Here is a 139,246-nt window from a genome sequence, read left to right on the forward strand (position 1 = left end):
GCTAAAGGAGATTCGAATTAGGTGGAGGTATGTTGTTGATTGGACGATGAGTTTTGTGTGTGTCATCTCATTGGAGGTAGAGATCTTGGACGAGAAGACAGACGCAGATAACTCGTGATGAACTCTGCTCGCATTCAGATTCGCAATTGAGTGAATTTCTGGAACATTGCAGTGCTTGATAGTGACAAGTTTGATAGTTATAGTAGTACATAATTAGGTTTCGCAATGTGCTTAAGCTCAGATGATACATAGATGTTCCTCCGCTCTTTGTAACATCCTTTTGGAGTCGTCGCCATATAGTGGTATCTGCCGAGCCTGTTTCCCCCTTCCTTCCTTCCGATGGGCCCATCAAATATGTCAAAAGCTAGGTATTCTTCTCCTTGCCCTGATCAAATGATGATAGTATAATGATAATGGAAAAACCCCTGATTGACCAACCGAAACCTATAACCAATTCCAACCAAACCTGTGTGAGTGTATCTCTTAAACGACAGTAGAGAAAAAACATTCCCGAATGCAACAAAACAATGATCTGAAAAGCAAGCCCACCGAGACGCCGGTTCATGAGATTTGTGGTCCCTGTGCAAAGGCGCCCTTCCTTTCGCAATCTCCCTTGGATGATGACTCCCTTGGTATCTTCCCCGTTCCTTCCCCACGTAATCAATCAATGAACCCAAAAGGAAAATGAAACGATTAAAAGATGTTGGCCAGCTCCCCGCGGTTGGCGACCCATGCGGGACAGCTTGCTCGTTGTGATCGACAAGTCTCGTCTACCTGAACTCCAACGCCGAGCGCTTCTGCTGCCAATGACCGACAGCAGGGAATGATGGAGGGATCGCCTGCTGTCCCTCCTTGCCAAAACGTAAGTCTATGAGATGCAGAGCGGGTACCGCCGACCCCATTCGTGTACTTGGTAGGCGGTAGCGAGTCGCATTTGTTTATGTCGATTTCGAATCCATTTTTTTTCCGGGATCGATATAGACCGTGGTGTGATATGCTGGGGGGGTTCCAGTGCCGATAGTGTTACATGTAGTGAATGTTGACAATTAAAGTGTGTAGTCTATCGAGGGGCATAATGTTAAAAAAGAAGAGTTCCGCGAGATGCACTGGTTAGTTTATTCCGAGTGTTGGCCCGCTTCGGAACCAGTCTCAGATGGCGTCTCGCTCTGGGGCTTGTGGACCTTCTTGTGTCTCCTGAGGTTAGACACAACTGAGAATTGGCGACCGCATCCCTCAACTTCGCAGTGGAAGGCTATGAAAATTGTTAGCAGGCGCAAAATCTCAAACTACGTTACGAAGGAGTCCTTACGCTTTTCACCAGTATGGCTATACATGTGGGTCTGGAGCGAACTAGGCCGTGTGAAGCGCTTGTCGCAAACCTTGCACTTGTGCTTCTTCGAGGTACTTGTTGAGACCTTGGAGCTGAAGGAGCCCATCATAGACTGTGGTGCCGGGGGCTGGCTCGACATCAAGCCTTGAGGGCGAGGAAGTGACCGGCCAGAGAGCGACTCAATGTCAGAGCCTGCGGTCGAATAATCGCTGATCGACCCATCGACTGAACCGCCATAGTACCCGCCAAAACTCGCAGAAGAAACGCTAGAGCCCGTGGAGTGCGTCTGAGGGAAGCCGTACGAGTCTGTAGAACCTCTAGCACGGTTTCGCACATCGTAGATATTCCTTGGTGTCTCTTGGCTCATGGTAAGCATGCCTTGGCTAGCTTCAAGCGCATCTTGAAAGCTTCTCCGGTCATCAGGTTGAATTCCCCTGGGCAGGTGGGTTAGTATTGGTAAGATGTAAAGGACAAACCCGGAGAATACTTACTGCTGTGAATACCTCCTCGCAGTGTCATCAGGAGCCATGCCAAAGGCCCCCCTCATGGTGGCGGGTGGGTAACCGAGCTCATACTGTGATGTCGAAGGAGGATAGTTGGTGCTAACGGGGGAAGCAGAGGTGGTGTAGGCGGAGGTATCATATGCCGTCGAGGTGGTTGGGTGAGGCATGCGGTTGAGACCTAGGAGATGATCTTGTGGCATAGAGAGTAAGTCCTGCTGCCTATAGACATCCGCCATGGGAGCGCTACCTGCTGGCGCAGTTGTGACGGGGCCGGGAGCAGCAGGTTGATGAGGCCACACACTTCCGTTCCTCACGTCGTGCTGACGCTTGGGGAGTGCAGCGAGGTTAAGATGCGGCAGGCCGGCGCTGTCACGGTTGTTGATGTACATGTTCTGAGGAGCGGGCTGCTGAGGAGGAGGAGGAGGCGGCCCTCCAGGACCCGAGGACGAACCCCAAGGGTTGGTGAAGTGTGGCTGGCTCGATTGATAAGACATGTGGTCGTAGTTTAGCGGTGCAAAACGGTGCTGGTTGGCGTCTATGGTCATCATCATTGGGGTTTTGTGTGTGCAACGAGTGCGGTGTCCTTCCCAGTCTTGTTTGTGAGGTGAACTGGTGAACTTGGGGAAGAGAGGAGTTGAAGGTGTTTGTCGACAGTGGTAGGTAGGTATGTAAGTAAGTATGTAAGTATGTATGTATGTATGTAGTAGTTGCTGATCAAACGCGGGATCCTTTTAGTCGGGTCGAATGTCAAGAGAAGATCAAACCACGAGTTGACAAGGAGGGATCAGCGACCTTAAGTGTTCTTGGGGGTCTGAGAAGCTCAGATGGCATGCGAGCAGCCCTGGGAACAATGGGGAGTACCAAACTGCAGGCTAGGGCCAATCGGGTATGCGTCCACTTCAGAGCAGCGAACCCAAAATCGACTGAACGGTATTGTCTCCTTGGTCAGCGGGACAAGTGGAGTCGGCTTCGAGCTAGGTATATTCTGTGACGACCTCGGGGCGAGATTGATCGACGGTGGAATCTCCCGGTCCAAGGGGCCCTAGCAGGGACGTTGAGGAGACAGGGTTCACCCAATGATGCAGGCGAGCCAGGGCGGTCTTGTCGTCCGCTGTGCTTTTCTACTCGCTACTGTGTAGAAGAGAGAAGACAGAAGACGGGGGGGTTCAGGGCTGACGTTGGTCTGCTTGTTTGGCCAGAGGAGCAGGCTACTCTCAGCTCAGTTGGGACAGGCGGGAGGGCCGAAGAGAGGAAGAGAGGAAGAGGAGAAGATCGGCTCCTTGTGAATGCTTGTATGGATGTTGTAAGGGTCTTTCTTGTATGAATGCTGAAGGGGGGAGAGATCTGTTGCTGCTCGACAGGAACCGGTGTTTACGGTGCTGGCTTTGTGTCCTGATGTGTCCGGGAAATCGACGGTTAAACTTTTTTCAGGACAGATGATTGCGCGATAGTTGCAGTGGTGTCGGGTGCGAGTGGTCCAAGTGTTTCGAGTGTTGTAGGTTGACTGCGTGTACTTGCGCTAAGCTCTTGCTCCGTCAGGCTTTGATTTAGTTGGTTTGATGAGATGTCTCTATACTGTGGAAAACGGAGGAGGCCAGTCTGCTGGACAATGCGGAGGGTTGGCCAAGCTTTAACAGAAGCGAGCTTCGTCCGCCCGTCCAAAGGGATGCCGTTATGAAGTCAATGGTTGAATGGGAAAGCCCAAACCACCTACCTCGAGCCAGACATGACAAGCGCAAGCCCACTCCCCCTGCCCACACGCCTGCTCCAGTTCAAGGTTGGGGGATGGCTTGGATGGGTTGGAAGGAAGGATGGCTCGGTATGGCTGGTACCTGAGTACATTGTCCTTGTACACAGCGGCAGGGGTCGGGGGGCAAGATGGGAGTGGGGAGGACAGCCCCGGGGGGTGGCTTTAGGTGAATGGGGGCAGGCTGGCTCCCACCGACAGGGCAGGGATGCGAAATATTCAAGAGATGCAAATAGCAGTCGCAAAATTGCGTTCGACCTTTTCCGAATTGATTCACACAAGGAGCCGTTTCAACTCTCTTCTGAAGGCTCTTCAGGGTCGGTCAATGGTTGATGATCAGGATGCCAAGTGACGGGAGCAAAAGGCTGAAGGCCAGGTGGTGTGCTGCTTCTGGCAGCCCCCGCACTTGCTGTCAATGTCATTGCCGGATATGGGCGGAGGAGTTGTGTGCTTGCATCAATTGATTCATTGCTTCTGTTGTTTTGGAGACGAATTGGGATTTGGTCAAGTTGGAGAGTACAGTATGCAACTCGGTACACAGCAGCACAACGGCCTCCATCTCAAGGTTGGGTCGGTGCTAAGGCATGTGTGTGCTGCTACACTATGTATGAGCATGTGGAGGTTCGTTGTTTTCCTTTTCTGCAGGGTCTGGGACGACAGCCCTCATCTGACACTGTGTGGCTGACTCGACATGGACACACTGTCGCAGTGTGAATGGGGGTTGTCGCTGGCCCTCCGGACGGGGGCTCCTCGTTACCCTCCACAATCGATAGTGGTTAGGATTCCCAGGAACTGTCTTGCGTTGTTATGCTGTGGTAAGATGGGCGTGTTGATTGGGAGTCGGAATGGGGACACGCATGCCCCGGCTATCAGCTCTCAGCGCTGTGACGACTGTGAAGTCTGGAAGCAGGCTGGACGATAGACAATTGACGCTCGACGCTGGAACGAAGCCGGGATGTACGAGGCGGGAGCAGCCATTTCCAGTCGCAGCTTGACAAGCTCGACGACCGGATGACGGGATTGCATTTGACGCAAGATTCGTCCCAGCTGCACGACTCCAACACCCAATCCCATGTCTGTGGTTTCAGCATCCCATCATAGCTTTCCAATTCTTCGGGGCTTTGACAGTTGCTTGCCGGGACTGTCTCTTCTACCCGCACCTTTCGAATGCCAACATGTCTCCCTGTGAATTTGTGATGGGTTTTTTTTGCCCTGCAGTAATCAAGATGCTGTGTGTGATTCTGAACGCCGGGGGCAATTCCGGAGGGTGTCACCTTCCAGCGGAGTTGTCATGAACGCCATGTTCTTTGTGCATGCGTCATTGGTGGCAGTTGTGGAACAGGGTGCAGGGCACAGGAGTTGGGGGCATTGCCCCTGTCCCTCACAGGCAGGTACGTACCGCCAATGTGTCGGCTGGCAGGTGGGAAGGCAATTCTATCTGAATGCCATTAGCAAGGACACCCGACTCATCGACAAGAAAAGCGGATTCGGCAGGGGCCACTGCAGCCCACCACCAACGTATGGACTAACCCCATCCGCGATACCGACTGCAGAGAAAAATGGCGCTAGCCCCCATCCCCTTCTGCCGCTTGCTCTCATTTGTTGCGGCGGCACAGTGAGGGTACTCTAACGTCGAGACTGACTAGTTTCTTGTCAGTCGACAAAAAAAAAAAAAAAAAAAAGTGAGCAGTATCGGTACATGAACATTACACCAGCCCAGTGCAGGTGTTTTCAGGCAGGTTTCGGTATCACGGATTGTTACGTTAGTAGACTTGTGCTAACGAGCAGTGCTTCTCAAGTTTACCTCAAAGGCTGTTCTGCTTGGGATGGGAAAGTAGCTACACTCAGTCACGTCACGGGACGTGTAGGACAGCGATGCCAGCTGCAACTTGACAGTCCCCATCGCATGCTTGAATGAAAACCTTTTCCGCCGTGTGAGATCATTCCAATTGGCGTGCGGGGACGAAGCGGAGTTCAGTTGTGTTTTACCACACAAAGTGCTAGTAAATATACAGGGTCGCTGTCGACAGAATGAAACGGACGTCTATTGGAAGGCGTGAGTGGGGGTGCTCGTAATTACTCGACGCTCTGTGACGTCTGTCGTTCGACCTCGCAGTACGCGCGAGGCGCAAATCAAAACGGCCCGAGACGAAGACGGTTTTTGGGCGGTGCCTCGTACAGCAGCCAGTTTCTTCACTGAGGAGGATTGCAGCGCCAGCTCTCCCGAAATCAACCTTAGCAAAATGGCTGGGCCAAGTGCAGGCGAAGGGTAGGCCATGATATCAGCCGAGAAATAATCGGGCGAGCCTCGCTTTGTTAATGTTGAGGGCGGTCCCCTTTGTTTGTTTCGCAGCCTTTCAGTCCTTCGTCGTGACGAAATTTGACAATAACCAGGTCGGAATTCCAAGCTGGCGTCACGGCTCTTTCCGTTCTGTGAGGTATGCCACTGACATCAGCCGAATGCCCTACAGAGATGCCGTACACTACCATACATTCGGCATTCTTACCGCGGCGGCCAGAAAGAAACGGTCCTGAAACGCATCGATACCGGCGGTATGATAGTATAATATGAACTTGTCATAACCGGACTCCACGCCGTCAAGTGGAAGCCCAACATTTCAGGGAACCCTCAGATACTCCACGATTGCGAAGCCGCGTCCGAATCAGCGGAGTCCAGTCATCGTCAGCCGTGGGTCGGGACCCCCAACTGCGGAACGGGAGCCTCCTGGTTCGGAATTTCATACATGAGATCTGGTAACTTTGCGAAACGGGGACAGGGATGTTGCACTTTACACCGCAAAATCTGTCCACACATGGAGAGCTTGCGAGTTCCTGCATCGCTTCATCAAACAATGCCAAACGTGTTCATCCGTTCTTGCGAACGACAAAGACCACAGACAAAGTGCAAAGCTGCAACATTTCCATGCTCGCGGTGGTTTCGGCATTTGGACGCTGCCCACCTAGGGCAAATGGCGCTACTCTGTCGACATCCTGGCGTGGCCAAACTCCCAAGGTGTGTGGGCTCGCGACCTCACCGCGGAAACCGTCGAACACGAAGCGGTCGGCCAGAGGACCGGGAATAAAAGAAGCAAAAACTAGTACCTCAAGCGTCGACAAAGCAAGGGTACTGCAGCCTGGTCCACTCTGCCGTTGCCCACGGCAAGCGGGCCAATAGCGGCACATTAGGTGGGGTGGCTACCCCTGACGCCTCCATCGACGTCCCCATGATCCCCCGCCAGGTTGGCAACTTCGCAGGTGAGCACATCACCCTATCATCTCCATCGGCCTCCATCGCCCAGCCATCAACACCGCACTTGACGGACAACGGGTGTGGTGTGGTTCGAACGTGAGATTTTATCAGATCTCACTGTTGGCAACTTGGCACGCTATGTCTCTTTGTCGGGCGCGAGCTCCTTATCGTCGTCATCGTCGTCGTTGTCGCCTCGATGTGACAGGCAAGACCCATCAACTTATTGAACCAGCTCACCACGCAATACGATGATGATGCCTTCTCTGATGACTGGCAGTTTGGCAGGAAAAGTTTGATACAACGTGTGACTCGGATGGATATCGGATGCGCCACTCTTGATATTTCCCTCCTTTCTTTTCCCTTTCGACGACATCTTATTTTCATGCAAATGATTCGAGGCATAAATGGCTGACTGACTGGTGTGCAGCATTCTGCTTGGTAACATTGGAGCCACCTCCACAACTCGCTATTCCGCGTTCAATGTTCACTGTAACTCTGTGTGCTGAGTGTTCGCGTCCACCATGACGCATGCAGAACTGGATCATCGTCGCTCATTGCCTCTTTGGGCAGAAAGAGATACAGCTCTCCTATTCGTCCACTCGGTCCTTCGAGATGAGCCAAATAACATCTTGTACACCTTGATGGTCACCTCGCGTTAAGGAAATCGCTCGTTGACCAGGAGAACAGCGCTCACTGGTTCAAAAACATTGTTTGTGCATATTCAGGCGCAATCTTGAGATGGTTTCTCCTGGGGCGCTGGAGGAAAAAAGCGGAGAGGATCGGAGGAAGTCGTAAAGGAGAACGGGTGTCTCCTTGCTACGAGATGCGGCCAGGAGTCAGTGACCTCAACGTTCCGTTACCGCTATCCTATGTCCCAGTCCAAAAGACGAAAGGTATGCCTCGAAGGCTGCAAGAAGAATTCCAAAACGGCACGGAGAAGACCGAGATGATGCTGGGAGGGTTGAATGTCTGGCAGGTATGCCCCATGCTCATCTCGAAAGCTGGTGTAGCCCGTTTTGGGACCCTAAAGCTCACTACGGTCCATTAATCAAGGGAAGTCAATCCAAAAAAAAAAAAAAAAAAAAAAAAAAAAAAAAAAAAAAAAAAAGAAAGACAATCTCGCAGCTATTACACTACCCTTCAGTAAAGGCAAGGGCGCGACTACGGTTGTCCTTGTCTGTAGAGGTTAGGATCAGTATGTATAGACACCGTCTCGGGGGGCTCGCCCTTCCCTATTAGGACAACCGAGTATGGTTTACTAGGGGGGCTCGTCAGTGGCAGCTGGGCAGGTCGCCGATGTTTGATGGCGTTCCGCTGGTGCGTGCAAATAGGGGAGCCGGGAAGACGTCCATGGCGGCTATCTTGCTAACCAGGGGGGGGAACCAGAACAGGAGACAATGGGGTGTTGGAACCCCATCTTTCTGGTCATCGATGTCAAGAGCGAGGCTGAGTAAGGAGCTGCAGCCACATCCGCACGAGGTACAGAACCATATCGAGAAAACCCTGAATGTCTATTTTCGCAATGATGCAGCCCTTATTCTCGGCTTCACATGGTAACCCAGATATTGGTGTAAATAGCCCTCTTTGCGGATGAAACTATCAACGGCTCGCGTTTGATCGTCGTTCCTACGGATCTCTTAAAAGTGGCAACGGCGCTGATCGCACGAAGCCATTCGACACGCTCATGGCGAACATTTGTACTAGGAGAGGGTCTATCCAACTCCCTGGGAACTACACCACACTATTTACACGCACATGGAGGTTGTCAAGGTTGTTTAAGATTCCCGAGGACAAGATACAGCGACGATCGCCCCTGAGAAAATATGACTGGCAGCAGGACACAAGAGCGTCGGCTAGTGTGCCCCCAATTTGCCAAAAAGAAATAGCGAGAACGGCCTGGACGAAGGACCAACGATCTAGGTGCCTGAACTATACGAAGTGGGTAAGTAAATTCCTCAGCTCAGGTACCTCTAGCTATTACTTACCGCCCGCATATCAGTAGTGGATGGTATCGGGGACGATAGAGTGACATTCGGCGATGTTACATTGACCAAGTGAGGATGGGAAATTGATTGAACAAGATTAACTGGGGAAACTCTCCCCGCGGGACAAAAGCACATCCAACCATTTTAAGAAGAGGGATGGCGGGCACACGATGGACTGCTAAAAGAATGGGTGCCAAAGACAAAGAACCCAACTCCAAGACCCTCGACACGGTGTTGCCAGCTGGGAATACACACTCGCGAGAAATTACTCCTTGGAACGCGAGGATGGTGAAGTTGCCTTGATCCATAACGAGATTCGGTCCAAATACCAGCGAGGAATTCGGTCGTGGGTTCTGCCGAGGACGGACACTGGACAAAACCAAATTTTGGCAGAGGCACAGCCAGGATCGACAAGGGTGTGTTACAGATCAGACAAGGGTTCCCGAAGAGGGCAGGCTCGATGGAAACCCTTGCGCCAAAAATGCCAAAGACGACAGACTGCCCGTGTTTGCGACAGGCGACATCCCTCCTTCTCAACGACATCAAAAGTTGCCTCTGTTAGCAGCTTATCTTGACATCGTATGGATGCCAGACGGTTGATGTCATGCTCCAAACAGCAGCACAAGCAGCAACTCCGCTGCCGGCATCTGGACGCGTATGCAATGCATAGCTATCTAACAATGTCCTAAATCTCGTCGCCAGTCATGATGACTTTGTCCTTCCGAACCTCCCGTACCAGCAACCGCAGTACACTATGTACATGTCGGGATTTGGCATCTAGCGTCTCCAAAAGACCCCGGCGCTCCCTGGACAGAGCAAATGATCACTCTCGTTTAATTAGATGGATAAAATGGATAGGAACGGCGCCGTGGGGCAGCGTCCATCGGCGAATTCACAACGACTCCATACCCCCGTCAGCGCTACGGAATACCCAATCTGGGCAATCCCACAAATCCCCAAGGACCCAAGAGATCCTAGAACTCCAGAATACCACCGTTTTCTAGGAAGCGAGTTGCGACTCAAGCGAACCATCACTACAGTACAATCTCACCCACCCACCATCCAAGCTATACTCGGAGGATCATCTACCCCATAGTGCTTGTGCTTGTCGTGTGGAGTTGGAAGATGATGTTCGATGTGTGAGGATACCTACCTACCTCTCGAATGTGCTGCTTTTATCTCACAGACCCCGTTCTTGACGCATCCTTCACATCCTTAATCTGGCCTGGGACCCTCGTGATATCTTGGTAATTTCTCCAGACTTCAGGTTTCAGTGGGAGATCAGCACTGCTCGCTGACGTTGACATCTGTCAAAATTACAACACCGACGTCCACACAGCCGCCTAAGCCCCGAGATCGGCCAAGCTGTCAAGTGTGTGTTTCGAGCTCCCCTGAATCCCGATTGCATACGGTACGTAACGCAGGAGGGCAACAACTGCCGGCGGCAGACATCTCTGTTGTGCGCTACCCGCTCGCTTTCGCCGCGTTGAATGGAAACGTGCGAATAGATTGAAAAGCCCCATACAGGTTTCAGCGGACAGCAGAACGGCTGCAACGCCAACAAGTTACCTTTTGAAATAGATAACAACAAGCGGACTGTTTCCGAAATCATCTTGTACTATGTACAGTACCCCAAAGATCGGAATCTGGAGTAACGGTTGCGGTAGTTGGGCCCAGTATCCACCAAATCTCCCTCCCGTCCATCTTGGCAGCCACTAGTGCTAGGACCGCTGCAGAGAAGAAAAGAGCTTTTGCGGCGACACCATTATCATTGCCTACAGTAGCAGTTGACGGCTTCTTGATGCAGTTTGGCGGTCAATCCAACTTGACGGTCAAAGGTGTCATGATCCCCAAAGTCACACAAATTGAAGCCTCATTCGGAACGGAGGGTGCCATCACCCGCTGTTGATGCGACGGCAGAATCACAGCCGCTTTCCTGTTGAGCCTTCGACAAGAACGCCAAATGCCTACTGACTAGTCTAGAGTCCCACAGCCGACGACGTGCAGACAATTTACGGGGTACATCCGCCAAACACTGATAATCGGTTCAGTGCAACGGCGCGGTTTGCGGCGCCAGGAAGCCTGTCTTCACCGTCTTCACTCAGCCTTTCTCAAGCCCCTTCGAGGCACCACCATAGGACGCCATGAAGCGCCACGGCTAAAGAAGACGGCTCAGATTCGGCCCTTCCTATTCAACAAGATGAACACTGCAAGCCCAATGACGCCGCTGTTCAAGGAACAATGACCTTGTCTTGTTGGCTGTCGCATCCAGGCACGTTCTGCCCTCTTCTGTGTCGCGATATGCAATGCATCATCAGATCAGGTCAACAACAAGTCCTGCATTGGTCTAGGTTAGTCCATACGACAAGACTGCGGCAGCTCACTGCAGCAACACGAAAGTGATCTACCGTTCCCCAACTTGACAAGGCCCCAACACGGCCTTGGATATGCTTGGTAGCCGTTTGCCGCGCAACTACCAAGGAAGAAAGCCCAGGAAACGAGGAACGAGAGATGGTGTCTATATACGGGTAGTGATGTTTGCCGCATCGTGATCGACAATGCCTAGCGCATCTGTCAGATCTGTCTGTCGTGCATCACTTGAAAGTAGATTCATCCTTACGGTTGGAGATCGCTTTGCGCCAAGTTCAAAATAGTCTTTGACCCTTTCCCTCGTCATGGCACAAAGTGAAATGGGTTTGCCAGTTTGTCCAAGTTTCAGTTGCTAACTTGGCTTGGCCCATTTGCTTGCCTTCCTCTGCTCTTTCCTGGCCATAGAGCTATTCTTTTTTGAGATAAGTTTCAATTTCCAGTGGTAGGTATGTATTGCCCCGCCAAAAGCAAAGCGCCCTGTAGGGCCTGGATCTCTGTGCTAAGGGGGTGGCTTCAATATAGCAAATGCCGCCATCTTGACTTGTCATTATTGATACATGTCTAAATCCGTCCGCCCGCCGTTCGAAGATGCAACCAACCCGAAAGAGAGGAAAAGATATGAAAGACGCCGGCAAGAGGAAGACATAAAGAAACAGTCAAGACCAAAAGTACCAAAGCAAGACATATGCAGAGCATGGAGTATGCAGCCCTCCAGTCGCTCTCTCCTTTTTTTTTTTTTTTTTTTTTTTTTTTTTTTTTTTTTTTTCCTCCATTCATGAGTACGACCGTGGGGTTATTACCGGCTGACTAAGTCAACATGAACACTAAGGGAACACTGTCGTCGAAAGTTTGACACAGTTCCGAGTTCATGCATTCATGCATCGGACGAACCTTCAATGGTGCAAACTGTTTCCATTCGGGATCATCGCAGTCAGCGTTGCATCCCTGGCGAGCGAGCTAGGAGCCCCAGCACAACGTCCTTTTTTTCATTTTTTCATGAAAGGGATCACAACAAGACATGCCTGAGCTGCTGTCCGTAACGTTCCCTTCAGTCTCGATTTTGCGAAAGCGCGGTCGGAGGCGGGTCCGGTTCTAACTACAAGCATGTCGTGATATTGACCGACGGCTGCTGCACATGTTCATTTACTCTGTTGTGATGCGCCACCCCAGGCCAACCCTTCCTTCTACTTGACGTTGTCAGGGATCTTTTTCTGCTGGTCAACAAATTCAAATTCACCTGATCCAGGGGCGTCGACAAGGCGTCCCTTACCCCTGGTCAGTGATCGACATAACCTCAGCACGCCCCTTGGGACATGATAGATCATCCCTGGGTTCCCTAATACCTAGCACCAGGGAATAACCTCAATTGTGTTCAATGCTTTTTATTTTCTTTATGCTTGTCGCTGTATCGAATTGATATCGGCCGGCCGCTTGGCAGTCTGCAAATTACCGAGCCACTGCTGTTGTGGACGAAAGAACAAATGTTGGGCGTTGTGGCTTGCATTTCGTTGTCGCCATATTTTCCCGCCCCTGGCCCTCCCTCCCCGTATTCCCTTTATCATGCGAAGCTTCTTTACACTCCACTTTTGCATTTCCTGGGGAATGGTACGTACCGTACCACCTTGCTCGCAAACAATGGGACATTGTCTCTTTCTCTTACCCCTTTATACCTCGTGGCAGTCTGGTCGTGATCGACAACCCCGCCGAATGGCCGGTTGCAATGGGACAAACCCCTAACCACAGGCTTCACATCGTAGGGTACTGAAGCAAAAGCTAGTACACTACACTCGCACAGCCAAAAGCCCAGCGACGAAAGAGAAGTAAAATGGGAGGACAGCCCTCCTTGGAATGTCCTCCAAGACATATCGTTCCGCTAATTCTCAAACATATCACGGTTCGGCATTCGCGGCCCCATGCACTGGGCAGGGGTAATCCTTTGACGCTCGAGATATGGTAAAAGACGAGGCCAGCCAGCGCCCAATGTTCCCCATCACACAATACACAAGTCCAGAGGCGCTTCACAAAACTCCGCAAGGCTGTCACCAAGTTTCTCGGCACGACAAGAAAGGAAGGTCCATAAACAGAGATCCAGTAGTGTCGGTCCACGATCAGTCACCGCACGCAACTCCATAGTCCACGCAGTATGTACACTAGACTACATACTAGCTGCTCCAGGGCGCCGGAAACCCTCGTGCTTCCCATTCTCCCCCGATCGACACACCCCCATCATCGGGTACATACCATAGAGGCGGCAGATATGTAGTATAAGGCGGTAATAAAGAGCGGTGTGAGTGGACAATACACACTAGGTACACTAGAGTCTAGAGTGCTTCAGCGTCTCGCCAGTAAGACCTGTTCCCCTCTTTTTTTTTTTCCCCTATCAAATGCCGTGCCTCGTTGGTGGCGTTTCAAAGGTGAAGCTTCTGTAAGATGAAAGTGAGTGAGTCGAGGTTTTGGGAGGCTATCCGCTATCATCCAGATCGTTCAGGGCCCAGGGCCAAAAGTCGATATTGAAGGTATTTCCACCTTGGAAGCGGACCTGTCTGTATCCACTACGGCTTTTATCGGCAGTGAACTTTTACCAATCTATGTACCGGTTCACTAAGCTCAGCCTGGTAAGACTCATGTGACGGTATCGGGTATCCAGGCCCTCGACCTTTTTTTTTTTTTTTTTTTTTTTTTTTTTTTTTTTGTTTTTTGTTCCAGTCTGTCCAGAGCATGGAGCCCTTTTTCGAAATCTGCTGGACAATAGGGTCTCCGCTGGAGACAATTCACAAGCTGCTTGTCAAGATTAAAAGAAAAAAGAAAAAAAAACTGCCATGAGGATGTGTAAGTGTACACTATTGCTCGCACATGGTAAGTCTGCATCTTCTCTCTGCACCAAGCATACCGCCTGAGAAGGTGAAAGAAATGTCGGCTGGGAGAGTCCGAGAGAGGTGCATGAACATGGCGTACGTATGTACTAACTTTCAATTTCCATTGGTAGCTGAAGTAGGCTCGGTAAACTCATAGTCAAAAAATACTGTCCCTCTCACCCACATATCCAATGACTTAAAGGGGGGACAGTATTTTTTGACCATCACTGTAGGAACTGCGGGAAACTACACTACTATACAACCACAAAATGGCAAAGATCCTATCGGTACAGAGACCCCATCCGACCACATAGCCCCCCAGTCCTCATCAGGCGCACATGCAATCGAACTGCAACCCGCCAAACTCACAACCGACCACTCCTTTTCGCTCCTTTTGGGCATCCACCCACCCTACCGGTACTTGAGGGATCCGGGGCGACCAAGGGGATTCAAGGGGACCCGTCAACCTTACGTCGATATCATACGATAATTGTCCACCCCCAACCGCCTCCCGCTCTGCGCATCGCTGCGCGCCCGCAAGCCGGGCTCCCTTCCTGCATTACGTCTAGGCTATATAAGGTTTAGTTGCCCTTGGTTAGCGTCCTCTTGGGAGTGGGTTAGCTTCAGTCTGTTAAGTAGCTTAGTTGGGCTTGCTGCTGTGTGACTTGCTGCTGTGTGACTTGCTGCAGGATCAACATGTCTCGATCTTACATCCACCACTCACAACCAGAATCGGAGTTTGCTCGGTACCGTGACACTAGTGGGAATGTTATAGCGGGAGTCAACCTCCGGAGTTGAGTACATATGTACTCTGTGTACACTACATACATGATGATCTGTGCGGCTCAGTCGCCTGAAAGCGAGTAGAGAATAGCAGCGTACGTAGGAACCAGCAACTAACTTGGCCATTCCATGTTTCTTTACTTGGCTCTATCACCATGAGCTACTACTACAATGTCACTCCCAGGTAACCATCCAACTGAGTTGTTGGCTAAGTAGGCTTTTATCATCAGGTGAATGTTGTAATCTACCTACATTCGTCAGCGTCATCCATAACCATTTTTTGCCGCTCAGTAGCCGGCGCAAAGGTCAAGGAAATGTGAGTGTAAAGTCAAGTAGTGTAAAGCGGCCAGTTCAAGTTCGTGTTGGAGGTTTTTTCTTTCAACCACTCTCTTACCGTGCAGGGTCTGCAGCTGCACTCTGCAGTATTAAGGCAGCATTGAGGCATACCAAGACCCTCATAACGGCCGTCTTACTGCGTTGTAATCATCGGTACCTACTTATATAAAGCCAAACCTACATAGTGCCCTCGTACTCGTTTTCCCCCCTGTACCTGGTATCTTGTTTTTCCATCACGGCATATGCACTGTGCAATACTGTGGAGCTCAGAGGGTAGGTACCATCAATTGGCAATAGCCTTGATGATTGTAAAAAAAAAAAAAAAAAAAAAAAAAAAAAAAAAGTCGAACGCTCGACGAGCGCAGTACGGCAGTATCTACCTGTAAAGATGTTTACTGCGAGCTGAATGATGCAAAACTGGATACCTATTTTTAACCTTTTGATGCAAAATAGAACAGACCTTAAGTGAATTGGCCAGCAACATGGACGGGGGGCAGCTGGGGAGGTATCACACATGTACAAGAGGGAAGGCAGCGAGTCCAGTCACTTCACAAGGCCTCGAGGCTGTACGGCAGCAAGCGGTCGATATCACCGGGCGTGAATGTGCGCATAGTGTTTCCAATCATTGATGTCTACGTATCTGTTCAACCAACTATCCGTCAACTTGGACATAATTCCCCATCCTGCTACATAGGTACCTTTTGTTACTTATTCGATCACCCCTTGGGGAACTTGACTAGGTAGGAAACTACAATGCAGTGGAATATGCGTCTGTTAAGTGATGATTCATTCTACATACTTACATACCTACATACCTGCCCTATCGATGGATGTAGATGTCAACCTATGCGACCTGTCGGTATTGCAGTTGGTCACATGGCCACAGGCTGTCAGCTTGCGCTTCATCACACATCCGCACATCTCCATCTAGCCGCCACCTATCTACTATCCACCACCTCTTCAGATGGAGGTAGGTTTCCCTGTCAAGAAAGTCAAGTGTCAAAAGAGGAAGGAGGAGAGCGACGGAGCTGATAGAAGGCTCGGCAGGCTGGAAGGGGCCGTCGCCACTGCTTACACTGCAGATGAAAGACACAGAGAGCAAAGAAAAGAAAACTAGAGCTGTGTTGATCTTTTGCCGGATCATCTTGGACGGTCATGTAGGTAGATGGTACGTCTTTATCCGTTTGATACTGAGGCATAAGTAACCATCAGAGTATGGCAGCCTGTCGTCTACATAAGCTCAAGCTCGGGAATGGTGATCAACAGAAGGCCATCTACATGCAGCGACGACACTGAGTGTACAGTGAGGACTGGAGAGCGACTGGACCAGACTTCTGTGTTGAGGAAAGAAAAGATACATGACAGTTCATCGCGGAACTTGAACTACAAGGAGACCTCGTTATTATTAGAGAAAAGGGGCTGTTTCTGAAAGCGTGCTCGTCTAGGCAATTCCACAGACGATATGATTTGCGATGAGACTACCTACTAGGTACTGCGTGGCACCTTCACAAAGCTTGAAACTCTCAGCTTTTCTATGACACTGCACTGAGTGTTGCAAGTATTAGGGGTAAGTAACTTGAGTATTCAGATAGAACCACGATTGAGGGAAAGTACTACGCACATACTGACCTTAAGGTACTATGTACAGTACTGGTTGGGTCAATAGAACAATGAATGACGCCGCGTGGCCATGAAGAGAACACTCTGATCACTCCGCCATTCCCGGGACACAATGGCACATGAAAGCCAGTAATGAGGTCTGATGTCATTTAAATAACTTCATTTGGTGACATCAATGGAAGTAACCATAGGGCGTCCAAGATTGGGAAGCATAGAGGCAAGTGCCCCTAGAGGTAGCTAAGGTACCCGACCTTGTATTAAGTGTCAGTTGTTCGACCATGGCACTCCTTGCCCGACTGGACGCCTTTTGCGCCCTCACTCCCGACGGAGCTGAATGAGACGAAGGAGGACTGAGAAGCCACGGTACGGCAGCAAGGCACATCTACCACTGCACTCACTCAGGCAACTGAACTTGAACCTGAAGACTGAATAGAAGGATCCATAGTAGCCCACTGCCAGAGATCGGACTGGAAAGAAAAGTAGGTATCTTGGATCAAAAACTGTTAGAGAGGGTAGTAGAGAGATCAAATTATGTATGGAAAAGTTTCCCGCTACTAACAGATGATGAGGCTGGGTACTTCCAGTTTCTGGGCAGTTGCCTGGCGGGTGGGAAGGCACAAGCTTCGCAGGGCAAGAACGGTTGCTCGAAGGTTTTAAGCTCACGGCGGTCCTGGGCTGACCAGTGTAATTGATTGGTGTGTAGTGGTCTGATGCACCGTACTGCAGTGGTTGGAGGAAGTCGCGATGCTCTCACGACAGGAGCTGGGCGGGAGCTTGGCGGTCGATCAGATTCCGGCCAGGGAGCAAGAGCTGACCTAATATTCAGAACTTGAGAGACGGAACTTACCTCTAAGGAGGAGAAGACCTGATGGATGCATGGAAACTGCCGATCGACCAACAATTGCCTGGTACCGCAGACCGTGCATGTTCTGTTCCAAGTTTGGGCAATTGCTTCCGATACTTATATCCGCTCGCTGTCTTGGGACGATACTGGTAGCTAGAGGTAGGTGCCTAAGTACGACATCAGAGACCCGGAGACGAAAAGATCATGTTGACCTAAGTATCCAGTTGGATTGCAGTGATTGATTGAATCACTGAACATGAAAGGTCCTGTTGGGGGTGTTTCTATCCTCTTGAAGCAATCTTATCAACGAACATGGACACCGTGAAAGACCTCGAGAGTTTTCGAAGTAGCTGAGTGGCTAGTAGAAGTGCTATCCCGGTCGAATGTATAAGGTACTGTAGAAGTATCTAGATGAACAGTCCCCGTGATGGACTGCGAATACAACCAAAGGATCATTGACTGGCGGGTTGCCCAGAACCAGGAACTTCAAAAACAAGAGCCTCAGATGGCTCAAGAACCTGAGGAAGACGGGGAAGTGGCCTGCATGGTCGACAAGAGCAAAGAACAACTGATGCCACTGCAGTGCTCACTGCTTTCGAGACAGTCAGCACAGGTCGACCACGAGTCTTTCTTCCGTCGTCAAAAAAGCAGTGAGTTGAATGCATTCACTGCACCTCGCTGCCAAAATCGTCGGCCCAAATTCAAGCCAAAGCTAGTGAACCAGAGCAACGAATTATAGGACAACGAAGGACAATTTCTAGTCTCAAATTACGGAGTGTCTTGCCAGTCTGCAATGATGTTGGCTAGGCAAAGTGCAACGCCAACAGGCAGGCGAGATTCTTTTGCACCGCTTCGACGGAATCGTCGTAGAAACAAACTACCTTTCACCGGTCGTTAGGGTACCGCAAGCAACAGTGAATGAAAAAGACAAACACAACAAAAAGATGAGGAGAGCAAGAAGCTCTAACAACTATCTTGTCAAATTGAACTACGAAAAAAAAAAAGTTGAAAAAAATTGAAGTCTTACGACGGGAATTGAGCCCGACGTGGGGGTCGAACCCACAACCTTGAGATTAAGAGTCTCACGCTCTACCGATTGAGCTAGCCGGGCAGCTTGTTGAGCTGCCGTGATTGGTTGAGAATGAGGCTTGGATTGGGAGCCTATATATCTGATGTCCCAATTAGATTCTCAAAAGTCCACGAAAGCTGCCATTGTGCGATCATCTCCTCACCTCGTTGGCTTCAGATTCTGTGGGAAGTCAAGATTGAAGTTGCGTACATGCGAATGAAACTCAAGTTTTTTGCTCAATTTTCAGTCCCTATACTATCACTGCCGTTCAATCGTTCTCTCCTTTACCAGCCTTTCTGATTTTCAACCGTGAATATTTTCGACTAGGCTCGCTTTAAGCAGAAGGAAAAGATATGGAATGGTAGATGCCACCCTTGATGTGATGCTAAACATTATGTACTTGAAAACAAGATTACCGCACTACACTTAGTAAGCGGGAAGTGGCTTGCTGTAGATGCAGCCTTATAGACGAGAAAAACAGAAAAAAGAGATCAAAAAAGAAGGTTGAGGAAAGACGTCGTTGAGATATGCCCCGTAAAAAGGAAACCCTCGTCAAGTTGCGTTACAAGGTACCTTGAATTATCGTCTCCATTACCATCAGGTCATCTCACCAGCGTCGTTGACACACCGCCACCCAGCCACACGATGATAGCACGCCACATAAGGAGATATCTCCAAACGCCCGAACAAACACAAGACGAAGGAAGCCAAGCCGTGGTATATTAGAGTTCTTCAAACAGCAGCCCTTTCCACCAACCAAGGTCTGGGTTGAGTAGATGGGTATCATTTTGGTCTGTCAACCAATCCATGTTGTGGGTGTGCGTGCTGAAAAAGCACTCCGAATTTGTAAACTCAAGAAGAAGAAGAATAAAGAAGAAGGAGCGAAAGTGAGAGAGAGGGAAAAAGGCACATAGAAAGGACGCCATGCAGCTGCCGCTACCAGTTGCCGCCTGCTGCTGAGGATTTTGTCATAAACCCGAAGTGATATTAACGCTTGATGATTGATAATGACAAAGAATGAACAAGAATGCTAGTGAAACCCCATGAAAAAGTTGTGGTATCTCCTCCTGTCTGACTGACTGACCAACAAAACCATCTAATCCCATTGAGAACCCATCTAATCGCATCACCCCAATGTCCCTTTACATCTGAGGCGCACCAGATCGACTTTTACTTAGCCCCTCCAGAAGCTCATGCGGTGGTATCCTCTGGATGCCACTGCCTCGGTCATACATGTGCGTCGGGGCGGGCACGTAACCCTCGCGCTTCTTGCGGATTCTGTCGAGGATCAAACCGGCCACGACGATGAGGAGCATGAGGGCGAGCGAAATGCCGAGGCCGATGAGAACAACAAACACTAGTGGCAGGTGTTTGCCATCCTTACCGAAGAAGTTCTGCTTTTCCGAGAAGACAACGGCAAGCGAGCCAGGGGTGTTATCGGAGTTGGTGGTCAGAATGTAGGGCCTGAAGCTTGCGCCGTCAAAGAGGACGCCAGAGGCTGAGCCGAAGTCGGGTAAAACAATGTGGCCGGTGACCATAAGGACCTCCTTGTCGTCGATCAGGGAGTGTTTGTCATGCGACTGGCTGAGCTGGAAGATCTGGAGACCACGGATCTTGGTGCCGGGCTGCAGGGTCTGGCCAACAGAATGCCAGGATGATCCATCATCCTTCTCGGACTTCATGAGGTAAACCGAGCCGTTGGAGGCGGTTCCTGATACCCAGATTTGCTTGTTATCGCTTGTGCCGGCAGTAAGAACCTCGACCGGTCCGGGAAGCTGGCCGGCATCAGGGTAAGCGTCCCATACCAGGGTCTTGGGGTCGTAAGTGGCCAGGTAGGCTGAGGCGGTGTTGTTGATGGTAAGGTTGCCGCCAGCAAGGAGCAGGTTCTCATCGACCCACAAGAGCGTGTTGACGGTTCCTCCAAGGTTTTGGCCAGCTTGTTGCCATTGCGACGAAGATGTGCTGAAGAAGCAGACGCCGGGACAATCAAGAGAGCCCGCCTGAGTGAAAGATCCTCCGACATAGACATCGTCTGTGCCGTCACGAACAGCAATAGAAGAGACAGTACCGTCACCGCCGTTCAAAGAGGGTGGTTGCGAGCTGAAGGACATGCTGGCAAGGTTGTAAGTGACCAATGCCTTCACTTCGTTGCCATTGACTGTGCCAGTGATGTTGCCACCGGCAAACAGGATATCATTGTGCACAACCAGGGCCATGACAGTTGAATCCTGTGAGATCCCATCACCAAGACTAGAGATTTCGTTGTTCCTTTTGCCGTCCATAATAAGGAGGTTGTTGATCGCAGATCCGCTACCGGTTGCAGTGAAGTGACCACCGAGAATAGTAAGATTCCTCTTGTTTTCCTGGTCGAAGATGCCTGTGACGACTCCTTGTAGGCTGTCAGCGCTATCAGCGCTTATCGAACTATCGCGCTTGGCCAATGAATTGGAGCTGGACGGCTTAGAGGGAGCTTGGATCTTCACTGGCAGACGGCTGAGCGTTTCTCCCAAGCCCGCAATGTCCCTCACACCGAGCGTGGACGATACCAACGAGCCAGCGTAGAGGGAACCGTTGCCAGAGCGATCAAGGATGGACGTTGATAGGACACCATCAATCGACTCCAACTCGAGATCCAGGTTTTGTAGCCAGTTCTTTTGTGAAGGCACCCAAATGCCGAAACCAGTTACAGAAACAGCAGAGTTCTTATCAAAGGCATTCAGCTCGTCAAAGTCGCCGTTAACGCTCACGACAAACTCTGGAGTTGACCCGGTAATGTTCATCGTCAAACCAACAACGCGCATGACCTTGCCATTGACACCAGCACCGAGGGGGCTCCACGTGTTCTTCTCGGTGTCGTAGGCGGCAACATTGTTGAGACCGTCTACCGGCTTCTCGGAAGTGCTGTTAAAACTTCCTCCAACGTACAATGTGTTGCCGTCCAATATCATCGATTGAACTTCGCCGTTGAGTCCGCCATCCAATGTCTTGTTGGTCGAGTCCTTGGTGTTTAGGGCAACAACGTGCTCAGCAGATGGCGAGGTGAAGTTGCCTCCAACGAAAACGGTATCGCCAGAGGTGGCGAGAGTGTTGACAGCGGATTTACCAGAGAAGCTCGATCCAAGGCGGTTGACAGCCAAGGCCGTGAAGTCGCTAACATTCACATGCTGGCCAGGCGTGTATTCAAACAACCCATTCAGGCCACCCGTACTGTTAATCAAGGTGAAGGCGATGCTTTGGGCGACGAGAGTAAGACTGGCCAAGTCCTGGCCAGCAACTGGCGTCAAGGTGATTTGGGGCCGAAAGCTGGACGAGCTCGCATCAACCATGCCATTATAAATCTGATCGTACTTGTCGAAGTTATTTGTCTGGAACAGTGTTTGGTCGACCGGTTCACTCTTGGTAGGGTCGGCAGTCATTTGACCTGAAAGATGAACCTGTCCTCTGCTCGAGCATGTGTCATCCTGGAGACACCCGGGTGTGTACAAGTTGACGGAGTAGAAGCCCGATTCCCTGATGTCCGGCGAGAAAACGATCTTGGCCGAGGTGTCGGTAATGGGTGCGGATATTTGAGCAGTCAGATATTCGGAGGTGCTCTGATGAGAAGGGGTGACCTGCCAAGGGCCTGTGGCAGTAGACGACGACTTGAACTCAAGATTTGCACAAGTAGGCTCGTTGAAGTCATTGATCGCGTACGAAAAGATATCGTCTCCAAATAGCTCGATCCCGTTCAAACCTCCACCGTTTCCGTAATAGTCCGAAATATCGATACGAAACTCGTTCATACCAATGACGTTAATGAAGTGGAAATCCTGGAATTTGATAGTCTGATTGTTGCTTAGTGGGCACTCGCTCGTACACGTAGCGTTCTTGTTCGTGACTGGGTCGACATAGGTCATGTTCATGATGCCGTTGATGGGTAGCGCAGTGAATCGCCATGTCTTTGTTCCAGCGCCGTCCAGGTGCGTGTTGTATAGGCGAAGCTTTGTCGGCCGGAAACCGTGTCTAAACTTTGCCTGCCAGAATCCCGGTGAGTTGTCCTGCAGCAACCATGTCTTGCCTGCCCCGTCGGTTCCGCTAGTACTGCACACAATGTTCTTGGGATCACTGAACCCATCCCTGGTTGTCGAAGGACTGGCTGAGATGGTGGCGGAGGAGAGGTTGATAACTTGGCCATCGCGCTCAGTCGGCGCAGTCGCGTTTCCCAGACCTGTGAAGCTTCCTCCGTAAATGATATGACCATTGGATGCCTTCGTAATGGAGTTCACAGGTCCGTTAAACCCCCTAAACGGTAAATTCGTCCATCCCTGTCCCCCAACCCATGCGATCGCATTCCTAGAGTCTTTGCCGACGAAATTTCCACCCACGTATACCGAGTTGGTGTCACGGTCACACAGTACAGCATAGACCTGACCTTCTAGACCTGACAATGTCTCGATGCTGGACGTGTTTGGGTTGAACAGCGCTATCGCTTTGGACTCTCTAATGTCGGGACTTCCGCTTCCGTGCGTCGGCAGCTGCAAACTCGTGAAATTTCCGCCGATAATCACTCCATCCTCCTTCCCGTTGCCCTCCACAAACGTGCACATGGCCAGGATGGTCGCATCTGTGGTGACAACGGGGCTGAAGATGCCGTTGGGCATGCGTGCCATAAGCGACTGGCTGCCATTTGTTGTGAAAGGTTGTTCATTTTGTTCCTCGAACTGGAAGAGAGATATTCCTGAAAAGTCGCCAGCAAGGGCTACCCGACCAAGGTCCTTGAGGTCAAGATTTGTCGCGGGCGCGGGGGTAAACGATATCGCGGTGACGGGTGATAGCGCTACTGAAGATAAGGTGAGAAGAACGGATATCGGAGAGAGGGACTGGCCACGCGCATCATTGCGCCGGCGGAAAGGCAATCGCATCGCGATTCCGGGTAAGTTTATGTGGTGGAGAAAGATGTTGCCAACCGGAGGGAGCACATATACTGCTCTTGGTCGTGGTAGTCGGGGTCAAAGTTGCTATGGTCGGAAGGCCATAACCACGAATGGTGAGTACCTAAACAGTTGAACAGTTCGCGATAAGGTAGGGACCGAGCGCGTGGTGGTTCGAGCAGTGGGAGTTGCCGCCGACGTCAATTAGGTGAGATATCCAGGTCCGGAAGACGATCTTTAGGAAAAAAAAAAAAAAAAAAAAAAAGCGAGACGCCGTTGTTAGACGGTATCAAACGAGAGTGGTAATAATTAGTGTGAAATGGAATTAGGGAGGAGTATCCTAGTCGTCGATACCGAGCAGGTTTGCTAGGACGAGAGATTGAGGATGGGGACGGCGACGAGGTCTGGTGTGTCGACGAAGAGTTGGGCTTCGCGACCTTGCGACCTGGTTAGGTTTGTTGTGGGTTTCGCCTTGGCCGGCCGGGCGGGTGCCGCCTGAAATGTGTGATGACGCTCAAGAATGCTGAGATGGAGGGTGACCCGAACTCCCGTCTGGGTGTCGAAGAAAATGAGTGGAAGTTGTGGTACAACTGAAATGAATGAATGTGTTTGGATTGGGGGTCCTGTTGGCGTGACACTCAAGCTTCGCTCGTTGCCTCTATGTAAGGTAGTTGCACGTTGCACGGACCGCAAATTCCTCCCGCGTACTGGTACGGGCAGCCACGAGCACAACCACGGCAGCTGTTCCTGTTCCTGTCTCTGTGTTCCTTCCCTCCAGCAAATGACTGGGCAACCGGGGTCGGTGCAATGTCCGCTTATCTACAACGGGAAACACAACCGTAGCTGCGTCGACAAATGGACCGTCGTCACCTGAAGCAGCCTTGAAAGCGGTTAGTCCTGACCGGGCGACAAGCTGCTGGTTCTTGTTCTTGTTCTCGGCCTGTTGATGTTTCAATGTCCAAAGGGCAGCACAAACAAGATGCGCCCACAGGGCACCTTTCAACAAGAATCAAGGACGAAAAGCTGTAGGTGCCGATATCTTGATATGATATTGCTCGCGTCGCTCGTGATCAGATTTTCTGTGCCAGTTGCTGCACCTTGGAGCTCAAGGTTGGCTTGCCTGCGTTTCGAAGATGCGCGTGAGAGATGGCCCGCGCGCTCAGACAGCTTCGGACGACGGCGTGCGAGGTGGCGGATCGCTGGGCGCACGTTTATGATGGTGTGCCGTGCTTCCTCGAGTGTTCTCGATGTTTTCGATATTGATAGCTTTGAGCCTTTGATCGATGAAGTGATGGGGGAGGATTGGCCAGGAGGCGATTTCCTTGATCTTCCACTTAGGTTCCGTTCTCCCTTGAACGTTCAATGTCGTTTATTAAAGAGTGCTCCACAACTTAAATGAGTGTTACTCCGCTTCGCAGGCGGCTCGTCGTGCAACCCCAGGTCGCTCTTTCGTCGCACAAAATGTCTCTCTCAACCCGTAACACAACGCAGAAAAGATGAGTGTGTTTCGAAGCTCCTGTTTGTTGTCTGATTACGCTGGTTTTCTCAAGTCTCGAGTACCGACCAAGAACGCTGCGCTGTGACGTGCATTACATTCGTAACGAGCTCTCCTTTTTCACAAGCCGGGGTCTCAATTGATGTCTCAGAGAACAACCTTAGTCCGACGATCAGGGGCCGACGGCCACGCCTTCTTCAGAGTCGAGCGATTGGTGACCGCTGGGCGACTGCACAAACGCAATACGAAGAAGAGTGACAAGACGGCTACCCGTATTGCTTCAAGATATTCAAAGACTTGGACAAGCCGAAGAAATGAGAGAAAGAGATAAGGAATGATGCGATTGAAGGGCAAAAAGAATGGCGAGTATCGTGAAGGCGATGATTGCTGAAATGATTGTCGTGGCGCTGTTCGTTTTGTCTTCGTATCCTTCAACCTCACGAAAAACGCAGGTCGAAAGACCCTCAAAAAGCCTCCGAAAATCTCAAACAGCGCTACCAACCCCATCAGCCAAGCCCAAGGGAAGCAGTCCACAGCGGACATTCAGGGGCACCCGGTGTTCTGCGTCGGGACTATCGTGCGATTGGGTTAGCTGGGTGAATAGCGACAGGGGTCGTCCCAGATTCCGCAGCCATCGCAGCGATCGCTTTCAGGAACGGCGATCACCTCACAATTCACTGCAGTGACTGTCTCGGGCAGATGCTTGAGTGCTCTATGAGTTTCGATGTGAAGTGGACAGCGCTTCACACGAATATTATTTAGTCAATCAAACTCGGGAAAAAGCCACCATTCGTTAGGGAGCTAGACAAGTCTTTTGGAAGAAAGCGAGAATTCAGTTCCGAGTCCCTCGCGTGCCTCTGTGCGCAGCCGAAGCCACGAGGCGCCCGCCGCACGAACCGGCTGTCATCAGCGTTGGATCCCATCCTCCCTTCTCACCTCGGCGCTCAAAAGACCTGGACTAGACGTTCTAAGCTTCCAGCTCGGTGTTCCCCTCGCGAGCCGTTATGCATCGGCCGTATGACCTTCGAGTGGGAGCTTTCATCGTTGGGGATAGGTGTTGGTCTGTCATGGCAGCTAACTCACCAACTTGCCCAGGTACTGACATGCTTACAGGTAGAGGTTGTGAGAAATGGTACCGTTGGCTTTCACCCTACCCGCCATTGCTATGTTTCGGCTTTCGAACCAATATCAAGTTAAAATCACCTCCGTAGTTGTATGGGGTAAAGGTATCAATGGACAATCAATGAACACGGCGCCCAAACAGCGAACAACCGGCATTCCCAGCGTCGATCATGCGTAAAAGGAACCGTTATGGTAGAAGGCTTTGCGTTCCTGACAAAGCGGACGGGATCGACAGACGTGCGTTGCATATGACTTATGCGAAACATTTGGGGTTCATCTGGCTTTTGTACCGCCTTATTGGCGCAGGAACCTACGAAGTAACTGTGCGTTTCTAGAATAGACTTGGGGAATGAAACGAGCTTGTATTGGCGCGGCAACAGTTCTGTCCTTCATACCTTCTTGGAAGTGCTTTCCATATGTCACAAAGCCGAATGTACAAGGCCTGCTCAGTATAGACTCTACTCAAATTCAATGCGATTGTGTACGACAAGTCCAAACGATTGGAGACTCGGCGAACCAAGACAGCACTTCCGAGCAATGACTGTGTTTCTGTGCCAACTGACCTCTTCCTTGGATATATCATTTATGGGTATCATCAGTCGTCGTCCATTTCCTGCAACCATCATGGCATCTTTGCCACGGTACTATCTGCAGCCGTCGCTTTTGTCTTCTCCTTCTTCGCAGCCGCCGCCGTCTCTCTCTTCACGGCCGGCGCCTTCTTGGCAGCCGTTGTTGCTTTGGGCGCCGCAGTCTTCTTACCCAGTATAGTGTTGCCCGCCGCTCTCATCCGGTCCTTATACTGTCTCGGACTCTCGATTTCCCTTCTCCTTCCCAGCCCGAAGAATCCCGTCAGGGTATTCGCCCACATCCCCTTCCCCTTCCTCCTCGCCGCCGCCTCAGCATCCTTATACACCTGCTCCATCTTAGGCCCGCCAAACTCCGCGCCCGTCTTGGCTTCGTACGTGGTCGCCAGCCCAAGTTTAAGCATTTCCAGCCCAACGTCCTTGCGCAGGAAGAAGGGCGGTTTCCGAACGAAGACGGTCGCAACGACCCGGTCGTACTGATCCTTGCGGTATATGCGTGCCCGCACGCGCTTGCCGAGGATGTAGTTTCGGAGCCACTGGAGGGCTTCGCTCGAGTAGGGTTGTGCGGGCCGGCCGAAGTGGGCGCCTTCTGGGGCGTCGATGCCTGCGATGCGGATTGGGATCTGGTAAAAGCGGCACTCGAGTCAACACTTTATCGCCGCTCATTGTTTCATTCACATGTTACATTTCGTAGTGTTGGAGACTGCGCAAAGGCAAACTAACCGTTCGATCCTTCAATTCCTTCCTAACCATTGGCACCCTACGCAGCCAGCCCCACCCTGCCAACCGCCCGCCGGGCGTGTGAAAGAAATGAAAGTTATCGCCGTCGCCTACGCTCGTCACCTTGCCCAGCAGCGTGCGCCGCCGAAAGAAGCCGGGCGAGATATATGCGGTGCCGCGAAAGCGGCGGAGAAACGAACGCCAGATGCCGAAGAGCGCGAAAGCTCCGATGGTCGGAAGGGTGTACAGCACGATCGATCGCGGTTCTTGGTAGTGCTGCCAGTCGATAAGCGTCCAAAGCGAATCGTTCCAGGAAATGGCTCTCTTTTTTAGTTGGGGCGGTATGGGCGGTATGCCTGCCAAATCTACGGCAGGCGGCGTCGCACGCTCCGTTGGACGAGGCGAGTTGGAATGGAGATTCGAAGGCATGCTGTGGATGCCATGATTGCTGTGGTTGACGCTTGTTGTTGATGTTGTTGATGAATACTTGGTTGAAGAAGCGGGTGATGGAGTTCCCTCATCCTTCCCGGTAGGCGATGCCCACAGACCCCATGGCATCGTCAAGAGCTGGGGGGGATGGGGAAAATGAGGAAAATGGGGAATCGTAGCGGTGATGTCGGTTGCGATGCGCGTTCCTGCGTTACAGTATGCGATACGACGAACCGGTTGGGGCAGGCAGGACGGGATTTAAGGGACTCAGTGCACGGTCCTCATTCCCCGATCCCCATATTGCTTGGCGTGGATTGGCTCTACACGTGTTGGTCCAGTGCCCTTTTGACAGCAGCGCCCCGAGTGGCCGGTCCTCCAGCTGACTTGGACCCCCTTCCGTGATCCGTCGTTCTGTTCCCCAACCCCAACCAACCACGGCACTTTTGTCGAAGCCAGGTGACCATTTAGGAGGTCACGTCGCTCATGGTCAGTTCGTGATTTGTCTCATCCGAAAAGAGCGATTCGCTACATTGGCTGAGCCCGTCTTCATGGCTGAGTGGCCGCGGTGCCTCTTGATCACTACTTAACGGCTGCTATTAGTGGCAGCTCCTTGACAGGACTCAAAGGCTGGGCTGGGTAATCTCAAGCTTACCTAGCATGTAAGGGACCGTGATGTTTGACGATGACATGTTGACTTTGTAAGGAGCTGCGAGTTGGGCTCTTGGCTTTTAGTTTTCTTTCCGATCGCTTTTTCGATGGATTTGGAGATTTGAGAGGTTGAAGGCCGATGCTAATGCCGCCAACAAACTGTTCGTTTTTCTACGCGAATTGTTACTACTAGTCTGTTACAGGCTCACTCTCGTTAAGAGGACCAGGAATAACCATGGTAAAGGGAACCTCATCCAATATCATTTAGGACTTCACTCCGAACTAGAGGCATGCTCCCTCACAAACTCCATCATATCTCGGAAATCAGCTTGACTCACCTTGATCACTTCATTAGGATCGATAAGATCCATGGTTTCTGCCTCCTCGTCATCACCGTTACCCCCACAGTCGTCGTCGACAACTCCCACCTTCACGATACTTCCCCTGTTCATTGAGGTAGCAGACTCAACCCCCCCATCACTCCAGCCACGCTCCAGAACCCCAGAAGAAGCCTCCCGTAGGTCCTGGATCTTGGCCAACAACTCTCTAGTCAACTGGATCCTCCCTCTAATTTCATCAATAGCTCTATTCGTTGTTGCTCTTTCAAGGGCGCAACTCTCGCAACACCTGTCGACTCGGTATGTTGAAAGCGGATGCGTCCACATGACATTGCAGCCTTCGTCGATCTTGCCTTGGTCGAAGTTGCGTTCTGACTGACACTTCTTGGTTATGCCTAGCCAGGTGAAGTGGCCGCATTTGCGGTAGATGAGACGATGATGGATACACATTTTCAGTGGGTGTTGTGTTGTCGTTTGATACTAGTTTGGACGAAGGGATGGCACGTAGTGAAGGATAAGTACTGGTATCTAAAGCATGATGATGTTTGGCACACATGGTATTCGCGGCGGACATTGCTGCTTATTATGTTATTTCGAGCTGATGGAATGAGCGTTTGGTACAATGTTTCAGCACAAGACAAAAGCAAACCAACGGTGCTGTTATCAGAGATCATGTTCCGAACATAGCAGAAAATCAGTTGTGACATGTTTGTGGACAAAGACTTTGTATTGTCAACACTAGTGGTGCCATTGATTGGTCAGAGAAATGAGGACAACGAAAATGAGAGACAAACACACATATAATGGGTTCCAAGGTCTGCTTTTGATCAAACATCATGATCCTATGGGCAAATCTTATCATTTACTTTCCTTCGCTTTGTGGTAAAAATACATCGGATAATAGAAATGAAAGAAGTTCCGACTTGTCATTGGTACTGTAGTCTAACAACCACGGACTAAGGGAGGGCATGGACACCTGTGGCTTTCATCGCATTCAACAGATATACCACCGATTATCAAGGTTGAAGTCAACCCAAAATACTGTTTCCTAAAACCTCCTTGAAATCTCTTGCCCATGCCAACTTTATGCCTTCCCGACCCTCCGACACATGCGGCACCTCAAAGCCCAACCTCGTTAGGGTCCCCAATAACGTGCTCTGCTCCTCCTCACCCTCATTCACCACAACGATCCCTGTATCCGCTCTCAACAAACACTCCAGATCCGTCACCGAATCGCCAAAGTACACGCTTTCACGCTTTTTGCTCCCCCCGGCTGACTCCTTCAGCAGCATCGTCTCAAACCCCTCAAGCTTATCCTTAGCAGTCATCATCACCTTCCCGCCCATCTCCTCTGGTCCTTCCAGCTGTCCGCCAGGCCACTTGATCTCGTTAACCCTCTTGACAAACTCACTCCGGTCCGGATCTTCAGGTTCTATCACCCCTTCAACGAACGCCCTGGACCAGTTCACGCTCACTAGCCCCAATTTGTCTCCCCTCGCCTTAGCTTGTTGCACAAACTCCGAAAATCCCTTTCTCACCCTCACTGCCTTCCCTTCATCCCCGTCCCAGTCGGGATTCCATTCCTCGCCAATCCGTCGAGCCTCTCTCCCGAACTCTTCCCACTGCTCACTTGTCAACCTGGCAAAGAACCCTGTATTAACTACTCTCTCCACACTAGACAGTTCAACGGTTCTCAAGCTCTCTAGGTACGCCAGCTCCTGCGCTAATTGTTTTCTATCCTCGGCTTTGGGGACGTATAACTCTTTGTGCTTTGCGTAGTCGGCGAGGTATGGGTCGACTATCCGTTTCCAGTTTTCGGAAGCCTCTTGTTGAGAGTAGGCGGAACCGCGAGAGGAGATGGCAAATTGAGCGAGAACGTTGATAGTGTCTTGCTGGGTAACGGTACCATCGAAGTCAAAGACTATAAAGCGAGCCATTCTTTTGGTAAGGTTGCGGGTTATTCTTTGATGAGCGGGTTTCCAGAGAGGCATTGAACTCGAAAGGAGGTTGGCTCGGATCAGAATGAATGTGGCTTTAGTTAGGGTTGTGATATCCCGAAGGTGAGTGGAGGTAAGTAGGTAGTGGAAACTCCAGGGGAACTGTAGCCAGGACAAGAAGGAAAGCACCAGTAACCATAGCATTTTTTGGCCAGTAAGAATCGTGAATGATTAACATAGGGCCCCACTTCATTTATGGATAATGTTGTTGACCAAAGGATCGCCCAAAGTGTTGTACCAACCTCACGCATTGGGACTAACACTTGGAATGTAAGAGCCTTTGCATAATCAACGACTGCAACGCTTTGACGCGATTGAAAGAACAAATAACCCAAACCGGAAAATCGACTCTTGTTAAGTGATGCAACGGGTATCATTGTATGAGCATGGTCTTGAAAGACCGCTCGTCTGGCGAGCAGAGGAAAAACGCAGCAAACCCAGTCTACTCTAAACGCCTGACGCAAAGCAAGTAAATGGGTCAGAAGGAAGATCGCATCCATGGAGACCCCGCTCAGTCCTGTCATCTTAAAACAGGACGTCCTCCATCTTGATATCGTCATCGTCCTCATCCTCGGATGCAATTTCGGGTTTTGGTGCCGCTTCGTTGGTTGGTGCCGGCAGGTCCTTATCCGAAATCATACTCTGGTATTCCGGTTTGAGTGACCAGTGGTTTGCAAAAGTACCAGTTCGGTGAATAACGGCAATCTTGTCCAAGCACTCTCGAATGAACGCCTCGGGCTGAGGAATCCGAGAGCGCAGCGCCTTGATGGACCAGTACATGTAGACGGAGAAGCACTTGGCGAGCTCGTCGAGCAGCTGGTTCTCTGGCCAGCGAGCTGTCTTGTTGTCCATCTTCTTGGCCTTGCTCGGAGCCTCGGTCGTGCGCTATTGTTTGCTATTAGTGAAAGCTCTAGTGGTGATATGTCTTCAAGTACACGCACCAAAAATGTTTCCCAGCCCTTGGGATCCGTGATGCCATTGGGTGGCAGACGATCCAGGACCTGTACTGTATGTTTGGGAGCCGTCTGCTTCTGGCCTCGGGCAGCAAGCGCATAGTCTGTCTCGGGATTTTCCAAAGGAGTGGCGACAACCTCACGCTTGATTGTTGCTGCAATCGCCGTTTGTTCTGAACTCTTAAGTTAGCACCTATCAAGGCAGGCCAGCTGAGATTGGGTGTAACGAACTCGGGATGGCCTTCTTGGTGTACTGCTGTCCCTTCTTTCCGCGCTCCTGAGGTGGCTCCGACTGCTTCATCTGCTGGCGCACAAGGTGTGCAGGTATTCCCTGCGCTAAAGCCTCAGCCCGCTCCTTGTTCTTGGCGGCATAACTTGGGTGATCATGTTCACCAAAGATGAAGGTGTTGTTGACGTTGGCATCCACCATGTCGAGGTTGTATTCCTTAGGAATATCGTAGTGTTGTGGAAGATCGTCGAGGAGAATTTGTAGCTTCTGAAAGCCCAAACAGTCTCAGTAACCTATTAAAACGTAGTGCTTGTCACGGAGTGCTGCTACTGACCTCCGGTTGACCATCTTGTACAATTCGACGAACTTTGCCAATCTGAATCTCCGCATCATCGGGAAGCGAAGCCCATGCTTTCCAGACATACCCCGGAAGGCGAGCCAGATACGCGTTTTTCAAGGGAAAATCATTGGGATCGTAGAACCCCAAGTCGGCTGATTCGTCAAGCTCGTCTTCGGCGAAGGCTGCGTCCGGGTCAGGCTTGATTCTCATTGGATCGGCCATGATTGAAGTTGGTCGCTGTGACGAAACTAGCAAATATTAATATGTGCGTAAAATGGACTTTTCGTTCGCTGGTTGCCGGCGTCTTGTGGTGGTAGCGTGGACGGAAATTTGGGGCGTGACTGTCGTGGTTGTTGTTGTTGTTGTAGTAGTAGAGAGGTTGCCTGGTTGAAAGCAGCCGCGAGCGTCAACGTCAGGACAAAGACCGTTGTACCTTGGATACGTACCTGTATACTATTATGTAAGCCGCTACCTGATCCTAGCGCGACCCGCTCTCCCGCAAACGGAGCGGCTAGTGGGGTCTCTGGTGGCAAGTACTTAGCCGTACCTAGGATTATGCATCCATCTTTCAGTTAAAGGTTGACTTCAGTCTGGTGAAGGCGCCTGTGGTTTTGGATTTCTCTGAGGGGAGTTTATCTAAACTTCGAGTCCCATAGGTTGCAGTACGGCTGTCTACGGGAGCGTTCTTGTTTGTATCCGGCGATATTTTCTTTGGGCTCAAAGAAAGGAACAGAAGTGGAAGTAAGGTACGAAGAGTGCCTTGGGTCTTTTTGGAAACAAGCCGATGGTAGCTGATTAGGAGGAAAAGTGAGCTCACCACGGGGCATTGAGGTTAGGTATCTTGCATAAACTGCTTTCCTCGACGTAGTGTCCATACTATCATATGTGCACAGCACAGCTTCCCAATGTTCAGGTCCTGGTTGGTCGTGCCCTGACTGGTTGACGCATTACTCCATGGCCTTCTTTCTCTGATAGCGACCTTGGCCGTTTCTGATTGGCTGACCTCTGGCGCATCCCCCCTCAAAAGATCACTGGCAGTTCGCCGCCGTCCTTGAACATCCGAACCAAAATCCTTCTTGCACCCATCATCCTCTGTTTTGCGCGCCGCCACAATCATCTCAACAACAGCGTTACCTTATCGCATCGAACAAACGGCACCAGCAACATCGCGACCCTTCATCGTATTTTCCTCAATCTAAATAACCGACAAAGACCGGCACTGCTTGATCGTGGAACGTGACCGCAATATACCGATACTCTTTTAATATTGAAATTGCAGCAACAGCTACTTGTATCGGCTCTTGGATTCGAACAAAAAGATAACAAGATGACAATGTCTGCCGAGGAACACGAGCTGATGGAGAGGATTGCCCGTGTGGCCGGTCAGATCAACCAGCACAAAAATCAACAAGCAGGCCTTGTTCCGCCGCAGAGCAGCCACGCACCACCGCATCACCGTACGTCCGTGGAGTATCATAACAGCAACCGTGCTGGTATTGACGGTCTTGAAGACTCAGGTTATTCTGGAAGCTGGCGTCATCAAAGAGGAGGCTACCCATACCCAACCCGCGCCCATTACACCAAGCCTGTCCACCGTCACAGGACCTTGGTGCTGAACGGCGCGTCTCAACAAGGTAAAGCAGGTCAGCCCACTTCAGGCGCCGCGCTCGACTCGTCCCCCTCGTCCTGGGTGGCAAAGAACGACCGTCACCTTCAAATCATCAATTTGTCCATCTATCACAAGGAAGCGCAGGCTCGCACTCGGGCCATCGAGCAAACTCTGCGCCATAAGCAACAACAGAGAGATGATCTGGAACGAACCAAGTTGATCAACCATCTACACCGTGCTGGCGATCGGTCGGCAGCGGTACCAAACCAATATGAACTAACCGTACAGGGTATACGTTTTGCCGTTACGAAGAACGGAAGCAAACTTGTCAAGATTCCCGGTGCGTCGAAACCGCGGCCACAAGTGCTGGATGTGCCGAATACTCACCCTTTCACAGGCGATCTCAACTCAGGGCCGACCCCGAAAATGGCTATTGTAGGCGGTGTCAAGTTCTACCGTAGCAAGAACGGGAATTTGTACCGCCATGGTATTGTTAAAGCGCAGCGGTATGTGGCCCGGTCCCCTTTGAATCATCCGCTAATCCTAGTTTGTGGTAGGCAATCCGGCGCTGTCAAGAAGGTCAACGTGCCTTGTCGCAATTTCTCCATGACCGGTAACTCCAACTTTTCAGATTTCGAAACCTTAACCGACACCACGTCGAAATGACTGGGTCTGGTAAGTCCAAACGATGTTTATACTGACATCCCCTGCAGGTTCATGCACCAAAGGCCCTCGGTGCCGATATATCCACGACCCAGCCAAGGTTGCCATTTGCAAGGACTTTCTCCAACAAGAAGAATGCATCAACGGTGACTCTTGCGATCTTTCGCACGAACTTTCCGCGGAACGCACCCCCACGTGCTTGCACTTTATTAAGGACAGTTGCACCAAACCTGACTGCAAATTCACTCACGCAAAGGTGTCTCCAGCTGCCCCGGTCTGCCGAGAGTTTGGCCTCTACGGCTACTGCGAGAAGGGTGCAAGCTGCACCAACCGCCATGTTTTCGAATGTCCCGACTTCAGCAACACTGGCGTGTGTAATACCAAGGGCTGTAAACTGCCGCACCGGGAGAGGGCAAGCGTCTTGCGCAGGGTCAATGCCCGCGACGACGCCGAGATGGAGGATCTATCCAGCGACGACGAATCAGTCGATAGCGACGATATCGACTCGGACGACGTTGACGAGTTTGTTGGCCAGGACGACGATCCTGACTTGGATTTCGCCGAGCAAAAGGACTTCATCAAGTTTTAATTAGTGCAGTCCTGGCTCGTCTGTTTTGGTCCTTGGTTTTTCCTAAGCCTTGCTGGCTTATTGATACCCTTTGATGTTTCTGTTTACTGTAGCGCAACCCGTGACACTTTCCGGGTTGGCAGTGGGTAAAGGAGGATAATAAAAGTAAAAAAAAAAGGAGGGAAGAGAAAAGCAAAAGGAAAGAAAAGAGAGAAAAGAAGATGTCACTCTGAAGAACAGCCTAGACTAGGCAATATGATTATAGATAATAGGAGAGCATGACCGCGCTTGGTACATGATAACAATGATTGGCCTGTGGTGAATGTTGACCCCGATGTACTACGGCAAGCTCCAAGCAGGTACCGCGAAATGTTATCCTGATCATCCAATGGCTGCTGAGAGTTAATCTGCCGAGAGCTTAATAGCCACACCATCACTGCCATTCCTTCTTCACCCGGGCCCGGAGTATCATAGATCACCCCGCATTCGCAACCTTACCCCCTGTGCTCTCCGCTAAATATTCGTATGAATTCGCCGCTGCCTAACGAGAGTGTAGCGACGGGATGCCCTTCTCTTGGTATCCAAATTTCTATCCAGAAGTAACTCGCCGCTTACGCTATCTAAAATCTATATAACTACTCCTCTTACGACCCCTTAATGCCGTACACGTATATAGATCAGCACCTGCAGATATCCCACATTCCATAATACTACTAGTCTCATGATCTTTCTATAACTCCCACCTCCTCTCCCGCACTCTTGTAGATAGTTAGAAGCTTCATTAGTCATTGTTTAGTAAGGGACTAAGGAGCACTGGGGCCTAAGCGATTGAAGCAGTTTCATATATATATATACAGTCAAGTCTGCAATTAACGATATTTAGTTACCCCCTGGATCTGATCGTTATTCCCAGATTATCGTTACATTAAGATTTTGGTGTAAAATCGTGATTTTGGTGTAAAATCGTGATTTTTAGCCAGAATCGTTGTTTTTACGTTGTTTTGAGTCAGAAACTGCTGAAAATAGTATATTTAATCTAATAAACGTTGCCCATATAGATTTATATAGTTTACTATTTCTTAAAGTATAAATCTAGTATAGTCTAAAGTACGTTGAATTTTTCAAGCAACGACTAGTCAACCAGTCTCTTCTATACCCGTCGAAATAAAGCCATATCTACTAAATTAACTATTATCGACTACTCCTCGTACTAGATAACTATTGCAATAGCTTTAAACGTAGCCGCTAGCGATATAGCAAGTAATTCTTACTATTCTAATTAATTATCGTTATTCTCTCCTATTACTAGTAAGAAGGTCTTAACTACGTAGGCGATAAGATCATCTGGGCTATCAACAACAGCCTTATTTAAAGGATTAATAAAATTATTAATATTTATTATAGCTTTAATAGTCCCAGTACGTACTAAACTCTCTCCCAACCTCATTATCTCATTGGAATCTATATTGGTAGAGGAAGCTTCCAGAATCTATTATACTAGCGTAATAGTAGCAGTCTCAACACTATAGTAATCCTCGTCGATAATTACTAAGTTAACCCATTTAATTAGCTTCTTATTAAGACTATTATAGGGCATTCTTAGTGGATACCTAAATGCTCTGTCTTATTATAACAGCCGCTCACTAGAGCGTATAGTCTATCGTATAAGAGTACTCGTCCTATCAACCTCTATTAAGGTTGACGGATTATTAATTAATATTATACTAACCTTATATTTATCTTACTTACACTCAGTAAAGTCGTATACGAAGTCCCAAATTAAGGTTCGTAATAACTCTTATCTTTAATTTCCTTTACTAAGACTATTATTAATCGTTATGTATTGTTACTCTATCCAGCAACTAATTACTTACTTTATTATTCTCTATTATTATCATTTATAAAATACATCTTCGCGTAACAAGTAGTACCTACAACTCAATTTCAAACCAACCTTATTATTTCTTATATCTCTTCCTTTTATCGAAGAGGGAAATATATTAAATTTAATAATAATTTATTAAATTTATTAACTATTATTCAACTTTTACCCTTTTAAACTAAATATTTATATTTTCTATTCCTTAGAATCCCCTTTTTTTACTACTTTATTACTACTCAATTAAATCTAAAGGTTAAATTAAATAATATTAAAAACCGACTAAGTAAACCCTTAAATAGCTTTTACCTTCTAAGAGGAAAGTCTAATATATAAAGTATATTAAATTATTAAATTTACTATATTCAAACTATAACTTTACTATAAAGAAAGACTTCAGCCTCTAGCCGCCGAGCTACTTATTAAAGCTATACAACTATATTTAAATAAAGAAACTAATTATATTGAAATTAAACCTAATTAAACTATTAATACTAATAACGATATTTATAATAAAGGATAAATTATTAATTTAAATACAATAAATAGTAAAATTTAATAAGTTCTATACAAATATTGCAATTTAGTTATTAATTATCCAGTCCCAATATGCTAGATTTAGCCGTTTACTACTAAAGAAGGTATATTAGTATAATTATAGAAGAAAAATTAGAAATAATTTATAGTTTAAATTAAAGCGAATAATACTATTATTAATACTACTACTCAAATATTAATTCCCCCTAGTATTAATAATACTAGCGTTCACTCCTTGCTAATAAATTTCTTAAATACTATTAAAATAATTAATATACTAACCTATATTAACCCAGTACAAATTCCTATATTATCTTCCTTACTACCTACGCTTGTTAAATAATATATTTAATTAAGTCCAATTTAACGACCCTTCTCGCCTACCGAATTAATAATCTTACGAACGAATTTAATTATTAAAATTATTATTAATATTATTTAATAACTAATTACTAATCCTACTACTAAATACTTCGGAAATTTTGCGTAAGCCGAAACTCTCCTACATTTAGCACAAAAATAGTAATAAAAATAAATAAAATATTACCTAAGAATTATCCTTACTTATAATTTCCTAATATACCTTATTAATTAAAATTAAAATACTATATACTTTACCTAATGTAATATAAAGATTAGAAGTAAATTTTTAAATCTTCTACTTTATTTTACACAACCTATCTAAAATACTATACGCTTAATTTAAAATAGTATAAAGCCCGGTTTTAGTCTCCTAATACCTATTACTGTAAAGCGTATTGCTTCTTAACTTTATGAAAATTCTATAATTTATTATAATTAGCGCTCTAGCGGTTTTATCAGTCCTATTAGTAAAACGGTTATAATTAGCGCTAAAAACCTACGTAATACTATTAATTTAATTAACTAAATAAAAAATCTTTGTATCGACCGTACTAATTGATAACCCCTATTTAATAATATTAATTAATTTCCTATTTATTTTCGTAAATATATACCGCCTCTAACTATTAATTATTAAACTTCTAATTAAACCCTACGGATAAACCTCGAAGGATTAATAGACTAAACTCTAATAAGTGAAAAATAAGTAAAATAATAAGGAATATTGCTAGTAACGCCGAATAACGGCGGTTACCTTCCTCCGGCCGTTCTAAAAATTCCTATACTTTTTATGTACTTAATTTTTTATTAGAATATTTATCCTACTAATAACCCCTAAATTATATACTTCAACGTTCATTCTAATACTTTAAACCTATTAATTAAAGCTAATAGTAATAGTACAATAATAGATAATTTAGCTCTCTATGAAATACTTAAGGATTTGTATAATTATATTAAAGAATTGGAAAATTGGAACTAAACTTTCGCTAATTTTATTTTAAGGGCTAATATAAGTATCCGTTAATTTATTAAGAAAAAACTTTTTAAAATTATAAATATTAAAATATACTTCCCTAATATAAAGCCGGATAAGAAGAAGAAGGGTATATATTAAGATAGTAAAATTAATATTTATATAGCCTTTTATAGGTTTAAAAATATAATTAAAGGGTATTTAAAGGATTATTTAGAAAAACGCTAAACTATTACTAACAACTTTAATTAATTATTCTGCAATATAACGCTACATTAATAGAATTTTACCCTTTCCGAAAATAAATGTAATAATCTTCGTAGTAATTTTAATAAAATTTTTAATATATTTAGTATTATATTCGGAATTAAACCTTATGAAGTATAGAAATAACTAAATATAAATAAATTTATTATAGAATTGTATAAGATTAACAAATAATCGCTTTATAATTATTTAATTTAATTATTCCGGTATACTTATTTTTAGGGAGACGTTTTAAACTTCTAATTATATATTCGCTTATAGAATAATTTATACCTAATAATATAAACTACGTATATTCCTCCGGAATACAACGTTCGTTTCAATAATTATATTAATAGAATTAAATAGAAGGTTATACTAATACGTTAATAATTTTTCAACGTATTAGAAAGTAGTTAATTAATTTATTATACGGTTAATAGCTTTAATAATAAGGACGACGGTTTTAACATTTATATAAATTTTTAGAGAAATTATAATAGTAGTAAACTTTTTTAAAAGAATTTCTTATCCTACAATAATAGGTTCGGTAATAAATTAAGCGGAAAATCTTATTTTAATAAGGAATTTAGGAACTTTAGCAATAAGTTTAATAAATATAATATTAATTAGTTGGGTAATAATAACAGCTATTAACGTTATTGGGGTAAAAGATTTGAATACTATTAAATTTTACAGGACGGCTATTATATTTACACCTCCGCTATAATAATCTTTATAGACGATTTTAATATAAATAATAAAGTTTACTACCTATAGAATAAAAGTTACTATTTTATTAATAATTTTAAGGAAGAAGTAGAAGAATCTATAATAGATACTTCTAAGGTTAAGTATAATAATAAACCTTCTACCTATTTTACTAACTATCTAGCCCCTACTAAACTTTTATTTCCTAGTATCTTATTATTTTATATTCTTTCGCGTATAATAAATAACGAACCAACAATTATTCTTAATACAATTCCTATTAGAAGTACTAACTCTAATAAACCTATACGACCCCTATTGTTAAATTTATTATCTAATATTAATTTTACATATAATAAACGGCAGTCTAATCTGCCTAAGTAGGATAGCTAAAGGTAATAAATTATCAGGGTCGTTCGGTAAAGCCAAAAGGTTCACAATAAATATACGTACGTAATACTAGTCTTGGTAATAATGATCAATTGATTACTATCGAACTATCTAACAATTTAAATTCTCTAATCGTCCCTTTATACTTCGTACTTATCCCTAAGGTCTTATCCTTAGAATACCTACTTACAATAGTATTCTATTTACTATAAGCGCTATTTACTATAAGTATTGTTCATTATAAATACTACTCACCGTAAGCGTTGCTTATTGTAAGTACTACTTACCGTAAGCATTTTTCCTAGTAAGCGCCCTTCGGGTACTCTCCTACTTCTATCCTAATTTTAAATTATACTATCTTATTGTAAGCGGGGCTATTATATTTTAACAATTCAATTAGCCTATATAATTGCTTAAATTTGTAATACAATACCTCCCCTCCCTAACTAACATCCTCAACGGCTTATTAATTTCCTAAAAGCACCTACTTACTCTTATTTTCTATAATTCCTTCGCCCATTAATCTAAATATAATAAACCTTCCCTTTTCCTCACCCCTTTACTTAAGATATCCGGTCGTATTTCTAAGCCTATATCTAATTCGTTAGCCCGTCGGCGCGTATTATTAACTTCTATTAAACGCTTTAATTCGATAATTATACCTTATTAACGCTACTCTAATTAGAAATTCGTCTATAAGAAACTTCCTAGCGAAGCAAAATATAGAGAGTATATCCGGGTTGTATATCCTTATATAGAAGTAAATTATAATATAGAACGTAAATATCCCTTTAGGTTTAATAATATTTAATTACTAATTTTAATAATTGCGTATATTCTTACCGAATATTAATATATAGTTTAGGATATTAAAGTATTAATTTAAGAAGTTAATACAAAGTTTTTCGAATTTTAAGAAAGGAAGCTTTATTTAGCTTATTTAAAATAAAGGAAAAATTAATTGGTTAAGGAGGGTAAGGAAATATTGTTGTTAGCGCTAATAAAATTAGAGGTATAAAATAAAGAGAATAGGGCTATTAAGTAAAAGCCTAAATTTTTACCTAATAAAGAGCGGCCTATTGTATTTACTATTTCTTCGACCCTTATACCTATAGGTTAAGTATCTTTAAACTTCTTAACTTACTTAGCCTCCTAACTAAATAATCCTCCGCCCCTAGCCGATCCGGGTTCCTCTAATAGAATTCTTCCAACTTCTTAGGGCAATTCAAATTCTTAACGGGTTCCTATATATTATCCTCGGAATTAAATCCTTCTTACTTAATAAAGTATTCCAACTCTCCCTTTTCTATCCTTAAATCTAAAATTTATTCTATATCTTACTCTTCTTCCTCATCCTCAATATTAGTACGTATATTAACTCGTACGTTCTTAAGTACTAACTCTAATAGTATAATATAGAATAAGTATAATTTCAATTTTATAATATTAGGAATATCCAATTAATATACTATATTAGAAATTTTCTTCTTAATTTTAAATAATCCTACCCGTCGGTTATTGAATTTCTTACTAAACCTCTTTATTCTAAAATTCCTAATTAATAAAAGGATTTTATCCCCCTCTTTAAAATAAAGTCCTTCAAACCTTTTAATATTAAAATATTGGCTTATCTTTTATTAAATATATTCCAATTCTTCCTTAAGTTTCTTATATAATATATATAATTTTCTAACCTTAATTAAAGTTTTGGGAACGTTCGTATCTAATCTTTCTAAGAATTCTAATTCGTACCTATAGTTTGTAAAAAAAGGTAAAACCTTTGTAATCTCTATAAGGGAAGTATTATATATTAATTATACTGTAAATAATAGTTCTACCCAATTGCTTTATTCGAAATTAATATAATTCCTTAAATACTATTCTACAATTTAATTAATCCTTTCCGTTTATCCGTCTATCTACGGGTAATAAACTATTAATATTTTACTCTTAATACTAAACTTAATTATTAATATTTACTAGAATTTAAATACGAATTTAATATCCCTATCTATAATCTATTCCTTCGGCCAACTATATACTGAAGTAATATTCTAATAAATTATATCTACAAATTACTCTACTAATTATATTTCCTTATATAATAGAAAGTAGCTCTACTTAATTAGCCTATCTACTATTATTAATATATTATTATATATAATCCCTGTAGTAGTATCTATAGACGGTAGTAATTTAGTAATAAAGTCTATAATTACCGAACTCTATAGCCTTTCTACAATTTCTAAAAATTCGAAAAACCCGTATAGCTTATATCTTATAACCCTAATCCTACTACAGTATTTACAAGCCTACAATATTCGAACTACTTTAATTTTCATTCTTAGAAAATTGTAGTATTACCGTATCCGTACTATAATTTTTATAATACTTATATATCCGCCTATTTTAGATATATAAATATCTATAATAAGCGCTTCGTATTACTTTAGCTAAATATAGGCCTTATTATAGTACTATAATTTATCGTTCTAGAGTATAATTCCCTCCTCCTAATTACCCTCCTATTGTTATTTATCTTTGGGAGTAATAATAGTAGTCTAATATTTCGGGGTTTAATCTTTAACCCTATAAATAGTATAGTATTTTATTTATTCTTATAAAGAATATACGAATATTTTATCTAATTATTCCTAGAATAATAATATAAAAATTTCTATTATATTTTTTATATAATCTGCCCGGTAGTTTAAAGCGTCGGTTTGGGCGTTCTTTAAACCCTTTTTATAATTAATTTTAAAATTAAATTCTAATAAGAATTCGGCCTATTGCGTTTAGCGACTATTAAATACCTTTATAATTATAAAGTACCGAAGATTATTATAGTCGGTATAGATTTTATACTTTTATATATAGTTCTATTAAAGTATAGTCTCTATTCTTAAAACGCTTTAATAATAACCAAAAATTCCTTATTATAAATAAAGTAATTATAATAGAGTCCTTCCAACTTCTTTGAAAAGAAAGCTATAGGATATAATTTCCTTTAATTGTTATATTATTCTAATTATCCTCCGATAGCGTAATTTAATATATTGGTTTCAATTTTAAAGGGTTTATTTAGGTTAGGAAGTTTTAGTATAAGATTTATAATAATTGTATTATAAATAGCCTTAAAAACTTCTTCTTCCTCTTTTCCCTATATAAAAGCGGCCTCCTTCCTAGTAAGTTCGTACAACGGCCTAATAATCTTCCCGTAGTCCTATATAAATATTTAATAGAAATTAATAAACCCTAGGAATCCGTAGACTTCGATTGTATTCCTAAGTACAAATTAGTTCTGTATGGCTTCTATTTTATTTAGTTCTATCTTAACCTTATTTTCTAAAATTAAATATTTAAGAAATATAATTTTCCTTATATAGAATTTACTTTTCTCTATATTAATAGAGAGTTTATATTTATATAGTATATTTAATACTTTTTTTATATATTCCTTATACTCTGTAAAAATTTTAGAATAGATAAGGATATTATTTAAATAATAAATAGTGAACTTATTGAAGTAGGGTCGAATTATATAATCGATAACGGATTAAAATATTATAAGTATATTAATTAACCCGAAAGGTATAATAAAGTACTTATAGTATTTATAGGGTATATAAAATACTATCTTTTATTTATCTCCCTCCTTAATCCGGATATAAGTATAAGTAACGGATAAATTAAAGTATATAAAGTATTATACTCCTCCTAATTAATTTCGAATATGTAAAATTAAGGGTAGGGGATAACTATTTCTTATAGTCTCTTAATTTAATTGCCTATAATTGATATAAAAGCATAATTTTCCGTCCTTCTTTAGTATAAATAAGATAGGGTACCCTATTAGCGATATAAATTCCTAAATATATCCTTATTTTAAATTTTCGTTTAAGAACTTCTTTAATTCTATATTCTACTTCTCGTTAATATAATATACTTTAAAGAATTTAAATTTAACTCCTTCTTTGAATTTAATCTTATAATCCTATAGTCCTCGTAGTAATAATCCTTTAAAGTACTTATTAACGAAAGCTGGGTATCCTTAATATTCTACTAAAATTATTGTTTTTAGTTTCTCCGCTTATTAATTCTAATAATAATCGAATTTATATTAGGCGTTAATTATAAATATTTCTATTAACGTTACTAACCCTTCTTTTATAATTTTACTACTTTTTATCGATAGTATAAATTATAATTTCTTATATTATTTATAATAGGGTTGTAAGAATAACGCTATTATAATTCGCTTCCTTCTATATTCTTAATTTTCTATTAGTAATTAGGTACGTCCTAGGATATAAGCGGCTACCTTCCTTCCAATTAATATTTAAATTGTATATAATATACTATAAATACTTTAAAATTATATTTTTAAATAGCCCTATTTTAATAATATCGAAACTAACTTCGATTATCTTACCTTCTACTATAATAGGGAGTAGTAATATTTCCCTTTTTACAATTTATATTTCGAAAAGTCCTTTTACTACGAAAGGAGCTTTTTTCTTCTTCTAGGGAATCCTCAATTAAATAACGAATTTAGGTAAAATAAAATTCAATTAAACTCTAGAATCTACTAATACGAAAATTTAATAGTTCTTTTAATAGGCTATAACTTTAAATCGCTAATCCTCTTTCCTTTCTTCTATAATAGCGACCTCTATAGGTATTATAGGGTTTCGGATTTTATCTTTCTGACGGCTATATTGTTGGATAATTTATTTCGTTTGAGGACTTAATTTTCGTCGGGCCTCCCTAAAGGCCCTAAACTATTTCCTAATTCTTAATAATAATTATTAAAAGCGTCTTCTTCCTTAGGTTTAAATTCGTTTAGCGAATTGTATTCCTATAACTATACTATATATATAGCTTCTTCTTTATCCTTACGCTCAATTATTCTAATACTTCGAATATAGTTATTAAATTCCTTTTTAATATTCTAGGCTTTCTATTTTATATAAATAGGGTAATTGAATATCGGGTATTATTATTAATAATAGTCGGCTTCTCCCTATCCTATATAAATATAAATATTACGGGGGTGAATAGTAAGTCTCTTAGATAATAGTTACTTATTGACCTTTACGAAAGGTTGTAGGCTAAATACAAACTATTCGTTGATAATAAGGGTAGTTTATAAATTGCTTCGGTTAAAAGTACGCGTAATCGGTTTAAATTATCTTTACCGATCTAGCCTTTTAATAAGTTAGAAACGGTTATTTCGCTTCTTCCTATAATATTCGTAGTAATTATTAATAATATATTAAAATTATAGTATCCGGTAATAAGCGTAATAAAGGGGGTATATTTAGACTGTATCCCCTTTAATTAGTTAATATACTTTTAAAGGTTCTAAAATTCGTTCCTAAGTAGCTTTAGGCTCCCCTTCGATAATAATTGCCTATTTCTTCCAAAAATTATCCTATAATTCGTTCTTCCCGCTCCTATCCAAATAATATTATAACAGCTCCGTCCAATATCCGTTAACGAGGTAGTTAGGATATTTATATTAATATAAATTAATAAATTCGAGAATATTATATTCTTTAACCGTAGGTACTAGCGGGGGTACTAAGGGAGGAGTAATATTTATTATATATATAGTTGTAAAGAGAGTCCGGTTAGTATTGGGGAGGCTACTGATTTTTTCCTATATTGGGGCTTAGTATATTTATATTCAAAGTATTTTATCTTCTAGTACTTCCTCCTTATTAGGATCCTCCTTATTAGGTCTATTCTAATTATATTCGTTATTAGCCTCCTAGTATACTTCTAAATCGTAATCTATACCCCTATCCAAAGCGTTCTCGAAATCGTTTTAACTATATTCGGTACTAGTAATCTTAATTACCCTAACTCCTTCTACTACGGCGGTTTCCGCCTTCTTCTAATTTAATTATTTGGACGTATAGTAGTCTCTCTTTATATACCCAATCTTACTATAATTAAAATATTTAACCTTCGAAAGGTTTCGCTTACCTTAATTAGCTTAAACCGCATCGATTTTTATAAGTTTGGAATAAATAGTTCCGGAAATATAAATTCCCTAAATCCTCTTTCTCTTAGTATTAATATTATTAAACTTAAAAGGGACGAATATAATTATTCTTCCCTTCTTCTCCTATTCCTATTAGAATTATCAATTATCGATATGAATAACTTTATTTATATAAGCGTTAATAATTTCGGAATGGTCTTCCTTATAGAGTTCGTCCTTAATTCGTTCCTTAAAACTATTATAGAATAACTATATTAATTCATCGTCGTTAATATTATTATAAAGGGAATTTTATTTAAAAAATACAATATAGGTTAAAGTAAATTTAATTTATCGAAGATAGGTTAAGCGTTCCTAAACCCTATAAATTTTATTCTTTTCTCTAAAAATTCGGGAAAGGGCTTTAGTAAATTCGTTATACGAATTTAAGATTTTCTTAGTAAAGTCCGAAGCCTAGTCTCTATTCTCGTAGTAATTTTTAAAAATAGGCTCGTACTAAATAAAAGCTTTATTTACAAATCGAATACCTGCGTAGGCTACCTTCTCGAACTTAAAGGCAAACTAATCTCTATAGAAGTAGAGATAAATATATATTTAAATTAAGAATCTTGTAAGGGCGGCCTATTAACTATTGAACTCCTTAAATATAAATAATTTAATCCTTGGTTTATTAATAGGAGTAATTCCCTCTCCTACCTTCGCTTCGGGGGTATTAGATCCAACCTTAAATTGAACTTTAAACTAGAAAATACATTCCTATATAGCCTTAAACTACTATTAAACGGTAGCGAAATTTAAGGGCTCACTCTAAGTATTATTATTATTTCTAATATTAGTAAATATAGTAAAGCGAAGATAATACCTTTAATACTATCTGAAATAGGCTAAAGGGAGTAATTAACGTATAACGAACAGCAATCTAATTTACCTAAGTAGAATAACTAAAGGTAATAAACTATTAAAGTCGTTTAATAAAATTAAAAGGTTTATAATAAATATACGTATATAATATTAATCTTAATAATAATAATCAATTGACTACTATCGAACTATCTAACAATTTAAATTCTCTAATCGTCCCTTTATACTTCGTACCTATCCCTAAAATCTTATCCTTAGAGTACCTACTTATAATAGTATTCTACTTACTATAAGCGTTGCTCACTATAAGTATTATTTATTGTAAGTACTACTTACTATAAGTATTGCTTATTGTAAATACTATTTACCGTAAGTATTTTTCCTAGTGAGCGCCCTTCGGGTGCTCCCCTGCTCCTATCCTGGTCTTAAGTTATACTATCTTATTATAAGCGGGGCTATTATATCCCAACAACTCGGTTGGCCCGCGTAGTTGCTTAAGTTCATAACATTACAATAATTCCTAAATACTTAGAGAAGACCTAAACGTCTTATAGGTCGTCCGATCCTTCGTTTAATAATTAAATAACCTTTATTAAAAATAATTAAAAGTTATTTAACCGGGTTAGAATATTAAGGAAAATAAACGTCCAAATAAATTTACTAATATTAATAGACGGACAGAAGCCTAATTTATTAAAAGTTATTATAAAAACCAATATACGCTACTTACTTTTACCGAAGAATAAACTATTAAAGTAATTCCGGATATTACTCTTAAGAATAGGGAGATAAATTTACGAAAAATTATATTATACTTATAAATTAATATTAAATCTAGCCCTAGTATACCCGTCGTTACTATATATTTTAATTCGGGTTATTTATCGACGGTAATAAATAAAATGTTTATTAAATAATTTTCGCCAAATATAAAATATATAGCAATACCGCCTAATATTATAAAAGGTATTAATTCGAAGACTATTATTAATACAATCGCCGAATTTAATTTTTATATAGAGGGAAAGGTTAATAGTATTAAAATTAATAAATATTTTCAAATATCTACTTTAATTATTAATAAACTAAGCTTAAATATACTATTGGAAATAGATTTCCTTCGCTACTATAGTATAAAGTTAAATTTTAATACTATTCTGTATTTTTTTAAATCAGTTTTTAGTATAAAAGTCTAGGGCGAAGTCTATTCTAAAAGAATTAAAGAGGGGGAGGACATTCTAATTATTAAAATCTTCGCCAAATTTAATATTCTACTATTAAAAGGTCAATTAAGAATTATTCTAATAAAGTATAGCGCCCAATTTAATAATTAATATAACCCAAATAAACGTCCTACTTATAAATTTTATATATAATACCCTTAATTATTTAATACTATAATAAATAGTAAAATTTACAAAATTATACTATATTTAAACTAATTTAAAGAATTAGTATTTATACTTAAAGGGATATAAATAAGTATAATTATACGACTATTATACGAAGTTAGTAAAACAATTATATTAATTAACGCTTTAAATATAAATTTTCTTATCTCTGAAATTTAAATTAAATTTACCTAAGAATAATATATTATATTTATTAATAGAGCTACAAAGGATGAAAAGGAAGCAGCTATTAAAAAAAGCACCTTTAAAGTACCCTCCTACAGAATTACTAAATCTATTAATATTAAAACTATTCTTTCTGAAGTAAGTATTAACATTTATAATATTAATTCTAATTTCTCGGAATAAATTAAGAGCCTCCTAAATAAATATATTAACGTTTTTAGAAATAAAAGGATTGTACTAATAAAAGAGGAAGACAAAATACGTATTAATTTAATTGAAGGATAGTAAAATTAGCGAAGAATTATTAAATTTTACCCTCTAAATACTAAGGACTGCGAATTCCTTAATAAAGAATATAATAAAATATATATTTAAAGTAAAATATTATTTATATTTTATCCAACTCTTATTACTTACCTAGTATTTATTATTTAGAAAAAGGTTAATAGGGTTAATAAAGGACGTACAATAATTAATCTTCGCCTATTTAATAATATTACTATACTAGATATATATCCCTTACCCGACTAAAAAAATATTATTAATATTATAATTAGTAAAAAGTTCTATTTAATCTTTAATATAACTAGATTTTTCTACTAACTACCTATTTTTATTAAATATTGTAACCGTATAGTAATTATTAATCCTTAAAGTTTTAAATAGTCTAATATTATATTAATAGGTTTTAAAAACTCTCTAATATTTATATAAAAATTTATAGATAAACTATTCTTCGAATATTATTTATTCGTACGTACTTATATTAATAATATTATTATTTTTAATAATACTTAAGAGGAATACCTAATATATTTAATTATTATTATAAATCTCCTTAATAAATATTATATTTATATTAACACTAACAAATCTTTTATAAAGTATTCTTCTATACAATTACTAAGCAATATTATCGACAAAAAGGGTTGAAAACGTACGGAAAATTATATTAAAGCCTTTTAGAAGCTAATTTTCTCTAATCTATTTAATAATCTTAAGACCTATCTTAATATAATTAATTAATTATATTAAAATATATTATAGTTTACTATTAAAGAGGAATTATTTAACCAAAGAAAAATCGAATTACTATAGCAAATATACAAATCGGGTAATTTACAAATAGGTTCGACAAAATAAATGAAACGAGTATATATATCAAAAGTTAAGTTCGAGCTAACCTCTGAAGAACGCGAAGCTTTCTATATTATATAGGAAAACCTATATAATTAAGCCCATTTTTTCTACTATATAAAGAGTAAAGCGTTATTTATTAAGACTGACGTTAATAATTCGGTTTATAGTATTTATATTTTCTAATTGAAATACCTATAGGATAGAGAATCTATTCCTAAAATAAGTAAAATCCCGCTAACTATAATTAAACTAGTATATTTTCTATTAAAATTAACGTCCTCCGCCGAAAAGAAGTACGGTTCTACGGAAGTAAAAATCGCAACTATTATTTAGGCCCTACGAAAATTCTAGAAGATAGTTCAATTTAACGAATATTGTATTAATATTATTACTAACTATACTTCTACCATCAGGATTATTAAATATATATTGCTACGTATAATAGATTTAATTAAAACTAATTTAAAGCTCGTAAATACTACTAATTAAATATCCTAATTTAATTTAAATATATGCTATATTTTTAGACTATTAAATATTATACTAGATATACTATTAAAATTGCCAACTACTGAAGTAATTAATAAGAATAATATATTTAACGAGCTAATTAATATTTAATCTAACTTTGTACAAATAGAAAATATTAGTTATTAGAATAGTTTTAACGCCTTTTCTCTTATATACATAGAAGTTATTCCGGATATATATTAAATTTCGCTGGTTATTATACTAGAATTTTACTAATAATTAATTGAAGTTTATCCTAAAGACTCTAAATATATTAAGGTTCTCCGTTTAATTAATAAAGCTAATACTCTAAGGTATATCTATATATAACAATTAGAAAAGTACTTAAACCTATTAGTAAGCCCCTATCTACTTGAGGATAGGCTACTTTATTATATTAACTATTAAAACGTATATCGGCTATATATCCCCCGAATTTATATATAGAAGATGCTAGAGTTGGTATATAATAAGAAGTACTACTTTAAAATCAACCGGATAATAGATAATTTATTATACTTTTATATAAAAAAGAAGATTTAAATAGTATGTAAATATATTAAATATTACGAAGTTTACTATTAAAATTAATGAAACTAGTAATTAATATTTAGAGAGTTATTACTAATTCGAACGTTCCTAAAGCCGTTTTATATAATAATTATAGACTTTATTATTAATATATCGATAGTTAAATCGGCTAGTATAATATAGGCTTTAAAAGGTTTCTTTAAGTTCGATATAATATATACTATTACTTATAAATTTAATAAGAAAGTACTACTAATAATTAGGTATTCTACCTACGGTATATAAAAATAAATTAAAATATTATTTCAAACTTTACAATTCTATAATTAGGATTTACCAATAGCTATTATTAACGACCGAAATTCTAAATTTGTATTAGCAATTTAGAGGAGTATTTTCAAAGTATTAGCTATTAATCTACTATTTTCAACGGTATACTACGCTTAAACTAACGGACAATTGGAAAGAATTAACTAGACTATTAAAATAATAATTCGAATATAATATATAACAAACATTATTCCTTAGATATTAATATTAATAGTATTATAATAAAATTTAAATAATACTATTTAATTTGCAATTAAACTATCGCTAAATAAACTAATATACAATTTTAAATTATAAGCTACCTTCGATCTACTCGTACCGAATAATTAGGAAGTTACTACTATAAAATCCTTAATTCTTATCTATTAAAAATATTAATTTAAAGCCATAAAACTTATTAATTAAATTAGGATAATTGCTAAAAAGTAATATAATTCTAAGTATTCTCTAATAACATTCAAAATAAATAATAAAATTTACTTACGTTTTAAGAAAGGTTATTATCTACTTAAAAACCTAAAGAAAAAATAGTCAATAGAGCGAATAAGTCCTTACTAGATCCTTAAAAAAATTAGTTTATTAGCCTATAAATTTAATTTACTTAATACTTAACGCACCTATTCTATTATATTTATAGTATATTTTTATAAACTAATATAAAATTCCAATCTATTTAATTGCGAAATTTAACTACTATTACCGCTTAAAATAAATAGGTAGGAAGAGTAGGAAATTAAAAATTTTATTACTAAAAGTTAAAATGCGTTGAATATATAATATTTAATTAAATAAACTAAATTTTAAAATAAAAATAATATGTAGGAATTATATAGTAAGCTTATAAAGAATTCGAAAGAGATAGTAGAAGAATTCGACGTAGAATATCTATTAAAATTACCGTTCTAAAGTAATGATAGGAGGGTAATTTAATGTATTAGAAATATATTTTATTAAATATATCATCGGAATTAATAAAAGGAGTAATAGCCTTTTTATTAAAAGAGGGGGAGGTTACTGGAAACTATAATAATTTAAGAGTTTTTTCCTTTATTTTAATTTTTCTATTATTTCTTCGTTATATATTTTTATAAGTAATTATATTTTCCGTATTTTCTATTAAAATTTCTAAAACTTTGCTCAATAATATATTTAAGCGGAGGTAGGCCTATTATTAATAATATATAGGATAATATACTATACGTTATTTATAACTTCAATTAAAACTTTTTCTATTTTAATTAAGCAAGTACGTACAATTATATAAAAATAACGGCACTTATAATTATATATAATAAATAGCCCCAGTAGGTAGGTATTAGTAAAAGAAGAGTCTTAGTATATACGTATATAACTTTTAAAAGAATTAAAATTATTTAACTACTCTTATACTCTCCTTCTTACCTTAACAACCTTATTATATCCTACCTTATCCCTACAATGCTCAATTCTATTATAATTTGCTTTATATAATAATTTTATTAGATTAATTATTATTTATTAAACTTCGTTTTCTTATATTTATTAAATTACAATCTCGGTACAATAAAATAGCTAGTATTAATATAGAGTCCCCGCTACTTATTAATAATATAATTATAATTTTCAATAATTAGATTAATTATTCCGACCGCAATAGCAACTTATATAATCTTACTATAAACCGGCAATTCGCCCCGTAATTGCTCGAATACAATCCCCGGTTCGGTATATTAACTAATATAGTAAAATACCTTAGCCGTTATACAATTGATAATCTTCCTAGCAAAATAATTAATTTAAGAATTAATAATATATACGTTGTATTTCCTAATTTTATAACCGACCTTATCAAATAAATAAACCTAATTTAATTAGGACAATTTTTTAACTATGTCCGTTATAAATATACTATTAATATAATTAATAATCTTAATTAAAATCATCGTATTTACAATCTATTTAACCATCTTCCCGGTAAATCTTTCTAATTTACCTAAAGCATTCTTATTTATAACCCTAAGAAGGCGGATAATAATAAACGCTTAGTACTAATTATAATTGTTAATTACCTTTTTATACTATATAATAATAAACTACACTCTATACTTTATAATACTATCGATCGTACGAACGAATTAATTAATATAGATTTAGTAATTCTATACGCAATTAATAGTAATCTTACTTACTTTACAACTACCCTTTTATTAATTAAACTCCCGAAGGATTTAATTCGTAATAATTATAATAAACTTTAATAAAAGTAAGAGTTTAACGCTTTTATTAGATTTTACAATACTAAAATCTAAGCGTTGTACTTTAAAGAAACTTTTAATTTAATTCCTATAATTACTACTAAATTTAGTAATTTAACGTTTAGAAAAAAATATATAGAAGAGTTAATTACCGCTAGCGAGCGTCTTATAGAACGTATCTTAGCTACTCTCTATATTATATATCCTAACGGTCGTATTATTAGAAATAGCGATATCGATTTTACTAATATCTAAAAATACTGAAAGGTTATTTGATTAATTAATAAAATTCGTAAAACTTTATAATTATTAATTAGAACTATTCCTATTTTAATTTATACTAAAATTCCAATTATTAAAGCAACTCCGAAAAAGGTACGTAAAGCCCTAACCCGAATTGTATAATCGTACTCGGTTACTATTAGCAAAGATAATAATAAAGGAAAAGTATACCCGACCTTCCTTAATACCTTCGCTAACTATAACTAAAATTATACTAATTTTAGCGTTGAAATCGATTAAAAATTACGTACCGAGATCGAGAAGGTTATTAAAGTATATATAGAAAATAAAGAAGTATATAAATATTAATTTACTAATAATTACTCTTTCTTACAATACAAATTTATTTGTAATACTAAAACAACTCTTAATTTAATTTTTAATAAAAGACGCGAAGGAGACGTTAATTTTATAGACCGTATTCCTTTAAAAGTAATTTTATTAGCTATTTAGTATTCTAACTATAATATTAACCTTCCTAAGCAGATTAGCGGTCTATTAAATAAATTTAACTACCTCTATTATATTTAAGTAGCGCCGGTTAAATTAATATTAAATAAACTTCCTAAAGTCGAAAAACTAGTCGATTGTATTATTAAAATTAGTAAAGAACCTATTATACTTATTAATTTTACTTCCTACGAAGAAATTAAAAGTATATTAGTAAATATTTCCGAAAAGTAATTTATAATACTAGCGGCTTCTAATAAATATTAGGGTTAAATTATATAAAAGTTATAAATAGAATTAATAATCCTCTATACCAAACTTAAAAAAACGTAGGAGCTTTATATTAAATATTACCTTACAACCTTATTGATTAGTAGAATTCGTATATTTAATTCTATTTTTAATATTACTACCCCTTGTAGTATTTATTCTAACAATCTTTTACCTTAATATATACTTAGTTTAACTGGTTTATCCAATAAATTCTACTCAATATTGGCTCGTTCGGGTTTTTACTTCAATTCTTTACCTATTACCCGCTCTCCTCACTATAACTACCTCCCTACCGATTAGGAGCGAGAGGATTTTCTATTAGGACGTAAACATTCCTATTAAAATATATAGCGTATAAACGAGAATAAGGAGATTGAGGAGGAGAATTTTAATAATTGCTAGCTTCGTTATAAATATAATTACTAAAGGATTAATATTAGGTTATTAAACTATATACTCTATTCGGATAGTTATATATTTTAAATATTTAGTAGTTAATTTAAGTATAGGTTAATAAATAAAAGCTCTAATAAATAATAGGATCTTTTATATATATAGTTAGATTTAATAACTTTATATAAATAGCGAGCACTCTTCCCCTTTTATCGAAGGGGAAATATTATAGGGCATTCTTAATAAATATTTAAATACTCTATTTTATTATAGTAGCCGCTTACTAGAGTGTATAATTTATTATATAAAAATACTCATCCTATTAACCTTTATTAAAGTTAATAGATTATTAATTAATATTATACTAACTTTACATCTATCTTACTTATACTTAGTAAAGTCGTATACGAGGTCCTAGGTTGAGACTTGCAATAGCTTTTATCTTTAGCTTCCTTTAATAAGACTATTATTAATTGTTACGTACTAATACTCTATCTAGTAACTAGTTGCTCACTTTATTATTCTCTATTGTTATTACTTATAAAGTATATCTTCGTATAATAAAGACCTTAAACGGCGCCAAATAGAATAAACTTCCTCTAACAATTATCGATTGTAATAATAATAACCTTATTCCGCCAAATATCGATAACCCAATAAACTACTTATAAAATAGTAGTATTCTTAAAGGGATTACAACCCGCCAATATTAAATTAACTATATATTAAAGCTAGAGCTTTATATAATAGACTTTTATATTATTAATAATCCCTTAATCTATAGGTTAATACAAGGAAGTAGTATTAGTAGGTAGAATAACGATAGTAATATTATATAAAGCGTAATCTCCGTTACTCTTTTGAAGCTACTTAAGTATAGAAATATAAGTGCTAAATCTATTTATTAGAAGGAGTACCTTCCTACCCTCCATCTAGCGATCGAACTAAAATAAATATTTAATAAAGATAACTACTATCATCTATACCTTCTTATTAAACCGCTATATAAGGGGGAGTCTAATAATATATCTACTATCTTTACCGAAGGTACAAGGGTTCTTAAAGTAACTAATAATCTAAAAATCAAACTTATAATTATTTAATATATTAATAATTAGTATAATTATAATATAGTTCTTCTTCTTCTTACTACTTAATTATATTTAGGTAGCGAGAGTAAAATTAAGGGTAAATAACTAAAAGAAGCTAATTTTATCCGTATTATAAATATTATTAGAAAGATACTATTTAATAATCTATTTAATATATTTAATTTTATTAATAGAACTACTAACGTCGGCAGACCCTAATTCCCTGGATTACTTATACTATTTAATACTATAACGGCGCTTAAATCTAGCCAACTAACTAATAGAGAACCTCGGTTCGTTAAAGGAGTTAAAATTGGATATTAAATTCTATAGCGCTTTAATAATAATTTAAATTATATTTCCCGTAACTAATAATTAAGAACCCTCTATATAAAGTACTTATTTATAAAGTATCTTCTTAAAAATAGGAAAATCGGCCTTATAAATCTTAATAACGCCAATATAACTTCGAACGAATATTTTTATATCGAAATAATTCTATTTAGGTTTAAAGGACTCGCTAATAGTAAATTAGCTAATCTTATAACCGAATTTGCGAATTACTTAAGCAGCTATATTGCGTTAGGTAGTAATAATACGCTTTATATATTGGCGGATAGCTTATTACTAGAATTCGCTAAGGGTATAGCGACGGGGGCCAACGTCTTTCGAAAGCTCAAATATAGTAGAGTATTAAATATAATAATTAAGGGATATACTAGTAAAATTGTAGAGTAATTTATAAGTCGAAGAAGTTTATTAGCAATTGAAATAGGTAATTTTTGAGTAATTTATTAATATACTAGTAAAAGAGGGGAAAGGGGGGGTAGAGGAAATTATACCCAATTAAACTAGCCTAATCTATATACTAGGCAGTTATATTAAAACTAAGCAAAAATAACGATCAAATATTAGATTATGTGTATTACTAAGCAGGATTTTGATTGTAATCTCAATACGGAATATATCGTTATACTGCTAAAATCTCCATATAAATGGAACGGTGGCGGTGAAATTAAACGTTATAGCCAGATTATCGTTATACCTTATATCGTTAATTGCAGACTTGACTGTACCACGTTCTCGGATTTATAACCACAACCACTCAATATCTAGTCTCTAAACAAACCCCCTCTGCCTCCGTACCCCCCGCCCCACATGAAATGTGGGTCTCCTCGAACTTTGTGAGAGGAGGTCTGTGTCAATTTTGAGCATTTCAGCCGTCAAGCGCTGTAAATCCTATATAAACTAGAGTTTTTACTTTTTATATTTTTCTTTATAATAAATTAAGAAAAAATAGTTAAATAAAGAATAAAGTACTCGGAGGATGGTCTTTTTGAGCTTTTTTAAAATATATAATTTTCTCAAAGCTCGGACCACTTATTATAGTAATGCAACCTTAAAGGTAAACCTTCGTCAACAGCAGTTGCTTTAGAACTATTAGACACTCCTTATTTTAAAATCCAAAATTGATCGTATAATAAAAAGAAAAGGTACGTAGAGGATGGCTTCGATGAGACAATTCTATTGGTACTATTTTTATAGTGTACGGACTACCCGTTGAAGTAATATAGCCTCGAGGGGGTAGTATTCCATTTTTCTACCTTTAGATTTCTTTAATTTCTAACCTTATTAGTAGCCGTATAAATACGGTAAGTATATGTAGAGCATGGTCTCAATGACGCGGTTCTAATGGTACCACTCTTATAAAGTATAAATTATTCGTTAAGGTAATGCAGCCTTGAGGGGGTAAAAGCTTTAAAGTTTAAAGCCTTGCATCTTGACGAATATTGATTGTAAAAGAAAACTAAAACTACCATTAGAACCGCAATGAAAAACTCTATATAAGCATAATCTTTATGCACTTTTAATAATTCTATTGGATTTATAATATATAGTTTATTCTTCTGCGGTCCACGGCCGAAATACTCAAAATTGGCTCAGACCTGCTACCGCAGAAACGGGTGGTGTGGGGTAGGGGGGGTGGTTTTGGAGGTTGTGGGTCTGACTGAGACTACAGATGTCGCGGATGTATATGAAACCTAGACCCAGACTCTTGCACAAAGCATTAGTCCAGGACGCAGATCGAAGGCCTGCGGCCGCCGTGCGGTTCGGTTGAGCAAAGCCGGTACCGAACCGTCCTGAATCCGACAAGGGGTATTTGATTGTGAGGGGTAGGAAGTGGTAAGTTTCGGCTCATGCTATGTTTGATGAAATATATATATACAAAGAAAGAGAGAGGGGTGGAGGCAAATACCTTGGCTGCTGGTCTGTCTTCGGCTATGAGGTTGACGATCTAAAACCTACACCCTTTAACAAAACAAATACGTCGCAACAAGTATACGTCAGAGATATCAGTAGAGATGGCTACAACTACGAACGGGCACATGGACGGAGGTGACCTCAAGATAAAGGTTACACTTAAAGATACGGTAGTGGAAAATCTTAGGCCGTTGAGGGTAGTTGTCATTGGCGCAGGGTATAGTGGTATCGGGGCAGCGATTAGGTGAGTTGCTTCCCTACCTCCCGCTTAGGGCTGATGAAGTAGTTGTACCACCGTATCGATACTGACAAACATGGATGTGCGGTGAAGAATACCAGAGAAGCTACGAAATGTCGAGCTAGTGGTCTATGAGAAATACGAAGGCGTCGGAGGGACATGGTAAGTCCACGCTTTTCCTCATGAACTCATCTGTACCGCTAGTCATTCACCAAGCAAAGACGCTGATACTGCAAGGGAAAAAAAGGTGGGTGAACACATATCCAGGTATGTTCGACCTGGTCGTGGTCCCCAAACAGCAGTAGGAAACCAGACGAATGATCAACTAACCGACAGCCAAAACGAACAAAAGGCGTCGCCTGCGACATCCCCTCTCATTCATACCAATTCTCCTTTGCGCCCAACCCAAACTGGTCCAACCTCTATGCGCCAGGCCACGAGATCCAGAAATATCTGCAGGACGTGGCTGAGAAATTCGGAGCGACGAGGTTCATCAAGTTATCACATAAAGTGGAGGAATGTGTCTGGGACGATGGGCAGAAGAAATGGTTCGTTTTAAGTTCGGACCAGTTTCACACACGTCAAATAGAACAGACAGGCTAACAGAACGTGAACGGAAAGGCAAATCAAAGTCATGAACCTGCTTACCGGAGAGGTGTTTACCGATTCGGCAAACGTGCTGATTACGGCCCGAGATCAGCTTAGCGAGCCGCGATGGCCGGATATTCTGGGAATTGACCAGTTTAAGGGGAAGAAGATGCATTCGGGGGCGTGGGATAAGAGGTAAGAGGTTGTCTGACTGGCCTTTCGGATGCAGTCCTGAAAAGGTGTCGTGCTAACTGACCTACAGTTATGACCTCCGCAACAAGAAGATCGCTGTTGTGGGTAACGGTTCCAGTGCCATCCAGATCGTTCCCAAGCTGCAGAAACTCGAAGGAACGACGCTCTCATGTTTCATACGATCACCGACCTGGATATCGTCAGCCTTTGGCGATAACACCATGAAAGACCTAGGACTGGATCCCAAAGTAACCGAGTGTAAGTCTTCATCTTGTTCAGATCACGGACCTCTCAGTGAACAAAAGAGCCTAACAGCCTACACCCAGTCACCGAAGAACAAAAAGCCCTCTTCCGCTCCGACCCTCGCGCCCTCCTCAAATTCCGCAAAGCCTTCGAAGACTTCGGCACCTCCCTCCACAACTCCACCATGGCAGGCCACCCGATGACCATCGAGGGACAAGCTTTCTTTAAAGCGGACATGGAATCCAAGCTGTCGGCTCGTCCCGACCTGCTAGCCAAGATCATCCCAGCCTTCGCCCCTGGCTGCCGGCGCCTCACTCCAGGAAGGGGCTATCTTGAAGCCCTCCAACAACCCAACGTGACAATAGTTCACGACCCCATCTCACACATTACCTCCTCCGGCATCGCGCTCGCCACTGCGGAAGAAAAGAAACAGATAATCGACGCCGACGTGATCGTCTTCGCCACCGGCTTCCAAGCCTGCACCTCCCCACCCTTCCCCATCATCGGCCGGCGCGGACTTACCCTCGCCTCCCGCTGGTCGCAACACCCCGATAGCTACCTCGGTCTAGCCGTCGACGGGTTCCCCAACTCTCTGATGCTGTTCGGCCCAAATACGACCATCGGGTTCGGCAGCCTGAACCGGATCCTGGAGGCGCAGGTAGACTACGTCGTTTCCGTGATCCGCAAATTACAGAAGGAGGATTACGCGTCCATTGAGCCTAAGCCGGAACGAGTGCGGGACTTTGTGGCCTTTGTGGATGCCTACTTTAAGGATACGGTGTACCTGGATAAGTGCAAGAGTTGGTATCGGTCGGAAGGCGGGTCGGGAAACAGGATCGTGGCGCTGTGGCCCGGGTCGACGCAGCATGCTGTTGAGACGCTGAGGAGCCCGAGGTGGGAGGACTGGGTGTATGAGGATGCTGACAAAAGTGGGAATGGGCTGAGGTGGCTAGGGAATGGATGGAGTTTGACGCAGACGAAGGGCGATCCGAGTTGGTATTTGAATCCGGAGGAAATCGAGTTTCCGTGGGAGGGGAAGCCGGAAGAGAACCCGAAGTATAAGTCGAAGCCATGGTCGCATTGAGGGCGGTGGCGGTTGTAGGAAATTTCTAGCTGAAACTAGTTAGCCAGAAGCAATCTTCACATACCTTGGGCTAGAATGAACTCCGGTGTGCCGGGTATATCGCAAAGCCGCAAGATCAACGTTCACTGTGTAAACCGAGTGGAATGATTAGGGTAGTGATTAATATTGTCTGTCTTGGGTTGCTGTAAGTGGTCATCTTCGGCCGCCTTTGCCGGTAGACTAACATGACGGGTTTCAAGTAAAGGCATAGTAACGTGATACACAAACCGCTGCACGAACTCCTTAAGCGCCAGCCTTGAATGTCCTTCCGCTTGCTGTCTTCTTCTCCTTTTCTTCGGTATCGGGCCTGGCTCTCCGGAGAACCTGGAGGAAGTCGGCGGTGCGTTTGCGCATACGCGAGTGAATATACGCCTGGGATGGAATGTCAGATGGAGATCTCTGCGTAGCATGTTTCCCAATGCACCTACCTTGGAGGCCTTGATGTGATAGTGGAAGTAGTCGCGGAAGGTCTGGATATGGGAGATAACATCGGGCATCCGCTGAGGAGTGAGGTGGCGAGGGAACAGGACTGCTACTGTTAGTTAAGCCCAGATACAGCTTGTTTCACGGTGTGGCATACCAAAAGTGACATAACCAATCTCGCCTGTACCAGTATTCTTCACCCCCGGAACATTCTGAAGCTCGAGAGGAGGATCGTTGCGGAACAGGACCTGGGGGGCGTTCTGGATGGCTCTGCGCCTGGCATCGACGAATTCCTGGATGAAGACCTTGCCAAATACTCTGTCCGTTTCTTCCCTAAAAATGGTACTGAATATGACGGTCACACGGTCGTGGCTGGCCTTGACGTAGATAGCCTCCTCTTCTCGGTAGTGAATAGCCTTGACCTCTCCACCCTCACGGACACCCTGTGGCGCCTCCTCGGATGTAAACTTGGACGCTTCCTCCTTTAGGGCGTAGTGTTCCTGGTAGGCCTGCTCGAAGGGCGCGGCCATGGCATTGCGCTTCAACAAGGCAATCTTCATGACAAGGGCATCGCGGGCCTCCTGTTCGGCGGGGAGGTTCTCGAGGTCGACCTGGATGGAAAAGTCATAGCCGGCCTCGGGAGGGACAACGAGATCGCCATATTCGCGGTTGAGGACCTGCTCAGCGCCGTAGCGAACGAGATCCTGGAAGCATCGAATTTGGAGAGAGACGAGGATCTTGGTCTTGGATTCGGGGGTGGAGATGTGGAAGACGACGCCGTCAAAGTCGGAGACAGTCTGGTCGATGTTGACGGGGGAAGCTCTGGAATGCGCGGTGACGGCGGCGGCAGCGTCAGTGCAAGTTCAGGGGCGGACAGGCGCACTGCGCGTTCGGGCTGGAGACGTGGTAAACATACCCAGGAGCGAAACGCTCGGTGAGCACCGCCTGGATCAGGACGTTCTGGTAGTCGAGCAGCAGCATGTTGACGGTAATTCCTCGTATATATCCGGCGCCGTCGAGTTGTTGGAGCCGGGTCGGGTCAGTTGCGTAGGTAGTGTGTTCAAGTGTCGGGGGTGGGGCCGTGATAGGTGTAGGTAGCTATTAGAGGTAGAGCGGTCACCTACCTCAGCACGGGCGGGCAGTGTTACAGAGCAAGCAGCACCTCAGCGGAACCTCAGCAGCTGGTGGAATGGGCCAACAAGGTCAGGTCCAGGGCATGGAAGGCTGGCTGACGTTGCTGGCTCCAGGCTTCAGCACTTTGGCTCCACTCTGGCGCCGGAAGACACGCCGCCAAGCCTGGAAACTGCCCCGCAGAACCCGTCCAGGCCGTGATACGATGCGGCGGCGGGACCGGGTCACTTTCAGACAGGGGCCGGGCCAGCCACAGCGGACAGTGGCCGACTGGGCAGGCAGTGGCTGGTGGAAATGGACGGCAAAAGTTCTTATCTTATCACTTGCCGGACTGGCAACGCCAAAAAAAAGTTCAGGGACGGCAACCCACTGCGCAGCGGCGACACGATTGTGCTAGTGGACATTGAGTCGCGAGAGACCTTGCGCATGTTATTTTGGATTGGCATCTTGTACTAGTGGCTGTCCAATTATCGCAAATATGGTCAAATCATACCTGTAAGCCTTGCGATTCTGTCCTACTTTCCTCTCGCCTGATGGCATCTCTAATACACATGGGAACAACAGCAAGTTCGAGCCCTCCAAGTCCTTCGGTGTCGTCGCAACCAGCTCCTCGAATCTCGTCTGGACCTCCTCCAAAGACAAGTCTGGCACCGGTGCGGGCCAGGCCATCGTCGCCGCCAACAATGAGGTTCTAACTTGGGATATCAAGAAGGGCGAGCTTCTCAACCGCTGGAAGGACGAGAACTGCAAGGCCCAGGTCACCGCCATCGCTCAGAGCAAGACCGATCCCGACGTATTCGCGGTCGGCTACGAAGACGGCAGCATCAAGCTGTGGGATAGCAAGATCTCCACCACCATTGTCAGCTTCAATGGACACAAGTCGGCAATCACGATACTGGCCTTCGACAAGTCGGGAGTGCGCCTGGCCAGTGGCGCAAAGGATACCGATGTAATTGTTTGGGATTTGGTTGCCGAAGTCGGCCAGTACAAGCTACGAGGACACAAGGATCAGATCACAGGACTGCGATTCATCGAGCCCGAGCCGCAAATACCCGAGGGCGGCGACGATGAAGAGCAGGCTATGGTGCTGGACAACGAAGCGACAGAAGGTTTCCTCTTGACGACCGGCAAGGATGCGCTCATCAAGCTTTGGGATCTTTCATCACGGCATTGTATCGAGACCCATGTGGCACAGAACAGCGGCGAGTGCTGGGCGCTTGGTGTTTCTCCCGACCTTAGTGGATGCGTCACAGCTGGCAACGACGGCGAGATGAGGGTATGGGCTTTGGATGTAACAGGACTCGCTTCGTCAGCACGCAAGGTCGATCTCTCGCAAGCAATCAACTTCCTCCACGATCGCGGCACACTACACCGTTCGAGCAAGGAAAGGGCCGTCGAGGTCATCTTCCACCCCCGTCGCGACTATTTTGCAGTACATGGCGTCGAGAAGTCTGTCGAGATTTGGAGGATACGAAACGAAGCCGAAATCAAGAAGAGCTTGGCGAGGAAGCGGAGAAGAAGAAGAGAGCTGGCTGCGAAGAAGGGCAAGAAGGAAGCAGAGGCGGAAGAGGAAGACGACAAGGCCGATGATATTTCAAAAGCAGACATCTCCGACGTCTTCGTACAGCATGTTATCGTGCGGACAACAGGCAAGGTTCGGTCGGTCGCTTGGGCCCTCAGTCAAGGAACCAAGGATCTCCAGCTCCTTGTTGGAGGCACAAACAACCTGCTCGAGACATATACCATTGTTGGAAAGGATAAGCTCAAGTCCAAGGGTGATGCGCCAGACTACAACAAAGCGCTTGCGGTGGAGCTTCCCGGACACCGAACAGACATTCGTGCCCTCTCCATCAGCTCAGACGACAAGATGTTGGCTTCGGCAGCAAACGGCTCCCTCAAGATCTGGAACATCAAGACCAACACATGCATCCGGACATTCGAGTGTGGCTACGCTCTCTGCTGTTCCTTCTTGCCTGGCGACAAGGTGGTCGTGGTCGGAACCAAGGAGGGCGAGCTTCAACTTTACGATGTTGCTTCGGCATCTCTGTTAGAGAGCGTTAACGCCCACGAAGGCCACGCCATCTGGTCACTACAGGTTCACCCAGACGGCAAGTCCGTTGTTTCTGGCGGTGCTGACAAGACAGCCAAGTTCTGGGACTTCAAGATCGTTCAGGAACAGGTTCTTGGCACGTCAAGGACAACCCCCAAGCTCAAGCTTGTCCAGTCCAAGATTCTCAAGGTATCAGACGATATCCTGAGTCTCAGGTTCTCCCCCGACGCGAAGTTGCTTGCTGTTGCTCTTCTCGACAGCACTGTTAAGGTCTTCTTCGTCGACTCATTAAAGCTTTACCTCAACCTTTACGGTCACAAGCTGCCTGTTCTCAGCATGGACATCTCCTACGACAACAAGCTTATTGTCACAAGTTCCGCCGACAAGAACATCAGAATCTGGGGTCTCGATTTCGGTGACTGCCACAAGGCTCTCTTCGGTCACCAGGACTCCATCCTCCAAGTTGCTTTTGTTCCTCACAACTCGGACGGCAACGGCCACCATTTCTTCAGTGCCAGCAAGGACCGCACCATCAAGTACTGGGATGCCGACAAGTTCGAGCAGATCCAGAGGATCGACGGCCACCACGGCGAGATCTGGGCCATTGCCGTTGCTCACAGCGGCCAGTTCCTCATCAGCGCCAGTCATGACAAGAGTATCCGCGTATGGGAGGAGACGGACGAGCAGATCTTCCTCGAGGAAGAGCGCGAGAAGGAGATTGAAGAGCTGTACGAGAGCACGCTCACCACCTCGCTTGAGCAAGACCCCGACGCCGAGGACGAGAACCGCGAAGTCGGCGCTGCGTCCAAGCAGACGGTTGAGACGCTCATGGCGGGTGAGCGCATCGCCGAGGCGCTCGAACTCGGCATGGCCGACCTAAACGCTATCAAGGAGTGGGAGGAGGCCAAGCAGCAGAACCCCAACGTGGCGCCGCCGCAGCGCAACGTGCTTTTCATGGCGCTCGGCAACATCAGCGCCGAGCAGCATGTCATGAACGTGCTGCAGAAGATCAAGGCGTCGGCGCTGCACGATGCTCTGCTCGTTTTGCCATTCGCCACCGTCCCCATGCTCTTCACCTTCCTCAACATCTTTGCCATGCGCTCCATGAACATCCCGCTTACTTGTAGGATTCTGTTCTTCATGCTCAAGACCCACCACAAGCAGATCGTGGCGAGCAAGACGATGCGCGCCATGTTGGATGGCATTCGCACCAACTTGCGTGGTGCCCTCAAGCGCCAGAAGGATGAGATGGGATACAATGTTGCAGCGCTCAAGGTCGTAGGCATGCAGTTGCAGCATAAGAGCGTGAAGGATTATGTTGATGAGAAGTGGGAAGAAGAGAACGAGGAGAACAAGGCGGTCAAAAAGCGTGCTTTCGTGCAGGTTTCCTGAGCGTCGGATGGTTGGGGTTGGCGAAGGAAACAAAGGCCGGCATGATACATGGGAGTGACCGACAGGTGGATGAAGGGTAGTGTAGGTGAAAGGAGTAGAAGGGATCTGGAAGAGGACAAATCTGTTCAGCACATAACACAACATACATATGGTGTCTGACGTAGAGGAGAAAGGGGTGAACGGTGTTGATACCGTTTCTCTTTCGTATGGTAAAATAGGGCAACGTTTCTTTTTTTTGGGAGTTGGGGTCTAGTTAAAACGGCATTGCATAGTATTCGTTACCCTTATCTCCAAATTGCTCTGTCTTGATTCTCCCCCATCAAATTCTCCATCTTAACTTCCGGAAGGGAAACGCGTGATGTCTTGATCAATTCGTCTTCGTGGTGCCGCAACCTATCGTTCACCGTCCACTACCATTCTCTTTTTCCATCCTTCGTTGTCTCGTATTTCCCCTTTTCCCTCATGTCCCCCCTTTTCCCCAATTTCCCCTCACACCTGTCTCACCTTCACTCCCTCTCATCTTCCCATCCCGATCCCCAAACCTCTAGTACCTTACCCTCGTTCAGCCGCCTCTCACTCTCTCGGCCTCAAGTCCCCTCCCTCCCTTCCCCCCATAATCACACTTGTCGAGTTGCCTCTCACATAACACAACACCGAACCTCAACCCCCGGATCCCCTCCACTCGGTCCTGCACCAAGCTTAATCCCCTTCTTAATCTTGGTAACCATCCTGACCTGATTCCGATCGTAAACCCCCCTCAAGTCACACTCCGGACACGGTTCGCCGCGGGCGATGTAAGCGGGTGGAGCGGGCTTGGCTACTAGGTGTTGGTGGTGGGGGCAGTTATGTTGGATTTGGTGGTAGGGAGGGCCGGGAAGGTGGACTTGGCAGGTGTTATGACCTTGGATTTGGAGTTGGCCTTGAATGGGAGTGGTAAAGGTAGCGGTGTGGCTGGGGGTGTGATTTGGATGGGGATGTTGCTGGTAGGGGCAGAGGGGTTGGTGGCAGAGGCCGTCGGGAGAATGGTGGTTGTAGTGGTAGTTGTGTGTGTTGTTGTTGTAGGAAAAAGAGGGACAGGTGTTGAAGCCCGCACCTGGGAGACAAGGAGTGGTGATGCGCATCCAGCGGTGTTTGCAATGCGTGTCTTTGTAGAGGGTTGTTTGGCACATTGTGGTTGTTTCCCCGTCGGTGGGGTGCTGGTGGTGTCAAGGTTGTTATGTTCAGTTCCTAATTTGTTTCCGCCTCCTCAAAGGGTACGACACAACGCCTTGGTACCATTAAGATATGAAGGTGAGAGATGGTTGACTGCTTGGGAGGCGGTCGTGGCGGCTTTTTAGCGATTTCTTTTTCCTGCTTTGCTTCTTGAGGAAGGCGCGATGGGCACTGGCTCCGGCGGTCCGAGGTTGAGGACTTGACTATAATAGATACCGGGAGATATTAAGGGTAGCGAGAAAGCGCTGGGGATGGCTTCGAGTAGCTTATTTGAGCATTAAATGGGAAATTATCTTCTTGTCAAGGAGGAGCGAGCGCGAGTGACTGTGGTTTGTGTGGGTGAACTACCTATGCCGATGATCAGATGAAAGGGGCAGTCACTCACACGTTTTCTGAGGCCTCGACTCGTGGATCATAGATATCGCGAGGGTAGCGATGAGTTTAATTATGCCGTCCAATATCACAGGATACAAACGCAACAGCTAGTGTCTGGGACCGAGGGTTGGAATCGAACCCCAAACAACCCAACTTGATCCATGTTGAGACCTTGGATAATCAGACGCTTGCAGACCCTCCGGCTGAGTGTGGGGTTATGTGTCTACCAGTTCTGCACCCAGTCTTGTTAATATCCCTATCAGGGTCCGAGACGACGAAGGGAGGGGTCGATGGAAACGACCAGATTTAGGTATTCTTGTTCTGGTGGATGTTAACTATCTCATCATCTTGACAATCCAAAAATAAGGTCCTCTTGATTCCTTTTCTGTACCTCTACATGGTTTTTAATCAACCCATAGCTTCGTCATGCCGTGAAATATATGCTACTTTTTCCGACTTTCTTCACCCATTTTGTAACCTTTATCCAACGGATCAATACCATGCTGTCGTTCCGTCTTGGCCCAAGCAACTCTCCCCATCATGACTCTTCTGAAGCAGAGGAGGTATGTGTCGGCACAGGGGATGTGCTCTGGGACCGACCTCTTTTTGTAGATTCCACATCTGCACTTTTGTCCTGCCGTAGCTTTTCATGAGTTTCACTTAAGACGTTGTTACCGTCCTCCTTGTCACTTTCCTCGCTGGCGGAGATGTCTGCAGATGAATGGTGTTCCTGCTCCTCCTCATGCTCCTCCATCTCCTGAGCCATCTCTTGATCCATATCCTGGTCCTGATCCTGATCCTTTTCCCGCTCCTCCTGGTCCTGGTCCATCTCCTGGTCTTGTTCCTGGCCCTGATCCTGAACTTGGCCCATCTCCTGATCCGGCTCTTCCAATGCTGCTCCAGCCTCCGGGAATGATACCAACACGGCAGGCCGCTTGTCAACCGACTGTTCCTGGCTCTGGCTGTCCTGCACCGTATTCCTGGCCTCTTGCTCGGCCAATAGCTGACCGGCTGGTGATGCTTCATCTGGTTCAGATTGCGGTTCTTGTGCATCCGATGGCTGTTCTGCAGGCTGTTGTCTCGGAGGAGTGACCGGGAGATTCGGGGCTACACCGGAAGCCGCCGCTTGAGGCGATTGGGTGCTGCCACTGACGCTTACAGGACCAGGGCCAGGCTGAGGGGGAGCTGGTCCGGGCGGCCTAAACTCTCTCGACCCTGGAAATGGTGGCACTGGCACCATTCCCGGTGCTGGACCAGGAACTTGCCCCGGTCCGCCCTGTGCAAACGGGGAAGGTTGAGGTGGAAGGTTGGGAGGAAGCGCAGCAGGCTGAGCGTACGGAGGCGCCTGGGGGGTTGCATAATAGGGCGTGAATTGAGGAAATTGAACTATCATTGGCATCTGGAACTGCGGACCATATGTGTATGGGGCCGGGTAGGATCCGGGGTATGGCTGTGGCGGAGGTCCTCCTTGGTATGGTGCACCTTGATGAGGTGGGTATACTGGGCCTCCTGGGCCAGGTTGGGGATATGGCGGGTAGCCGGGGTGGCCCTGAGGAGGACCTGGCGTATGGGGAGCTTGGTGCGGAGGACCATAGTGAGGAGGAGGAGGAGGAGGCTGACCATAGCCATGCTGAGGATTGAAAGCGGGCGGTCCCGGCTGATAAGGGTATCCTGGCGGCGGTTGATGATGAGCCACTTGGGGAGGGTACGTGTGCTGTAACTGATGATACTGCGGTGGGATTTGGTCAGGTTTGGGCTGATAGGGGTTGAAAAATGGAGGCTGAGGCTGTGACGGCTGAGGCGGTTGAGAGTATGACGGCTCTCCGGGAGGACGAGGAACATAGGGATGATGATTCACCGTCCATTGGGCGGGCGGTCTCTCGAGTTGCTGACCAGGTTGCACAACGACAGGACCGTTGGTATTTTGTGTGTGTGGCCCAGCCGGCGGCACCTGGGCAACGGGCGGTCTTGGAGCAGCCTGCGAGTTCACATTCGTTCCTAGAGCTGCAGTGTGCGTGGAAGAAGCGGACGAAATTGAGATGGCACGAGCAGGAGTGTTCCTGGCGACTGCGCCACGGTTCCCTTCTCCAGCCATGGTAGCGCGTTGCTGAGATCCTCTCGCACTTCCGCCACTCGAAGGCGCAGTTGGCTGCTGTTGTGGTTGCTGTTGAGGTTGTGGCTGTTCAGATCCTTCTCGAGATGCCGGTTGAGGTGCTTGCGGATTAACTATGAACTCAACTCGGGTTCCCGGCCTTGGCTGATCGGAACCCGGGTGATCACCTGGCTTCGATTTGGGCAGCTCAATGCCTGTGCCCTCTAGGATTTTCTCGCGGGAATCCCACCAGCCTTGGATGGTTGGGATGGGAATCTTCCACCACTCGGAGGCCTCAACGTAGGTAGGAGCACGATACCAGACCAGCTGTCCGTTGGCGTCGCGGGTTGCAGTTTGGGGGACGGGTTCCTGTTCGTGTGGCGGCTGGCCGATTCGACGACGAGGAGCCTTGCGTGGACGATAATCGGCAATCCGATGGTTCAACAGGAATTGTATAACCTCGATTTTGCGTTCCCTGGAATAAGAGCGTTCGACCCTTCTCACAGGCTTTGGGGCCGTCCAAGGACGTTCTGATATTGGTTTTGGAGCTGGGCCACGCTTCTTAGCCGGGATTCCTTTGGCGGTCAGGCGCACAACTGGGGGCGGCGGAGGTTTCCTGGGTGCCATGACCAATGCTTATATGAGCACTGCTCGAGATTGACGCAGTCTTGAAGGTGACGAGACCGGTCATAGAGTGTGGAGAGAGCAGACCTGGTGCAGCACACCGACGTGTTGGCACATGGTGGCCCGATCACGTCTGCTGCAATATCGTCGGAGGTCCGGTGGTGGTTTGGCTGCGTTGCTTGCTCAAATGTCCGGTGTTCGGATACTGGTCGCGCGCAGTCTACTCCAAAAAGAGCTAGACAGGAAAAGTGGCATCCAATAGACGGTTGAGCTAAGTGGACACCAACTACGAATTTGGGTTTGTTTTCGTGTTTTGTTGGAGGAGCCTCAGCTCGAGCTGGGGGGGTACGTATACCTCAGATTCTTTCAATTCAGAATTAACGGATTGGGGAAGATATGGGTGAGAACAGTGAGAATTCCAGTTAGGTCGAAACGTTGGGTCAAAGGCGTTTTCATAATGTGAATATGCTCTTTCCAAATTTAAAACCACCGTATTGGATCTTGTTGATGCCTTTCGGATCCGTACCTAGCCATTCATTCAATGGTTTAGGCCAAGTCGGAAGATATCTCGTCTAGCGTGCCAGGAGTACTGAGCTAACAAGGAAACCAGCATCAGATTGTACTTTGAAGGTACCTAGGTTAGCAAGCAGCTCGAGGCTTGTACGTACAGGTAGCTCTGCTCGAGGCACTGAGGATAAATCGATGTGTCCATGGGGAAACGCGCGTGCAGACAGTTACAATGTGCAAGTCGTGATTGCCCTGGCTGAGCAGCCACTTGCATGGAGCACTGCGATTGCAACCGACTCATCAACTCATCGACATTCCGCGGCAAAACTCGAAAAAGCTGCATCGCGCCCACCACTAGAGAGAGGTACAGGTAGAGAGGTACCTCTTTTCATGAAACGCAGCTGAAGTCGCGGGAAGGCACCTGTCTCGGTCCCTCGGAAGACCTGCTCCAAAAGGTTCCCCAGAGCCTCCAACTAACCCCAAATATAGCGGCCAAGCCCCGCTATCTGTCCCACTCATGAAAGACCCTTACCCCCTTCCTTCGAGCGGTGCCTGGCTGGGGTGGGGAGGGTACCAAAGAAGCTGGAGACCTGGATGCCTGCCCTAGCGTATGCCTTGCTGCTGCTGTCTGCGCCAGCCTAGAACAATTTGGACATTGGGGACCTCGTCCAATCTCCGTGTGTCGCGAACCGAACCCAGATCCCTCCCCGTCCAAGAACGATGCCTCCAACTCGCCGACAAGCTGAAAGATTACGTCCTTTCCGATGGCGCCGGGCGAAGAACCCAGATTTACACACGCATCTTCTCCTCCAAGTTCCTAATCCGTGAATCTATAGTCAACCACACCTCCGCCATCCCGACCGACGGCGCCTTTGTCGACCATTGACTTTTTGGATACAACAACACTCGCTTTCTTCGTCGTCTTTGCTTCCGACCAACTTGAACGCCGCGCGGCGCGTATATCAACAGTTCTGACAACAATCCTAGCTACAACTACGCTTTGTAACTTATATCCCATCTCTCGACCGACTATACATCTATACCCGACACCATATTCTGCAATCGTAATCGCTACTGTGTTTACACTTCAAATCATGGGCCTTTTCGCAAAAAAGAAGCATGGCCACGAAAAGGGTGACTCCGAGACGCATTCGCCATCTCCCAATACGCAGCTCGGTGCCCCCGAAATCACGTTCGTCCGTACCGATACGTTTACCGAGGAGAGGATCTTTCCTCCTGCGAGCCCTGTAACCGAGAATGATGCCGACCACGATTCATACCTGTCCGCCGAGACGGCGTCAGGAACACCAGCAAGGGGTCGCCTTAGTCTGGACGTCTTCCGCAGCAATCGCAGTCGTAGCCAATCTATGAGCAGCAATCCCAAGAGCCCCGGAGCCAAGCGCGCCTCGCGGTTCCATTTACATCGTAGCCCAGTGAGCTCCGACAATGTGCCTCAGGACCTGCCGGACGTGCCTGCTATCGTGGTTCCCGAAGGCGATGAAGATAAGGAGGGCAAAGAAGCCCAATGGGAGAAGCGCGCAACCATGTTGGCACGCAAGAACTCCGAGGTTCGCAGTCGTCCAGGAGCCCGTCCGGCCAGTCCTACCCGCAGCGTTAGTAACGACTTTGCCCGTATGCGCCTTGGAAGTGGCCCTACCGAAGCGGAGGAATGGCCGTTGAAAAGCGAACCTGGGGCTGTTGCGCCTGCTCCGTCTGCAACCAAAGCTGTTTCGTCCAAGGCTATTGATGAAGATATCCAGCAGGCCATCAAGTGGCATGAAGAAGGAAACTTGGAGGAGTCCACTGCTCTATTTGGAAAACTGGCGGACCCAGAAGGGTCAAATAATCCCCTAAGCCAAGTTCTGTACGGCCTTGCTTTGCGGTACGTGCCTCTTCACCTTTTCCGCTCCCGTATTCCATTGGTCTCTTGTGCTCGTTCGTAGGGCAGTGATTCGGATGTATTCACCGGGATGTTCTGTTGCGTCTGCTGCGGTCTTGGCTCCGTGATACTTGATAACTCCATACGAGTGTATCTGTTCGTTGCTAACGCGAGGGTGCAGGCACGGATGGGGATGCACCCCTGACGCAGCCAAAGCCGTGACATACCTCTCAGCAGCAGCCTCGAACGCCGCCGAAATCGAACAACTCGCTCTCCAGGCTGGGCTTAAGAAGGGCGGCGCTGCCAAAGGCGAGCTCGTCCTGGCCATATTCGAACTGGCAAATTGTTTCCGTCATGGCTGGGGTATTCCTAAAGACCCGATAGCCGCCAAACAATACTACGAGACAGCAGCAAATTTGGGAGATTCTGGTATGTCCCCGAGTACCAAGTTTCTATGTGTGGGCTAACAGTTATGTCGAAAAGACGCCATGAACGAGGTAGCATGGTGCTACCTTGAAGGTTTCGGCACAAAAAAGGACAAAGTTAGTATTACATCCACCAACACACTACCATCTACCAATGACGCGGTTTTTTTTATCTTTACGTCGAGCAGCCTCGTGGGCTCTTGCTTTCTTGCGCAACTCTTGCGCATCAATGAGGCTTGGTCAGCAGCGCAAATCGGAGGGGAGATTCACCTCAGTTGACACGTTTCAAAGAGGTATACATACATAAGGCTGACCAAAAACACTCGCCATTAGTACACCGCTGCAAAATATTACCGCCTGGCGGAGAAGAACGGAAACAAGATCATGGGCAATACCTGGTAAGCGCTTTCATTTTCCTTGCCCAGCATCAACCACCCACACTCACAACACACCGACGCAACCCATTGACGACGGTTGCCGAGTATCGGGACATTCCGAAACCGTAAATTGGGTTTCTCAGAAATGGCTTGCGGATGCATTGTGACAGAGTGCTAGTCGTCCATTGGTACATCAACGACCAAGCATCCTTGCTCGCCCTGCCTCTCACGTGTTGTGGTGCTGTGCATGGCCTTGGATATTCTTCTCTCAGCCACTTCCCGAGGAAGTATCAGGTTGAAAAAGGGGGTCTGATGCCAGGACGGTTACGTTAAGTCTAAAATTGGACCTTCAACGTTGATCAGCCGCCGAGCACATCACTCCGTTTTTCCTTTTCCGTTCACGCAGATTCACCCCTTCCTAGACTCTAATACTGGATATCCACCCTCCTCCGTTTCATACCTCGTCCAAATTGACTAACATGTCGTCGTACACTAGGATCTGGAAGGAAAAGTATGACCCGGGAAAAAAGAAGTAAAAGAAGGGGGGTCCAATTTTTTATTGGGGTTTTCTTCTTTATTTCTTATATTCAAAAGAGCAGCGAAAAGCGGAATGAAGAACAGGGTTACCGAGCGCGAAGAGCCCAAAAACCTGTTCTAGACACTTGCTCTCTGTGAAATCTATGGTCTCAACGGCCGGATCTGAAACAGCCAGCCAGCCAGCCAGTCAGTCAGTCAGTCAGTCAGTCAAAGAGCGGTAGGCTGGCAGGGTAAGTTTTTTTTTTCCTTTTTTTTTTTTTTTTTTTTTTTTGCCCAAACATTTACCGCAGGAGAAAATGACATTCCATAACATATATCAAATACAAGGGATATCAATGACAACGCGTTCACGGCCATGACCCGAAGGTCTAGAACATTTGCATGGATTCTATGTCAAAGCCAACCAGCAACTTGGCAACAGAAACCGCAGTTCAACCACATGGTCTCGTATGGTTTGCGGTGTCAGATACTGCAAAAGGGTGCAGGCTCGGGAAGGATCAGAGCAGGAGCAGCAGGATCGCCTGGAACCCTGAGCTCGTGCTCGATCTGCTTTTGCAGGCATGCCGTCGGTCGTCGTGCCGCCTATTTCCTTAACTTCGGTCTAGTCCTCGGATATCTACCAGCCAGGAGCCCATGCTTGTGTCGGAGAATACCTGCTGGAGTATGGGATACTGGGTAAGGTATAATCGGTACGTGAATGGCAGTCAAGGTTTTGTTTCATGTTCACGTATGGTTTCCAAATAGGGATGTATTCAAGTATACCTATCTTTCTGCGCGTGTAAGAGAAAGTTTTTACCGGCTTCTCTAATGACGAACGACACTTGGACACTTTTCACTTTTTACCAGCCTCCAGCCCTCTCCTTTTCAGAAGAAAAGAAAATACATTGCTTAGTCCGGCCTGCCATCCTTTGGGACGTTTGGCGGATGGCGATACCATGATATGCCATGCTGGGTCCGTGGGGCCTAACAAAGATCAATATCAATAATCTAGGTACCTATTATCATTCCCGCTACTCAACACAGGAGGCTCGTTTACTACACGTCCGACGTTGGTTTTCCCTCACTCCCGGTCCGGGTCTAGTCCGTGTCAAGTATCCGGAGAAGTGAAGTCGTATCCTTATTGACTGGACTGATGAGACGGCAGTGAACGGTAGATCAACGACGATGAGAGAAGAAGAAATTGCTTATGTCCATGTAATCAACTGTAAACTATCATTGTCAACACAACCACGTTTGGAAGCCTATTCGTAATGACGCCGATTGATGTAGAGGGGACGCCGGATAAGAGTCATCGAGCAGATAGAGGTTGTAGTACGATAGCGAGGATTATGCGATAACCAACCTGGAGGTCGGCATGCACAGAGTTCAAGGTGAGGTGGCTTTGCGCATCGTCCATATCGCAGGCGATTTCGATTGATACTCCTGATTCGATGTCGTGGTGTCATCGTTGATGATCATTTTGTTGGTGTCATTGCTGTTTTTGGTACGGTCGGCTTTTGATAGCCTTGTCGTTGCCATTTCACCGTTGTCATTGCCATTGCCCGCCCGAGCCGCCGTTAGTCGTCGTCGTTGTTTATCTCCGGATACCACCGTTGAAACCATGACCATATCAATGATTCTATCACTTCTCATATCTTTTCTTTTCTTTTCTGATTCTTCTTTCCTCGGACATCTGATTCCCCATTCATCATGGTCCATATGATCCATGATGATGATCCATCCCCAGCCTCCTCAATTTTTTTTTTTCTCAAAAGCGATTTTGTACATCACGTAGCATCCGCATCTTGAAACTCTGAAACATCACCCATTCCACACTGCCACTGACTGCGCTCCATTATTCCTCGCCCAACAACCACTCAGGCCGCGACAAAATCTGAAACGTCGTTTCAGATTAGTTTTTTTTTTTTTCTCTCTTTCTTTTTTGCAGCTGCATTTGCATAAGTGCATGCATATGCCAGCCCCTTAGATCGCTACGCTTCATACACTGTGTACGACGCAGCCGGCTACATACCTACTAGGTAGTGTACGCTAAAACATCCCACATTCCGACTCAACCTTTCAGCCCACTCTAGTGTAATCACCCACCCAATTACCCACCACCCAACGGGCAGCGTATGCAAGTTGCAAGAACTTGTGAACTTTTCAAGGTCCGCTAACGACTGCAAGGAAATCTCTTTCTGTCTTTGGTTCCGTGCTTTGCTGTCCTGATTGAACCGGTAAGAGCCAGTGAAGATTCAGAGAACGTCCAAGACTTGATGTTGCTTTGCATATGTAAGATTCTGGTTTGCTTTTTTTTTTTTTTTTCTCTCTCCCCCAGGGTACAGAGGCTGAAGAGGTTCGCTGTGAGAGTTCGGTGGTCGATCACTTCCGATGCGATATGCGACTGCCTTACCCGTCATTCTGGGTCGCGTCGGTCGGTCTCCCGATTCCCCCCGCCATGTGGTGAGAGCGGTGGTGTGGTCCGAGGTGCCCGGTGCGATGCCCGGTGCCGGCCCGACGTTTCATGTTTGGTACTTACAATGGTGACTGGTGATATGGTTCGGTCAGTGATCGAATCGGTTCCGGTTCAGAGTGTCGACACCTATGTACTCATATGATCGGCTTCGATCGGACGACAAAACGGCTGGGTCGTTGATGATTACTTGTTTGTCTGTTATTGCTGACTCTGTTGGGGGCATGGCCGGTCGAGGTCACCGCGCCCGCACCGCACACATCCATCGATATCCATACACGATTCCGGTGCGGTAGGTACATACGGCGGACCCGACCCGTGATGCAAATAAAGGTGGATGTTCGGGTTCCGCTGGAGTCGGGGGGTACTAATGTGAACGGAGGAGAACGCGGACGGAAAGGTGTAGTGGAGACAAGATGTACTGCATAGTAGACAAGAAAACGGAGGAGGGGTCTATTTTTTCCCCCGTAAGACGTAAACTACGTGCAGGTGGGGCAGAGGGGCCGCGGCAGGATTCTAACGCTAGCATATCTGGTTGATTATTTCCGCGAATAAATCCAGAATGTTGTCTGCAGAAGCATTGATTCTGTCATTGCGTGGGGATTGATTGCAGTGTGCAGTGGACGAAAAGTAACGGAGCGTTTGCGTGTGAGTGAGAGAAAGAGGGCTCTGGGTCGGGATGCCTTCGCTCGAGTTGGTCGCTTGATCGACAAAAGCTTTGACCAACCGAGCTTTCGTTGTGTGCACCCCAGTCCTCCCCCATGTTGTTTACTTGCCCCTTTTTCTGACCCTTTTGTCTATCATCGCCCATGGTCCCTGGGCGCTAGAGTACGCAATCTCAGAGACGACGACGACATACTCTTTAGCTTACGCCTTGACATCTTCTGACCGAACACTCTCAAATGCGCTCCCGTTCAAGTAGTAAATGCGGTCATCTCGCCCACTCTGTTTGACACACTCATCTATGTTATGATCACGCATTCACTCAGCTGCGGTCGCTTAAAATGGCCCATTGTTGTGCTTGAGGCGTCGGTAATACGATCTGGGTATTGGTCTCAGACCGAGCTCGTGGTGCAAAGAGCCCGGTCTTCCGTGAAAGAATTGTCTAACCATCATCATTTACCACCATACCTTTAGGTTTCACTCGTTCATCGGGCGCCAGTGGCGCCTCTCAGCATGCACTACCTCAGGGCAACACCCTGCGAGAGCAAGATTGGAGAACATCCGATGGAATATCCCACTTCCTTCCCTTCCTTCCTTCGATGGCGTTTGCGTTCATGCAAAAATCCATTTCCTGCTCGGTACCACCTGCTCTTCTTGTCAGACAAGCTTCTCAAACTCAAAAAAGGATCTACCTTGATAGATAACGGGAGTGAAGCCTCAGCGGCTCCGCCAGGTTCTGCGGTATGCAGTACGCCGGCTCGTAGTCGTATGTCTCCGTGCTTCGGTGACACCGAAACACACCGTACGATCACTGCCGTGCCCTTGCTGTGAATAGCAAAGCGCTAGGCTTGGTCGTCCTGGAGGAAGAAGGGAAGGTACTCTGTTCTCCTTTGTTCTGACGGGCGTAGTACCCCAACACTTAAAGATGTTAACGATGGCATCTTAGGGCTCACAGTCACAGCAAGTAGAGCCTGAGCTAATCTTGCCGCTGCGGGAGGCAGTGCGGCGGCAAAGCCGGCAGTCTATATCCATCACTATAGCCAGTGGTATGCAAATGACTGACTGCCTTCAGCCAGTTGGGTGTAGCCGTGGTTTTGCAACTCCCCTTACTCGCGGTGAGAGCGAATTTCTAACAGTTCGTTAATATTTGTACGTGTGGATGAACGATGTAATGGGCAAAGGCACAATGGTGGGTGTGATATGGACACCTACCCTCAGGCCCCTATTGAGCAGGCATACTCAGCCGGATACGAGGCAGATAGATGTACGACAACAACCTCCCCATGGACCAAGGGCCACAAGACTGGACGGTCCCTGTATGACATGACGTTAGACAATGCTTCGGACACAAGGCGTGCGTGCCGTCATAACAATAAGGCCCTGGAAACCGGAACGATGTAGAACCTGTGATGATGGATGACATGGATCGTTCCTTGCGTGCCTTTAGCGAGAGGGCATTGCTTGCAAAGGAATACGGGCTTCTGAGGCTGAACAAATGGTTCGACGACACCGAGTGATACTTTTTGGTCAGTTGTCACTCCATGTGATTGGAAAGAAGCTCGATATTAAACGGGCAAATATTGAGAGACAATGCTTCTCCTTCAAGCTCTCCCGCGCGTGTGTCTGTGTGCTTAACCGATGGTCGAATACTGATACCGGAGCTTCCCTGTGTCCGATATTCCTTTATTTTTCCGAGCCTTTTTTTTTCCTTCTCCAAAGTTAGGTCAGGTAGATAGGTATACCGTGACGGAAACCCGCAGACCTGGCACACTGTAACACAACAGCACGTATGTTTGAGATTGAGGGAACACAACGTCTACAATGTTTGGTAGATCATCGTAGTCATTAGACATGCAGCGCTTGTAGCATTGTCTCAGACAACTTGTTCCCCCATTCCTTCCATGAATCTTCCTTGCGTCCTTGCCTCGGTTGAGTTTGGTCAGCACTCCTCCAGCTTCGGGCTCCAGCGCGAGATGATGTCGGATCGGAGGTCCCTTGTTGGTTCCTCGGGCTGGGATGATTACTGCAATTCGCTTACCAAGATGGTGGAAGACGTCCGGGAATTTAGTTGCTGATGAATGGAACATGGGGACCGCGTCGCCGACCTCATCTAACGAGACAAACGGCAAGGTCAAAGGGGGGGTTGGATATACCTGACCTGACCTGACCTGACCTAGCCCGACCGTGTTGACGACCGAAAACCGAGGCTCGCGCCGTGACAACGGGACATTGGGACAATGCCTATAATAACAACTTAATGAGGTTGGGAAGAACGGGAAACATTCCCAACCAATCAAATCCTATTGCTGCCCAATCGCCTCACTTGCCTAGTGGTTTCGATCAGTAGAGGTACTTTCTACCCTCTTCCTTCCTTCCTTCCCTCTTCCTTCCTTCCTTCCTTCCTTTCTTCCTGCCTCAGTCATAGATATCTGTCTGCGTCTGTGTGTGCGAGTGGCTCAGTTCCTTCGTCTGTTCCGTCCCTTTGTGGTCCAGTCTTACAAAAGGAACCGGGAGGAAGGAACGAATCAACCCACAAGACTGAGGCACCTCCAACGAATGACTCCAGTCTCCCAAAGACGGGATGGTCACGCCACCCCTCCTCAAGCGGTCCTCAGCCCTCTTATTGAGGAATACAGGCCCATAGATTCCTGGCTTATTGTCAGAACCCAAGGCAGACACAGAACCATTGTGATTCGGACAGTTACAACTCGCGATCGCGATCTCTTCCACCTTATCTTTGGGTCGGTGTGAATTGGCAGACCCCCGACCTATCCAATCCCCTCTTCGATACCCAAGAAAATGTACCGTACACTTACACTTACCAATGAGTGATGCATTGCCCCTTGCGCGTTCCTTGCGTTCCTTGCGTGCACTACTTTAGAGCATAATGGCACAAAAAGGCACGACGAACACAAGGCTGCACACGAGTCAAGGTCATTTGAATCACCCTATCGAATCGCCGTTGGGAAACTTTCACTCTGTTTCAACAACCGAGCGGATCAACCCCGGATTTTCCGCTCGCATTGCAGTAGCTTTTGCGAAGAAGTTGATGATATCTACTTAGTTAGGTAGCCCGGTAAAAATCACGGAAGAAAAAAAGTACAGTATACAACAACGGCGGCAGCTCGGCTGGCATGTTTTGGTGCAACAGTGGTTTTGTTTCCTTCTTTTCTTTCATCATCGTATGTAACTGGTTGTCGAACCAACGTTGAAGTATGGATCCTTGCATTGGCGTTGCATGCTGCTTTCTGGCATCCGCTCCGCATTTGCCTGCATTGTGTGAGGTGTGGGTGCAAGTGTGAGTGTCGAACCTGCGCAAATGCGTGGGAACACTTCTCCTTCCTTAAGAATGACGGCACTAGGGAGTGCGAGTTAATTAATTGCATGGCATGGGAGCGTGGGATTGACATCTGAATGGATGAATTGGACTCGGTTGTTGCTGGTAAAGAGGATCGTGAATGGGTGAGATGGGATGAGATGGTGGGATGGCGTCAGACATTATTGGTTAGGTTTGGGAGAGAAGAAGGTACTTTACTCACAATAAGAATATCGAGACTACCAACGAGCCAATGCCTGCCGTCTTGGCTGTGCTGTCTTAACCTCTAGGTAAGGGAGTAAAAGAGATGATAGAGCGGAAGAATAGAGCTCGTGGACAAACAAGTTTTAGGTTTCCAGAGTCAACATGTGATGTGTGATCAAAGAATGTGTAGTACTGTGTATAATATCGAGGACTATAACCAATGGTACATTTGAATGGGGGTATGGTAATGGCATGGCGTGACACCATTCACACACCCTCTCAACAACTAACCGAGCAACCGATCAACTATGCTAACTGGACATGAACACCGAGCCGGGTCAAACCTCTCATTTTTTCAGCTAAGAGACTTCGACTTGGGGTAAAGTAGATACCGAGTAGGCATCTGTTATGTTTTGGAGGTTCGGACAGTGATAAAAGCCTGTTCTGGTGTTTGGCGCCTTTTTTGTTCTTTCTAATACAACAGTCACGGATGTCAAAGAGATGGCCGACCGACCGACGCTTCAGAATGCCTGGCCTGTCTCGTGTCTCCTGCACCAGTGTTCTATCAACCCATGACGACTGACGTAGCACCTTGTGCCGCAAAAAGAGAAAGTTGCGTAAGGGGGATACAATCGGCGACTTGGATCTGTTCGTATAGCGAACGGCACTTGAGATTCATTGAGAGCAAAGGGTTTGGGCTTCAGACGCATTGAATGTTTCGCTATGTGAACTTCGCTAACTAGCTACAGGATTGAGTGTAGGAAACAGGTGTTTGTTCGTTCCAATGAATGTCGGGTATGGATCTTTTGTTGTTTTCCCTCCTCCCTCTGGCAGTGGCCGAAAGGCCTCTTTGAAAACCCACAGCTAGTGAGCCTCCGCGTCAATGTATGTTGTGTCTTCAAGTTTGCATGTTGTAACCCGTGAAGCGGTTTTTGTGCCGCCGCCGTAAGTGGCCCTCGTCGACATGACGGTCGCAGTTTCATGAGCAATCCGCATTCAATCCGAGAATCTTCTTCATGTCCCTTCATCCCTCTTCATTCATCCAAGGCTCTGCCAGAGTTCATGATGGACAGAAGACCAAAGTTTCGTTCATAAAGAGTGTCGTAGATCGTAGAATAATACATAGGAAAAGAGATTGTGTCGTAAGACATGCAAGTCGCAACCGGTAAACCATCCTCGTCTGGTTTCCCGACAAGTCGATGACCCGTATATGTGTTGCTGTGATATCCCAAAACCGCCATGAGAACCCCCTGAAATTTTTCGTGAGAAGAAAAGAGATGTATGTCCGAGAGACCGGGCCCAAATCCGCCAAAAGTCTCGCCCCACGTAAAAAAAGCTCTTTGTACAAGTGTAAGAACATTAGAAAGCGAGTATTCCATCGCCCCCCTCCAATTCAAGTGTGTCCAAAAGAAATCAAGCCCGGGGATCGCCCCTTTTCCGCCATGTCCCGCCATGTCCCGCCAAGCCAGCCTTTCGGCAAGGGTTACGCAGTAGACACCAGAAGATCGCTTGCGCCAATATCCAAAACAACACATTAATCGTGAGATAAGGGTGAAAAATCGCCAAAACATCAAAGCCAGAAGCCAAAAAAGCAAGAAAAAAAAGCAATGCTCGCCTGCTAAAATCGACAATGATCCAAAGAGTAAAGTAGAATAGGAATGATGAACACAAAATAAGAAAAGAGTTTGAGCGTCCCGGGACCAGTGCGGGATCGCGAGAAGTCAAAACAGCTTTGGGTGCGTGAGCAGCAAAGGTCTGAGTGTGTCGCGAGAGCGGAGAAAGTGTATCAAAAGTGAAAAGCCGAAAGGATGGGAAGCCGGAAAAACCCATATAGACCGGTGAAAATAGGAAAACCCAAGGAACGCAATCTTAATCGGGTGCTTCATGACTGTCGTGCTGTCGTTCCGAATGCCGTGTAATTGGTACTCGTCAAAGTGTCGTCAAAGTTTTTTTTTTTCGTCTCGTCTCGTCTCATTTTATATCTCATCATCATAAAACCGCACCACTTTATGCATCTGCATCATTGGTCGCAGCAACTTGTTGGCTTTCAGCAACCATCTTCGCAAAGTCACGCACAACGTCACGGGGGATCTTGTCCCATAGGAGTGACCGAGTGTAGACCTCGGCGGCAGAGTCCTTGTTGGCGGCAGCACGCATGCTGGCAAGCGCTTCGGCAAGATTGCGTCTGCCCTTGCTCGTGGACCTTTCGGCGGGAGCATTTTGCAGGAAATCTTGCGAGCTGATGCCGTTGTATTGCGCAGCCGTCAACCCGAAAAGCTGCTCGTTGGTCTGTTGCTCCGTCGGCTGAGTCAAGGCGTCAGCCATCTCACCGAGCATCGAAGGTGCCACACCATTCATGCCAGAGGCGGCGACTGGCAACGATGACCCGGTGCTTTGGGCCCAGCTAGAACCTGATGGCCGAGGAGCCATGGCCTCGAGACCGGAAGCGGCCTGAGGCAAGCCAGCGTCCTTGAGAACATTGTCGAGGAGGGTAGCGGATGCCACACGGATGTCCTCAGACACCCGCGGAATGCTAGGCGGCGATCGGTTGGAAAGAACGAAAGCGCCGACAAGGAACAGCATGAAAAGGAGTCCGCCCTGCGAAGGAGACTTTTCGCTCTCGGCAGAAAGGGAAATCTCGGACTTCTTGCTGGGAGCGATTTGCATTTCTTGCTTGACCTCGGATGGCTGCTGCTCCATGGTGAACTCGCCAAACATGGGCATGTTGTCCCAAGAGCCATCCATGGCCATGCCTTCCATCTCACTATAGGCACCGGGGAAGCCGGACACGTTCGGGCCGGCCGGCGGTGTCGACATTGCGGCGCTTTCGAGGGCTTGCACGTGGTTGGTCAGAACGTTGACCTTCTTGCGCAACTCGCCCGTCTCAATGGTGTGCTCGCGGATGATCTCCTCTTTCTCGTTCTTGAGCTCGCTGATGTACGCCTCGTAGCTCTGCTTCTCGCGGAGAAGCTGGTCCATGTCTCTTTGCAGGGCATTCATCTGCTCCTCCATGTTGGTAATAACCTCAGTGAAGTGCTTCTTCTCATCCTCGAGACGCTCCGTGTGCTGCTTCTTGCGTTGCCTCGAGTCAAGACTGTTCGGTGGGTCAGTATGGGATGGTCCAATCCGCAAGTACTTGGTGAAAAGGGGAAACATACGCGGCCTGCCTGTTGCGCAACAGACGCTTTTGCTGCTTGAGCTCCTTGATCTCTTGCTCGTCGGTGGACTGGGCAATCAGCTGATCGATGTTGCTGAGGTTGCGTTCAGCAGGGATGTCGAAGCGCGCATTCTTCTTGCGGATGCCATCACCCCGGCGCAGCTCGTTGTGAGAGCGGATCAGCGGGGTAGTCGGCCTGTTGCGCTTGGCCATCGCCTGGTTCTTGAGCTCTTGGTTAATCCAATGCTCTTTGGGAGGCGACGCGGGAACGGCCGGGATGCCATGGTGGCCAAGCTGCTGGAACATGACGGCTTGGTTGTTGGGATTGCTGAAGGGCGTCTGAGCCTGAACGGTAGCGGGTCTGAACAGGGGAACAATCGATGACTCGTACTCGGCCTGCGGCAGTCCATCGAAGCTCTGAAGAGGGGTAGCGGCGCCCGAGCTCATCATGCCCCAGTGGTTCTGGTACGTTGACTGCTGGTTCTGGTCCATCTGCATGAAGGGGTTGTTGTTGTGCTGACCGAAAAAGGGGTTGTTGGACGGGACGCTCTGCATCTCGACAGGAGGCCAGGAATCATCCGACTTGGGCGAGAACAAGGCAGTTGCCGAGACAGCAAACGAATCCCTCCTGCTGTCGGTCAAGGGCGGCGACATCTCCAAAGCCGAGTTGAGGGTGCTCTGGTTGAGGATGTCATCGTCTAGGATCTCATCATCGTCGAAGAATTTCTGACCATGGCAGGAAGTATCGACGTTCAACGGCGGTGTCCTGTAGTAGGAGGGCTGCTGGAAGGTTGCTGAGCCCATGGTGGGCTATTTGGATGTGCTCGTGGTAGGGATGAACGAGGTGGTTCTTTCCTTTGCAAAACACGCAGCGAATCTTTACTCTTCCTACGCTATTGTTTTTGTGTGCGAACTTTCTGATATATGGCCGAGTCAGTGCCTGTGGCTGGGACGGCGAAGCGGTGAGGGCAGAAGCATGGAAAGCGCCCGCTTTGTGTGTCTGGGTGGCCAAGGTCTGCAGTGGGAAGCCGGGAAGCAGGGCAAGGTGTACGGGAAGACCCAGGTTCGGATCCGTCTCTGTCAAACACCTGAAGGGCTGTCTGTGCGTGGGGGTGGGTTGTGGTTGGCTTCAGAGGCAGTTGGTATATTGCCTTGTAAGTTTGAAGGGGGAAGATAAAAAGATGAAAGAGCAATGAAGAACGAAGGGAGGGGAGCAGACGAGGAGATGATATGATGTTGAAGGATAAGATGGAAGGTGAGATGCGCAAGGTAGGTAGTCGATAGGAAGTCTACCTTTAGGTAGGTAGGCTTGGTAGTGGGGAAGAGAAAGCCGGGGTGGGAAGGCAAAGTGGAAGCCGGAGTCGGGATACACCACTAGACTACAGTACCCAGGCCTCAGGGTAGCACAGCCAGGGAGTAGCGAAAGAGGGAAAGTGTGAAGAGCCAAAAAGACACACGGGAGGAAAGGGCGAGGGTACCGTCGCAGATTGCAAATGAAGAAAGTGAGGGGGTGTGCAAAAAGGAACGTGAGGAATTGGAATGGCACTTCACTCACACTTTTTGTTCCCTGTGTAAGTTGCACTGCGCTGCCGTCCGTGGAAAGAGGGGTTATCAGGCTGGTCGGTGGTTGTTGTTGAGGTTGATTGTTTGTTGTTGACGGGATGTGGTTGTTGTGGTCGTTAGGGTAAAGACGAGAGTGGCGCGTTCTTCGGGAGTCACAGACCACCACGAGAAGCGATAAAACAAAAACGAAAGAAGTGAAAGTAAATAGACAAAAAGTCAGGGTCAAGGCAGGCGCAATGCTGCTTTGGGCAAATAACGATCTTTACAGAGTCAATCAATGACTTTGGGATTGAGACGGTGGGCAGAGGGGGTGGTGCCCTTTACTTATTCTATGTTTGATGTTAAGACTGTGGTCAGTGTGGTCTGGTCGGCCATGGTCAGGCCGGCCGCTGCGACGTGACGGATCTGCCCAATTGAATGAACATGGCAGGGTCTTGGATCGCAAAAGTCTCGTGGTACATCAGGGTGGATGTGTGGTGGAATTGTGGATGGATCTTGGGACTGCGGAGGATGGCGCTGGTTTGCTTCTCTGTTGCTCCATGGGGGTAAACTAAAAAGAGGACATCTTCGCCGAGCAGCGATGAGGGGGTGCGACAACTGGGAAGAGGGGCCGGTTGACGGGACCGGGGTCTTTGAAAGTACTTTGTAGAACACGACGTAGCCTGGAGACGTTGGACGAGCAAGACATCCAGAACACTCACGCTCAAGCAGCAAGGGACTTGGCCGCACCTCCACCCAAAGCCCGCAGCAGGATCGAGTCGGGTGTCTGTGTCTTTCCGTTACTCTCCGTTTTGCCAAGCCCTCTTGAGCAAAGAACTGAACGGATGCTGTGCGGATGCTGTGCGGATGTGGTGGAGAGATTCTGATACGGGAGCTAGGAACTTTTGCGCGATCTGGATTAAGAGGCGGATATGGAGCTCCTCGCTGAAAGCTATTCCCAATCGGGACAGTCCATCCCCCAAACCGTAAAGCCTGCCTCGCTAGGGGGGTCGGATTTGGGCATAGCGTACAGGGCTTGGGAGCGTAAGGGCAGAAGGGTAACTGTATCACCCATCACTCAGCAAATCGAATCAGGCTCGTCATCGAAAGGTCTTGGGACGACTCTGAGCAGCTCAACTAGCCCAACGGCTGGAACGAGAAGGATCGGGAGACGGTCAGGGGGTGTAGAATCGGCAAGAAACCGAGATGGCTCGTCTGTGAGGAAGTCAGCCACTGCAAAAACGAGTGATACGGGTGCTTCCCGGACGGAGAACGGCCCCATCAAAACCGGGAACACAAGTGGATGAGAAGGCTCCCTCAAGAATGGGTTGGGCAGAAATGGCCGGGTGGGCATCGATACCCAAAACGCGGCTCAAAGACACCAGTGACCTGCCAGTCCCCATGCCACCCCCAACTTTTGCCGTACACCATCAACAACAGCACCAAATTCTAGGGCTGGGAATATTCGAAAGGGCCTAAGTGCCGGCCGGCAGAGACCTGTCAGAAGGCTGTCAAGAGTGCTTTTCAGCTCAAGTCCTCATCGTCACTTGAATGACCGCACCGCCCAAAGCAGCCACTTCTCAGTTGTGCATCTCAGCCTCCAAGCCTCTTTGTGATGTCTTCTCCAACTCAAGGTAAGCGTGTGGGGTGGCGAGCATGGGAACCGAGGGAGTCTGGAGACTGCAAGGGAAGTGCCTAGCTTGGTACGAGGTATGATACCTCGCGGAGCTGAGAAAAGTCGCTTTTCCTTTTGCTCATCGAAACCGAGCTGTCCAAGGCTGAATGCCTATCCAGACCGGGCCCGGCAGAAAGGAAGATATCTGTTTCTTTGACTCCCTCCTTGGGTTGGTCAAGACAAGATCTTGAACCCCTAGACTAGTTGTTGAGAAGGAGCCGCAATCGCGGTGTTATATCAACATGCCCGGACTGTGTGGTAAACCCGGCAAAACGCCTCTGTATAAACAAACGCATGTGGGCATTCGACCAGCCGTCTGTACAAACATGTGCCATGATGCTCCTTGCTTCAAGACGATTCCAAGTTCTGCCCCTGGCATATATGCAAGAAATACGGCGTAGCAACCAACTTGGCAGCCCGGCCATCCACCTGGTGCGAAAAGGCCCGGGTCCGTTTTGATGCGAACGGGTTCTCGTCATCCAAAGTTATCGCTGTCATGCCCGGCAGCACCAGGACCGGCAGCAACAACGGGTGGTGGGCATGGCATCCGCTACTGTCGCAGTATCACGGCAGTGTTTGTTGCGTTCGTCGGTCGAGTCTGCGAATCCCCATCAACAGAGCCCAGGGGGACGACACTGATAGGCCAGCGAATCCGGGTACTGAGACCTTCAGAACGGAGACAGATGCACGAGGTCCTGCGGGAGGGTCGTGATCACCTCACTTGCCCATTCGGACCAGTGGTATGATTTTGCTGAAACATGGGGAATGAGAAGGCTGGTTTTAGGTTGGGAGATGGTATCAGAAGGATATTGTTCAAGGCCGCATAGGTATCGTCCAGGCTGGGAAGTAAACTTTTTCGAATGCCGTGAAGTTGTCAATGTGTCCTGGCAAGGAATACCGCCTCATATTCAGATGAAAAGAGATCATACTGTTTGCGTGCTTGTTGGGCTTGGTGGTCTATCGGAGGACGCAAAGCCGTAGTGCGAGCAGCAACAACACCGCGACAATCATCAGTGCCTACAGTGCAGCAGCATCCGGCCTCGAGATACTTATTCGATTGATCGGAGTGGATTAATCGGGACTGGACGATGTCGGTTTGTCAACTGCTGGGTTTCGGACATATCAAGAGACTCGGATAGTGTTGAGTTTCCATCGCCATTCTTGAGACGATTGTCATTCCTCGGTTGAACTGACCAAGTGCGCTTGCAAGGGTCGTCGTTGATGCCGGGCTCTACGTACAGTTGGCCGATACGGTACGTTGAAATATCCCCAAGCTCCGCATTTGTCCCGCGCCAGTCGGGTGTCAGTCGAAATGCCGGACCAAGAGCAGTTTTTCGTTATATAAGTCACATGACTCGGTACGTACTCCAGCTTCCCTTTCATTTCCACTGCTGGGCGCGGCAGGCAGCGAAACTCCTTCACGTTTCCTCCTCGTCCGCTGCAATTTCCCCATCACAACAACAACAATAACAACAACAACAACGGCAACGACATTACGACCGCGACAATGGCCACTTACACATGTCAACATCACCCCGCTGTTGCATCAAAACATTCGACTTGATGGTGATTTTCCATTCGTCCAATATTCCACACTTCCACCCTGTTTTCCTGCCGATTTGTTCCTAGATCGGCTCAGGGGCCCAGAATGCCGACTTTGTCCAACCCCAATCCGTGGAGACGTGCGGTCCATCTGCGGTTTCTTTCGGGGATCAGTTTGCCCGCGAGCAATTCCCAGCAGCGAGTGATTGAGCATCGAGAAATCAGAAAATGCGGTGGCTGGGACCTACAGCATGCTACAGCACCGTGACCCACTAGCCGGACCATCTGCAAAACTCCAACGGAGCTCCCGCATCAGCGCCGCTTCTGTCGACCACTCATCGGCGCCGCTCGACTGCCTGCCGACTTGCCCAGATGGATTGTGCCTCTGGCCGCATACAAAGAGGCCCGCATCAAAGCCTGGCCGTGCTGGTATCTGTACCCAACCCGACCAACCGGCGACGCGATTGCTGGGAACTGGCACCGAATTGGCACCTTTGTTGCCGTCCCGACACGCGAGATATGTAGACCACAGGAACCATTAGGATCCATCGAAACGCGTCCCTTTTTCGGCTCGCATCTGCTAGCTCTCCGCATGCCGCGCCGCGAACGATCACCGTCCGAGGGAGGCGACCTTTTGGATGGCTTTTCTGCGCATTGCTGTGTCTGGGCAACAACTCTGGGGTCACTGGCGTCCGTGACTGGTGCCGGTGCTGTCACTCACTGTCTGAACCCTACAGACGTACGACAGTAGTAGACAGCAAAGGTGAGCCCCACCAAATCCTGCCGTCTGTTATGCAGCCTGAGTGCTTGCAGATAGCGACAGAATCGAAAGCGTGCGACTTTGCTCCAGTTTTCAGAATGGCATCCAATCGAGCCGGCGACAATTCACCTCACCTTTACATAACCTTTGAAATGTCTGTCAAATATTCGAGGACTAACAAGCTGCCAGATATTCTAGCTACTATGATCAGTCATGTTGCAACGACCTTTCTTTCCCCGCCCGTTTTCAAAAGACAGAGAGAAGCCCCTCTTTTTCACACTTTTTACCTGCGCAAATTCATGCCCGGTTGCGACTATCATCGCTTGGGTTGCCTGTTATCGGTTACCCCGCTGTTACCTGTCCACATGATGGGCGTCGGGCGCTTTCCAAAGTCCCATCAACACTGACTTGATCAACCGTCTTGATACGGCCGTTTGCTGGTCTTGCCACAAAGGGTTGAGTTTCAGCACAAGCCGTATTTCGACTACGGACGGCAAGTTTTCCGGATGGTGGACGTTCAGGTCCTCCGCCTCTCAGCAAGCGAGGACTGAAGAATCATGGGAGGATCAACATAAGCCAATCGATATTGTAAGGCGGTGGTACCGGCCCTCTTACGATTGGGCTACGCGTCTTTGTCAGCCATCTCTGTCCGCCTTTGTTCCAAAGTTCTGGATTACGCTTCGTCCTACCCGAGTAGCGCTACCTAGAAGCGTCTCCAGCTGCGCCTGGTGGTGAAAGTTCGTTCTGGAGCTGTTAGTATTGGTGAATGTGGAAGATCAGTGGTCCCGCTACTATCAGCCTCTACCATTCGGAATTCGCCGCGAGAAACCCTAAAAGAACACCATCTAGTTTTCAAGCTATACGAAAGACGCTTTATTTCTTTCTTTTTAGCTATCGAAAGAGCCCCGCCGTGCAGTCTCCTGGTTAGTGGCTAGAGGCTCAACATCGCGCAACACTAGGGTCCTACATGCGACCTTTTTTAGTTTATTTTGACCTGGATATCGATCTGGATGGTGGCGGCCGTATCAGACCCAGAACGGCAAATATCCCACCCAACGGCGCAGACCTCCTCTTGCGAGTTTATGTCCGTCGTTATCCAGTATATCCGCACGCTCTTGACGACCCTAGTGACGTTTCGACTGCTGGATGCTTGTTGTTAATGTGCATCAGTCTCTCAGCTTCTCGGGCGGCTGTCTCGCCTATTCCTCTAAACTTCCAGGCCACCTACCGAGGTCGGCCTCCAAGGGCTTCGGGATCCTATTGTTTGCGATCAGGTGGCAGCCATCTCGACGATGTGCAGGGTGCCATCACTTCACCACCCCGCTCTCTTTTGTCTCCTTGGGGTTGCGTCGTGGTGTTTCTGTGGCAATCACGCACACGATGACTTACAGGCCCTATTTTTCCTGCATCTTATGAATCTGAAACATATCTTTTTTCCCCAGCTCCACGCTCAGTCAGCGATCCCGTCAAACAACAGGGTTCAGCTGGGGACAGAGAATATTATAATTCTTTCGGCGAGATGTTTCCCCAAACGGTTTGCGGGAACCGTCTGATATCGGTTCATAGGAGTTGTTTTAACGAAACCCCACATGCTTACCGAGTCTCACTGATGGATATCCGCCGCCAATGCTTGCGCAAGCCTTCTGCAGTCAAACCCAAGGATACAATCACTGGCTCATCCCAGAAAATCCTCGAGATGGTTCTGAACGGGCATTCTGAACAGTCAGTTACGAGTTCTTTACCGCCGAGCTGCTGGGCTTTGAGATAAAGGACGCGATGTTCGTGATTGTGTGTGGTTCAGGCGTGCAGCACCTTCACCTTGATCGAATCCCGGAACTCTGGATCAATCTATTTTGATACTGGCCCGCTAGCCAGAGCTGCATCTCGTCTGATCTAGTCTGGTGTCTGGTGCATTGCGCTTGCGTGAACGGCCAGTGACGGCAAGCCCTAGGTACGGAATTTCTACGCAGAGCCAGGATTTCTCGAACCCGCTCGGTCATAAAATTCTCATCAGCGGAGCAAAAGAGGGGTGGTCTTTTTTTTTATTATTATTTTTGCTGTTGGTGCTCGCGTTTGAGCTATCGGCTAGCGGCAGCGTCCAAGACCAACTGTGTGCAACATGCAGGCAAGAGGATGCAGCGAGCAGAGCATGGGCGCAGGACCACTACTGCAACCAAAAAGTGGTGTAAAAACTGCTGTGTTGCCGGGACCGTTGCAGATGTGGGGCATCTTCGAGCTCTCGGTGGGCTCATTGTCAGGTGAGTGGTGAGACGACATGGAAGAGCCATTTTCGGAGCGTGTTCGGGGTTGAGGAGGAGAAGAGGAAGAGAAACGGAACAAGATGTCATGCCGTGATAAGATTTTGACGAGCCGTTAACAGTACGGAATTGGTTCCTCCCCGGCGCGGCTCGGGTCCGGTTTACGTTAACGATCCTCTGTCGAGGCGCTTGGAAGGTATGTGGAACTGTTTCATGGCGCATTTCCAAGGCTCTACTATTTGTACGATCGTACTTTCATTGTCAGTCCCGACATCTATCGCGCAAACCTTGGGGTCATGAGGGGGACGGGAGGTTTGTTTTGATGGGTGGGTCGGTCCGGATCGGCTTGTGGATTCAAGCGGTGAGCGGAGACGGTCTGGGATCAAAACGGAATCCGGACGGTGACTACTGCGGGAGACATACCCACTCCCGGAGACATATACCAGATAGGCAAACCTTCATCTGCTTGTCTTGGCTGTATCATGTACTGCTACGCAGCATGTGAGATGGGAAAATCTCCCAAAATCTCGCATCTGCTTTGCATTTGTTGAGCAAAAATTCCGGAAAGAGGCTGAGCACCAAAAGGAGGATATTCTGGAGATGTGGAGATATCAGAAAGCGAGTGCCACCTCCCCCTATCGACTTTTATCTTGCGGCTCAAGATGGGGTACGTGGGGTTGTCTTCCATGGATATTTGCTCGACTCGGACACCGTCGATCTGCTGCTTTTCCCTTGGACGAGTTCGCCGATTTCCTGAGACCCCCTCTCTTCGTACGGGACGGAAGAACCGGGGGTGGGGGAGACATGTACCGAGCGTCATTCTCCGATTTTTGTACCGGCTCCCATCGTACTCCGGTATACAACAAAATCATGGTTCGCTCTGCCGTCGTTCTCATAACAGTAACCCAGCATTGGAGAGAATAAGTAAAGATCAAGTTTCTGCGAAACCAAGGAAAAACTCCGATACTTTTCAAGCATTACCTTGCTTCGATGATTCCGGACCTGCATACGAGATGACGCTTCTACTCATGGCTCCATTCACGAGGCTATTACTGCTGTGTATCGTGACTGAAGCCAGGGAGACCGCGAACTCGAACGTCGCCAGGTTGGTAAGTTAAGCCCGCGGAGTTCTGACAATTATCCTGCAAGCACGTGAGCCTCGCTTGGATGGCTCCCTTGTATTAGAAGTCAAGTCAACATGAACAAACATCACTTGAACAACCCCGCGTTGCATACCCATGAACCATGAAGCTTTTTAGCTTGTTCTCGACTCTAGACTCAAAACAGAACAAGCCGACTCCAAGATCCCTACCTGCCTGTCCTGCCTGGTGAGCCTAGCTCCCTGGTTGTGTGCGGCGTCTATCTCCCACGCAAGTGCGCGCCTACGAAGAGATAGGGACAGGAAAGAATGGTACCGAATGAAGTGACGAGGATCCGAATCCTTGTCCTGCTTCTTTTCTCCTCTTGTATATGTAGCTTTTTCTTTTTCCCTTTCTTTTTTGCCCCGCCCCTTTTCGAAGAGGGGCTGGTAACGGACGACGAGCAAACGAACGGTCGACTTCTTGCCTGGTCATCGGTTCTCGTTGCGTCGTCCGTTCAGGTGAACCGGGGCCCTACTGGGCTCCCTAGACCTGGTTGACGATCTTACAATGTGACAAGGTCAGTCACCCAGGTCAGCTTGTCTGGCAGTCTGCAACCGGAAGCCGTTTGAGCAAAGTGAAGCTAAGGTGGGCTTGGTGGGCTCTGCCGAGTTGGGATTTCCGGGGCACTGGCCAGGGTGCACCGCTTCGGTCGCACGATCTACGGAAGCCATAAAACAACGAGGTGAAACGAAACGGGCCCCAATCGGTGCCCGGCAGCGGCGGCGGCGGCAACGGCGGCCAGTCGCCACTCACCAGCGGGCGGCGGGATGACATGGGCATGAACAAGAGAAAGATTATCAATGGTGACGACAAAGCAATTTACATCCATGTCAGGGTTACCATCATTGTAATAGTTTCCGTGCTCACGAACGCACATATCCCATATCCCAGCATCCCATTTACCACCAAACTGTTCGATGACCAAGAGTCAAGAGTCTTATGTGAAGCTCAAACAGGCCTCAAAAGATAACGGCAGATGATCTCTTTTGAAAGGCGGTGTGTTTTAGCTGGCTTCTTCTGTCTCTGCACCCTCTGGATCTGGGAAGCCCAGAGAGTCTGAGAACCACTCACTTGGGACAGGTCTGGTGATCTGATTTGTTACTACTGTCAAGTGGTGAGAGCTGTGTTTCTTTTTATGGTGGGTGGTATGCATTAGCTATCCTTTTGGACTGTTATTTTGTCTCTCATGTTTCTGTCTCGCTCGTTGATGGGCTTGTTGAAGTCGCCGACAGGTTCGAACAGGTCGGTTGAGGATGCTATTTCCAACAGCTCCTTCGAACAATAAAGGAAAAAAAAAAAAAAAAAAAAAAAAAAAAAAAAAGGAAAGCAATGCGCGGTAGGGCTTGCGATGGATCAATACCGGTCACATGTCATTCTTCTTGATTGACTTTCATGTTTTGATGATCTGAAGTAGACTAGTTGTAAGATTACCTACTCAACTGATAACCCTGCCAGACTGATTCAAAGAAACATTATCCTCACCCTCCCTACCTAGGCTGGGTAAGGTAAGCGAAGCAAGTATGTACATATGTGTAAAGAGGATGGAATCAAGCAAGTCTTTAATGCCGATGAAACAAAATATGAAACAAGAACTAATGCACTCTCTTAAGTTTCCCTACGTATTAGAACAGATCGGCATCTACAACAGGATATCTTTCATTCTGCACTAGAGTGAGCGACAAGACTTTTGAAATCTTGCTTATAGGGAAGGACCTTGTAGGCCTGAAAAGCTTTCGGGCCTACTGCTAGCTAGGTAGTGTACCAATGCCGTAAATAAAGCAACAATCTGTAGGAGCGAGTTTAGGTAACTCTCTGTATTAGCTAAATGGTAAAACAGGGCCAAGATAGATCAGCAAGACCACCGACATCAGTCAGCAACATAAATACTTGGTATATCGATAAACTCGTTTGATCCAGTTCTAGGTCGGTCCGACAAAGGTAGGTTTCAAGGTCTGCTAGTTCCGTTTGGGTGTATGTACATGTCTGATACAGTATATGGCAGAGCTATAACCCTACAACATTGCCGGACCGACTGGGGACATCGAGTTAGACTACCTCTAGTTTGTTCGGTATTTGGCGTACCAAGCAGAAAGACTTGGGGAATAAAGCTAATTTGATGACAATGCCGTTTACACACACGTAGTATTCGTTGTAACTTGCTGCATTTTTACACTAGAAGCCAAGCCTGCTCAGTCTTCTTTCCGGGGACTATGATGTAGGGACTTGAAGATCAAAAACTCTAACTTACACTAGCAGATCGGTCAGCGTCATAACCTCTTCTTTCTGTAGATCAGAACCCTGACCGAAAGTCTGACGAACTAGAGTGGAATTCGATTTAGGGATATTGAATATCGATGAACGGATGTAATGATGGGGCTAGCTAACTCGGGGTTTTCGAAAAGTAGCCACAAGGGGAGACGGGAAGAAGGGAAACCGTGGGGTAGGGTCTGAGGTCTGAATGTAGCGGCTGGTAAAAGAATCAACAAAAAAGAGTGAATAATGTGCAATTTTGGAATTTATTCATTTATTTATCTGACAATGCTCGTCTTGACGTGTTAGACAAGTTTCTCTTTCCTTTCCTTGGAAGAATGCCGAACTCAATGTGTAGAAGGAGGTCATCAATGCGCTAGGGTCTTCAATAAGAGTCAGAAGAGACAGGATAAGTGCTCTGGTGACTGCTTGCCAAAACCGGAAGGAACGTTGTTGAGGTCCGAAGTCAGATAATCACTTGAAAATAATCCTATCCGTTTAGCCGTTATCTCAGGCGCTTGAGGGCCTCTACGCTAGGACTGCCTCGTGTCTTGTATCCTGTGTGTCTCGTGTATCAGTCTGCCTAGGTAAACATGGAGCTACCGAAGCCAAGAACGCACAAAAAACTAAGGAGTGCGGGGAGGTGTGCGGCAGTACATATATACGGGGTGAGGATAGGTAGTCAACTAGTATAGTATATTACAGTCTCATATCTAGGTCTACTGCCGATGTCCTCACCCAAGCGACCGCCTTAGGAAAAGCTGATCGGCGGACATAAGGTCCGGACACGAACAAGCCTGGCCAGCTTCACCAGATGAAGCGACGGAACCTTTTTAGGTGAAGATATAAATCTTAGTGATTTATGGACTCGGGCATCTGATAGGTAGTTTTTGGATGGTCGCGATGTTTGCTACTGTACTTATATCTATGTTAGCCAAGCGACCCTGAATGGGATCACTTGTTAGCCAGTTCCTCTCACTTTCGCATTTATAGACTACTTTCAGAAGATTTGCCACCAGACACTTCCTTGATCAGCGTTGTACACACTGATAGTCTTTCGGATCTCAACAGAAAGTAGGGAAGGGGGCGTTGGATTTGGACGGGGGTCTGGAATCAGGTTGAACGTATCTACACATTCTATTCTGTGACCCTGCCACTGCCTCTGACTGATACACAGATAAACACAGAGACACAGACACAAAAGAAGGCTCACACAGAGAAGCGAATGGGTGGATGGTCTTCCAGAGTTCGCTTCACTCTTAGACTTGCACCTCACAAGTCACCACCAAACCAGCCGGTCGGCCCTTTGGTCAGTCGCCACTGGAGGGCACTACTTCTTCGTTTCATCTGATTCTAATCTCTAACCTCTACTAGTCCCTAGTGATCCAAAACCACTATCCGATATGGGTATAAGCACGACCCGAAGCTGGAGAGGAATCCCCGGAGGTTGCTCTCCCCCCAACAATAATAAAGTAAACTAGTCAGCAGCCCCTGACCCCCTCCCTAATTTGGAAAATATGGGGTGATTCACCCCCGTGAGCACACAAATGAGACAGACCATGCTACCCTCTACTGTTCTGTCTTCATCTGCGCCCTGCCTGGCCTGGTGTTGTGGTCGAGTATGACGGTGACCATGTATGACGTCCCACAGAAACACCACAGAACAGAGAGTTCCCGCCGAGCAACCGGCCGCCGGTACCACGAAAGGGGGAAGGAAGGTGGAGAGAGAGAAGAATTTGGATGGTTGAAAGTGCGGTTTGGGGGCTGGAGGAGAGAAAGTCCCCGGGGTTCACGGTTATGGATAGAAGGCAATCAACGTAACCAACAAGCATTTCTCGACCATCACCGCGACTTGTTATTTTTTCCATTCGGCCCTCTTTTCTCCGTAACTAGCTCGATCGCGGTCTCGTGGCTCTGGTCAACAGGTCTGGGGCAGACCCTGGCATGTCTCGGATGAGAACATTTGAACCTTGTTCGCGTCCTGGCAGAGGGCCACTGGCTTCCGAAACAATGTGTCTACCACGTGTTGAGCATGACGGTGGGAGGTAGAGGTTGTCGCTAAACATGTGGAATGCTCAACCGAGCGGACGGTCCGGGCTGCGACTGGGTATGGGAGTCGTACACTATGAGTACGGCATTTGAAAGATGGTTTACGATGAACCAAAATCCCATAGACTGACCAACGGGCTATCAGTCTGCTCTGTGCCAGGATCGGCCTTGGTAAAAATGTGTTTCGGGATCATGAACTCGATGACCGGAGCCTTCTTCACTTCCTTGGACATCTCTGCGTCGATAAGCTGTGGGTGTATGTTAGCCATACGCTTCTATATGCATTTAATTGTGGTTGACTTACACTGCCATAGGAGTGGTCCAGAAAATCCTCCAGGTTGTAAGCCTGTTTTGTAAACTGCTCAGAGATGATCTTGGCAATGGTCGCAACGTTGGGGTGGTAATGAGACTGTAACTGCACAATCTCCCACAGAGAACTGTCAATGGCGTGGGTCTCCATAGGGTCCTCTTCGTCAGGAAGGAAAGGGTCAAGGACTCCCTCCTTCTCGATCAGCTCCTTCTCCTCCTTGGTCCGCGGTATACGGTGCATCATGAATGTGGTGAGAGGATGCTTCTTGAACAGGTTGTAGAACCACGGAACGATGACAACAATGGCGCTTGGTGGTGCGTTGAGGGCGAGACGGGCCAGACGCTTGATGAAGCTTGCCACCAGGACGGCGGGCAAATGGGACGAGCCCAGGAACGTATCGAGGAGGCGGAAGAAGCGTGAGCGGTACTTGGAATGGAGGATGTCGGTATCCAGCAAGGAGTAGAGTTTCTGATAGAAAGACGGGTAATCCAGGTTGCGTTCCTGGATCAGGTAGAACACACCGGAAAGGGCCAGGAGCGAGATAGAGCCGCCAGTGTTGTAGCAGTCGGTAAGGAAGTCCATGAGGAGCTCGGGCTTGATGAACCATGGCGCAATTGAGGATGCCATGACGTCCAACACCTTCTTTCTCTGCTCCTTACTCAGACCCAGGTGCATCAAAGCCAGCCAAGCTTCCTGTGCCCTCTTCTTATGCTGCGACAAGGACCGCAGTGGGTGCTTCTTCTTGACGGGTTGCTCGATATAGAAGTCCTCAAGGTCTTCGGATGACTCTGGGATATCCTCCATCTTGAGGAGGAAATTAAACACTGTGTTTTGTAGCTCTTCATCGACCGACTCGCGTTCTGTAAGGAAGTCCCTACACAAGGATGTTAGCAACTTGCTACGCTGGGCAACTCGGGTCCCATTGGGTTCACGTACTTGATTCCCTCAAACGTGTAAAATCTAATGTCGTCATACTCGTCGATGAACTTGTCACAAAATTCATCACGCACCTCCTCGACTGGCGACGTTAGAAGCGCACTGATGATGGCATTGAAGAGAGGCCAAGGAAAGACGGCCTCGTCCTTGCCCTCCAGGTACTGGGCTTCCGCCTTCAGCAAAGCCATAGCCAGAACGAGAGCCTGGGTGGCAAGCTTGGTGCTCTTGAACATGGCGACAAGAGCCTTATGGTGGTCGGTCAGGCGATCCCGAAGCCACTTTGCGACGGTCGCATCTTTCTCCGAAGCATCCTTCTTCTTGACCAAACTGCCCGAGGCGAGTAGGCGAACGAACACGCGGCACAGAGCTTCGGCGGCGGCGATGGCGGTCTTGGGGTCTTCATTCTGCTTTTCGGCGTACTCTATAAGGGTAGCGATGTTGTTGTAGTGCTTCCTGGACTCGTTGATCTGGGATTCGAGATTCTGGATTTGCGATGCGAGGTCTTCCTTTTCCTCGCCGGCCTCGGACTTTCTGCGCTTCTTGATGGGTTCGCCGTTCTCGGAGCGTTTCCGCTTGACAACCGGCTTCGCGGCTTGGACTTTTACTGTTGAAGGCATTTTGGCGACAGTGTGTCGGTGTTTGGACAAGGAAACGAGGGAATGGACGATTCGAGGAACGGAATGGTTGTCGTATCTCAGCAAAATTTAAGTGGGGCGTCTCCAAGTCAAAGTCCTTCTTTGGCGTCGCGAACTGGAGGTGACATTGGAGACTTTCTTGGCGCCAAAGTGGGGCCTCTTTTTTTGCTCTTGGACTGGCATGAAACTTTTCCAGCGCCTTTGCTGAAGCTCTCAGGCCCAAGATCCACGTGACATCCAGGTACCTCCGGTAAAGTGCCGGGTCAACCCGTTCCGTTAAAACCTCAATTCGACCTTGAAAGCTCAGCAACGTCACTAACAGCCACCCCACGCCCATCCCCTCATTCACAATGGCGTCGCGTCTGGCCAGAACTGCTGTCGGTGAGTAGATTGAGCTCTTGGACGGGCACGTCGGGCGCAAAGACAACACAGAGACCGTCGCTGACCCGGGCGCATCCTTAGGGGCTGCCCGCCTCCGGCCCAGCGTCGTCCCCCGCGTCCTTCCCGCGCTGAGCACCGTTGCTAGCCCCCGCTACTCGTCCGGTGTCCCCTCCGAGGACCCCAAGACCAAGGCTCAGTCCATCATCGACTCCCTTCCCGGCAGCAACCTCATGTCCAAGACCGCCATCCTCTCCTCCGCCGCCGGTCTTTCCATCTACGCCCTCTCCAACGAGTACTATGTCGTGAACGAGGAGACCGTCGTCGCCTTCTGTTTGCTCTCCGTCTGGGGTGGTCTCATCAAGTTCGGTGGTCCCCTCTACAAGAAGTGGGCCGATGAGCAGAGCGACAAGATCAAGAACATCTTGAACTCTGCCCGCGCCGACCACACTCAGGCTGTCAAGACCCGCATCGGCGACGTTAAGCAGATGTCTGGTGTTATCGACATTACCAAGACCCTCTTCGCCGTTTCCAAGGTAGGCGCTACCAGGATGGGGATTGGGATACATGGAATGCAGATGGTGCAGCAGGTGGAAGGATGACACGATTGGGAAGAATGATGTTGAGGAAACAAGGGGAAAGACAGAGGCTGACATGGCTTCTAGGAAACCGCCAAGCTTGAGGCTGAGGCCTATGAGCTCGAGCAGCGCACCGCTCTCGCCGCTGAGGCCAAGACTGTCCTCGACTCCTGGGTCCGCTACGAGTCGCAGGTTAAGCAGCGCCAGCAGAAGGAGCTCGCCCAGACCGTTATCGCCAAGGTGCAGAAGGAGCTCGAGAACCCCAAGGTCCTTAAGCAGATCCTCGAGCAGTCCGTTGCTGACGTTGAGAGTATGTTTTCTTGCCATCCCCGAACATGTGAAATTGATTGAATACATGCTGACATGACTATACAGAGATTGTCTCCAAGGCTTAAATAAACTATTTTCGTCCGACTTGCAAGCGAGGCCCCATTTGTATCAGTGTCCGTCAAGACCGTGTGAAATAGGCAATACAACTTTTTCGTCTCTATCGGCCTTACTCGACCTTAACGCCTTTATGCTATTTTCGATTGCCTCCCGAGCGGCCTTACGGATGTTCTTACAGATTTCCTGTTTCCGGGCTGTGGGGCCTCATGTTGCATGAAGTTTTGGCTCTGAAAGCTGGGAGTTATGGCGGTCATTAAACTGGGCAAGCCGGGACTTGAAGGAATGGTGGTATATTGCCTGAGTCTCGGATATGTAAAAATGCCGGGTCTTTCACTGTGTCCACCATCAATGGTTCTGCTCAACCCAGGTTCTGTCCAAAATGTGTCACAGGCGGTTCCATCTCGGATTTATAAACCAGCCACCCATGGGGAATGACCCGGTCTTGCTGTCAACTTATGTGGAAGGGGTAACAGTTGAAAATGAGGTGGGTTGTGTAAGTCATTTCGTACAAGCTTGTACCTCCGTTACCCTAGACATACCTCGAGGTACAAGTGATAGGCGAACACTTCGACACGATAATACTCTGGTATATATCGGCTGGTTGGAGTACCGTAACTATGACAAGAGCGTCGCTTGTCTTTATCTTTCTCCATGCTGGAGAGAAGCGTTGTAAGCTTCCGCAGATCAGCTCACACAAGAACGCGGAACATCCTCTAACTTTTGAGTTCTTATATGTATTTTATCATGGCCAAGTTCGAGCCGGAGGTACTACGTACTGGGTTGTTGCGATGAAAATTACCTTGCTAGATCGACAAAAGCCATGTATCTCACGAGGATGAGGGGTTCGAAGCTATCTGGTGGTGGTATGACGAAAGCAGTTGGCAAGCTTGGATTATAGCAGCTGACTGTGTTTTGGAAGGTTCACCTGGCAAAGATCTGTTAGGCAAATGGCAGCTTAGCATTATGATTAACGGGTACAGTAAAGGGGAAGTACCAGTGCCTAGGTAACAGATAAAGAGATCTCGACACCCCCAAATTGACACCTTGAGGCTCTGAACGTTCAAGCTTCCGAGCTCCCAAGGCGTGGGTGTGGGGTGCATGTCCCAAGCTCGGCAAGCTTAGGTTCCATGTCTGGACCCCGGGGGGCGACTCCCGCCCTGCCGCCGTCGCTTGTAAATGGGTGGAACCAACCAGGCTTGTTTCATCGTCATTTGATGGAGCCGCTCTCTTTTCATGGATGTCCCAGGACCCCACGATAAGGGCGAAGGAGGTACTTGCGAGTTTATTTTTCTTTGAATACTTTAATCATTTTTTCAAGTCATCGTAGACCCCGTCGCCCCGTGTCTCACACATCGTGCTAGACGCTCCTTGGGCGTCGCTTTATGCAGGCCACGTATTATAAACACCCACTTTGCCTTGGCGCAAGCAGCTTCGTTTATTTACTTAATCGTCGCAAACAAGTCGTCACTGATTTCACCCGGTGCACATCACTAAGACGACTGCCCTCGGATGAGAGGTTCGTCTGATCAAGCATCACCTGACTCGGCCAACTCTTCCAAACTTCATTTTGAGAGGAAGAGAAGAAGGGCAAAATTCACATTCATCTAAAATACTAGTTTCGGTCATCGGTCCGTATTTAGTGTTGGTCAGCAAGGGCATGGTGATGGGGGATCAGTCAGGCCGTCGACACCAGAGCGCGCTTCGTATTCAAGAACCCAATCTGGCAGAAAGAAGACCTCTTCTACCCCAACGGATAACAACAACAACCGGTAGACAAAATGGCAACCAGCATCACTCGCTCGACGGTCAAGTATACGCGTGTGGGGACGACCACTCACAACTACCAGTTTACACCAACATCCACCGGATCCGTCGGGATATCATATCGGTGGTGGAGGACTATCTGAGCCTGGATCAACTGCGCGATATCCGCATCAACATATCTGTTGTTCGTCCGCTGGTGGACAAGTTCTATGCGCAGGACGATATTTCAATAGTCTACTGCTTGCTGGTCAACCGCGCGCAGTTCCTGAACGAGCAGTCGCATCTCAACAACAGGCAAAATGTCAACTACACACGCGCCATGCTGTGTGAGTTAATAGCCACACGCATTCTCAGGCGATGCAGCGAGGACAACGAGGGTCCAGAGGGTCTTTTGGTGCTGGCTCATATCCTTATTGCTGGCTTTGAGCCGTTCCAAAATGCTCCGTCAGAGATTCGACGGGAGGTCCGTGCGCAGACAGCATGGCATAAGACGCTACCAGCCTTGGAGGTAGCCATCCTGAGTGAGGCCAAGATCTTTTTGAGCTCGACATCATGCCAGAAGATGTGAGTCGTCCGACGAAGCTTTGAACTCAGTGGGCATGGGGGCTGACACAAGAACAGTGTGGACGCCATCTACGAGGGACGGGTTATCTACAGCCCTTCCAGCTTCCTGGAGATTATCCCCGATCGTTACAAGCAGAAGCCAATATCTCTGTATGACCCCAGAAAGGCGCCTCTACTGAACCAGTACCGTCTGGTTGTACCGCGGACGCGAAATATCTTGGAAATCATCCAGTTCGTCATCCTCCTGGCGCTCTATCTTGTATTCATGTCCGAGAGATACGCAGGTCGTGTAACGATACTGGAAACTTGCTTCACCGTCTACGCCTTCGGTTGGGTGCTCGATCAATTTGCAACTATTCTCGAGCATGGCTGGTATGTTGAAACTTCACCAATCCTCCGAGACGTCTCATTAACTCGTACACAGGCACGTGTACACTCAGAATTTGTGGTCGTTCCTTGATGTTACATTTGTTTGCATCTATTGGATCTATCTTGTTCTGCGCGTATACGGGTTGCGATCTCATAACGAAGAACTAGGACAACAAGCACTCGACGTGCTGGCCATGGGCGCACCAGTGCTTGTTCCTCGCTTAGCGTTTAATTTACTGTCCGACAACATCCTCTTCTTGTCGCTTCGGTCCATGATGGCCGATTTTTCTTTACTGACCGTACTTGGTGGCTGGTAAGCTCTTCTGGTTGTCTTGATCTGGTCCTTTGACACTGACATCTTCCATAGGTGCTTTTTTGGCTTCCTGTTGTCCCTTGTCTGGCTAGGAAACCACCAGTACTCCTGGGTGTGAGTCCCACTTCCCGCCACCGTTCTTGACATTTACTAAGCTTCTCGTAGAACCATCAGTGAATGGATGATTTACATTTGGTTCGGTCTGGATGGATCTGGCATCCATCATTCGGTATGTCTCAATTTTAATACCTCCATGGCCTGGGCGTATACTAACACATACTCTAGACCGACTTCCACAAATACCTGGGACCAGCCCTAATGGTCATGTTTGCCTTCCTCGGCAACACATTATTCCTCACCGTTCTGGTTTCTATGCTCTCAAATACCTTTAGCACAATAGTCAGCAACGCAACCGCAGAAATCCAGTTCCGACATGCCGTCCTGACTCTCGAGGGCGTCAAAAGCGACGCCATCTTCGCCTACCAACCCCCCTTCAACATCCTCGCTGTCTTCATCCTCATCCCCCTTAAATGGTTTGTCACTCCGCGCTGGTTCCACAAAATCCACGTCGCCAGCGTGCGTCTGCTCAACCTCCCCCTCCTGCTCGTCATTGCCCTGGTAGAACGCCGAATCCTTCCCCCAATCACATCAACAGCAGGAGGAGAACGACCAGCGGAAGGGCCATCAGTCAACTCCTCCTCTTCGCACCCTCGACGCAGCATATGCAAAGGTATGCGCTTCTGGAACAGGTGGCGTATCACCGTCCACAGTGACATCGAGACCGTCTTCGAAGTCCCGCCGCCAGATTCGGTACTCGAGCAGATCGCTGAAGACGATGATCTCACCAAACATTTGATCCGGCGGCAGTTCGTTCGGGGAAATACCGTGGAAGCAGCCACGAAGACACCGGCCAAGGAATCAAACACAGCCAAGGACACAAACACGAACAAGGACACAAACACGAACAAGAAACAGCCACCTGGTCGTCGTGACAGCATCGCCCCGTTCCCGGGCCTGAGGACGGAGTTGCAGGGCGTTTTGAGCGAGAGTGATGAGATGAGCGCTATCACGGCGAGGCTGGAGGCTTTGGAGAAGAGCACAAGGAGGATAGAGTTCATGTTGGCGAAGCTTACGGGCGGGTTGGAAGATAACAAGGATGATACGGCTATCAATGATACGGAAAGTCCGTTTGATTCTGACGAGGAAGGAGAGGAGGGGGCGGTGTCGCAAGCTACAAAAGCGTGAGGAGCCGTAAGGAAATGGGAATGAGAATGAGACTGGGTTTGTATACCTGCGAATGAATAGCGTTTGATGTGCAGATTGAGGTGTTCCTTGCTGGTCTATATGTGACTTTGTTGATTGTGAACCTGGGTGTTAGCGGTTATATGCCTACCAAGAAGAGGGCTGCGGTGTGGCAATGAGCTGGCTAAAGCACATTGACACTCATGATGATGCATTGACAAATGACAAAAACCTACGACTTCCATGACCAAGGCCTGGACAGGCAAACGGCGTTAAAGGGACCAAGGCCGCTTGTTGAAAGAGGAGTCTAATGGCTCAGTGTGGTATGTAGAAATATCTTGAGGCACAGTCCTGGGGCCATTGTCCAAACATGAAGTTTACTGTTTTGGGAGTTTTAACGTCATCCCAACTTACATATTTCATCGATATTGGGGGAGCTGCTTGGTAGATATGATGTTGATCACTCCTCGCTTCCATAGATAGTATTGCATCACTAGGAGTCTGCTCCTTCATTCCCATCGATTCCACGGAAACATGTTCACAGCTTTAGTTCCCATATAAATGCCACATAGAGCCGAACAAGTCTTCCTTCTCGGTATACTACCCATGCAAAAGTACCAGAACGACTAGTATAAGAACTGGAGTTCAGCAATATCTTCTCCCGACCTTCAGCGTTCCCCATTTCCAATTGCCAGCAGCAAGATGTCGACATACGCCACCCACCCTTGCGAAGCCCCCGTTACCTTCCTCTGCGGACATATTTTCCACAAACGCAGAGCATACCATGGTCCTACTATGCAGGTTCCGAGCGTCCCCAGCTCCCTATCGGGTGCGGTACCACCTTGGAGTAATAATGCGCCCGTTCCGTGTAAGTTGTGCAGAGAAAATAAGTTGTGGGAGTATGATTGGAGGAGGAGGGTTTGGATGAAGAAGGATAATGTTGTAAGTGAGAACGGGAAACTTGAGGAGCTTGAGAGGTAGCGGAGGTAGCTGGGCCTGGGATGTGTTGTTTGTCGGGCATCTGGGTTGATAGTAAGGAAGTAGCTACTTTGAATGGCGTTGTTTTCATGAGTCGATGCTAAGTAGCGGGTTTTACCTACCTGTAGACGCAATCGTTTTTTTTTTTCCCTTCCATCACGTCCACGTCTGAAGTGACGATGCTGCTCGCCTAGATGGTGCTTTGTGAAGAGAGAGAGTGAATAGCTCGGTCATCCTTCTGTCTTTTTGCTCTCACGCATACAACCCTTATCACGTGCCAAGGCCGAGTGTTTATCCGAAACGAAAATGAACTTAAAATTTCGAGTCTTGTTTCTTTTTTGTTTAAACAACCCAAATCGGACAAAACCTGAAGCGATCCTCAACGTCGCTGTCGCCAAATACTCACATCTCATTGGTTCAACTCTTGTCCCTTCAGATTTAATTCGTCGGCCTCGAACGAGTACCACCCACCTCTTATACCGACATAACACAGATAGTGCAACGGCAACAACCACCCAAAAACCCATCACCCAACCGCCATCATGCTCCCAACCCCCGACACCTCCCATGTGCCTTACCAGCGCGTCTACGAACCAGCCGAGGACTCCTTCCTCCTGCTCGACACGCTCTCGTCCCCCTCCGAAACCGCTTTTCTCTCATCCCGCTTTGCCTCCCCCAGTCCCTCCTCCCCTTCCCCAGCGCCTTTGGTTCTGGAAGTCGGCCCCGGCTCCGGCGTCGTGATCGCCTTCCTAACCGCGCACGCCTCCACCATCTTTGGCGGCCCGCATGTCCTAACAACCGCCATCGACGTGTCCCCCTTCGCCTGTGCCGCCACCAACCTTACCGTCTCCAAGGCCGTTTCCGAAAATACTTCCACCTCCGGTTTTTGGACGTCAGCAACCCAAGGTGACCTCGTCTCCCCCTTTCGCCCCGGGTCGGTAGATGTCCTGGTCTTCAACCCGCCCTACGTCCCCACGCCTGACTTGCCTGCGCCGCCACCGACAGGGTTGCAGGAACTGAAGGACAAAACGACGTTTGAGGAAGATTCGCATCTGTTGGAGTTGACGTATGCTGGAGGGAGGGATGGAATGGAGACGACGGATAGACTGATTGAGGCCTTGCCGGGGGTGTTGAGCGAGAGGGGGGTGGCGTATATTCTGCTTTGTGCGCAGAATAAGCCGGAGGAGGTCAAGGGGAGGATCAGGGCGATGGGTGGTGAAGGGAAGTGGAAGGCGGAGACGGTGGGGACTAGTGGGAAGCAGGCGGGTTGGGAGAAGTTGCAGATTGTGAGGGTTTGGAGGTAAATGGAGGGACGGAATGCTGGTGATGGGTTGAGGATGGGGAGGAAAGCGCTGAAGAGGGTGGAAGAGGGGGAAGGACGATGGTCAGTCACGTACAAGGCTCGAAAATTCTGGGGGAGATTTGGTATAGAGAGTTGCTGATTGTCCCGCCTTCTCCAGTGGGCATATATCGCCGTCTATCTGTTTTGTAATACATAAAATAGTTCATTCCGGTGGCGGTTGGGCGCGCCTTTCTCTCTCTCCCTTCCCGCTAGCAAAGTGATTTTATCCTGTCCAGAACGCCGCAACGAAATCCCAATGCTTGCCCTCTGCTCCGATCCGATGGGGGGAGTGGTGTTTATGTGTGTAACACTCGATGCGAATGAGGTGAATCTTGAGTGTCGCTCAAGTAAAGATCTGGGATATGCTCCTCGATTTTGTGAAGCGCACTCATCGTCGATTTTGTCGTGTCGTCGCCACCGGACGTTATTTCGGGCTGGCCTTGATCTTCCCAACCAAGACGGTCAAGCCGGTCGACCGAAGGGGGCATAAAAAACCGAAAAAATTCCACCATTAACCGTAGTATAGCATCGTATCGTCTCTGAAAAAAAGAATCTAATTCGCACGTTTCTGTCGTCCAGGGAGACGTACGCCGTGGCCGATCCCAAAGAAACGAGATCCGCTTAGCCACGGCCACGACCGCGGCCGCGACCCATTCCCCTTCCTCTGCCACGGCCACCACGGCCACCTCTGCCGCCGGCGCTGCGGTCCGCTTCCTTTCTCGCCTTGTTCTTGGGCTTCACGGAATCGTCAACTAGCAATGTATCGAGCGGCAAAGAATCGGGAAGTATGAAGTAACGGATGGTCGAGCCCCTGTAGGGTTTCAATAGTTAGTGATGCCCTCGAAAACTGAAAAGCGCCACTCCCCCTTAGTTGAAAGGGTTGACTTACCTAATGTTCATGGCATCCAGAGCCACAGCGTCCTGGCCCTTGGGGGTCATCTTGACGTTGCGAAGCGCAGTGTCCATGCGGGGTGTGACCGAGGCGATAGTGCCGTGTACAATCGTGCCGTTCTTCAACTCAATCGTCACCGTCTCGTTGGCGCATTTCATCAAAAATCTGCAGTGTTGAAGTAACGGATTCCACTTCGTCAGCCTGGTGCCCTTGGTGTTCTTTTTCTAGTAGAGCAGCATGGACGCGCGCGAACACGGGCTGGCAGCCTTGAAGGCGAGGACTCAAAGCTCAGCATGCGTCGTGCAAGAGAATAGGATTGAAGTCGGGTGGGATGGGGTATCGGGTACATGTAGCGAAAGTATCAGGAAGCAAGGAGAAATCTTACCTGACCAGCTTCATCTTGACTTATTTGGACAACGCGTAACTGGATATGTGTTGTATGGAATTGGTGGTGACAAGGTCTCGATTACCCGCTTGTTACAGTACTTTGTCAATCAACAGTCGCGACGGGAGAAGGCTTGTCGAGCTTCCTTGGACGCTTGGACAACCATCCAAGCGTCAGGGTGGAGCAAATAGCCTGCCGTCGCTACGCGCCAAGACAGAGCCCGTGTTCAATCACGTGAGTCGAGCTGAATTGGCAAATGGCGGCTTGATAACCCCTAACCCTGGAAGTCATGCGTTTCAAGCTCTCCATGAATTGCCTGCCCTGCGCATGATCTGTTCATGTGCTGAGTTGAAGCAACCAGATAATTGGGTACACGAGATGGGCTGGCTAACTGTCACGCCGAACAACAGGGTGTTGCTTCCTATGACTTTGTCTCAGGAGCTATAGCTGTAGTTGCACAGGTCATGATGCCTCATGGCAGGCTAAGGACCATGAAACGAACATCGGGCTTACAGCCTTCAACTGCCTATCCTTTCATATAATTCGGAACGAAAACAGGGTGGATATGTAAATGCCATCGTCGCTCAACTCCAACACGAAAGCAAACCATAACACTGTTTACAAGATGCCATGGCAACTTCGCTAAAAAGACATTCGCTTGTACGTTGTGCGTGTGGTCATTCCCCGCTCAATCGCCGGGATATTCACTTGTCCTTCTCGTTCTCGTTCTCCGAAACCTTCTCCCACTCATCTTCCGTGCTGACGCCGCTCTTAGTGCCCAGGCTCGATGTCTCCTCAACCACTCTGTGCTTCAGTTCTCCGATCTGCTGGATAGGCTCAACCTCATGGCTGACCGCCTCTGCAATTGACTCCTGCCTCGTGAGGCTAGCTGTCGATGTAGCTGCCTCCACTTCTGTTTCGCTGTCTTCCGATGTGACTGGGGTTGGCGCCGCTTCTTTGGCTCTTCTCGCCTTTTCCTCTTCTTGGATTTGGTGCACCTTCAATTCCGCCGCGAACCAGTTGATGGATCCCCAAAGTCCACCGCAGAGAGCCGAGAGAACAACAAAGTGGATACTCCATGTCGCAAAGAGGAGGCACGCCAGGACAATTTGCAGAGCGGCAAATGTGACGTTTGTCGCAATAAGGAGGGTGGGAGTCGGCCCCGGAGTGAAGATCGACTCCCAGAGATTTGTAACGAAGGATGTCATTGGGAATATTAGGCTGTCGCTATGTCGGCGATGAAAAGTTTGACCGTGAGGGTATGTCGTGTAAAGGAAAATTCTTGCTGTCGATTCGTGTTCAGGACGGTGCGCCGTGGAAGCGATGCGGACAAACGAAGAGACAAACTCGCAGTATAGTCAATGATTCGTAGTGGATGACTACAGTCGAAGAGAAGGTTAGTTACGGCCTCACAACCTTTATAGATGACGAGGGACAGAAGGCGGGGGACGGATGAGGATGTGCAGCCCAACCAGGCAAAGCCCGTAGGGCCGAAGAGCTGGTCACCCGCCGAGAGGACAGGGCCATGGTTACCAGATCACAAGACACGGTTGCTCTTCAACTACTGACCTATTCTAGTTGTAAAATTTGGCCTTTGATGGCTCCAAAGCGTGCCGTCCGTTGCAGGCTGCCACCGGTGGGACGACGCAAGAAATTGTCGGCAGAGGGTGATCTTTTCTAGATCAGATGAAAGTATGTGCGATACGGTCAATCGATGCCACAGGATTGGGCGTGCGTAAACGGCGTGCGTAAAGTAAGATAGACAGCTGGGTGTGCAGCACTCGAGTAAATGACAGTTAAGTAAAACTCTGCCTTGGACAGAAGAAGACGGCCGGGAAAGCAAAGGTCTTGTGGTGGATGTTGAAGATCAGTTTGGCAATGTCGTGAGTCTGCCCGGTAATTCTTGAATTCCAGTTTATGGCAGAGGTTCGTGACGTGACGACTGGACGGCGGGGAAGATCGATGGATATGGTGGGGTAATTTAGGTACATATGTAACCGCCTTTTCAGGCTGAAGGAGTGGGTCTAGACCGGGAATTGAGTTCAGCTTTCAGCTCCACTTGGTTACAGAAAAAGCTGAGTCTACATAGTAACTGTACGTAACCCGCGAAGCCATCGCGGACTCCAACCGTTCCAAGCATTCAATAGCTGGCAACATGATACGCCAACTGTACAAACAACGTCTTGTATACCTTAATATGACCTTGATTGTCACAAGTTGCCGAGACTAGATCTCCTGGCTACGAAGCTCACGAGGTTGCAGCAATGACTACCGAATTGGTCAAAGGTCCTAAGCAACCAACATCTGAACGCAGTGTTGTACTCTTGAAGATGGAATGAGGGGGGTGCGTCCCCGTGATCCGACTGGCACAATATATTTTTATCCTATCACAATGTCCCGTCCTGGACGGTGACGAGGGCGCTTATGTCGGAGATGCGCTGCGATAAGGAGGCGTATAAGTCACTAACAGCATTCGGCTGGCTATCGGCGAAAAAATCGTTAGGGCCCACTCCATACCACTAACACTTACAAGCAATACCATCTTCATCCGCATCTCGGTCAGGCATCCTATCTTGTGCCATCTGGGCATCCATGGACTAGACAAGCACGGCGTTGGAACAGCGTGAACCCCAGTCGCTCGGTTAACTTGCTATGACACACAGATATGCAGATGCGTGCAAGAGTAATCCGAAGGTGTGATGTATTTGACTATGAGGTGTTTGGTTGCGCTCGCTTGTCAAACAAGGTGAATGGGAGTAGCATGTGGCCATTATCGATGGATATCTCCTGCCACATCATGATACTTGGTCTATCGAGTCAAAGTAGAGTTTCATGTCCATCCCAGAACGTCAACCGAACAAAAAAAGAAAAAAAAAAATACCCCTTTACAGTAAGACTCGCAACTTTGAGATTCGGAAAGACAGGTACGACACGGGGTTATAAGTTAGACAGAAAAGCATGATGTGGCACATATGTAGGTAGCCAACACTCTTGACCCGGCTTTCCTGAATTGCGAAGTTGCGAGTATTTACGATACGCAGCCACTGGTAATGGATGACTGCATTATGGGAAAGCTGCCACCCACATAGGTAGATTTCTTGCGACTGAAGTAGCCTCGACGCCTGCTTAAACCTGACCGGTCCTGCACAAGTGCGTCTAATGCACAAGGGCTTGATTCACAGTTTGTTCTTGACTCCAAGATCAGCTACAGATGGCCCTGAAATTTACGGCATCACTTTACGAGATAACAACAGTCTACAACACACCATCTTGCCAAATTACGTCCCTGTTTACCTACGAACCTAGCTACCGACAAGACCATTTTGAAGGCTGTTTGAAAGGTGTCAGGTCTCCAACACGGTCCACACCTCTTTATCACACGAATTCGATCAATTTTGTTCGATAGGTATGCGCGAGTAAACTACGATACAGTCATTCAAGACTGAAATTCCACCACACAGCACGCCAAAAACATTTCCTCATACCTTAGTTCTTCTCATGTAAGTACTGACCATGTGTCAACACAACATTCGAACTCAAAAGACAGCACCTACACTTGGCTTAAGATGCATCTGCAAGAGCCTCAGTCACACGGGCCCGGCGCCCCTTCGTTTTCCGCCCGTCCACAATTTGAATTAGGTGGGGTGAAATTCCGGGACTAGCCGGCCACCCATCGACTTCGAACCATGTACTCCATTTCCGCTCTTTACAGTTCAGGCGGGAAGTGTAGAGTAGAAGACACCTATCGGCTGTAGGCCACCCACGATTATGCTACCTATAATTGATCAGAATCTCCGAGATGATACGCGTGATTCAGCTATGAGAACTCAACGTTCAGTATCCTACCGTCCCTCAAAAGCCCTACGGTGTTAGATATCGATGAGCACGCTGACTTGGATGAGATGGCGATCTTGATTGAACGGTCTAACGACGGTTTGGAGGAGCTCAGAATAAGAATTTCATCAGGCACATAGAGGTACATAAGGGACTCTTCATGGCGTGAGATTGTTCGACCCTCGAGCAGGTAGATCATACATAATGCGAGATGGCCAGGTGAGTGTACCATTAGTGAGAAACGCTTGGGAGATGTGTTGGGCGTCTCAGTCGGCAAGAGACGATATACGGAGGCGATCATCCCAGACGAAAAAGCATGACACTGACATGTCTGTATCAAGGACCCAAGTTTCAAGCTCGGCGACAGATTTTTCTGCTCAACGAACATTTGTCGCCCAGTCTTCCACCCGTCAGCCTTCTACATCGGCGTTGCCATCAGCATCTGAGAACATAAGACTAGAAAATTCTACGGCCCATCTTTAACCTTGTCGCAATCATAGCGGACAGTGCAGCATTTGTTATGGTGATATAAACTCGTGGAGCCGCTCGAAATAACTGATAGTTTTTCGAGATATTTGTCCCACGGAACCTATGTCCCTGTCTTTCTTGACATGCTTGAAAGAGGTACATAAGTCGAGCGGTCAGTTTGACAACAACAACCTAGTGGCCAGGCTTTCGTGATTCCTAAATAGTAGCGAAAGAGGAGTGGGAAGATGAGAACTGGAATTAGTTCCTGTAACATAGAAGTACCTTGCTTCATCATTCCTAGACCACCGAATCCATGAAACAAACGAGCACGACACTGCCTTGTCCCTCGTCACTAAGTTGAAGGTCGATCTTCTCACTGCGACAGATTGTATCGCCCGTAGGCTTACATTATTCCTGTACCGTATGTGGAGACCTACCTATCCATCACTACTCGCTTCAGCTTTCCTTTCTTCCTTTCCTTTCCTTCTTTGTACCTACTACCTCACCCGCCAACCAGTCATAACGCTATAATGGAACCGTACAAAGGTACCGTACTTTGTCAATTCGACAAGTCTACAATTTTTTCCAATTGAGAATAATAAAGTATCCACGCCTCCATCGTCCCTTCGAAGTTGCTTGTCTCCTTATCACATGTGATTCATAACGCACAATCCTGCGTCAATGGAAAACGTTAGGAATTGTAAGTATTGTATAAGAGCAGCGTAACAGCTCGACTTACAACAACAGCCCGATTAGCTCAGCTGGTTAGAGCGTCGTACTAATATCTTGTCTTTCGAGATATCAAGTTCATGCGAAGGTCAACAGTTCAATCCTGTTATTGGGCATTTCCTTTTTCCATTTTTTTTCTTCTTTTGTGGGGTAACTGATGTGGATGACGTAGACAGGGATGGTCAAGAATGTGTGAGAGAGAGACGACTACTATCTATGTACCATTGCAGTGTCCATTTCGGGAAGAGACGAAGTGATATTATCTAAGTAGTAGATAGAAGTATCTTGGTATATGTTCAGTGAAAATTCCAGTGGCATAGTTTTCTCTACCTTCGTTCTGTTTGAAGAGAGAAGGAAGTTGGAGTCCCATTCCATCTTGAGTTTTCATGGCGTACCGGAAAGAACTCAGATAGGTAGAGGTATTTGGGCATAATAGGCAACCCTGATATGGAATGCTCCCCTCTTCATCATTTTTCTTGGCCTTTGATAAAGAGTAAGGGAAGGGGAAGGAGGATGGGAAATTTTGGGCCTGCACCTCCAGTCCGCTTTCCAAACTTGACTGACAGACAGGGAGATAAAGAAACCCTCACTAATTTTACTGACTGATCTCTTAGTAAATGCAAGAACGGGCCTTCGTGGGCAGCACACAATTCCGTGTGGAAAGACAAGCTCATCAGCATGCCTTAGCATACCTGGGCTTGAAATCGGGGTGGTTAGATTTGAGCACTTCGTTTCTTTCCCGTTGCTGCCAGAAGACCGAGATACGCAATAAAGAGGGTTGCAAATCTTTGTTGGCTGGCGGGGTATATACTGACGGCAGCCATCCCTCGAGTCCTTGAACCTTGTTTCCTTGCGTGTGGTAGCGTGCCTAATCGGGAGTACATCTGTCCTCTGACCTTCGAGAAAACAGGTCAGAAGCATCCATACCGTTAGCTTCACCAGGAAGAACGGGACAGGAAGCCTCCCTACTCGCTCAGTACCTCCGTTCATCCCGTTGCTGAATCCTAGCGCAACACGATGCGCTTCTTAGTTTTGATCGATAGTCCCATGCATCGTGTGTTCATCATATGCACGCAAGTCATGGGCTTGATGTCTTTCCGGATCAGTTGCCCCGCCGGCTTACCGGCTTCTTTGATTGCTGCAAGTGTTTGGGACGGGATCTCATCGGGAGGAACTGTAATTCGACACAAGCGGAAGACAAGTGTCATAGCGACGAGAGCTTGGGGGAACGAAAGAAGCAAGGAAGGAGAGATGGGAGAGAGGGCCCGGGGAGATCCTTCATGGCAAATGGATGGGGTTCATGTCGGTCTTTGTGTTTGTGATGCGTATGTAAGCGATATGGGTGTCGTGCGGTAGTTGAGTCGATGGATGCCTTTTGTGCTATAGAGGATCTATGTTTCCTTGATTATTTTCAGCCGCAGGATAGCTTCAGGGCGTACGGCAGCCATTGTGCTAGGATTTGACACGATAAGGGTCTATCCGGTAGCTTGATGGGGTTCATTATCCAAATGTCGACTGGTAGAGACAGTAAGGAAGCTATTCACGGATATCTCAAAGCGTGTAGGTTGAGCATCGATCGATGGCTAGTTTGCTTTCAGCTAGGTTCCACTCAAGCTTCAAGTCAACTACGCTTCACCCATTTGAGTCCTTCCATTTATGACTTTAGTTGTCTGGACTCTGAAAGAATACTTGCAAGAGCGACGTCGACTAACAGTCAAAAGGTTAGTAGTGTCCCGAGGTTGAGAGATGTCCTAGACTACAATATCTAGGGCTCGGATCCGAGTCAATGTAAGCTTACCTCTATCTCCATGAGACCTGGTTCACTTGAGGCGCCCAATAGTTCAGCTGCCATGCGTCCGTGATACTGTAGTATTTCGTACCTATGCTTGTCGCTGCAACTACTTGTCTTGGTCGATATGCCCGAGAGTTTGTAGTAAGATAGCTCAACTGGAAGTGCCCTGGTGAAAGTCACCGCGAAAGTGTTGTTTCGGAACGGACAAGGATGTCAAAGCAGAGCAAGTAGTAAGCAGGCGCCGGATCTCAGAACGATTACTCCGTGATTACAAACTGCAGGGAAAGAATGTCAGCAGCGTAGCTGTTGGTGATTCGCTAAAGTACTAGTTTCTGTGATTTAGGCAATGGATGGCGATGCTGGATTCTGCATAGTCCGACGTTGCAATGCAATGGAATCCGATCCCCCCAGTGAGGACACTGACCTCGGTGAGATGGTTCGGGAGAAATCGCTGGACGATTATGCTAGCATGGATCGCAAATTGTGTCACCCACTGCAACAGGAATCTTGAAGTCCTGGCCCATCAGGGACCAGTGTCTTGGAACCGTACAGTGATGATCTTGTGTCCCGACTCAGTTCAGATCCGATCCTTTGACTCGCGGTCCTTTTGTCAATAAGGGTCCTGAAACACAATGCGGCCTTGCTATGGGAGTGTAGGGTCGATATCGGTATGTGCGAGCCTTTTGTCCCGCAGGAACCGTCCTCCCGCTGTATAAGCGTGGGTGATGCTTGGCCACCGAAAAACCTATGTCTCAATACTCAGTTCACGGACATCACCTAGCCACTAAAAGCGGGCAGTGGACGCCCGATATGTTCTACCCGCGGTTTGAGAGAGAAGTTATCAAAACGGAATGCCGCAGACTCTCGATAAGGCTGTCGTGTCAGGGAGCGCTTGCAACACTGTGATATTTCATGCATAGCAGCGTAGGTCTCCAGTGTCGATGCAGGCGTTCGACCAGATAATGCAATCCGCCGTTGCAACATCTTATTTTTCCACAAGCAATGGTTGTCGCAGCTGTGCCTGTTCAGTTGGATTTGATCGCACATAGACCGTCAGGATGTATGTCAGATTCCTGCGGCACCGTTCCCATTCCATGCTCAATCTGGCTATCAGATGGTGAAAAAAGGAAGGGGGTGGAAGAGCAAAAGTAAAGCGTGGGGAAGGGTGTACAAATAAAAACGCCAGAAATGCAATACTACCCAGAAGTAGACTAGTACAAAGCTCATTCGTTAGCGGCGAGCGGCAATGGATCATTTATGTTTAACATCTTCCGCTGTTCAACGACCGACGACCCGTCGACCATGGCCGCTACTGAGGGGATGTTCTGACGTGGTTGAGGACCCTGAAAAGACCCTAGTATGGAGATGCTGAGGCTTCATGTTCTCCACGTGCGACTCTCCCCATTTCGCCATATCCCGAATATCTGTTTGTCAGTCAGACCTCCCAAATCTCCAGTTCCATTTCGATTGTAAATTTTCAAGTTCGGACAATTTCGTCAAGTGATCACGACACACACGCTTCTTTGATTCCTGCGACCGAATGCTCACACGTTGATCGGAGTAGAGGGCAAGTCCCGAGGCTCGGCAACAACAACAGTATCGGAGGAGACCCCGAATAAACCACCGGACGAGTTGTGATCTTCCGTAAGCGAATAACTGATATGACCCTGGATTCTACCGCTTCCCCGCTTCCTCTTGCTGTCTAGGGAATGACGGCATTCGCGGTCGGCTTTCCGAGTCCGTATCGGGAGGGGACGACGTGGGTCGGCGGCGCGGGATGAAGGGAGCACGTTTTCGGATGCTGTCATATCCTCTATCGCTCCGGACCAACTGCTGCAACCTTGGTACAGAAAACATCTCCATCTGTATGTGTGCCGTCAACCCACTCCCGTAAAGACAATTGATTGGAAATCAGGTCGAACCGGAGACGAACCGTTCTTCAAGCCAGCCAAACAGTGAGGGCTTAGTCATACCGAGCTCACAAAACGTGATTCGGTGCCCTTTATGTTGGTTATCGGAGATATCGTTTCGTGATCCAGTCAGACGAAAGGACCATCCTCAAATGTCTGCACCCGCGGAAAAAGCCGTTACCCTGTGGAGTTTGACCAGAGACAAGGCATGTGCCGTTGTCGTTGGCTGACGAGCGGCAGGACGGCCAACGTACAATGTATCGGGGCATGACGGCAGCCGCCATTGCGACATCTGTACATAGATCCCATGGAGGGTCATCATACTGCGGTACTCTGATCCTTTCTCTGTACTCTGATCTTTCCTCTCTCACGGATCAGCCTTCTGCTGCATGGAGCTCCTTTGGCTTGTCAGATTGGGCTACATACCTGCTCGCGCACCCACCTACCGTAGCCTTAGGTACGTGGAAAGTCCAACCTCTGCTAGCTATCGGAGAGCCTGGCCAGTCTCAATGGCAAGCGTGGGGGGTTATGGCGAAGAAGACAGGGCACTGCAGCCGCCGTTAGTTAGTTGGCGTCACCGGGTCGCCATCGGTCTGTGTTTCCTTTTTGTTTTTAAAACAATTTTTTTTTTCCCCGCGTCATGAATGGCGGTATCAATGAGGCTTTTGGAGGGAGCATCGGCAACAACGACGACATGTCCATATTGAAGTTGACGGATGAATAACCTCTAAAAGTCTACGGTAGATGTTGGTAGGAACTTCCTCTCGGGCTGTCATTGTGGGGTAGTCAACTGGCGAAATGCGGGGTTACTTATGCCCCAGTGCGATTCTCGTCAACGGGCCTGAGCCTATTTACTGTGTGGAGTAGGCCATAGTGGACCCCACGGGGTCCGGTTCGGGGGGACTGCCCGAGCGAGGTGGCACTAGCGTCCCTCCGAACGTCTACCTCTACGTTGGTATCTCTCGGTGCGAGAATCCTTCCGTCATCTTTTCTGCATATGACTGACAATATGCCAAAGATTGAGGTGTCACTTACAGGGCCTGTTATGATCGGGTAATAAGCTGTCCAACACTCAGAATGAAAGGTTGCGCTGCCGCCGGATCTTCATCCTGCGGACCGTTGCAGCGGGAGAGGGAAAATCGAATGGCATTTTTAGCGGTTCCAGGAACCGTCCCCAGGGTTAGGGGTCATGCGTCTCCAGGCCTGCCCCCTAAGCCCTGAAATGTTGGGGCCTGGGGAGTTCTATTCCCAGTGCGGCTGTGTCTCCGTCTCTGTCTCTCCACTTCTTTTGACAACTTCATCACTCCACGCTGAACAAACATCATCAACGAACGAACGATCAGCTAACGGCCCTAGATTTCATGTCTTCAGGCTGAGCACTGAGTTTTCTCTTCATTTACACAGTAACTTCCACTTTCTAGTCAACAGAAATTTCTCCATGGCTCATTCGCGACCGCGAACTGCTCGGACTCAATACCCTTCAGCCAAGGCGGACCGGACGAACCTCAAAGCAATCCCGCATAGTGCCTGAAATCTGAAACCGCCTTCACCTTGCTTTTTCTCTCAGCAATCAATAATACCAAGCAGTATTCCTACTTTCGGTATCGCAATGACAATTCCTGATAAACAGCATCTTGGAACCCATAATCCGAGCCTCCGTCGGGATCCCGGGGACAACACATTGCTGTGCCGCACCATCTCTTTTTTTTTTTTTTTTTTTTCTCGAGATCTTCTTCAACTTCAGCAACCAAAGTTACATAGGTCATCCCTTGAAGTACATCGTCCGTCATTTACCACACAATACGCAACGTCAAATACATAGTGCTCACTCTAACCTCCCAGCCCAAGCCCAAGCCCAAGCCCAAGCCCAAGCCCAAGCCTAAGCCCAACCGGACCGGGCAAGGCAAAGGCGATGCTGACCACTTAAACCAAGACCCCCAGCCAGACGATGGGCCAGACCTGCGGTAATCACAAATCAAGAAGAAAGGAAAAAAAAAAAAAAAACTTATGCTGGTCTCCCGCCCGCCTGCCGTGTCCCGCTGCCTGTGATGTGCGTGTGCACCTGCTGCCGCCGGCCGCTATGTGAGCCGCTATGTAAGCGGGCCGAAGGTCTTGCCTTGATGCTTGGTGGGGTGGCTTGCTTTCGAGGTCTAGTATCTTAGTAGTCTATTTAGCCTGCGTACTAGCTCTAGCGGCTGATGACGCGTGCTGAAGCCCCGAGGTGTACGTGTATGCTGAGTGTGTGGTATGTGGTGCCTGTCTGGCTGGTGTGTATCGATGTGTGTGTACTATGTGTGAGTGTAGGTACCCAAAGAGGTGAGACAGGGGTCTGAGCTCGCCTATAGCCTATAGAAATGGCCGTTCCGAACTCGGAAGGTGCGGCTTTCTGGTTTCTTTTTGGCTTTGCGGCTTAGGACATGTGTTGCCGTTAACTTGGTTGTTTCTCTGACTTCCATTCTACTTTACTCATTTGTCGTACCGTTTCCGCCATAGCCAAGCCTCATATTACTGCATGGTAGATACATAAATGAGGTACCCGTCGGCGTTCTTGCCAGCCTATTTCGGCGAGCCTGGCCTGGCCTTGAAAGATAATCCGAGGGTTCAGGTCGGCGAGGTCGGGTAGGTACATGTGATACTTCTACAGACTCTTTGTGTAGAGTACTGAAAAAGGGAAAAGGCCCGCTGGTATGCAATTGATTTGGAATACCTTGTGTACTTACATACGTCCAAGGTTAGTCGTATGTATGTACCTCCATACCATACCATGGGACATACTCCCTCGTCTTTCCTCCGCCCTCATCTGCTCACCAGCACTCGCCTCGCTAGTGATGTCCGTTTTAAGGAGCTGTCCCTGGTCAATCTGGATAGCAAAAGGATAGAACGCCAAGTATATCCACCCGCCAGGGTAGTGGGCATGCTACTCGAACCCAATCACTGTAAAAAGGGGACGCCACAGCAGGCTGCTGCAGGGCCAAGCTTTCGATAAGCACACGGAGAAGGGAGTGATTGCTTAAGCATGATTAAAATCCCCGATGCGGGAAGACGGACGTCTGTGATAAGACGGATGAAGAAAACCAGTGTGGGGGAACATCTGTATGGGCTCCATGCCTATGAGAAAGCCATCAGATCCAAATTGGAATCAAATCTGAAATGCTTTGAATCAACCGCTGTTTGTGCTTTTTCATTTGTACGACCTGTAGATCTTGTCGTTAAGTGGTTGTTTCTAGTTCGACATGTTCCATCCAGCAGAGGTCTCAAAATAGCTATCAGTACCTTGTTCCTCCCAGCCCGTTTCGTTATGTTCGCTGCCAAGATTCCGGTTCAAACCCCAAAATGTATATGTATGCAAATTTCGTATATGAAACGAATACCCGCATTGGGCGGTCCCACGTCTCTGTCTCCTGGATCTTGTTTTGTTTTTGTCTCCCTCCTTTTTTCCCCTTCTTTCTTTTCTTAGATATCTAGCTTCCGATCCGCTTCTGTTTGCATTTGTCGTGCAATAGGTGCCCGTTTCTCGCAGTAGTCCTTGTGAACTCGGCGTGGCAGTTCGGACATGTTGCCTTTGTCGCCTGTCCAGACTTCTCCCTTTGATGACGTAGGAGGTTGCTAAAGGTTGAGAATTGACGGCCATTGCATCCGTGTTCCCAGCATTGCGGCTTCGGCCTGGGCTGCACGACTCTAACCTGCCCGGCGGTATCCTGAGGGCTACCTCCCATTGCTGGAGGTGAAACAGGGTACATGATATTTGAGTCAGACATTTGGCGACTGTATGTAGTTTTGTTAGCATGATAGTTCTTTAACACCAGGACGCTATGGAGAAGAACTTACCCGTAGTAAGAGGGCAAGCTTGGAGTGGCCGGTGCAGGATAGCCATAATCGTTGATGTATGTGGGTGTGGGATATGAGTTATGGTACATGTTGGACTGAGTGTTGTGATGGTCTGAAAGAGGTGGCGAGAATTGCGCATGGTAACGGGTGGTGTGAGTTTCAGCCAGTAGCGAGACAGGGCCAGCGCTTGTGTAGATAGGCATGCCAGGAGCGCCTGACGACATGACTGCCAACGAAGGAGGTGGTGAATAGACGCCAGATGAGGAGCTGCTTCCCGCCCTGCGACCCCTGATGTGCATTTTCGAGTCACGCCGGGCTTGGTCTCGTTGCCTCTTGAGTTCGCGCTGCTCCGCACTTAGTGATGTCCTGGGTGGGCTCGCCGTTCCGGATCTTGATCCTGCGAAGCTACTATCTGACCCGTATGAGCCGAATTCGGGGCTCATGAGACCGGATCCGGAGTCCAAGACTATTTGATTGTGAGCTGATCTGTTCGATCAAGATCGCTTATGGCTACTGACCTGGCCATGTAAAGGATGATCGCGAACCCATAGCGAAATTGTTGTCGTACTGTAAGGCGAGTGCACTAGGTGGGCTTCAAGTTAGTGTTGGATATGACCGCTGATAATTTGAGTTGTCTGAACTATACCTCATGATTCTTGACTTATCAGTTTCCGTCAATGGAGGAGCGGAGACCAGATAGGATTCAGTTGCGAGACTGGATCGAGGTAACTCTTCACCGTGGGTCCGGAAGAGATCGAAGTCGAGGCAGTTTGCGTAAAGTAGGTTTTGTGGTCGGGCCGGAAAGAGTAACTGGTTTTGAGGGTTGCTATACGGAGCTGTTTCAAACAGCTGTTGACTTTCCAAAGACTCGACAGATTGCAAAGTTTGAATCAGCGTATCGGTTGAAGATGGGTTGTTGTTTTGATTCGAACTGCTTTTGTCTGAGTAAGCTTCGTCGAAACTCGAAGGTGAATATTGAGAGCCCATTTGGGGTTTTCTAAGACAGAAACATAAAAAAAGTTAAAAGGTTGTAAGCACCACATACGTTGTTGGTGATCCGATCTTTCTTGTACTGTTAAAGTGAAGGCGTTGACGATGGTGGCCAAGATATCACCACTGGATCCGGAGTCGAGTCTTCGATTTATGTGAGATGATTGACCGACTGGTGTCTTTTGATGGGCTTGACTTTTGCTTAATCGAAATCTAGGTTGCCAGATGGTTTGCGTTCTAAGTTTGGGAATCCAAAGAAGTCCCTCAGCCCCAACCCTGTATAGGGCATGGGCCGAGGATGGCTTATAACATTCGGGAGGCAGTACATCCCCACAGTATCCCATGTGGGTACTCGAGGTTCATCCATGTAAGGCGAAGGGTGAAGCTCCTGAACACCCACACCAGCGTAGCTTAGCGCACAACAGAAGGAATTAGAGTATCAAAGCCAAGGGGACATGCATGCGTGGGTAGCCGGCCTGGCTTGAACCTGTTCAGGAAGGCCTAGGTCGGGGTCGGAGACAGGGCAGAAAAGAAAGACAGGGGCAAGGGGGGGGAGGGGGGCACCACAACAGGGGGGATAGAGGCTAGAGTCTAGAGGCCAGGGAGCATATGTAGGTACAGGGGTAGGTTGGTCAAGGGGACAAAGAGTGACTGAGGATACATAGTGTGAGGACAAAAGGGTGTATGTATACGCAGCAACAGATACCATTTGGCTGCGAACCAATGAATACGTAGTCAGTGAGACAGCCAGTACCTTGTCAAGTAGAGGATGTCAACGTCTACTGGGGCTAGAGAGTAGATGTTCACTGGTACTGGCGGGCTCAATGCCAGATACTTGCACATGGGAACGTACCGCATTAACATCTCAAGATGGGGCATGTAGGTCAACTTTGTATGACATGGTGTACACGGTACACGGAAATGCTTGCTGAATTTGGGGGACTAATGAGGAAGCTGTGAATGGACATTAAGGAAACGTACGGAGGTTAGTTGCTGGATCCAGCCAACTTTGCGCTTCCACTGTCCATTATTATAAGCTTTCACCAAGGAGTTACAGGAGGCAGGGAGGTTGCAAGAAAGAACATGGATGCTTTCAAGGGGAGGAAGAGCTCAGCTGGATTAAGGGTAAATAGGCGTGGCGTGGGCGATGGAAAACGACTATGGCGCCCATACTAGGCTGATTCATTTTCTGTCCCATAGGCCTTGAACAACTGAGTAAAAACTCGCTGTGTACTAGCCGTTCGACTGTGCCATGTCGCCGTGATTTTCATCTACCGCAATCTAAAGTCGGATATCACAGCGGTGGCGTCGAGACGCTCCAGACAGCGGACATTTTCGAGGCAAGATACGTAGACCGAGCTTGAGGTCTGGCCTGGAGAGTGCAAACCCATCTGCTGCCACCCATTTTGTGTCGTACAACAAGACAATAGGTACCCGCGGCGGCGGCGGTGATAGAGGCTGGAATGTAGAGGCGTGTCTAGATCGTCTTAACTCGAGCGAGTAACTCCCCGACTACGTGGTATGAGGTGGGCGCGTGTATCCTGGCCGGGGCGCGCAGATTTTGTCTGGGAGCCGGACTTTGGTGATGCCATGCAAAAGTTGTGGTTGAATGAAAGATGGCCAGGTCAACAAAAGCAGCGGTCACTGACCTGAAATCTGCGTTTGCCCGCAGGTTAGCTTGGAAGAGGAATGGGTTCATCGAGGGAAGAGAAAGCATCGGTGCTGGTGATTTGAGGTTTAGTCAACTAACGGGGCAGGATTGCAGCAACGCTGACAGGGGGGCAGATATGGACCCTACTAACTGACTAGGTCAAAGCGAATCAACGGTGCCATGTGGACAACGACACAGCACCTTCATCATCTTGGCTGTGCTTGCCTCTCTCGCGCATTCCCACTTTGGCCGCCGTCCTGTTTGGCGGGGTTTTCCGTCTAGGTATCATGGGCAGGGTGTGAGCAGACCGTGGAAGTCATGAAGATGGCCTCGATGAGCCTTGTTCATATGGCAGCTTCGCGGCGCAACAAGGCAAAAGTGGAAGAAAGGAAGCTATCGGCTGGTGTTCATGTCACCTGAAACGGCCTGCACGAAGTGTGGGCTCGAAGACATGAAGAAAGCTTGACTTGAATTGAGAAAGACGGATTTGCTTCTGAAAGGATCCTTGCCTCGTCCACAGTAGTCGACTTTGGGAAAACACCGTGACTGGACGGGGACAAGGTTGATTCCATAGAGCGAGGCAGCAGCAAATCTTTGATGACAGACGAGATGACGGGAGAAGGCTGGGTCTTTATTGTGACTGGTCATTAGACGACCAGACGATGGATGCTCCGCGCGCCTGTTTCGTCGTCGGCAAAGTGTACATAGTACGGTAAAGGTGTAGTGTAGGCGCAGGCCAGGCCGCCACTTTCCGCAAGGCTCACTAAACGTTCTGTTGGTTCGACTGCAGTGCGCGTGTTGGGTGCTGGCGACCTGGAGTACAGTATCCGGAAACATCTGCACTGCTTTGCCCAGCGCAGTGGGGCACATGCGGGGAGAGCTCAAGGTACATGGATCAGTGCAATCGCGCTACATACCTTCTTCCTCTTCCAAACCTTCCACTGCATCGATGCGAAATACAAACACAACCAGGAATTCGTTCAACCGCCTCCACGAGCTGCTGCTCACAGTACGGATGCCGGGCGTCGTCAGAAGTCTTAAGTAAACAGCTTCGCCATCATCTAACGAATGTCTCGTCCAGCTGGTGACGCTCCACCTCAGATATTAACACGGATCCCGATGTATTGAAAATATAGATCGACCAACAGCCTACAAGCACAAACGGTAGACGCTTGACCACAGAAATTGACCTGCCTCCGTAGTCATTGAACTAAACGTCCTGAGCTCAGGTACTACGGCTGAAGAATATTGGATACCGTTTTGAAGTCTGACACGTCTCTTTCCCGATAAGTGATGATAGGATAGGCCGTTGTAGCATCAACCATGTTGTGCCTACGTATTACCGATTTCCAGTCAGATTATGGCGGCTAGTTACAATATATCAGGTGGCAACCAACAACTGATAAGGACATAGGGCTAGGCTAGTAGTACTCGTTCACATCTGTGATCCAGAAGCCCTCTCAGCGTACATGGATGTTTGCGCACGGCTGGAATCAAGGTCCAACCACATAGACTTACTGTTCTCGATGAAGTAACCAGGGCACAGCTTCAATTCTGAGCAGACAGCCACTTAGTCATCACTTGGGCAGATACTCCTTGCTTGCAACGCAAATTCATGTGTGCTCACAACCAGACACAGCTAAGCTCTCGTTATCGCTACGTTTGGAGAGAAAAGTAACCTGGGCTAGTTCACAGATGATGTGAGAATGGACAGGAAGAATGTTTCTATGTAGGTAGGTATAATTCACAGTACAGAGCGTAGGCGCTAGACTGTGGGCGGCTAATTGTTCAATCACAGACGGGATGCCCCAGCTCAGGTTCCAGTGCCCTGCCCCGCTGCCAAGGGGAAACCTACAGCCCGCACAATGTTGGAGCCAACAGCAACCACTCATATGGAAATACTTCCAATAGTATAGCTCCAACATTGTACCGAAGTTGTCATATTCCCAAGCGTTCAACTGAACAAACGATGCACTTTTGAACTACAATTCCTCCACCATGCCGATCAACGTTGTTCGGCTGTCTCCATCCTTCCCGACGTTTACGGCCCGGCGGGCAGACCATCCACAAAACGCCATCAAGGCCGAAGTGGGCTTGGCGATCAAAGTGGCAGGACAGCAAATTCGGGCAGGGGACACCGGCTCGACCGGCCATGCAGTTGGGACTTGCGATGTGCCGTATTTTATTCATTACACCACTTGGTGTACCTACCTATCTCCCAAAACCACCAATTATTATGGAAAGTCGGTAAGACTTTAATTCCCCTCAAGGTAACTTCTCCCTTATGCATGTTACTGAAGTATGAATGATGATACGTTCAAGGGCTATCTTCAACTTGGTGGTTTTGTTCTTGAGGTTTCTCGACTGGAAGCATAAACGCGTCATCAGATCGCTCCTCTGCCCCTTCCCCCCGAATATCCAAACGTTTGCTGACCTGACTGGCTGATTCCCGGACAGCGGACCGGGGACCGCTTTCCTGCGGGGACACGATGCCGTTGGTCACCCGTAATCGAGCTCTGAGCGACCTAGGATCCATATTGGCCTGCGATTGACCATCTCTCATTGGTTCTCAGCAATAATTGTTAAGGTCACCGACTTCACCATTTCTGGCTTGCAGAATTGTGCATTGGTATCACAATCCTGGTTCCACAACGCCGTCACCCCCCCGCCTGGATTCCAGCTTCCGGGGAGTCCATGCCGCACTCACTCTCATCTCTAATTCAGCTTCACTGACCTCGATGGCCTGCTATTGTACACCAGGTACGGACCCGGTTGGGCAGCATCTCCACGATCAAGAAACGGGATCACGGGATTCCTTCTTCGTCAGTGTCCGTTAAAGTCTACCTAGTTTATTGGATGTACGAGGTACTTGCGCGGAATGCCGAGTATGCTCAACGTTGTGCATATCAACTACCTCGGAGGTCGGTCGGTGGCGGCGCAGCGCAGTCATACTGTCTCCTTATGAGTTCACAACTCCGTAACATTGGATTCAAACACACTTATATGGAAGGCCTGGGCGGTTTAGCTCCGAGACGATGCCCCTATGCAACTGAGTGGCATATTCCGTTCTTCCTCTTCTCAAATCTTCACATGGCAAAAAGCAAGGTATTTAAGACATTGCTGTTAATTTTCTCCAAATCCAACATTGAAACCTGCCCTCACTCCGGTGTATCATCAAGTTACGCAGCGACACACAGAGCACTGCCTCTGTTACATCACAGTCCCTTCAGCAGGGATGCAGCAGGTACACCATACGGCCATCTCCCAGGCCTGTACTGTGTACAAAACCCAGCCCCTGTAGCCTTGTAGGGCAAGCAACCCCGAAGCTGGATGGACACATGCTTCAGCAACAAATGTACGCCAGGCACAATACAATGCTGATATTTTTGCTAGTTTGGTATCTCGATCATGGGTGAACAGGGAAGTTTTGGAGCTCTTGTTGGCCCTTCAAGAGAGAAACTGTCCTCCCTTCAAGGCGATATGAGATAATGGCAAGGGTTTGTAACGCTGCAGAAGCCTCTGATGGGTGTCCTCTGATATCTCTCTGTCGCTTTCAAGGCCCTCAAGACCGGAAGATAGGCCTTTGAGACTATAAAACACCAGAAAGAAAGCCAAGATATATTCTATAACCAGTAAAGCTTGAGCTTTCTTATTCACAAACAAACCAGGGCTGAATTGTATTTCAGGACCCCTTCATCTGACGTTTGTCATAGCTACCCCAGCGTATGGTCACCTTGCCTCGCCTGTTTATCCAGATAGAGATACTCATTGAAAATGGGCAAGAATAGCCTCAAACTTCAGTTTTGCATTGAAGTTGACAAATTCCGGTTATCGTTGTGCTACCTCATGCTGGCGGCATGACGGGTACCATACATCGCCTCCAGTCTGCATGCAGTTCACTTCATGATACTCATGAAAGGGAGGTACGTTCGCCGATGAACCGCTAGCCCGTGGCCGTCAAGGTTCTCTTCCCGACAGCTCCGTGCTGGGTAGGCAGGTACAACCAGCGCAATGGAAAACCCTGGCTGCGCTCAATTCAGTGTTCCCTTCCCATTGAGATATTCTCCTCCATTAGGACATGTCTCAAATGGGCAACAAGTTGAAAATAAAAAAGAACGCTACATGGGAACCCTCCACCCCTTCCAGATACATTCGTTTTAATACAAACATTGTTCTGTTTTCTGGGATCTTCTTACAGATATTCATGGCAGCCGGGACCGAGTTGATCATCTCCCGAGTGCCATGGAGCTAAGCGTGTTATCGAGTATTTTCCGGTACTAGAGGTCGACTACCAATCTCAGGTTCAAAAATGAGAGCACCGTGAATATCAATAAAACAGGAAAGAAACCACAGAACGCTAACGGTTCCATGAAATACACTATTACCAAATAACTCCAAACACTCGATGACTGGAGACTGAAAGCCAAGGGTTCTTCCCCGGCATGGCATCCGGGCCTATAGGAGCCGGCCAGATAAAAGATTAAAATACTACGCTGTCGATGTTGAAGTGACCTTGACCTGCTTTTCTCCATCGACCACGACCATAAACCCCAAAAAAAGGGAGAAAAAAAAAAAAAAAAAGAAACGAGAACCTCGTGGAACGGTAGCATGTGTTTTCCCAAGGCAGCCAGATTTCCGGCCTCTTTCTTCCACTCACTAACCTCCGTGCCTCTTTTACTTAAGCGATGGGTTGCGAGCCCGGGGGTCCCTCAAAGCGAGAGTGGAGTGCGACTTGAGCCCTGCTAAACCGACGTTGCATTGTGGTGACGAGGTATATGGACTATTCAGACACTACTGCATAATGAAAATCATCATCAGACCACAAAGAGTGAATGCGGAAATCAACTGGAGTCTGGCGGAGTTCATTCGGGTATGTCCATCACCTCCAGCACAAGGCGTTTTGACAAAATCATGTCTGCGAAACCCGTCCCAACATGGACGGACGCATGTCTTTGAAGAGCAGTAATGAATTCAATAGCAGAAGAGATTCGTCGTGCTGAGAAAAGCGTATCTATTGGAGGTCTGTCATTGTGGGAATTTACTCCATGGAGATATACCCTGCTTGTTCTGTGATGAGAAACCAGTCAGTCGTTGACGAAAAGCCAGGTTCAAAGGCGTTAGAGATACTCTTCCAAGAAACATCACCGCGGGAACTCTAGAGTCGATACCTCCTGGATGGAACGTGCTTCACTGATGTCTTGACGGGTCGCAACCCGGCGGTTCAGTGTCCACCATGTACTGGGATAGGTGTGAAATGTGAAGAACCTTGCAGATTGAAGCTTTCACAGCGCACAATGCTTGTTCGTAGACTTTGGCGAGAACCCCATCAACTCGCTCCCCACCAAACGTAAGCTTTTCAGGTGCTGTACTACAGTAGAGGTAACCTCCTACCTGCAAGGTTCCGGAGAACAATGGCTGGTCAAGTCATGCGATTTCCTCATCGTTGCATGCTTATATCCGAACAAGTTGGATTACAGTGTCTGTCACCAAAACAATGACCCGTTCTTCATTTCACACCTCAAACCACCAAACCACCAAACCTCCCTACTTTAATCCGCAGATATTTCAACTCGCGGAGAAGATCTAAACAGGTGTGAAAAGATTGGATACTTTCTGATACGAAAAAGTTATAAAGGAAGTGATTTTTTCATTCCAAGTATAAGTCCAATGATAATTTAATCGCAAACTCCAACCACAATCCGAATTCAATTTCCAGTCTACTACAGTGTCTTGTAAGCTCGCAATAAGCGAGTTTTCTTTTTTCTTATCAGTGCGACGCTAAGTGTGCATCTCTGTTGTACAACTATAAACTGTTAAAACTAAACGAAACCTTCGAATATATGTGCCACTACTTTGTTCATATAAGATATGAAAGTAGGTTTTTGTTCTAATACCATGTAGTGGTTCACATCCTCGAGTGATGAAGTCGAGTTTTGCCCTTTTTTTTTTGCGAGGAAGAAAAAAAGAGCGGGGCGCTTTCTTTTGTGGCAAGAACCAACTGCATTTCCAATTACAAAAAGCGGAGAGCGGTGGAAGCGACGCTTGCTTGGTGGATAGACACTCGCAAACCAAACAATCAAGCTGGCATTTACACTCTAATATGGAGTCACAGTTGGTGTCTCATGGGCTCTGTGAGCTCTGGGTTGAGTTGGCTTGTGCTCATGACCAAAAAGAAAACCCACAATGTCGAGATAAACATGCCGATAGGCACGCAAGCACACCGAGGATAAAGTGTTGGCGGCCCGTAGGTGGGAACGTACTTTTCTGTTAACAGTTTGAGGTTTCAGGAGACACTGAGGCCGCAGTGACGGAGGTTTCATTTTAAAGGACGCCGCTGGTAGGCTAATCAATTGGTAGAATAAACACCTAAATTGTTTCAAGCTCGGTCCCTCACAACCGAAGAATTCGTTTAATGCCCGACATCTACACATTGATGAGAAAAGGAGGCTCTAACTTTGCGGCCAACGTATACCGATAATGGGGGCAGCTAATAGCGGTATAGCACCACAGAAGGGTGTTTCAACCAACGCAAGGATGATTGACCACCACCATTTCCCTTACCTACACGATGCTTCGCCATGCAGATCCCAGGTCCTTTCTTGCCGCAGAACCTGCTGTGATCATAGACACAAGTCCGCTCTTCAGCACGGAGAGGGCACAGCAAGTACTAGTTAGTGTATGCCACTCGGTCCTATCCTACGCGCCCGGGGGGGGGGGATCATCACTACCCCCTAGCTTAGGTGTCTACGCTACCTTAACTTCCGAGAAATATTCCGGCCGATTCTCAGGTACCAGAGAAGCCAGAAGTACGAACGTTATCTTCACGATAACTTCGAAGACAGGGCTATTTGTGTCTCGTCGCGACCGTCAGATACAGGGAGATTGAACCAGCCACGGCACCTACAAGTATATCCACAACAGATCTTCTAGAGACGGGAACGTGACCCATCAGCTTCCGTCGGGGTTCCCGTCCTAACCTTCTGACTAGCCCAACCCCCACTCCGCCTCCCACGCCGTAGCTCACCTTGAGGAGGTGGATAGAGCCGATGGCATGAACAGGAACACGTAATAGTGGTTACCCCTTTCTCCTACCTAGGTACACACAAACATACCTCTACATACCGTAGACATCTCTATACCCCTATCTATCTACTACTCCACCTACCTATCTCCCTCTACAGGTACCCTTCCACGTCCGTGCCACCCAACGATCTTGACCTTACCCGAAATGTTAACTATTGGCTGGTTGGAAACCCCCTACATCGCCGCACACATGCCTACCTATCCGGGGAAGGACATGGCACCGAAGCTAGGGCTAGTGAATTTGCTACCTTGTTCTTACGTGAATGAACATCTCGCAGTTCTGCAAGTGTGAGAATGGTGTAGTATTGTATACAGTGTGGTATGAGTTTACTTTCATGTCATATTGGAGGAGGATGAGGAGGGGACCGGTACCGCGAGTGTTGGGCGCCATCCAGCACCGCTCTTGTAGTCTGTTGGCAACTGCCCAGGTACCTTGTATGGGGTAAGATATACCTAGGTAAGATGGGTGGATGGATGGATGGGTGGGTGAGTAAGCAGGGTGTTGGGTGGCGTTCCGGTGGCTTTTCTGAGTGATTAATGATCGAGTAAGGGTAGGGTGACGGGGACCTAGATATTGTAATGGCTTGTGCTAGGATGTAGCGTTGTACACTTGTATTACTGGCTGCCTTTGGTTTGTTCTTCTAAGAGGAGAGAGGGCAGCCTGAGTGTAGCCCTCATGGGACAGGCTCGACAGGGACTACCACGAGACGATGGCGGTAAGGGAGGAGTGAGATGACCAGACCTACAATGTACTAGGATATAATGGCTTCGCGCTCTGGGGTGCTGTTATTAAAGGAATTGGGAGTGTCTCTGCCAACTCCAACAATGCAGGTCGGTACAACACCACGTCCAGAATAAAGTAAAGGAGACTGCAGTCGGATCAGACCACCAAGACCATGACATGTCGTAAACACCAAGACGGGTTTCATTCGTCTTTATGGTCATTCATAGTCCCCAGCAGGTGTTCGCAGCTTTACAAACTTGTAGGTGACTTGCCAAATTGCCATTGACATCGTGCTCTGACGTCCACAATTTCTTGTCCTGGACGAGATTACCCACCCATTGGATATCGGGTTGGCAGGGCAAGGATGGCAACGAGAAGGTATTCAAGGGAGTCGGTAACCTCGCGCTTGAAACGAAGCCTTCCGAGCCAATCTCAGGTTATGCTGCTGAAGGTCCGAATGAAGAGTGGGGGTTTGAAGATTGTTACCTACATCCTGGACAAAGTTCGAGCTATCCCTAGGGAGTGGTGCTGTTCTGGGGTTTCCTGCGACTCTTCCGGGTGTCGAATTTACAGCACGAAATAAGCGTGCCTCATGCTAGGTTTCCTATATTCTCGACAGATTGAGATACTGGCAAGCCATCTTTGACAGAACGTTCAGTCTCGAGTGTGACAGCAGAGTGAAGACGGGAATAGGGACTAAGAAATGGAGAAACTGGTGTCTTTCTCAGCGCCAGAATCGGGAAGAAAAATCTTTGACAGAGTGATGATAAACACCGAGCCATGTCTGGTTGCCATGTGCGAGCCATATCTATGGTTTATGTAAAACATCGGGGGGTGAGCGGTATAATCTCAAAGCATGGTTGAATGGACGGAGCTTGAACTGAATCGGCTCCAGCCAGAGATAGACCTGACGGCGAATCAACAGTAAATGCCCCGATAAACGGGCACACAAATGGTACACTTAAGAATATTCCGATACTGGCATATAGAATTGCGATGCGGTCACTGAGTGAGTGCGATGAGGGCACTGCTCCCCGAAGGGCTAGCTTGGTCGGGTAGCCATGGCCTTTTACCAATGCCCAACTGGAGATGAAGCTCGACGTTGACAGTTGTTTCGTGAACAATAAATAATCCGACGATTATTTGACGTTGACAGTTTGTTACTTAGACAAGCGACTGGGTGGCAGAAACGTGTGGGAGCGGCGCATGCGCAGCTTCCAATGAGATTCTGGAAAGCATCATGAAAGATTTGTTTGAGAGAAAGGTGTGATGATTGATTTATCGATTGGTCGGTGTTCCCTTTCCCTTCTGTGAGGAGCGACCAACTGGGCGGCAAGCGCTTAGGCACCAAATTAGCGCGTAGCGGCAGAGTAATGGAGGCCCAGTGAACCACTCACTACAGGACTAGGTACTGTCCGGTTGCCAAGGGCTGTGCCGCCGCTGCCGCGCCCGGGCCCTGTAAGGCAAGCCACAGGCGCGTCTGTTAATGTGGAGAGACGCAGGGCGCCCGGGCAGCTCCATCCATTCCTTCGACAAGTCACCTAACAACTACAACACAACAACTGCGACGACGAGAATCTTCTGGCTTCAGGCTTTCAATCTCTCGCATCAGGCACCAGCCATCAACATCCCGGACGTCAAAACTAACTGCCAGTGGATACTTGCTTCGTGGCTTGGGGGTGCGCTGACCCAAATGTGACGACCATCAGCACGAATGACGAGAACAACGATAACCTCACTTCAACTTTTGAGCACCTTGGTCAACTCCGATTTGTCCCCTGCAGACCATCTTGGAAGCAAGCGCCAGACAGGGCGTGCATATGCACCGCAAACCAACAGCTAGGACATTCTAGACTGGACGAGTCACCAGTCATCCCGCTCAAAGCCGCATCGCCTCTCCTCCGCCAGACAGGCTTCAAGATACAGGTACTCCGTCCAACGATGCCAGCCGCAGTCGGCTCACGCTGGCAGGACCGCCGCCGACGTGTTTTTCAGTCCGTCTACCAAACAGATCTATCACCACCCCCACCACAAGCAGTACCGCTTCCATCAGCAAATCTCAGCTTCAGCCAAGGACTCCAATATCACCCTGGCACAGGACCAACAGTGACTTCCGGCTCATTCTATGACGAGGATACACAGGAAGCCACACAGCCCGCTTTCTACAACCAACCCGACCAAGGTCTCTTAGTTTCACACACCCCCTCCAACTCATTTCACAGCACCGTTACCGCCGTCTCACAGCCTTCACAAGTTCTTGGTGCTCTAGACACAGGGAGTGGTGATCAGGTTGCATATGACAGTGCCTGGCGTCTCGTAACCGCGCGAATTACTCTCCCGTCATCCGTCACATCTCCAACATCGTCAGGTAATTTGTCACCGGATGCAGCTTTGCCCTCTGATGCCGAGTTCTGTGACGCTTTGGCCCACATCGTTCACGCCTCGACGCTACTTCCCGGAGCCCTACGGACAGACGACATTTTCTCCTGGCAAACCCACCAGGTGCGAGCTCACTTTTCGCAGCACGTGATACCCCTATTATCGGGCTGCTTGGATACGGGAAGAACTGGAGATGGCGACCCAAGGAAAGTGAGTGATCAAGAGCGGTACGAGAGCAGCCAATATGAGCGCCACGTGGTTATTGTCATGAGCAGCATCCGCACACTTGAGGCTGCCCTAAGACTCTACTCTCACGGGTTCGACCTTCTCGTAAAGGGCATTACTCAAGCTGAGAGTGCTGCTGCCTTCGGAACGCCAGCTGTAAATGTTGAGATTCTGGCAAACCGTTTCCGGAGAGACATACATGCCCTCGTAGGAAACTCGGCCTCTCAGCAGTTAACGAAATCTTTACGAGTTGTCCTCGTCCGCCTCGTAGGCAACATCCTTGGCATTCCATCCGAGGACGGCGATGATGATGATGCGCGTAACTTCAAGTCTCGGCGGCCAGCTCCCCCTACCGATGATGACTTCAAAGCATTAGCAGCGAGACAACGCCTCCACGAGCTTGTTGAACAGCTACATAACGTCGGTCTTGCCGGTGAGCGCTTCCAGGTCTTGTTCGCCGAAGTAATGAACTGGATGATGTCGGCTTTTGTGTGCGGAGCATATGCTGGGGTATGGTCGGCGACAGACAGACGCAGCTTGTCAAGCGTTTTGAATACAGTGTCTAAGGGTACCGGTTCATCTGTCACTTCGCCTTGTATTATCTCCCTCATGGACTGGGTTGAAAACCACTTTGCCCGGTTGAGCTTCGAGGTCCTGTCCCGGATCTCTCACGGCTCTGTGTCGCCGGTCACGCTCTCTGATCTCAAGACATACCAGTCACTTGCTCTTGGTCGTTTGTCCACGCTTCGCATTGCTGAGCTCTTTGATATTGTTCTGGCGTGGCCGGATTCACGAGGAGCGCTTGATGACTTGCGCGCAACTATCACTACCTCCGCCAGGAGGCTTCAACTGACATCACACTTTACCCAGGCTCTAAAAACACGCTTGTTGCACCCTGGGTGCAGTACACTCGAGATTCTTCAAACTTACATCGACATTATTCACACCTTTCACGCTCTCGATCACAGCAAGGTTCTTCTAGGACACGTCGAACCGTCCCTGAAACTTTATCTGTGGCAGCGTGAAGATGCAGTACGCATCGTGGTGACAGGTCTGCTCGCCAGCCCGGAGGAAGTCCGTGCCGCAAGAAAGGTCAGGGAAGTTAGCAAGCAACAGGCGGAGCAGAAGAAAGCTGGAAAGAGGTCAGAAGCCAGTGCACGACGCGGTGCCGGTAAAGGGCCAGTCGTGACACCTACCACGACAGGAAGATCGAGCAGAACAACCCCGAATACAACAAGGCAAAGAGATGACCTACACGAATCCAGCATGAAAACTCCCGGCGCAACCCCAATTAAGAGTAGGTCTACCGGTACTGGCAAGCTCGTAGAACTTGCTCTCCTCCTGAACGATCCGACCAAAACCCGCCATACCCTTGTCGAAGATGAAGAGCTCGACTGGAACGATATGAACTGGGTTCCAGACCCGGTCGATGCTGGTGCCAATTACAAGCGCCCCAAGAGTGAAGACGTTATCGGCACGCTCATTTCGGCGCTAGGCAGCGAAGATGTCTTTATCAAGGAGTTTGCCTCCATCGTCGCCGAACGCTTGCTGAGCCTCAGTGATCCAGCTCGCTTCGACCAAGAGCTAAGGGTCTTCGACCTCCTGAAGCGGCGATTCGGGGAGGCGGCCCTCCAGAACTGCGATGTCATGATCAAGGACATTGAAGACTCGCGACGCCTTGACGTTGACATCCGCCGAGCCTGGGACGAGCAACGGACACTGACGGCAGCGACGCCGATGATGATGTCAGGCCACTTCCTGCGGTCAGCAGACAAGCGGAAGAAGGCCGCGCTCCAGCGACAGCAACAACAGGAACCGACGCAATACCACGCTCGTATCCTTTCCCGCCTCTTCTGGCCCGCCCTCGACCGCGAACACTTCCTCCTCCCCGACCCCATCATCGAAGAGCAGAAGCGCTACGAACAGGGCTACGAGCACCTCAAGTCCAACCGCAAGCTCACGTGGCTCAACCAACTCGGTACCGTCCGCGTTGAGTTGGAGCTGCGCGACCGCACAGTCACTGTCGATTGCACTACCCCGCAAGCAACCGTCATCTACGCCTTCAACGACTCCGACTCCGATAACGGCCATGGAATCGAAATCGACAACAACCCCCCCGCCCGCCGCACTGTCGACGAGCTCTACACCACGCTCCAAATGGACGAAGACCTGATCACCTCTTGTCTCGAATACTGGGTCTCCAAAAACGTTCTCCGACGTCTTCGCTCCCCAGCAAACACGCAAGGTTCACACACGTACGTGGTAATCGAAAGCCTGAGCGACCCCATCGTCGACGACGACGACGACGACGACATCTTCGGCAATCCAACCACTTCTGTAGTTGCCCAAGAAGGAGCGCAACCGGCAGAGGATCCCAAAGAAGAAAGTAACAAGCCAGCCATGGACCCCAAGGAACAAGAGCGCCGCACCATATACTGGCAGTACATCAAGGGGATGCTGACGAACGCGAGCACGTCGATGCCGCTGGCGCAGATGGCTATGATGATGAAGATGCTGATCGCGGATGGGTTCCCGTGGACGAACGAGGAGCTGGGGGAGTTTTTGGCAGAGAAGATTGCGGAGGGGGAGATGGAGCTTGTTAGTGGGGGGAAGTATCGGCTGGTTAAGAAGTGAATGAGTTAGAGGTGAGGGTGAGGAACAGGTATAATAGGTTGAAGGAAAACCAGATAGAAATGCTTAGTTGAAGAAGGTGGCTGACATAAATGATTTTTCTGGTAAACGGTTTTATGGTGAAGAGTGAAAGTGCTTTTACTTAACCAAGTGCCTTGAAATATCACGGCAGTAGGGTCATACAATGATGTTAATAACACACAGGCAAAACTGGTTAAAGGATGAAAAAGTAATCATATGAGTCTTTCCGGGAGATCGCCTGCCTGTGCTTCTGGTTCACTTCAAAGCCTGTAGCTGCTAAAAGCCTACCTCTTCTTGCCAGTGTTCAGTGGACGAACGATTAGTTGTTTGACTTTGCTAGACAAAAGTGGACTATATACTCGGGCTAGCTTGCTGACTGACTGGCTAATGGACTCCAAACCCCTGAAGTGATCCAAAATATGACCGATGAGGCCCGAAACTAAAACAATCCAAAGCCAGCAGGACTACTAAAATAGATTACAGATTATATCCTCGGCCTAGGACTCTTCTCCTCCACATCCTGACACAACTTCCATGCAAATCTCGCCATCGGATCTCGCGCATCAGCATACCTCTTCGCCTGCGCACTGCTCGCCTGCCTGCTCGCCACGCGCGCCGCAATGCCTTGGCAGATGGCGGACAGCCGGAAGATGTTGAAGGCCTGGGCCCACGCGAGCTCGCGCCGGCGCTCGAGCTCCTCAGCAGGTGACGCCTGTCGGTGCAGCGAGATTTCGAAGGTTGACCGCCCCACTGGGCTGGTCACGTTGAAATAGAGCTCGGTAATCTCATCGACAGGCGGGAGGCCGCGCGTGGCACGCGGGAGGAATCCAGGGTGCACATTGATGGATTGCCGAGGGTCGAGGCGGGCGGTGTAAAAGGGCGTGAGAAGATTAGAGAGGTCGGAGAGGGGGTGGCCGATTGTGGACATTTCCCAGCTGATTTGGTAGAGTGTTAGTTTGGATAAGGGTAAAGATAATGGGTGGTGATGAAATGGGGAGGGCGGCTCACTCTAGAATACCGATCACCCTCGGCTCCGTCTTGTGGAAAACAAGATTGTCAATCTTGAAGTCGCCATGAATCAAGGTCGCCCTATCGGCCGGCTGCTGCCTCACATCGGCAAAGTACTGCATCATTTCCTCGAAGAAGGGCAACTGGCCGACGGGCTCGCCCGTATCGACATCCTCGACCTTGGCCTGCGCGGTGCAGATGGTCTTCCAGGTGTCCACCTGACGGCTGTAGAAGCCATAAGGCTTGCCGAACTCTTCCAGACCGACGCTCCTGGGATCGATGCGATGCAACTTGGCTAGGACGCGGACAGCATCGCTCCAGATGGCGCGGCGCTGGTCGGGGAGCACGTTGGGTATTATAGGATCCTCGAAAATGCGGCCATCGAGGAAGGACATGATGTAAAAGGGGGTGCCGATGACGGACTCATCCTCGCACAGGCAGTAGGTCCTGGGTACGGGCACGTCGGTGTCGGAGAGGGCAGTCAGGATGCGGTATTCGCGCTCGACCTTGTGGGCGGTCTTGGACACCAGTTTTCCTGGGGGCTTCTTGCGGAGGACATATTTCCTGCCGTCGGCGGCAGTCAATTGGTACGTCGGGTTGGATTGACCAAAGCCAAACTATAGTGACGAGAGGGGGAAGATGTATTAGATGGTGGCCAGCAGCGCAGTCGATATGGGACGGACACCCACCTGCTTGATATCCAGCGGCGCCTCGATATCAGGCACCTTTTGGGCCAGCCATGACTCGAGGGCCCTGATGTCGATGGGATGACGAACTCGCCCCGCCATAATGGCTCAATGTTGACGTGGTTACCGTAAGGGATTCTAAAAAATGGAGTTAATGTGAGCTAGGTAGCCAAGAGTAACATAAAGTGCTAACAATTATGGATCTCTGCTGTAAGCCGGGATTCGTTCGGGTGGTGTTGCGCAGGCGGGTTCACGGTGTATAAGTACTGGAACAGATTCCACTTGTTGTTGTCGTTGATAGCGACCGCGGCTGTAACAGTGGCGCTAAAGTCTCGGCAGGGCACCGTGACTGGGAATAGGAGCGGGGACTCTGGGGAAGTTGACCTTCGCCTGGTTGCTGGACCGTGGGCGGCTGCCGAATGATGCTCGCCCCGATGCGATAGATGCACAAATCAAGACCGCCTATTCGATGATGATGTCCCAATGAGATATAACGTCAATCCTACTCCTACCACCAGGTTGAAGCCAGAAGTTTCCAAAAATTGACATTCAAAACAAGCCCTCACAAAGCGTACCGACGCGAAGTCTGGGATGAGAAATCATTGACGCTAGAACAGGCGCGATACAACGATGGAGGTTGGATGGCGTGGGCGGGTCCGAATTCCGGGGAAGTATGTAAAAGGCTGGGGCTGGGTGGACACAGAGCCGAGGTTCCTCTTTTCAGCTCTCTCTCTCTGCCGGCCCCTTATAGCGGGAAATGCCGAAAGCTATGGGCGGGATTGGTGGCATGGTCGGGGCCCGCCCCTCGTCCCAAGTCCGCTACAAGTCCGGTCGGCGCGGCTCAAGTTATCCACTACGAACGTCGGGTGGCACTTGCCCCCGGCCCGACCCCATCAAAAAGTTCACGCAGCTCGGAGATCGTTCCTGCCCATCACCACTTAACTAGTGTATTGAACGGGCAACTGCGATCGATGGTATGAGATCACGGTGCGTGAGGCGGCTACCACTAGGGGAAGGGCAACAAAATCGTGTTTTCCCCGCAGTTTACTTGCTCAGGTCTCTTTGGGGGTTTGACTACAACTTTGGACACAGGAGCCCACCATCTTTTTTCCAAGCAACACACTCGACCATCATGGGCCAAATGGAAGTCGTTAATCACTCCCACAAGCCCCATATCTATATTTGCCTTTCCAGTCGTTGGAATATTCACACCATCCGTGATCGTGATGCAGTTACCAGACAGCGGCAATAGCTCTCTCGACCCGTCTCAACCACAAGGCTTGATAACGATCCACCAGGGCCTTGTCCAGTGCTTACCTGGCCTGGCTTTAGTTCTTCCGCCGCGATCGACTTAAACAAAATCCCCCGGTCATCTGATCCAGCAAGGGCACTCTATATCGTCGGTCGAATCGTCATCACGACTACAGTTCACGATCAGGGCTTCTCAAGCAGG

General features: G+C 47.2%; 30 protein-coding genes across 30 annotated transcripts in view; 11 read left to right on the forward strand and 19 right to left on the reverse strand.

Moving 5' to 3' along the window:
* Window positions 1-1,115: 1,115 nt before the first annotated feature.
* NEUTE1DRAFT_115267 (uncharacterized protein) lies at window positions 1,116-2,327 on the reverse strand (the record flags this gene model as incomplete). The annotated part of the gene is made up of 3 exons (XM_009858752.1): window positions 1,116-1,252; window positions 1,310-1,764; window positions 1,822-2,327. The coding sequence occupies 3 exons, from the start codon at window positions 2,325-2,327 to the stop codon at window positions 1,116-1,118; spliced, it is 1,098 nt and encodes a 365-aa protein (XP_009857054.1).
* A 12,181-nt stretch (window positions 2,328-14,508) lies between these two features.
* Window positions 14,509-15,131, reverse strand: NEUTE1DRAFT_126758 (uncharacterized protein; the record flags this gene model as incomplete). The annotated part of the gene is made up of 3 exons (XM_009858753.1): window positions 14,509-14,590; window positions 14,765-14,893; window positions 15,072-15,131. 3 exons carry the CDS (start codon window positions 15,098-15,100, stop codon window positions 14,509-14,511), a joined length of 240 nt encoding a protein of 79 aa, XP_009857055.1.
* Window positions 15,132-17,177: 2,046 nt separating this feature from the next.
* NEUTE1DRAFT_115268 (uncharacterized protein) lies at window positions 17,178-17,705 on the reverse strand (the record flags this gene model as incomplete). Its single annotated transcript, XM_009858754.1, has 3 exons — window positions 17,178-17,279; window positions 17,339-17,499; window positions 17,627-17,705. The coding sequence occupies 3 exons, from the start codon at window positions 17,703-17,705 to the stop codon at window positions 17,178-17,180; spliced, it is 342 nt and encodes a 113-aa protein (XP_009857056.1).
* Window positions 17,706-19,797: 2,092 nt separating this feature from the next.
* On the reverse strand, window positions 19,798-23,568 carry NEUTE1DRAFT_126759 (uncharacterized protein; the record flags this gene model as incomplete). Its single annotated transcript, XM_009858755.1, has 2 exons — window positions 19,798-23,508; window positions 23,553-23,568. 2 exons carry the CDS (start codon window positions 23,566-23,568, stop codon window positions 19,835-19,837), a joined length of 3,690 nt encoding a protein of 1,229 aa, XP_009857057.1.
* A 2,225-nt stretch (window positions 23,569-25,793) lies between these two features.
* NEUTE1DRAFT_119196 (uncharacterized protein) lies at window positions 25,794-26,069 on the reverse strand (the record flags this gene model as incomplete). Its single annotated transcript, XM_009858756.1, has 1 exon — window positions 25,794-26,069. One exon carries the CDS (start codon window positions 26,018-26,020, stop codon window positions 25,856-25,858), a length of 165 nt encoding a protein of 54 aa, XP_009857058.1.
* A 596-nt stretch (window positions 26,070-26,665) lies between these two features.
* On the reverse strand, window positions 26,666-27,556 carry NEUTE1DRAFT_74064 (uncharacterized protein; the record flags this gene model as incomplete). The annotated part of the gene is made up of 2 exons (XM_009858757.1): window positions 26,666-27,426; window positions 27,527-27,556. The coding sequence occupies 2 exons, from the start codon at window positions 27,554-27,556 to the stop codon at window positions 26,842-26,844; spliced, it is 615 nt and encodes a 204-aa protein (XP_009857059.1).
* A 28-nt stretch (window positions 27,557-27,584) lies between these two features.
* On the forward strand, window positions 27,585-27,888 carry NEUTE1DRAFT_97121 (uncharacterized protein; the record flags this gene model as incomplete). The annotated part of the gene is made up of 1 exon (XM_009858758.1): window positions 27,585-27,888. A coding segment is annotated over one exon (200 nt), but the record flags the coding sequence as incomplete, so codon positions are not given.
* A 528-nt stretch (window positions 27,889-28,416) lies between these two features.
* NEUTE1DRAFT_115271 (uncharacterized protein) lies at window positions 28,417-29,388 on the reverse strand (the record flags this gene model as incomplete). The annotated part of the gene is made up of 3 exons (XM_009858759.1): window positions 28,417-28,531; window positions 28,605-28,771; window positions 28,939-29,388. The coding sequence occupies 3 exons, from the start codon at window positions 29,386-29,388 to the stop codon at window positions 28,417-28,419; spliced, it is 732 nt and encodes a 243-aa protein (XP_009857061.1).
* Window positions 29,389-29,845: 457 nt separating this feature from the next.
* NEUTE1DRAFT_126763 (uncharacterized protein) lies at window positions 29,846-31,186 on the reverse strand (the record flags this gene model as incomplete). The annotated part of the gene is made up of 2 exons (XM_009858760.1): window positions 29,846-30,859; window positions 31,174-31,186. The coding sequence occupies 2 exons, from the start codon at window positions 31,184-31,186 to the stop codon at window positions 29,967-29,969; spliced, it is 906 nt and encodes a 301-aa protein (XP_009857062.1).
* Window positions 31,187-31,294: 108 nt separating this feature from the next.
* On the reverse strand, window positions 31,295-32,819 carry NEUTE1DRAFT_92770 (uncharacterized protein; the record flags this gene model as incomplete). Its single annotated transcript, XM_009858761.1, has 4 exons — window positions 31,295-31,820; window positions 31,877-32,061; window positions 32,120-32,384; window positions 32,452-32,819. The coding sequence occupies 4 exons, from the start codon at window positions 32,677-32,679 to the stop codon at window positions 31,461-31,463; spliced, it is 1,038 nt and encodes a 345-aa protein (XP_009857063.1).
* A 965-nt stretch (window positions 32,820-33,784) lies between these two features.
* On the forward strand, window positions 33,785-35,318 carry NEUTE1DRAFT_55260 (uncharacterized protein; the record flags this gene model as incomplete). The annotated part of the gene is made up of 4 exons (XM_009858762.1): window positions 33,785-34,406; window positions 34,464-34,572; window positions 34,698-34,741; window positions 34,795-35,318. The coding sequence occupies 4 exons, from the start codon at window positions 33,785-33,787 to the stop codon at window positions 35,316-35,318; spliced, it is 1,299 nt and encodes a 432-aa protein (XP_009857064.1).
* A 23,080-nt stretch (window positions 35,319-58,398) lies between these two features.
* On the forward strand, window positions 58,399-60,688 carry NEUTE1DRAFT_92775 (uncharacterized protein; the record flags this gene model as incomplete). The annotated part of the gene is made up of 6 exons (XM_009858763.1): window positions 58,399-58,587; window positions 58,675-58,743; window positions 58,829-58,848; window positions 59,214-59,364; window positions 59,432-59,619; window positions 59,760-60,688. The coding sequence occupies 6 exons, from the start codon at window positions 58,445-58,447 to the stop codon at window positions 60,686-60,688; spliced, it is 1,500 nt and encodes a 499-aa protein (XP_009857065.1).
* Window positions 60,689-60,837: 149 nt separating this feature from the next.
* NEUTE1DRAFT_119199 (ARP2/3 complex 34 kDa subunit) lies at window positions 60,838-62,342 on the reverse strand (the record flags this gene model as incomplete). The annotated part of the gene is made up of 4 exons (XM_009858764.1): window positions 60,838-61,099; window positions 61,156-61,256; window positions 61,308-61,972; window positions 62,067-62,342. The coding sequence occupies 4 exons, from the start codon at window positions 62,129-62,131 to the stop codon at window positions 60,971-60,973; spliced, it is 960 nt and encodes a 319-aa protein (XP_009857066.1).
* Window positions 62,343-62,693: 351 nt separating this feature from the next.
* Window positions 62,694-65,985, forward strand: NEUTE1DRAFT_133847 (uncharacterized protein; the record flags this gene model as incomplete). Its single annotated transcript, XM_009858765.1, has 2 exons — window positions 62,694-62,776; window positions 62,846-65,985. 2 exons carry the CDS (start codon window positions 62,760-62,762, stop codon window positions 65,721-65,723), a joined length of 2,895 nt encoding a protein of 964 aa, XP_009857067.1.
* A 376-nt stretch (window positions 65,986-66,361) lies between these two features.
* NEUTE1DRAFT_53137 (uncharacterized protein) lies at window positions 66,362-66,892 on the reverse strand (the record flags this gene model as incomplete). The annotated part of the gene is made up of 1 exon (XM_009858458.1): window positions 66,362-66,892. The coding sequence occupies one exon, from the start codon at window positions 66,890-66,892 to the stop codon at window positions 66,362-66,364; it is 531 nt and encodes a 176-aa protein (XP_009856760.1).
* A 712-nt stretch (window positions 66,893-67,604) lies between these two features.
* On the reverse strand, window positions 67,605-70,029 carry NEUTE1DRAFT_150769 (uncharacterized protein; the record flags this gene model as incomplete). The annotated part of the gene is made up of 1 exon (XM_009858766.1): window positions 67,605-70,029. One exon carries the CDS (start codon window positions 70,027-70,029, stop codon window positions 67,849-67,851), a length of 2,181 nt encoding a protein of 726 aa, XP_009857068.1.
* A 1,598-nt stretch (window positions 70,030-71,627) lies between these two features.
* Window positions 71,628-73,872, forward strand: NEUTE1DRAFT_74085 (uncharacterized protein; the record flags this gene model as incomplete). The annotated part of the gene is made up of 6 exons (XM_009858767.2): window positions 71,628-72,415; window positions 72,594-72,841; window positions 72,896-72,954; window positions 73,171-73,235; window positions 73,711-73,746; window positions 73,821-73,872. 6 exons carry the CDS (start codon window positions 71,628-71,630, stop codon window positions 73,870-73,872), a joined length of 1,248 nt encoding a protein of 415 aa, XP_009857069.1.
* Window positions 73,873-81,078: 7,206 nt separating this feature from the next.
* NEUTE1DRAFT_119202 (uncharacterized protein) lies at window positions 81,079-82,378 on the reverse strand (the record flags this gene model as incomplete). The annotated part of the gene is made up of 2 exons (XM_009858768.1): window positions 81,079-82,001; window positions 82,054-82,378. The coding sequence occupies 2 exons, from the start codon at window positions 82,214-82,216 to the stop codon at window positions 81,421-81,423; spliced, it is 744 nt and encodes a 247-aa protein (XP_009857070.1).
* Window positions 82,344-85,372, reverse strand: NEUTE1DRAFT_119203 (uncharacterized protein; the record flags this gene model as incomplete). Its single annotated transcript, XM_009858769.1, has 3 exons — window positions 82,344-83,480; window positions 83,545-84,460; window positions 85,099-85,372. The coding sequence occupies 2 exons, from the start codon at window positions 84,345-84,347 to the stop codon at window positions 82,394-82,396; spliced, it is 1,890 nt and encodes a 629-aa protein (XP_009857071.1).
* Window positions 85,373-91,181: 5,809 nt separating this feature from the next.
* NEUTE1DRAFT_106385 (uncharacterized protein) lies at window positions 91,182-92,716 on the forward strand (the record flags this gene model as incomplete). The annotated part of the gene is made up of 4 exons (XM_009858770.1): window positions 91,182-91,320; window positions 91,443-91,516; window positions 91,873-91,987; window positions 92,625-92,716. 4 exons carry the CDS (start codon window positions 91,182-91,184, stop codon window positions 92,714-92,716), a joined length of 420 nt encoding a protein of 139 aa, XP_009857072.1.
* Window positions 92,717-96,862: 4,146 nt separating this feature from the next.
* Window positions 96,863-98,624, reverse strand: NEUTE1DRAFT_92790 (uncharacterized protein; the record flags this gene model as incomplete). Its single annotated transcript, XM_009858771.1, has 3 exons — window positions 96,863-97,009; window positions 97,066-97,945; window positions 98,008-98,624. The coding sequence occupies 3 exons, from the start codon at window positions 98,622-98,624 to the stop codon at window positions 96,863-96,865; spliced, it is 1,644 nt and encodes a 547-aa protein (XP_009857073.1).
* A 331-nt stretch (window positions 98,625-98,955) lies between these two features.
* On the forward strand, window positions 98,956-100,351 carry NEUTE1DRAFT_119204 (ATP synthase subunit 4, mitochondrial; the record flags this gene model as incomplete). The annotated part of the gene is made up of 4 exons (XM_009858772.1): window positions 98,956-99,023; window positions 99,105-99,556; window positions 99,686-99,908; window positions 99,974-100,351. 4 exons carry the CDS (start codon window positions 98,993-98,995, stop codon window positions 99,991-99,993), a joined length of 726 nt encoding a protein of 241 aa, XP_009857074.1.
* An 867-nt stretch (window positions 100,352-101,218) lies between these two features.
* NEUTE1DRAFT_74097 (uncharacterized protein) lies at window positions 101,219-104,311 on the forward strand (the record flags this gene model as incomplete). Its single annotated transcript, XM_009858774.1, has 7 exons — window positions 101,219-101,255; window positions 101,833-102,073; window positions 102,113-102,313; window positions 102,371-102,685; window positions 103,050-103,109; window positions 103,161-103,224; window positions 103,281-104,311. 7 exons carry the CDS (start codon window positions 101,219-101,221, stop codon window positions 104,238-104,240), a joined length of 1,878 nt encoding a protein of 625 aa, XP_009857076.1.
* A 628-nt stretch (window positions 104,312-104,939) lies between these two features.
* On the forward strand, window positions 104,940-107,343 carry NEUTE1DRAFT_150775 (uncharacterized protein; the record flags this gene model as incomplete). The annotated part of the gene is made up of 2 exons (XM_009858775.1): window positions 104,940-105,179; window positions 105,713-107,343. The coding sequence occupies 2 exons, from the start codon at window positions 104,940-104,942 to the stop codon at window positions 106,517-106,519; spliced, it is 1,047 nt and encodes a 348-aa protein (XP_009857077.1).
* Window positions 107,344-108,504: 1,161 nt separating this feature from the next.
* NEUTE1DRAFT_133856 (uncharacterized protein) lies at window positions 108,505-109,070 on the reverse strand (the record flags this gene model as incomplete). The annotated part of the gene is made up of 1 exon (XM_009858776.1): window positions 108,505-109,070. One exon carries the CDS (start codon window positions 109,040-109,042, stop codon window positions 108,539-108,541), a length of 504 nt encoding a protein of 167 aa, XP_009857078.1.
* Window positions 109,071-118,572: 9,502 nt separating this feature from the next.
* NEUTE1DRAFT_106392 (uncharacterized protein) lies at window positions 118,573-121,382 on the reverse strand (the record flags this gene model as incomplete). The annotated part of the gene is made up of 6 exons (XM_009858777.1): window positions 118,573-118,657; window positions 119,288-119,427; window positions 120,251-120,332; window positions 120,396-120,861; window positions 120,914-120,978; window positions 121,042-121,382. The coding sequence occupies 6 exons, from the start codon at window positions 121,380-121,382 to the stop codon at window positions 118,573-118,575; spliced, it is 1,179 nt and encodes a 392-aa protein (XP_009857079.1).
* Window positions 121,383-125,034: 3,652 nt separating this feature from the next.
* Window positions 125,035-125,588, forward strand: NEUTE1DRAFT_106393 (uncharacterized protein; the record flags this gene model as incomplete). The annotated part of the gene is made up of 2 exons (XM_009858778.1): window positions 125,035-125,239; window positions 125,494-125,588. 2 exons carry the CDS (start codon window positions 125,035-125,037, stop codon window positions 125,586-125,588), a joined length of 300 nt encoding a protein of 99 aa, XP_009857080.1.
* A 7,529-nt stretch (window positions 125,589-133,117) lies between these two features.
* Window positions 133,118-136,281, forward strand: NEUTE1DRAFT_74112 (uncharacterized protein; the record flags this gene model as incomplete). Its single annotated transcript, XM_009858779.1, has 1 exon — window positions 133,118-136,281. One exon carries the CDS (start codon window positions 133,490-133,492, stop codon window positions 136,079-136,081), a length of 2,592 nt encoding a protein of 863 aa, XP_009857081.1.
* A 143-nt stretch (window positions 136,282-136,424) lies between these two features.
* Window positions 136,425-138,018, reverse strand: NEUTE1DRAFT_150780 (uncharacterized protein; the record flags this gene model as incomplete). Its single annotated transcript, XM_009858780.1, has 4 exons — window positions 136,425-137,034; window positions 137,108-137,724; window positions 137,797-137,931; window positions 137,987-138,018. 3 exons carry the CDS (start codon window positions 137,893-137,895, stop codon window positions 136,584-136,586), a joined length of 1,167 nt encoding a protein of 388 aa, XP_009857082.1.
* A 981-nt stretch (window positions 138,019-138,999) lies between these two features.
* The window catches only part of NEUTE1DRAFT_54297 (uncharacterized protein), a gene marked incomplete at both ends in the record, with an annotated part of 321 nt that continues 74 nt past the window's right edge, over window positions 139,000-139,246 (reverse strand). The window contains one exon of the mRNA XM_009858781.1: window positions 139,000-139,185. Coding sequence (XP_009857083.1) covers window positions 139,000-139,185 — 186 coding nt within the window. The remainder of the gene's footprint in view (window positions 139,186-139,246) is intronic.

The sequence above is a fragment of the Neurospora tetrasperma genome (genome assembly GCF_000213175.1).
Source record: "Neurospora tetrasperma FGSC 2508 unplaced genomic scaffold NEUTE1scaffold_81, whole genome shotgun sequence".
Taxonomy (NCBI): Eukaryota; Fungi; Ascomycota; class Sordariomycetes; order Sordariales; family Sordariaceae; genus Neurospora; species Neurospora tetrasperma.